The sequence below is a fragment of the Salminus brasiliensis genome, chromosome 4, assembly GCF_030463535.1.
Source record: "Salminus brasiliensis chromosome 4, fSalBra1.hap2, whole genome shotgun sequence".
NCBI classification, from domain to species: domain Eukaryota; kingdom Metazoa; phylum Chordata; class Actinopteri; order Characiformes; family Bryconidae; genus Salminus; species Salminus brasiliensis.
In genome coordinates this window covers 17,968,226-18,109,658 of record NC_132881.1, presented here as the reverse complement: position 1 = coordinate 18,109,658, position 141,433 = coordinate 17,968,226, and the positions used below count along the sequence as shown (strand labels likewise).

General features: G+C 39.4%; 54 non-coding genes across 54 annotated transcripts; all 54 read left to right on the top strand.

Moving 5' to 3' along the window:
- The first annotated feature begins 71,833 nt into the window (after window positions 1–71,833).
- On the top strand, window positions 71,834–71,923 carry trnar-ucu (transfer RNA arginine (anticodon UCU)). Its single transcript is given in 2 exon segments — window positions 71,834–71,870; window positions 71,888–71,923. It is a non-coding gene; the product is annotated as a tRNA-Arg (tRNA).
- A 1,447-nt stretch (window positions 71,924–73,370) lies between these two features.
- trnat-agu (transfer RNA threonine (anticodon AGU)) lies at window positions 73,371–73,444 on the top strand. The gene has a single exon. It is a non-coding gene; the product is annotated as a tRNA-Thr (tRNA).
- A 236-nt stretch (window positions 73,445–73,680) lies between these two features.
- On the top strand, window positions 73,681–73,770 carry trnar-ucu (transfer RNA arginine (anticodon UCU)). The gene is given in 2 exon segments: window positions 73,681–73,717; window positions 73,735–73,770. It is a non-coding gene; the product is annotated as a tRNA-Arg (tRNA).
- A 523-nt stretch (window positions 73,771–74,293) lies between these two features.
- trnat-agu (transfer RNA threonine (anticodon AGU)) lies at window positions 74,294–74,367 on the top strand. Its single transcript has one exon. It is a non-coding gene; the product is annotated as a tRNA-Thr (tRNA).
- Window positions 74,368–74,603: 236 nt separating this feature from the next.
- On the top strand, window positions 74,604–74,693 carry trnar-ucu (transfer RNA arginine (anticodon UCU)). Its single transcript is given in 2 exon segments — window positions 74,604–74,640; window positions 74,658–74,693. It is a non-coding gene; the product is annotated as a tRNA-Arg (tRNA).
- Window positions 74,694–75,526: 833 nt separating this feature from the next.
- Window positions 75,527–75,616, top strand: trnar-ucu (transfer RNA arginine (anticodon UCU)). The gene is given in 2 exon segments: window positions 75,527–75,563; window positions 75,581–75,616. It is a non-coding gene; the product is annotated as a tRNA-Arg (tRNA).
- An 833-nt stretch (window positions 75,617–76,449) lies between these two features.
- trnar-ucu (transfer RNA arginine (anticodon UCU)) lies at window positions 76,450–76,539 on the top strand. The gene is given in 2 exon segments: window positions 76,450–76,486; window positions 76,504–76,539. It is a non-coding gene; the product is annotated as a tRNA-Arg (tRNA).
- Window positions 76,540–77,062: 523 nt separating this feature from the next.
- trnat-agu (transfer RNA threonine (anticodon AGU)) lies at window positions 77,063–77,136 on the top strand. The gene has a single exon. It is a non-coding gene; the product is annotated as a tRNA-Thr (tRNA).
- A 236-nt stretch (window positions 77,137–77,372) lies between these two features.
- Window positions 77,373–77,462, top strand: trnar-ucu (transfer RNA arginine (anticodon UCU)). Its single transcript is given in 2 exon segments — window positions 77,373–77,409; window positions 77,427–77,462. It is a non-coding gene; the product is annotated as a tRNA-Arg (tRNA).
- Window positions 77,463–77,985: 523 nt separating this feature from the next.
- trnat-agu (transfer RNA threonine (anticodon AGU)) lies at window positions 77,986–78,059 on the top strand. The gene has a single exon. It is a non-coding gene; the product is annotated as a tRNA-Thr (tRNA).
- A 236-nt stretch (window positions 78,060–78,295) lies between these two features.
- On the top strand, window positions 78,296–78,385 carry trnar-ucu (transfer RNA arginine (anticodon UCU)). The gene is given in 2 exon segments: window positions 78,296–78,332; window positions 78,350–78,385. It is a non-coding gene; the product is annotated as a tRNA-Arg (tRNA).
- Window positions 78,386–78,908: 523 nt separating this feature from the next.
- On the top strand, window positions 78,909–78,982 carry trnat-agu (transfer RNA threonine (anticodon AGU)). The gene has a single exon. It is a non-coding gene; the product is annotated as a tRNA-Thr (tRNA).
- Window positions 78,983–79,218: 236 nt separating this feature from the next.
- Window positions 79,219–79,308, top strand: trnar-ucu (transfer RNA arginine (anticodon UCU)). Its single transcript is given in 2 exon segments — window positions 79,219–79,255; window positions 79,273–79,308. It is a non-coding gene; the product is annotated as a tRNA-Arg (tRNA).
- A 523-nt stretch (window positions 79,309–79,831) lies between these two features.
- Window positions 79,832–79,905, top strand: trnat-agu (transfer RNA threonine (anticodon AGU)). The gene has a single exon. It is a non-coding gene; the product is annotated as a tRNA-Thr (tRNA).
- A 236-nt stretch (window positions 79,906–80,141) lies between these two features.
- Window positions 80,142–80,231, top strand: trnar-ucu (transfer RNA arginine (anticodon UCU)). The gene is given in 2 exon segments: window positions 80,142–80,178; window positions 80,196–80,231. It is a non-coding gene; the product is annotated as a tRNA-Arg (tRNA).
- A 523-nt stretch (window positions 80,232–80,754) lies between these two features.
- Window positions 80,755–80,828, top strand: trnat-agu (transfer RNA threonine (anticodon AGU)). Its single transcript has one exon. It is a non-coding gene; the product is annotated as a tRNA-Thr (tRNA).
- A 6,389-nt stretch (window positions 80,829–87,217) lies between these two features.
- On the top strand, window positions 87,218–87,291 carry trnat-agu (transfer RNA threonine (anticodon AGU)). Its single transcript has one exon. It is a non-coding gene; the product is annotated as a tRNA-Thr (tRNA).
- Window positions 87,292–90,297: 3,006 nt separating this feature from the next.
- Window positions 90,298–90,387, top strand: trnar-ucu (transfer RNA arginine (anticodon UCU)). Its single transcript is given in 2 exon segments — window positions 90,298–90,334; window positions 90,352–90,387. It is a non-coding gene; the product is annotated as a tRNA-Arg (tRNA).
- A 2,680-nt stretch (window positions 90,388–93,067) lies between these two features.
- Window positions 93,068–93,157, top strand: trnar-ucu (transfer RNA arginine (anticodon UCU)). Its single transcript is given in 2 exon segments — window positions 93,068–93,104; window positions 93,122–93,157. It is a non-coding gene; the product is annotated as a tRNA-Arg (tRNA).
- A 2,680-nt stretch (window positions 93,158–95,837) lies between these two features.
- Window positions 95,838–95,927, top strand: trnar-ucu (transfer RNA arginine (anticodon UCU)). Its single transcript is given in 2 exon segments — window positions 95,838–95,874; window positions 95,892–95,927. It is a non-coding gene; the product is annotated as a tRNA-Arg (tRNA).
- A 1,446-nt stretch (window positions 95,928–97,373) lies between these two features.
- On the top strand, window positions 97,374–97,447 carry trnat-agu (transfer RNA threonine (anticodon AGU)). Its single transcript has one exon. It is a non-coding gene; the product is annotated as a tRNA-Thr (tRNA).
- A 236-nt stretch (window positions 97,448–97,683) lies between these two features.
- trnar-ucu (transfer RNA arginine (anticodon UCU)) lies at window positions 97,684–97,773 on the top strand. The gene is given in 2 exon segments: window positions 97,684–97,720; window positions 97,738–97,773. It is a non-coding gene; the product is annotated as a tRNA-Arg (tRNA).
- A 523-nt stretch (window positions 97,774–98,296) lies between these two features.
- trnat-agu (transfer RNA threonine (anticodon AGU)) lies at window positions 98,297–98,370 on the top strand. The gene has a single exon. It is a non-coding gene; the product is annotated as a tRNA-Thr (tRNA).
- A 236-nt stretch (window positions 98,371–98,606) lies between these two features.
- On the top strand, window positions 98,607–98,696 carry trnar-ucu (transfer RNA arginine (anticodon UCU)). Its single transcript is given in 2 exon segments — window positions 98,607–98,643; window positions 98,661–98,696. It is a non-coding gene; the product is annotated as a tRNA-Arg (tRNA).
- An 833-nt stretch (window positions 98,697–99,529) lies between these two features.
- trnar-ucu (transfer RNA arginine (anticodon UCU)) lies at window positions 99,530–99,619 on the top strand. The gene is given in 2 exon segments: window positions 99,530–99,566; window positions 99,584–99,619. It is a non-coding gene; the product is annotated as a tRNA-Arg (tRNA).
- Window positions 99,620–100,142: 523 nt separating this feature from the next.
- Window positions 100,143–100,216, top strand: trnat-agu (transfer RNA threonine (anticodon AGU)). The gene has a single exon. It is a non-coding gene; the product is annotated as a tRNA-Thr (tRNA).
- Window positions 100,217–101,064: 848 nt separating this feature from the next.
- trnat-agu (transfer RNA threonine (anticodon AGU)) lies at window positions 101,065–101,138 on the top strand. The gene has a single exon. It is a non-coding gene; the product is annotated as a tRNA-Thr (tRNA).
- A 235-nt stretch (window positions 101,139–101,373) lies between these two features.
- trnar-ucu (transfer RNA arginine (anticodon UCU)) lies at window positions 101,374–101,463 on the top strand. The gene is given in 2 exon segments: window positions 101,374–101,410; window positions 101,428–101,463. It is a non-coding gene; the product is annotated as a tRNA-Arg (tRNA).
- A 524-nt stretch (window positions 101,464–101,987) lies between these two features.
- trnat-agu (transfer RNA threonine (anticodon AGU)) lies at window positions 101,988–102,061 on the top strand. The gene has a single exon. It is a non-coding gene; the product is annotated as a tRNA-Thr (tRNA).
- Window positions 102,062–102,296: 235 nt separating this feature from the next.
- trnar-ucu (transfer RNA arginine (anticodon UCU)) lies at window positions 102,297–102,386 on the top strand. Its single transcript is given in 2 exon segments — window positions 102,297–102,333; window positions 102,351–102,386. It is a non-coding gene; the product is annotated as a tRNA-Arg (tRNA).
- A 3,292-nt stretch (window positions 102,387–105,678) lies between these two features.
- Window positions 105,679–105,752, top strand: trnat-agu (transfer RNA threonine (anticodon AGU)). Its single transcript has one exon. It is a non-coding gene; the product is annotated as a tRNA-Thr (tRNA).
- A 235-nt stretch (window positions 105,753–105,987) lies between these two features.
- Window positions 105,988–106,077, top strand: trnar-ucu (transfer RNA arginine (anticodon UCU)). Its single transcript is given in 2 exon segments — window positions 105,988–106,024; window positions 106,042–106,077. It is a non-coding gene; the product is annotated as a tRNA-Arg (tRNA).
- Window positions 106,078–106,600: 523 nt separating this feature from the next.
- Window positions 106,601–106,674, top strand: trnat-agu (transfer RNA threonine (anticodon AGU)). The gene has a single exon. It is a non-coding gene; the product is annotated as a tRNA-Thr (tRNA).
- Window positions 106,675–106,909: 235 nt separating this feature from the next.
- trnar-ucu (transfer RNA arginine (anticodon UCU)) lies at window positions 106,910–106,999 on the top strand. Its single transcript is given in 2 exon segments — window positions 106,910–106,946; window positions 106,964–106,999. It is a non-coding gene; the product is annotated as a tRNA-Arg (tRNA).
- A 5,140-nt stretch (window positions 107,000–112,139) lies between these two features.
- On the top strand, window positions 112,140–112,213 carry trnat-agu (transfer RNA threonine (anticodon AGU)). The gene has a single exon. It is a non-coding gene; the product is annotated as a tRNA-Thr (tRNA).
- Window positions 112,214–115,219: 3,006 nt separating this feature from the next.
- Window positions 115,220–115,309, top strand: trnar-ucu (transfer RNA arginine (anticodon UCU)). The gene is given in 2 exon segments: window positions 115,220–115,256; window positions 115,274–115,309. It is a non-coding gene; the product is annotated as a tRNA-Arg (tRNA).
- Window positions 115,310–117,989: 2,680 nt separating this feature from the next.
- On the top strand, window positions 117,990–118,079 carry trnar-ucu (transfer RNA arginine (anticodon UCU)). Its single transcript is given in 2 exon segments — window positions 117,990–118,026; window positions 118,044–118,079. It is a non-coding gene; the product is annotated as a tRNA-Arg (tRNA).
- Window positions 118,080–120,759: 2,680 nt separating this feature from the next.
- Window positions 120,760–120,849, top strand: trnar-ucu (transfer RNA arginine (anticodon UCU)). Its single transcript is given in 2 exon segments — window positions 120,760–120,796; window positions 120,814–120,849. It is a non-coding gene; the product is annotated as a tRNA-Arg (tRNA).
- Window positions 120,850–122,295: 1,446 nt separating this feature from the next.
- trnat-agu (transfer RNA threonine (anticodon AGU)) lies at window positions 122,296–122,369 on the top strand. The gene has a single exon. It is a non-coding gene; the product is annotated as a tRNA-Thr (tRNA).
- A 236-nt stretch (window positions 122,370–122,605) lies between these two features.
- On the top strand, window positions 122,606–122,695 carry trnar-ucu (transfer RNA arginine (anticodon UCU)). Its single transcript is given in 2 exon segments — window positions 122,606–122,642; window positions 122,660–122,695. It is a non-coding gene; the product is annotated as a tRNA-Arg (tRNA).
- Window positions 122,696–123,218: 523 nt separating this feature from the next.
- Window positions 123,219–123,292, top strand: trnat-agu (transfer RNA threonine (anticodon AGU)). Its single transcript has one exon. It is a non-coding gene; the product is annotated as a tRNA-Thr (tRNA).
- Window positions 123,293–123,528: 236 nt separating this feature from the next.
- On the top strand, window positions 123,529–123,618 carry trnar-ucu (transfer RNA arginine (anticodon UCU)). The gene is given in 2 exon segments: window positions 123,529–123,565; window positions 123,583–123,618. It is a non-coding gene; the product is annotated as a tRNA-Arg (tRNA).
- An 833-nt stretch (window positions 123,619–124,451) lies between these two features.
- On the top strand, window positions 124,452–124,541 carry trnar-ucu (transfer RNA arginine (anticodon UCU)). Its single transcript is given in 2 exon segments — window positions 124,452–124,488; window positions 124,506–124,541. It is a non-coding gene; the product is annotated as a tRNA-Arg (tRNA).
- A 523-nt stretch (window positions 124,542–125,064) lies between these two features.
- trnat-agu (transfer RNA threonine (anticodon AGU)) lies at window positions 125,065–125,138 on the top strand. The gene has a single exon. It is a non-coding gene; the product is annotated as a tRNA-Thr (tRNA).
- An 848-nt stretch (window positions 125,139–125,986) lies between these two features.
- Window positions 125,987–126,060, top strand: trnat-agu (transfer RNA threonine (anticodon AGU)). The gene has a single exon. It is a non-coding gene; the product is annotated as a tRNA-Thr (tRNA).
- Window positions 126,061–126,295: 235 nt separating this feature from the next.
- trnar-ucu (transfer RNA arginine (anticodon UCU)) lies at window positions 126,296–126,385 on the top strand. The gene is given in 2 exon segments: window positions 126,296–126,332; window positions 126,350–126,385. It is a non-coding gene; the product is annotated as a tRNA-Arg (tRNA).
- Window positions 126,386–126,909: 524 nt separating this feature from the next.
- Window positions 126,910–126,983, top strand: trnat-agu (transfer RNA threonine (anticodon AGU)). Its single transcript has one exon. It is a non-coding gene; the product is annotated as a tRNA-Thr (tRNA).
- Window positions 126,984–127,218: 235 nt separating this feature from the next.
- trnar-ucu (transfer RNA arginine (anticodon UCU)) lies at window positions 127,219–127,308 on the top strand. Its single transcript is given in 2 exon segments — window positions 127,219–127,255; window positions 127,273–127,308. It is a non-coding gene; the product is annotated as a tRNA-Arg (tRNA).
- Window positions 127,309–130,600: 3,292 nt separating this feature from the next.
- Window positions 130,601–130,674, top strand: trnat-agu (transfer RNA threonine (anticodon AGU)). The gene has a single exon. It is a non-coding gene; the product is annotated as a tRNA-Thr (tRNA).
- A 235-nt stretch (window positions 130,675–130,909) lies between these two features.
- trnar-ucu (transfer RNA arginine (anticodon UCU)) lies at window positions 130,910–130,999 on the top strand. The gene is given in 2 exon segments: window positions 130,910–130,946; window positions 130,964–130,999. It is a non-coding gene; the product is annotated as a tRNA-Arg (tRNA).
- A 523-nt stretch (window positions 131,000–131,522) lies between these two features.
- On the top strand, window positions 131,523–131,596 carry trnat-agu (transfer RNA threonine (anticodon AGU)). Its single transcript has one exon. It is a non-coding gene; the product is annotated as a tRNA-Thr (tRNA).
- Window positions 131,597–131,831: 235 nt separating this feature from the next.
- Window positions 131,832–131,921, top strand: trnar-ucu (transfer RNA arginine (anticodon UCU)). The gene is given in 2 exon segments: window positions 131,832–131,868; window positions 131,886–131,921. It is a non-coding gene; the product is annotated as a tRNA-Arg (tRNA).
- Window positions 131,922–135,213: 3,292 nt separating this feature from the next.
- trnat-agu (transfer RNA threonine (anticodon AGU)) lies at window positions 135,214–135,287 on the top strand. The gene has a single exon. It is a non-coding gene; the product is annotated as a tRNA-Thr (tRNA).
- Window positions 135,288–140,753: 5,466 nt separating this feature from the next.
- Window positions 140,754–140,827, top strand: trnat-agu (transfer RNA threonine (anticodon AGU)). Its single transcript has one exon. It is a non-coding gene; the product is annotated as a tRNA-Thr (tRNA).
- Window positions 140,828–141,433: the final 606 nt, after the last annotated feature.

The window sequence follows — 141,433 nt, the reverse complement described above, 5'->3', positions numbered from 1 at the left end:
TAGAAACTGAATGATCACCTACCTGTTACACACTTGCAGACAGATAGTAGCGAGTCAAACACAGTTGCGGATGCACAGACCCTTGGTTCATGCGGTCCGAAAGACCTTTAAGACAAAAAAAAAGAAAGTCAATATATGTATAGAAACTGAATGATCACCAACCTGTTACACACTTGCAGACAGATAGTAGCGAGTCACACACAGTTGGAGATGCACAGACCCTTGGTTCATGAGGTCCGAAAAACCTGTTAAACAAAAAAAAGAAAGTCAACACATGTATAGAAACTGAATGATCACCAACCTTTTACACACTTGCAGACAGATAGTAGCGAGTCAAACACAGTTGCGGATGCACAGACCCTTGGTTCATGCGGTCCGAAAGACCTTTAAGACAAAAAAAAAGAAAGTCAATATATGTATAGAAACTGAATGATCACCAACCTGTTACACACTTGCAGACAGATAGTAGCGAGTCACACACAGTTGCAGATGCACAGACCCTTGGTTCATGCGGTCCGAAAAACCTGTAAGACAAAAAAAGAAAGTCAATACATGTATAGAAACTTAATGATCACCTACCTGTTACACACTTGCAGACAGATTGATAGCGCGCCAATGATCACAATGATCACTTAACCCTTGGTTCATGTGGTCCGAAAAACCTATATGACAAAAAAAGAAAGTTAAAACATGTATAGAAACTGAATGATCACCAACCTGTTACACACTTGCAGACAGATAGTAGCGAGTCAAACACAGTTGCAGATGCACAGACCCTTGGTTCATGCGGTCCGAAAAACCTGTAAGACAAAAAAAGAAAGTCAATACATGTATAGAAACTGAATGATCACCTACCTGTTACACACTTGCAGACAGATTGATAGCGCGCCACACACAGTGGCAATGGAAAGACCCTTGGTCCATGCGGTCCGACAAACCTGTAAGACAAAAAAAGAAAGTCAATACATGTATAGAAACTGAATGATCACCTACCTGTTACACACTTGCAGACAGATAGTAGCGAGTCAAACACAGTTGCAGATGCAGAGACCCTTGGTTCATGCAGTCCGAAAAACCTGTAAGACAAAAAGAAGAAAGTCAATACATGTACAGAAACTGAATGATCACTTACCTGTTACACACTTGCAGACAGATATTAGCGAGTCACACACAGTTGCAGATGCACAGACCCTTGGTTCATGTGGTCAGAAAAACCTGTAAGACAAAAAGAAGAAAGTCAATACATGTATAGAAACAGAATGATCACCTACCTGTTACACACTTGCAGACAGATAGTAGCGAGTCACACACAGTTGGAGATGCACAGACCCTTGGTTCATGAGGTCCAAAAAACCTGTAAGACAAAAAAAGAAAGTCAATACATGTATAGAAGCTGAATGATCACCTACCTTTTACACACTTGCAGACAGATAGTAGCGAGTCACACACAGTTGGAGATGCACAGACCCTTGGTTCATGAGGTCTGAAAAATCTGTAAGACAGAAAAAGAAAGTCAATGCATGTATAGAAACTGAATGATCACCTACCTGTTACACACTTGCAGACAGATTGATAGCGCGCCACACACACAGTGGCAATGGAAAGACCCTTGGTTCATGCGGTCCGAAAAACCTGTAAGACAAAAAAAGAAACTCAATACATGTATAGAAACTGAATGATCACCTACCTGTTACACACTTGCAGACAGATAGTAGCGAGTCAAACACAGTTGCGGATGCACAGACCCTTGGTTCATGCGGTCCGAAAGACCTTTAAGACAAAAAAAAAGAAAGTCAATATATGTATAGAAACTGAATGATCACCAACCTGTTACACACTTGCAGACAGATAGTAGCGAGTAACACAGTTGCAGATGCACAGACCCTTGGTTCATGTGGTCCGAAAAACCTATATGACAAAAAAAGAAAGTCAATACATGTATAGAAACTGAATGATCCCCTACCTGATGCACACTTGCAGACAGATAGTAGCGAGTCACACACAGTTGGAGATGCACAGACCCTTGGTTCATGATGTCCGAAAAACCTGTAAGATAAAAAAAGAAAGTCAATACATATATAGAAACTGAATGATAACCTACCTGTTACACACTTGCCGAAAGATTGATAGCTCGCTACACACACAGTGGCAATGGAAAGACCCTTGGTTCATGCGGTCCGATAAACCTGTAAGACAACAAAAGAAAGTCAATACATGTATAGAAACTGAATGATCACTTATCTATTACACACTTGCAGACAGATGGTAGCGAGTCACACACAGTTGCAGATGCACAGACCCTTGGTTCATGAGCTCCGAAAGACCTTTAAAACAAACAAAAAAAAGTCAATACATGTATAGAAACTGAATGATCACCTACCTGTTACACACTTGCAGACAGATTGAAAGCGAGCCACACACACAGTGGCAATGGAAAGACCCTTGGTTCATGCGGTTCGAAAAACCTTTAAGACAAAAAAAGAAAGTCAATACATGTACAGAACCTGAATGATCTCCAATCTGTTAAAAACTTGCAGACAGATAGTAGCGAGTCACACACAGTTGCAGATGCACAGACCCTTGGTTCATGCGGTCCGAAAAACCTACAAGACAAACAAAGAAAGTCAATACATATATAGAAACTGAATGATAACCTACCTGTTACACACTTGCCGAAAGATTGATAGCTCGCTACACACACAGTGGCAATGGAAAGACCCTTGGTTCATGTGGTCCGAAAAACCTGTAAGACAAAAAAAGAAAGTAAAAACGTTTAGAAACTGAATGATCTCCTACCTGTTACACACTTGCAGAAAGATAGTAGCGAGTCACACACAGTTGCAGATGCACAGAACCTTGGTTCATGTGGTCCGAAAGACGTTTAAGACAAAAAAAAGAAAGTCAATACATGTATAGAAACTGGATGATCACCTACCTGTTACACACTTGCAGACAGATTAATAGCGAGCCACACACACAGTGGCAATGGAAAGACCCTTGGTTCATGCGGTCCGAAAAACCTGTAAGACAAAAAAAGAAAGTCAATACATGTATAGAAACTGAATGATCACCTACCTGTTACACACTTGCAGACAGATAGTAGCGAGTCAAACACAGTTGCAGATGCACAGACCCTTGGTTCATGATGTCCGAAAAACCTATAAGATAAAAAAAGAAAGTCAATACATGTATAGAATCTGAATGATAACCTACCTGTTACACACTTGCAGAAAGATTGATAGCTCGCCACACACACAGTGCCAATGGAAAGACCCTTGGTTCATGCGGTCCGAAAAACCTGTAAGACAAAAAAAGAAATTCAATACACGTATAGAAACTGAATGATCACCTACCTGCTACACACTTGCAGACAGATAGTAGCGAGTCACACACAGTTGCAGATGCACAGACCCTTGGTTCATGCGGTCCGAAAAACCTGTAAGACAAAAAAAGAAAGTCAATACATGTATAGAAACTGAATGATCACTTATCTGTTACACACTTGCAGACAGATAGTAGCGAGTCACACACAGTTGCAGATGCACAGACCCTTGGTTCATGCGGTCCGAAAAACCAGTAAGACAAAAAACAGAAAGTCAATACATGTATAGAAACTGAATGATCACCTACCTGTTACACACTTGGAGACAGATTGATAGCGAGCCACACACAGTTGCAATGGACAGACCCTTGTTGGCTGTATACATCATCAGGAAGGGGGGAGCCATTGGTCCTGAAAGCCTGTAAGACAACAAAAAGGCAATATATGTATAGAAACTGAATGATCACCAACCTGTTACACACTTCTAGAAAGATAGTAACGAGTCACACACAGTTGCAGATGCACAGACCCTTGGTTCATGCGGTCCGAAAAACCTGTACGACAAAAAAAGAAAGTCAATACATGTATAGAAACTGAATTATCACCAACCTGTTACACACTTGCAGACAGATAGTAGCGAATCACACACAGTTGCAGATGCACAGACCCTTGGTTCATGCGGTCCGAAAAACCTGTAAGACAAAAAAAGAAAGTCAAAACGTATAGAAACTGAATGATCACCTACCTGTTACACACTTGCAGACAGATTGATAGCGAGCCACACACAGTTGCAGATATACAGACCCTTGGTTTATGTGGTCTGAAAAACCTATAAGACAAACAAAGAAAGTCAATACATGTATAGAAACTGAATGATCACTTACCTGTTACACACTTGCAGACAGATAGTAGCGAGTCACACACAGTTGCAGATGCACAGACCCTTGGTTCATGCGGTCCGAAAAACCTGTAAGACAAAAAAAGAAAGTCAATACACGTATAGAAACTGAATGATCACCTACCTGTTACACACTTGCAGACAGATTGATAGCGAGCCACACACACAGTGGCAATGGAAAGACCCTTGGTTCATGCGGTCCGAAAAACCTGTAAGATAAAAAAAGAAAGTCAATACATGTATAGAAACTGAATGTTCACCTACCTGTTACACACTTGCAGACAGATGGTAACGAGTCACACACAGTTGCAGATATACAGACCCTTGGTTTATGTGGTCTGAAAAACCTATAAGACAAACAAAGAAAGTCAATACATGTATAGAATCTGAATGATAACCTACCTGTTACACACTTGAAGAAAGATTGAAAGCTCGCCACACACACAGTGCCAATGGAAAGACACTTGGTTCATGCGGTCCGAAAAACCTGTAAGACAAAAAAAGAAAGTCAATACACGTATAGAAACTGAATGATCACCTACCTGCTACACACTTGCAGACAGATAGTAGCGAGTCACACACAGTTGCAGATGCACAGACCCTTGGTTCATGATGTCCGAAAAACCTGTAAGACAAAAAAAGAAAGTCAATACATGTATAGAAACTGAATGATCATCTACCTGTTACCCACTTGCAGAAAGATTGATAGCGCGCCACACACACAGTGGCTATGGAAAGACCCTTGGTTCATGCGGTCCGACAAACCTGTAAGACAAAAAAAGAAAGTCAATACATGTATAGAAACTGAATGATCACTTATCTGTTACACTATTGCAGACAGATGGTAGCGAGTCACACACAGTTGCAGATATACAGACCCTTGGTTCATGTGGTCCGAAAAACCTATAAGACAAAAAAAGAAAGTCAATACATGTATAGAAACTGAATGATCACCTACCTGTTACACACTTGCAGACAGATTGATAGCGCGCCACACACACAGTGGCAATGGAAAGACCCTTGGTTCATGCGGTCCGAAAAACCTGTAAGACAAAAAAAGAAACTCAATACATGTATAGAAACTGAATGATCACCTACCTGTTACACACTTGCTGACAGATAGTAGCGAGTCAAACACAGTTGCGGATGCACAGACCCTTGGTTCATGCGGTCCGAAAGACCTTTAAGACAAAAAAAAAGAAAGTCAATACATGTATAGAAACAGAATGATCACTTACCTGTTACACACTTGCATACAGATAGTAGCGAGTCACACAGTTGCAGATATACAGACCCTTGGTTCATGTGGTCCGAAAAACCTATATGACAAAAAAAGAAAGTCAAAACATGTATAGAAACTGAATGATCACCAAACTGTTACACACTTGCAGACAGATAGTAGCGAGTCAAACACAGTTGCAGATGCAGAGACCCTTGGTTCATGCGGTCCGAAAAACCTGTAAGACAAAAAAAGAAAGTCAATACATGTATAGAAACTGAATGATCACTTACCTGTTACACACTTGCAGACAGATAGTAGCGAGTCACACACAGTTGCAGATATACAGACCCTTGGTTTATGTGGTCTGAAAAACCTACAAGACAAACAAAGAAAGTCAATACATGTATAGAAACTGAATGATCACTTACCTATTACACACTTGCAGACAGATAGTAGCGAGTCACACACAGTTGCAGATGCACAGACCCTTGGTTCATGTGTTCGGAAAAACCTGTAAGACAAAAAAAGAAAGTCAATACATGTATAGAAACTTAATGATCACCTACCTGTTACACACTTGCAGACAGATTGATAGCGAGCCACACACACAGTGGCAATGGAAAGACCCTAGGTTCATGCGGTCCGAAAAACCAGTAAGACAAAAAAAGAAAGTCAATACATGTATAGAAACTGAATGATCACCTACCTGTTAAACACTTGCAGACAGATTGATAGCGAGCCACACACACAGTGGCACTCGAAAGACGCTTGGTTCATGCGGTCCGAAAAACTTGTCAGACAAAAAAAGAAACTCAATACATGTATAGAAACTGAATGATCACCTACCTGTTACACACTTGCAGACAGATAGTAGCGAGTCAAACACAGTTGCGGATGCACAGACCCTTGGTTCATGCGGTCCGAAAGACCTTTAAGACAAAAAAAAGAAAGTCAATATATGTATAGAAACTGAATGATCACCAACCTGTTACACACTTGCAGACAGAGAGTAGCGAGTCAAACACAGTTGCAGATGCACGGACCCTTGGTTCATGCGGTCCGAATGACATTTAAGACAAAAAAAAGAAAGTCAATACATGTATAGAAACTGAATGATCACTTAACTGTTACACACTTGCAGACAGATGGTAACGAGTCACACACAGTTGCAGATATACAGACCCTTGGTATATGTGGTCTGAAAAACCTATAAGACAAACAAAGAAAGTCAATACATGTATAGAAACTGAATGATCCCCTACCTGTTACACACTTGCAGACAGATAGTAGCGAGTCACACACAGTTGTAGATGCACAGACCCTTGGTTCATGAGGTCCAAAAAACCTGTAAGACAAAAAAGAAAGTCAATACATGTATAGAAACTGAATGATCACCTACCTGTTACACACTTGCAGACAGATTGATAGCGCGCCACACACAAAGTGGCAATGGAAAGACCCTTGGTTCATGTGGTCCGAGAAACCTGTAAGACAAAAAAAGAAAGTCAATACATGTATAGAAACTGAATGATCACCTACCTGTTACACACTTGCAGACAGATAGTAGCGAGTCAAACACAGTTGCAGATGCATAGACCCTTGGTTCATGCGGTCCGAAAAACCTGTAAGACAAAAAAAGAAAGTCAATACATGTATAGAAACTGAATGATCACTTATCTGTTACATACTTGAAGACAGATGGTAACGAGTCACACACAGTTGCAGATATACAGACCCTTGGTTTATGTGGTCTGAAAAACCTATAAGACAAACAAAGAAAGTCAATACATGTATAGAAACTGAATGATCCCCTACCTGTTACACACTTGCAGACAGTTAGTAGCGAGTCACACACAGTTGGAGATGCACAGACCCTTGGTTCATGATGTCCGAAAAACCTGTAAGACAAAAAAAGAAAGTCAATACATGTATAGAAACAGAATGATCACTTACCTGTTACACACTTGCAGACAGATAGTAGCGAGTCAAACACAGTTGCGGATGCACAGACCCTTGGTTCATGCGGTCCGAAAGACCTTTAAAACAAAAAAAAGAAAGTCAATATATGTATAGAAACTGAATGATCACCAACCTGTTACACACTTGCAGACAGATAGTAGCGAGTCACACACAGTTGCAGATGCACAGACCCTTGGTTCATGCGGTCCGAAAAACCTGTAAGACAAAAAAAGAAAGTCAATACATGTATAGAAACTGAATGATCACCTACCTGTTACACACTTGCAGACAGATAGTAGCGAGTCACACACAGTTGGAGATGCACAGACCCTTGGTTCATGAGGTCCGAAAAATCTGTAAGACAGAAAAAGAAAGTCAATACATGTATAGAAACTGAATGATCACCTACCTGTTACACACTTGCAGACAGATTGATAGCGCGCCACACACACAGTGGCAATGGAAAGACCCTTGGTTCATGCGGTCCGAAAAACCTGTAAGAAAAAAAAGAAAGTCAATACATGTATAGAAACTGAATGATCACTTACCTGTTACACACTTGCATACAGATAGTAGCGAGTCACACAGTTGCAGATATACAGACCCTTGGTTCATGCGGTCCGAAAAACCTGTAAGACAAAAAAAGAAAGTCAATACATGTATAGAAACAGAATGATCACTTACCTGTTACACACTTGCATACAGATAGTAGCGAGTCACACAGTTGCAGATATACAGACCCTTGGTTCATCTGGTCCGAAAAACCTATATGACAAAAAAAGAAAGTCAAAACATGTATAGAAACTGAATGATCACCTACCTGTTACACACTTGCAGACAGATAGTAGCGAGTCAAACACAGTTGCAGATGCACAGACCCTTGGTTCATGCGGTCCGAAAAACCTGTAAGACAAAAAAAGAAAGTCAATACATGTATAAAAAAACTGAATGATCACTTACCTGTTACACACTTGCAGACAGATAGTAGCGAGTCACACACAGTTGCAGATGCACAGACCCTTGGTTCAAGTGGTCCGAAAAACCTTTAAGACAAAAAAGGAAACTCAATACATGTATAGAAACTGAATGATCACTTACCTGTTACACACTTGCAGACAGATTGATAGCGCGCCACACACACAGTGGCAATGGAAAGACCCTTGGTTCATGCGGTCCGAAAAACCTGTAAGACAAAAAAAGAAAGTCAATACATGTATAGAAACTGAATGATCACCTACCTGTTACACACTTGCATACAGATTGATAGCGAGCCACACACAGTTGCAATGGACAGACCCTTGTTGGCTGTATGCACCATCAGGAAGGGGGGAGCCATTGGTCCTGAAAGCCTGTAAGACAACAAAAAGGCAATATATATAGAACCTGAATGATCACTTACCTGTTAAAGAATTGTAGAATGATGGACAGCGAACCACACACAGTTGCAGATGAAAATATATATGTTAGAAGGATACACCTTCAGGGAGAAGAAGAGGTTGATGGACTTCTTAAGAACCTGTAAAACAAAAAAGAAAGTCAATACATGTATAGAAACTGAATGATCACCTACCTGTAACATAGTTGCAGACAGATAGTAGCGAGTCACACATAGTTGCAGATGCACAGACCCTTGGTTCATGTGGTCCGAAAGACGTTTAAGACAAAAAAAAGAAAGTCAATAAATGTATAGAAACTGAATGATCACCTACCTGTTACACTTTTGCAGACAGATAGTAGCGAGTCACACACAGTTGCAGATGCACAGACCCTTGGTTCATGAGCTCCGAAAAACCTGTAAGACAAAAAAAGAAAGTCAAAATATGTATAGAAACTGAATGATCACGTACCTGTTACACACTTGCAGACAGATTGATAGCGAGCCACACACACAGTGGCAATGGAAAGACCCTTGGTTCATGCGGTTCGAAAAACCTTTAAGACAAAAAAAGAAAGTCAATACATGTACAGAACCTGAATGATCACCAACCTGTTATAAACTTGCAGACAGATAGTAGCGAGTCACACACAGTTGCAGATGCACAGACCCTTGGTTCATGCGGTCCGAAAAACCTGTAAGACAAAAAACAGAAAGTCAATACATGTATAGAAACTGAATGATCACCTACCTGTTACACACTTGCAGACAGATTGATACCGAGCCACACACAGTTGCAATGGACAGACCCTTGTTGGCTGTATGCATCATAAGGAAGGGGGGAGCCATTGGTCCTGAAAGCCTGTAAGACAACAAAAAGGCAATATATGTATAGAAACTGAATGATCACCAACCTGTTACACACTTGCAGAAAGATAGTAGCGAGTCACACACAGTTGCAGATGCACAGACCCTTGGTTCATGCAGTCCTGAAAGCCTGTAAGACAAAAAAAGAAAGTCAATACATGTATAGAAACTAAATGATCACCTACCTGTTACACACTTGCAGACAGAGAGTAGCAAGTCACACACAGTTGCAGATGCACAGACCCATGTTCATGTGGTCCGAAAAACCTGTAAGACAAAAAAAGAAAGTCAATAAATGTATAGAAACTGAATGATCACCTACCTGTTACACACTTGCAGACAGATGGTAACGAGTCACACACAGTTGCAGATATACAGACCCTTGGTTTATGTGGTCTGAAAAACCTATAAGACAAACAAAGAAAGTCAATACATGTATAGAAACTGAATGATCACTTACCTGTTACACACTTGCAGACAGATAGTAGCGAGTCAAACACAGTTGCAGATGCACAGACCCTTGGTTCATGCGGTCCGAAAAACCTGTAAGACAAAAAAAGAAAGTCAATACATGTATAGAAACTGAATGATCACTTATCTGTTACATACTTGAAGACAGATGGTAACGAGTCACACACAGTTGCAGATATACAGACCCTTGGTTTATGTGGTCTGAAAAACCTATAAGACAAACAAAGAAAGTCAATACATGTATAGAAACTGAATGATCCCCTACCTGTTACACACTTGCAGACAGATAGTAGCGAGTCACACACAGTTGGAGATGCACAGACCCTTGGTTCATGATGTCCGAAAAACCTGTAAGACAAAAAAAGAAAGTCAATACATGTATAGAAACTGAATGTTCACCTACCTGTTACACACTTGCAGACAGATTGATAGCGAGCCACACACACAGTTGCACTCGAAAGACGCTTGGTTCATGCGGTCCGAAAAACTTGTCAAAAAAAAAAAGAAACTCAATACATGTATAGAAACTGAATGATCACCTACCTGTTACACACTTGCAGACAGATAGTAGCGAGTCAAACACAGTTGCGGATGCACAGACCCTTGGTTCATGCGGTCCGAAAGACCTTTAAGACAAAAAAAAGAAAGTCAATATATGTATAGAAACTGAATGATCACCAACCTGTTACACACTTGCAGACAGATAGTAGCGAGTCACACACAGTTGCAGATGCACAGACCCTTGGTTCATGCGGTCCGAAAAACCTGTAAGACAAAAAAAGAAAGTCAATACATGTATAGAAACTGAATGATCACCTACCTGTTACACATTTGCAGACAGATAGTAGCGAGTCACACACAGTTGGAGATGCACAGACCCTTGGTTCATGAGGTCCGAAAAATCTGTAAGACAGAAAAAGAAAGTCAATACATGTATAGAAACTGAATGATCACCTACCTGTTACACACTTGCAGACAGATTGATAGCGCGCCACACACACAGTGGCAATGGAAAGACCCTTGGTTCATGCGGTCCGAAAAACCTGTAAGAAAAAAAAGAAAGTCAATACATGTATAGAAACTGAATGATCACTTACCTGTTACACACTTGCATACAGATAGTAGCGAGTCACACAGTTGCAGATATACAGACCCTTGGTTCATGCGGTCCGAAAAACCTGTAAGACAAAAAAAGAAAGTCAATACATGTATAGAAACAGAATGATCACTTACCTGTTACACACTTGCATACAGATAGTAGCGAGTCACACAGTTGCAGATATACAGACCCTTGGTTCATCTGGTCCGAAAAACCTATATGACAAAAAAAGAAAGTCAAAACATGTATAGAAACTGAATGATCACCTACCTGTTACACACTTGCAGACAGATAGTAGCGAGTCAAACACAGTTGCAGATGCACAGACCCTTGGTTCATGCGGTCCGAAAAACCTGTAAGACAAAAAAAGAAAGTCAATACATGTATAAAAAACTGAATGATCACTTACCTGTTACACACTTGCAGACAGATAGTAGCGAGTCACACACAGTTGCAGATGCACAGACCCTTGGTTCAAGTGGTCCGAAAAACCTTTAAGACAAAAAAGGAAACTCAATACATGTATAGAAACTGAATGATCACTTACCTGTTACACACTTGCAGACAGATTGATAGCGCGCCACACACACAGTGGCAATGGAAAGACCCTTGGTTCATGCGGTCCGAAAAACCTGTAAGACAAAAAAAGAAAGTCAATACATGTATAGAAACTGAATGATCACCTACCTGTTACACACTTGCATACAGATTGATAGCGAGACACACACAGTTGCAATGGACAGACCCTTGTTGGCTGTATGCACCATCAGGAAGGGGGGAGCCATTGGTCCTGAAAGCCTGTAAGACAACAAAAAGGCAATATATATAGAACCTGAATGATCACTTACCTGTTAAAGAATTGTAGAATGATGGACAGCGAACCACACACAGTTGCAGATGCACAGACCCTTGGTTCATGTGGTCCGAAAAACGTTTAAGACAAAAAAAAGAAAGTCAATAAATGTATAGAAACTGAATGATCACCTACCTGTTACACTTTTGCAGACAGATAGTAGCGAGTCACACACAGTTGCAGATGCACAGACCCTTGGTTCATGAGCTCCGAAAAACCTGTAAGACAAAAAAAGAAAGTCAAAATATGTATAGAAACTGAATGATCACGTACCTGTTACACACTTGCAGACAGATTGATAGCGAGCCACACACACAGTGGCAATGGAAAGACCCTTGGTTCATGCGGTTCGAAAAACCTTTAAGACAAAAAAAGAGTCAATACATGTACAGAACCTGAATGATCACCAACCTGTTATAAACTTGCAGACAGATAGTAGCGAGTCACACACAGTTGCAGATGCACAGACCCTTGGTTCATGCGGTCCGAAAAACCTGTAAGACAAAAAACAGAAAGTCAATACATGTATAGAAACTGAATGATCACCTACCTGTTACACACTTGCAGACAGATTGATACCGAGCCACACACAGTTGCAATGGACAGACCCTTGTTGGCTGTATGCATCATAAGGAAGGGGGGAGCCATTGGTCCTGAAAGCCCGTAAGACAACAAAAAGGCAATATATGTATAGAAACTGAATGATCACCAACCTGTTACACACTTGCAGAAAGATAGTAGCGAGTCACACACAGTTGCAGATGCACAGACCCTTGGTTCATGCAGTCCTGAAAGCCTGTAAGACAAAAAAAGAAAGTCAATACATGTATAGAAACTAAATGATCACCTACCTGTTACACACTTGCAGACAGAGAGTAGCAAGTCACACACAGTTGCAGATGCACAGACCCATGTTCATGTGGTCCGAAAAACCTGTAAGACAAAAAAAGAAAGTCAATAAATGTATAGAAACTGAATGATCACCTACCTGTTACACACTTGCAGACAGATGGTAACGAGTCAAACACAGTTGCAGATGCACAGACCCTTAGTTCATGCGGTCCGAAAGACCTTTAAGACAAAAAAAAAAGAAAGTCAATACATGTATAGAAACTGAATGATCACCAACCTGTTACACACTTGCAGAGAGATAGTAGCGAGTGACACACAGTTGCAGATGCACAGAACCTTGGTTCATGAGCTCCGAAAAACCTGTAAGACAAAAAAAGAAAGTCAAAATATGTATAGAAACTGAATGATCACCTACCTGTTACACACTTGCAGACAGATTGATAGCGAGCCACACACACAGTGGCAATGGAAAGACCCTTGGTTCATGCGGTTCGAAAAACCTTTAAGACAAAAAAAGAAAGTCAATACATGTACAAAACCTGAATGATCACCAACCTGTTACAAACTTGCAGACAGATAGTAGCGAGTCACACACAGTTGCAGATGCACAGACCCTTGGTACATGTGGTCCAAAAAACTTGTAAGACAAAAAAAATACATGTATAGAAACTAATGATCACCAACCAGTTACACACTTGCAGACAGATAGTAGTGAGTCACACACAGTTGCAGATGCACAGACACTAGGTTCATGCGGTCCAAAAAACCTGTAAGACAAAAAAAGAAAGTCAATACATGTATAGAAACTGAATGATCACCTACCTGTTACACACTTGCATACAGATTGATAGCGAGCCACACACACAGTTGCAATGGACAGACCCTTGTTGGCTGTATGCACCATCAGGAAGGGGGGAGCCATTGGTCCTGAAAGCCTGTAAGACAACAAAAAGGCAATACATATAGAACCTGAATGATCACTTACCTGTTAAAGAGTTGTAGAATGATGGACAGCGAACCACACACATTTGCAGATGAAAATATATATGTTAGAAGGATACACCTTCAGGGAGAAGAAGAGGTTGATGGACTTCTTAAGAACCTGTAAAACAAAAAAGAAAGTCAATACATGTATAGAAACTGAATGATCACCTACCTGTAACATACTTGCAGACAGATAGTAGCGAGTCAAACACAGTTGCAGATGCACAGACCCTTGGTTCATGCGGTCCGAAAAACCTGTAAGACAAAAAAAGAAAGTCAATACATGTATAGAAACTTAATGACCACTTACCTGTTACACACTTGCAGACAGATAGTAGCGAGTCAAACACTGTTGCAGATGCACAGACCCTTGGTTCATGCGGTCCGAATGACCTTTAAGACAAAAAAAAGAAAGTCAATACATGTATAGAAACTGAATGATCACCTACCTGTAACATACTTGCAGACAGATAGTAGCGAATCACACAGTTGCAGATGCACAGACCCTTGGTTCACGTGGTCCGAAAGACGTTTAAGACAAAAAAAAGAAAGTCAATAAATGTATAGAAATAGAATGATCACCTACCTGTTACACACTTGCAGACAGATAGTAGCGAGTGACACACAGTTTCAGATGCACAGACCCTTGGTTCATGAGCTCCGAAAAACCTGTAAGACAAAAAAAGAAAGTCAAAATATGTATAGAAACTGAATGATCACCTACCTGTTACACACTTGCAGACAGATTGATAGCGAGCCACACACACAGTGGCAATGGAAAGACCCTTGGTTCATGCGGTTCGAAAAACCTTTAAGACAAAAAAAGAAAGTCAATACATGTACAAAACCTGAATGATCACCAACCTGTTACAAACTTGCAGACAGATAGTAGCGAGTCACACACAGTTGCAGATGCACAGACCGTTGGTTCATGCGGTCCGAAAAACCTGTAAGACAAAAAACAGAAAGTCAATACATGTATAGAAACTGAATGATCACCTACCTGTTACACACTTGCAGACAGATTGATAGCGAGCCACACACAGTTGCAATGGACAGACCCTTGTTGGCTGTATGCATCATCAGGAAGGGGGGAGCCATTGGTCCTGAAAGCCTGTAAGACAACAAACAGGCAATATATGTATAGAAACTGAATGATCACCAACCTGTTACACACTTCTAGAAAGATAGTAACGAGTCACACACAGTTGCAGATGCACAGACCCTTGGTTCATGCGGTCCGAAAAACCTGTACGACAAAAAAAGAAAGTCAATACATGTATAGAAACTGAATGATCACCTACCTGTTACACACTTGCAGAAAGATAGTAGCGAGTCACACACAGTTGCAGATGCACAGACCCTTGGTTCATGTGGTCCGAAAGACGTTTAAGACAAAAAAAAGAAAGTCAATACATGTATAGAAACTGAATGATCACTTACCTGTTACACACTTGCAGACAGATTGATAGCGCGCCACACACACAGTGGCAATGGAAAGACCCTTGGTTCATGCGGTCCGAAAAACCTGTAAGACAAAAAAAGAAAGTCAATACATGTATAGAAACTGAATGATCATTTACCTGTTACACACTTGCAGACAGATATTAGCGAGTCACACACAGTTGCAGATGCACAGACCCTTGGTTCATGTGGTCCGAAAAACCTGTAAGACAAAAAAGGAAAGTCAATACATGTATAGAAACTGAATGATCACTTACCTGTTACACACTTGCAGACAGATAGTAGCGAGTCACACACAGTTGCAGATGCACAGACCCTTGGTTCATGCGGTCCGAAAAACCTGTAAGACAAAAAACAGAAAGTCAATAAATGCATGGAAACTGAATGATCACCTACCTGTTACACACTTGGAGACAGATTGATAGCGAGCCACACACAGTTGCAATGGACAGACCCTTGTTGGCTGTATGCATCATCAGGAAGGGGGGAGCCATTGGTCCTGAAAGCCTGTAAGACAACAAAAAGGCAATATATGTATAGAAACTGAACGATCACCAACCTGTTACACACTTGCAGAAAGATAGTAGCGAGTCACACACAGTTGCAGATGCACAGACCCTTGGTTCATGCGGTCCGAAAAACCTGTAAGACAAAAAAAGAAAGTCAAAACGTATAGAAACTGAATGATCACCTACCTGTTACACACTTGCAGAAAGATAGTAGCGAGTCACACACAGTTGCAGATGCACAGACCCTTGGTTCATGTGGTCCGAAAGACGTTTAAGACAAAAAACAGAAAGTCAATACATGTATAGAAAATGAATGATCACCTACGTGTTACACACTTGCAGACAGATTGATAGCGAGTCAAACACAGTTGCAGATGCACAGACCCTTGGTTCATGCGGTCCGAAAAACCTGTAAGACAAAAAAAGAAAGTCAATACATGTATAGAAACTGAATGATCACTTACCTGTTAAGCACTTGCAGACAGATGGTAACGAGTCACACACAGTTGCAGATATACAGACCCTTGGTTTATGTGGTCTGAAAAACCTATAAGACAAACAAAGAAAGTCAATACATGTATAGAAACTGAATGATCACCTACCTGTTACACACTTGCAGAAAGATTGATAGCGCACCACACACACAGTGGCACTCGAAAGACCCTTGGTTCATGCGGTCAGAAAAACCTGTAAGACAAAAAACAGAAAGTCAATACATGTATAGAAACTGAATGATCACCTACCTGTTACACACTTGGAGACAGATTGATAGCGAGCCACACACAGTTGCAATGGACAGACCATTGTTGGCTGTATGCATCATCAGGAAGGGGGGAGCCATTGGTCCTGAAAGCCTGTAAGACAACAAAAAGGCAATATATGTATAGAAACTGAATGATCACCAACCTGTTACACACTTGCAGAAAGATAGTAGCGAGTCACACACAGTTGCAGATGCACAGACCCTTGGTTCATGAGCTCCGAAAGACCTTTAAAACAAAAAAAGAAAGTCAATACATGTATAGAAACTGAATGATCACTTACCTGTTACACACTTGCAGACAGATATTAGCGAGTCACACACAGTTGCAGATGCACAGACCCTTGGTTCATGTGGTCCGAAAAACCTGTAAGACAAAAAGGAAAGTCAATACATTTATAGAAACTGAATGATCACTTACATGTTACACACTTGCAGACAGATGGTAGCGAGTCACACACAGTTGCAGATGCACAGACCCTTGGTTCATGTGGTCTGAAAAACCTATAAGACAAACAAAGAAAGTCAATACATGTATAGAAACTGAATGATCCCCTACCTGTTACACACTTGCAGACAGACAGTAGCGAGTCACACACAGTTGGAGATACACAGACCCTTGGTTCATGATGTCCGAAAAACCTGTAAGATAAAAAAAGAAAGTCAATACATATATAGAAACTGAATGATAACCTACCTGTTACACACTTGCCGAAAGATTGATAGCTCGCTACACACACAGTGGCAATGGAAAGACCCTTGGTTCATGAGCTCCGAAAGACCTTTAAAACAAAAAAAGAAAGTCAATACATGTATAGAAACTGAATGATCACCTACCTGTTACACACTTGCGGAAAGATTGATAGCGCACCATACACACAGTGGCACTCGAAAAAGACCCTTGGTTCATGCGGTCCGAAAAACCTGTAAGACAAAAAACAGAAAGTCAATACATGTATAGAAACTGAATGATCATCTACCTGTTACACACTTGGAGACAGATTGATAGCGAGCCACACACAGTTGCAATGGACAGACCCTTGTTGGCTGTATGCATCATCAGGAAGGGGGGAGCCATTGGTCCTGAAAGCCTGTAAGACAACAAAAAGTCAATACATGTATAGAAACTGAATGATCACTTACCTGTTACACACTTGCAGACAGATATTAGCGAGTCACACACAGTTGCAGATGCACAGACCCTTGGTTCATGTGGTCCGAAAAACCTGTAAGACAAAAAAGGAAAGTCAATACATGTATAGAAACTGAATGATCACTTACATGTTACACACTTGCAGACAGATGGTAGCGAGTCACACACAGTTGCAGATGCACAGACCCTTGGTTCATGTGGTCTGAAAAACCTATAAGACAAACAAAGAAAGTCAATACATGTATAGAAACTGAATGACCCCCTACCTGTTACACACTTGCAGACAGACAGTAGCGAGTCACACACAGTTGGAGATGCACAGACCCTTGGTTCATGATGTCCGAAAAACCTGTAAGATAAAAAAAGAAAGTCAATACATATATAGAAACTGAATGATCACCTACCTGTTACACACTTGCAGACAGAGAGTAGCGAGTCACACACAGTCGCAGATGCACAGACCCTTGGTTCATGTGGTCCGAAAGACGTTTAAGACAAAAAAAAGAAAGTCAATACATGTATAGAAACTGAATGATCACCTACCTGTTACACTTTTGCAGACAGATAGTAGCGAGTCAAGCACAGTTAGAGATGCACAGACCCTTGTTCATGTGGTCCGAAAAACCTGTAAGACAAAAAAAGAAAGTCAATAAATGTATAGAAACTGAATGATCACCTACCTGTTACACACTTGCAGACAGATGGTAACGAGTCACACACAGTTGGAGATGCACAGACCCTTGGTTCATGCGGTCCGAATGACCTTTAAGACAAAAAAAAGAAAGTCAATACATGTATAGAAACTGAATGATCACTTATCTGTTACACACTTGCAGACAGATGGTAACGAGTCACACACTTGCAGATATACAGACCCTTGGTTTATGTGGTTGGAAAAACCTATAAGACAAACAAAGAAAGTCAATATATGTATAGAAACTGAATGATCCCCTACCTGTTACACACTTGCAGACAGATAGTAGCGAGTCACACACAGTTGGAGATGCACAGACCCTTGGTTCATGATGTCCGAAAAACCTGTAAGATAAAAAAAGAAAGTCAATACATGTATAGAATCTGAATGATAACCTACCTGTTAAACACTTGCAGACAGATTGATAGCGCGCCACACACACAGTGGCAATGGAAAGACCCTTGGTTCATGTGGTCCGAGAAACCTGTAAGACAAAAAAAGAAAGTCAATACATGTATAGAAACTGAATGATCACTTACCTGTTACACACTTGCAGACAGATAGTAGCGAGTCAAACACATTTGCAGATGCACAGACCCTTGGTTCATGCGGTCCGAAAGACCTTTAAGACAAAAAAAAGAAAGTCAATACATGTATAGAAACTGAATGATCACTTATCTGTTACACTATTGCAGACAGATGGTAGCGCGCCACACACAGTGGCAATGGAAAGACCCTTGGTCCATGCGGTCCGAAAAACCTGTAAGACAAAAAAAGAAAGTCAATACATGTATAGAAACTGAATGATCACCTACCTGTTACACACTTGCAGACAGATAGTAGCGAGTCAAACACAGTTGCAGATGCAGAGACCCTTGGTTCATGTAGTCCGAAAAACCTGTAACACAAAAAGAAGAAAGTCAATACATGTATAGAAACTGAATGATCACGTACCTGTAACACACTTGCATACAGATAGTAGCGAGTAACACAGTTGCAGATGCACAGACCCTTAGTTCATGCGGTCTGAAAAATCTGTAAGAAAAAAAAGAAGGTCAATACATGTATAGAAAATTAAAAATCACTTACCTGTGACACACTTGCAGACAGATAGTAGCGAGTCACACACAGTTGGAGATGCACAGACCCTTGGTTCATGTGGTCCGAAAAACCTATGTGACAAAAAAAGAAAGTCAAAACATGTATAGAAACTGAATGATCACAAACCTGTTACACACTTGCAGATAGAGAGTAGCGAGTCACACACAGTTGCAGATGCACAGACCCTTAGTTCATGCGGTCCGAAAAATCGGTAAGAAAAAAAAGAAAGTCAATACATGTATAGAAACTGAATGATCACCTACCTGTTACACACTTGCAGACAGATTGATAGCGAGCCACACACACAGTGGCAATGGAAAGACCCTTGGTTCATGCGGTCCGAAAAACCTGTAAGACAAAAAAGAAAGTCAATACATGTATAGAAACCGAATGATCACCAACCTGTTACACACTTGCAGACAAATAGTAGCGAGTCAAACACAGTTGCAGATGCACAGACCCTTCGTTTATGTGGTCTGAAAAACCTGTAAGTCAAAAAAAAAGAAAGTCAATACATGTATAGAAACTGAATGATCACTTATCTGTTACACACTTGCAGACAGATGGTAACGAGTCACACACAGTTGCAGATATACAGACCCTTGGTTTATGTGGTGTGAAAAACCTACAAGACAAACAAAGAAAGTCAATACATGTATAGAAACTGAATGATCACTTACCTATTACACACTTGCAGACAGATAGTAGCGAGTCACACACAGTTGCAGATGCACAGACCCTTGGTTCATGTGTTCGGAAAAACCTATAAGATAAAAAAAGAAAGTCAATACATGTATAGAAACTTAATGATCACCTACCTGTTACACACTTGCAGACAGATTGATAGCGAGCCACACACACATTGGCACTCGAAATACCCTTGGTTCATGCGGGCCGATAAACCTGTAAGACAAAAAAAGAAACTCAATACATGTATAGAAACTGAATGATCACCAACCTCTTACACACTTGCAGACAGATAGTAGCGAGTCAAACACAGTTGCGGATGCACAGACCCTTGGTTCATGCGGTCCGAAAAACCTGTAAGACAAAAAAAGAAAGTCAATACATGTATAGAAACTGAATGATCACTTATCTGTTACACACTTGCAGACAGATGGTAGCGAGTCACACACAGTTGCAGATATACAGACCCTTGGTTCATGTGGTCCGAAAAACCTGTAAGACAAAAAAAGAAAGTCAATACATGTATAGAAACTGAATGATCACCTACCTGTTACACACTTGCAGACAGATAGTAACGAGTTACACACAGTTGCAGATGCACAGACCCTTAGTTCATGCGGTCCGAAAAACCTGTAAGAAAAAAAAGAAAGTCAATACATGTATAGAAACTGAATGATCACTTACCTGTTACACACTTGCAGACAGATATTAGCGAGTCACACACAGTTGCAGATGCACAGACCCTTGGTTCATGTGGTCCGAAAAATCTATATGACAAAAAAAGAAAGTCAAAACATGTATAGAAATTGAATGATCACCAACCTGTTACACACTTGCAGACAGATAGTAGCGAGTCACACACAGTTGCAGATGCACAGACCCTTAGTTCATGCGGTCTGAAAAATCTGTAAGAAAAAAAAGAAAGTCAATTCATGTACAGAAACTGAATAATCACTTACCTGTTACACACTTGCAGACAGATAGTAGCGAGTCACACAGTTGCAGATATACAGACCCTTGGTTCATGCGGTCCGAAAAACCAGTAAGAGAAAAAAAGAAAGTCAATACATGTATAGAAACTGAATGATCACCTACCTGTTACACACTTGCAGACAGATTGATAGCGCGCCACACACAGTGGCAATGGAAAGACCCTTGGTCCATGCGGTCCGAAAAACCTGTAAGACAAAAAAAGAAAGTCAATACATGTATAGAAACTGAATGATCACCTACCTGTTACACACTTGCAGACAGATAGTAGCGAGTCAAACACAGTTGCAGATGCAGAGACCCTTGGTTCATGCAGTCCGAAAAACCTGTAACACAAAAAGAAGAAAGTCAATACATGTATAGAAACTGAATGATCACGTACCTGTAACACACTTGCATACAGATAGTAGCGAGTAACACAGTTGCACATGCACAGACCCTTAGTTCATGCGGTCTGAAAAATCTGTAAGAAAAAAAAGAAAGTCAATACATGTATAGAAACTGAATAATCACTTACCTGTTACACACTTGCAGACAGATAGTAGCGAGTCACACACAGTTGGAGATGCACAGACCCTTGGTTCATGTGGTCCGAAAAACCTATGTGACAAAAAAAGAAAGTCAAAACATGTATAGAAACTGAATGATCACCAACCTGTTACACACTTGCAAACAGATAGTAGCGAGTCACACACAGTTGCAGATGCAAAGACCCTTAGTTCACGCGGTCCGAAAAATCTGTAAGAAAAAAAAGAAAGTCAAAACATGTATAGAAACTGAATGATCACCAACCTGTTACACACTTGCAGATAGAGAGTAGCGAGTCACACACAGTTGCAGATGCACAGACCCTTAGTTCATGCGGTCCGAAAAATCTGTAAGATAAAAAAAGAAAGTCAATACATGTATAGAAACTGAATGATCACCTACCTGTTACACACTTGCAGACAGATTGATAGCGAGCCACACACACAGTGGAAATTGAAAGACCCTTGGTTCATGTGGTCCGAAAAACCTGTAAGACAAAAAAAGAAAATCAATACATGTATAGAAACTGAATGATCACCTACGTGTTACACACTTGCAGACAGATTGATAGCGAGCCACACAATGGAAAGACCCTTGGATCATGCGGTCCGAAAAACCTGTAAGACAAAAAAAGAAAGTCAATACATGTATAGAAGCTGAATGATCACCTACCTGTTACACACTTGCAGACAGATAGTAGCGAGTCACACACAGTTGGAGATGCACAGACCCTTGGTTCATGAGGTCTGAAAAACCTGGAAGACAAAAAAAGAAAGTCAATACATGTATAGAAGCTGAATGATCACCTACCTGTTACACACTTGCAGACAGATTGATAGCGCGCCACACACACAGTGGCAATGGAAAGACCCTTGGTTCATGCGGTCCGAAAAACCTGTAAGACAAAAAAAGAAAGTCAATACATGTATAGAAACTGAATGATCACCTACCTGTTACACACTTGCAGACAGATTGATAGCGAGTAACACAGTTGCAGATGCACAGACCCTTAGTTCATGCGGTCTGAAAAATCTGTAAGAAAAAAAAGAAAGTCAATACATGTATAGAAACTGAATAATCACTTACCTGTTACACACTTGCAGACAGATAGTAGCGAGTCACACACAGTTGGAGATGCACAGACCCTTAGTTCACGCGGTCCGAAAAATCTGTAAGAAAAAAAAGAAAATCAAAACATGTATAGAAACTGAATGATCACCAACCTGTTACACACTTGCAGATAGAGAGTAGCGAGTCACACACAGTTGCAGATGCACAGACCCTTAGTTCGTGCGGTCCGAAAAATCTGTAAGAAAAAAAAGAAAGTCAATACATGTATAGAAACTGAATGATCACCTACCTGTTACACACTTGCAGACAGATTGATAGCGAGCCACACACACAGTGGAAATTGAAAGTCCCTTGGTTCATGTGGTCCGAAAAACCTGTAAGACAAAAAAAGAAAGTCAATACATGTATAGAAACTGAATGCTCACCTACCTGTTACACACTTGCAGACAGATTGATAGCGAGCCACACAATGGAAAGACCCTTGGATCATGCGGTCCGAAAAACCTGTAAGACAAAAAAAGAAAGTCAATACATGTATAGAAACTGAATGATCACCTACCTGTTACACACTTGCAGACAGATAGTAGCGAGTCAAACACAGTTGCAGATGCAGAGACCCTTGGTTCATGCAGTCCGAAAAACCTGTAACACAAAAAGAAGAAAGTCAATACATGTATAGAAACTGAATGATCACGTACCTGTAACACACTTGCATACAGATAGTAGCGAGTAACACAGTTGCACATGCACAGACCCTTAGTTCATGCGGTCTGAAAAATCTGTAAGAAAAAAAAGAAAGTCAATACATGTATAGAAACTGAATAATCACTTACCTGTTACACACTTGCAGACAGATAGTAGCGAGTCACACACAGTTGGAGATGCACAGACCCTTGGTTCATGTGGTCCGAAAAACCTATGTGACAAAAAAAGAAAGTCAAAACATGTATAGAAACTGAATGATCACCAACCTGTTACACACTTGCAAACAGATAGTAGCGAGTCACACACAGTTGCAGATGCAAAGACCCTTAGTTCACGCGGTCCGAAAAATCTGTAAGAAAAAAAAGAAAGTCAAAACATGTATAGAAACTGAATGATCACCAACCTGTTACACACTTGCAGATAGAGAGTAGCGAGTCACACACAGTTGCAGATGCACAGACCCTTAGTTCATGCGGTCCGAAAAATCTGTAAGATAAAAAAAGAAAGTCAATACATGTATAGAAACTGAATGATCACCTACCTGTTACACACTTGCAGACAGATTGATAGCGAGCCACACACACAGTGGAAATTGAAAGACCCTTGGTTCATGTGGTCCGAAAAACCTGTAAGACAAAAAAAGAAAATCAATACATGTATAGAAACTGAATGATCACCTACGTGTTACACACTTGCAGACAGATTGATAGCGAGCCACACAATGGAAAGACCCTTGGATCATGCGGTCCGAAAAACCTGTAAGACAAAAAAAGAAAGTCAATACATGTATAGAAGCTGAATGATCACCTACCTGTTACACACTTGCAGACAGATAGTAGCGAGTCACACACAGTTGGAGATGCACAGACCCTTGGTTCATGAGGTCTGAAAAACCTGGAAGACAAAAAAAGAAAGTCAATACATGTATAGAAGCTGAATGATCACCTACCTGTTACACACTTGCAGACAGATTGATAGCGCGCCACACACACAGTGGCAATGGAAAGACCCTTGGTTCATGCGGTCCGAAAAACCTGTAAGACAAAAAAAGAAAGTCAATACATGTATAGAAACTGAATGATCACCTACCTGTTACACACTTGCAGACAGATTGATAGCGAGTAACACAGTTGCAGATGCACAGACCCTTAGTTCATGCGGTCTGAAAAATCTGTAAGAAAAAAAAGAAAGTCAATACATGTATAGAAACTGAATAATCACTTACCTGTTACACACTTGCAGACAGATAGTAGCGAGTCACACACAGTTGGAGATGCACAGACCCTTAGTTCACGCGGTCCGAAAAATCTGTAAGAAAAAAAAGAAAATCAAAACATGTATAGAAACTGAATGATCACCAACCTGTTACACACTTGCAGATAGAGAGTAGCGAGTCACACACAGTTGCAGATGCACAGACCCTTAGTTCGTGCGGTCCGAAAAATCTGTAAGAAAAAAAAGAAAGTCAATACATGTATAGAAACTGAATGATCACCTACCTGTTACACACTTGCAGACAGATTGATAGCGAGCCACACACACAGTGGAAATTGAAAGTCCCTTGGTTCATGTGGTCCGAAAAACCTGTAAGACAAAAAAAGAAAGTCAATACATGTATAGAAACTGAATGCTCACCTACCTGTTACACACTTGCAGACAGATTGATAGCGAGCCACACAATGGAAAGACCCTTGGATCATGCGGTCCGAAAAACCTGTAAGACAAAAAAAGAAAGTCAATACATGTATAGAAGCTGAATGATCACCTACCTGTTACACACTTGCAGACAGATAGTAGCGAGTCACACACAGTTGGAGATGCACAGACCCTTGGTTCATGAGGTCCGAAAAACCTGGAAGACAAAAAAATAAAGTCAATACATGTATAGAAGCTGAATGATCACCTACCTGTTACACACTTGCAGACAGATTGATAGCGCGCCACACACACAGTGGCAATGGAAAGACCCTTGGTTCATGCGGTCCGAAAAACCTGTAAGACAAAAAAAGAAAGTCAATACATGTATAGAAACTGAATGATCACCTACCTGTTACACACTTGCAGACAGATTGATAACGAGCCACACACACAGTGGCAATGGAAAGACCCTTGGTCCATGCGGTCCGAAAAACATGTAAGACAAAAAAAGAATGTCAATACATGTATAGAAACTGAATGATCACTTACCTGTTACACACTTGCAGACAGATAGTAGCGAGTCACACACAGTTGCAGATGCACAGACCCTTGGTTCATGTGGTCCGAAAGACCTTTAAGACAAAGAAAGAAAGTAAAAACTTGTATAGAAACTGAATGATCACCTACCTGTTACACACTTGCAGACAGAGAGTAGCTAGTCTCACACAGTTGCAGATGCACAGACGCTTGGATCATGTAGTCCGAAAAACCTGTAAGACAAAAAAGAAAGTCAATACATGTATAGAAACTGAATGATCACTTACCTGTTACACACTTGCAGACAGATAGTAGCGAGTCAAACACAGTGGCAATGGAAAGACCCTTGGTTCACGCGGTCCGAAAAACCTGTAAGGTAAAAAAAGAAGGACAATACATGTATAGAAACTGACTGATCACCTACCTGTTACACACTTGCAGACAGATATTAGCGGGTCACACACAGTTGCAGATGCACAGACCCTTGGTTCATGTGGTCCGAAAAATCTGTAAAACAAAAAAAGAAAGTCAATACATGTATAGAAACTGAATGATCACCTACCTGTTACACACTTGCAGACAGATTGATAACTAGCCACACAATGGAAAGACCCTTGGTTCATGCGGTCCGAAAAACCTGTAAGACAAAAAACAGAAAGTCAATACATGTATAGAAACTGAATGATCACCTACCTGTTACACACTTGGAGACAGATTGATAGCGAGCCACACACAGTTGCAATGGACAGACCCTTGTTGGCTGTATGCATCATCAGGAAGGGGGGAGCCATTGGTCCTGAAAGCCTGTAAGACAACAAAAAGGCAATATATGTATAGAAACTGAATGATCACCAACCTGTTACACACTTGCAGACAGATAGTAGCGAGTCACACACAGTTGCAGATGCACAGACCCTTGGTTCATGCGTTCCGAAAAACCTGTAAGACAAAAAAAGAAAGTCAAAACGTATAGAAACTGAATGATCACCTACCTGTTACACACTTGCAGAAAGATAGTAGCGAGTCACACACAGTTGCAGATGCACAGACCCTTGGTTCATGTGGTCCGAAAGACGTTTAAGACAAAAAAAAGAAAGTCAATACATGTATAGAAACTGAATGATCACCTACCTGTTACACACTTGCAGACAGAGAGTAGCTAGTCTCACACAGTTGCAGATGCACAGACGCTTGGATCATGTAGTCCGAAAAACCTGTAAGACAAAAAAGAAAGTCAATACATGTATAGAAACTGAATGATCACTTACCTGTTACACACTTGCAGACAGATAGTAGCGAGTCAAACACAGTGGCAATGGAAAGACCCTTGGTTCACGCGGTCCGAAAAACCTGTAAGATAAAAAAAGAAGGACAATACATGTATAGAAACTGACTGATCACCTACCTGTTACACACTTGCAGACAGATATTAGCGGGTCACACACAGTTGCAGATGCACAGACCCTTGGTTCATGTGGTCCGAAAAATCTGTAAAACAAAAAAAGAAAGTCAATACATGTATAGAAACTGAATGATCACCTACCTGTTACACACTTGGAGACAGATTGATAGCGAGCCACACACAGTTGCAATGGACAGACCCTTGTTGGCTGTATGCATCATCAGGAAGGGGGGAGCCATTGGTCCTGAAAGCCTGTAAGACAACAAAAAGGCAATATATGTATAGAAACTGAATGATCACCAACCTGTTACACACTTGCAGAAAGATAGTAGCGAGTCACACACAGTTGCAGATGCACAGACCCTTGGTTCATGCGGTCCGAAAAACCTGTAAGACAAAAAAAGAAAGTCAAAACGTATAGAAACTGAATGATCACCTACCTGTTAGACACTTGCAGAAAGATAGTAGCGAGTCACACACAGTTGCAGATGCACAGACCCTTGGTTCATGTGGTCCGAAAGACGTTTAAGACAAAAAAAAGAAAGTCAATACATGTATAGAAACTGAATGATCACCTACCTGTTACACACTTGCAGACAGATGGTAACGAGTCACACAGTTGCAGATATAAAGACCCTTGGTTTATGTGGTCTGAAAAACCTATAAGACAAACAAAGAAAGTCAATACATGTATAGAAACTGAATGATCACCTACCTCTTACACACTTGCAGACAGAGAGTAGCGAGTCACACACAGTTGCAGATATACAGACCCTTGGTTTATGTGGTCTGAAAAAACCTATAAGACAAACAAAGAAAGTCAATACATGTATAGAAACTGAATGATCACTTACCTGTTACACACTTCCAGACAGATAGTAGCGAGTCACACACAGTTGCAGATGCACAGACCCTTGGTTCATGCGGTCCGAAAAACCTGTAAGACAAAAAAAGAAAGTCAATACATGTATAGAAACTGAATGATCACCAACCGCTTACACACTTGCAGACAGATAGTAGCGAGTCAAACACAGTTGCGGATGCACAGACCCTTGGTTCATGCGGTCCGAAAGACCTTTAAGACAAAAAAAAAAAAGTCAATATATGTATAGAAACTGAATGATCACCAACCTGTTACACACTTGCAGACAGATAGTAGCGAGTCACACACAGTTGCAGATGCACAGACCCTTGGTTCATGCGGTCCGAAAAACTTGTAAGACAAAAAAAGAAAGTCAATACATGTATAGAAACTGAATGATCACTTATCTGTTACACACTTGCAGACAGATGGTAGCGAGTCACACACAGTTGCAGATATACAGACCCTTGGTTCATGTGGTCCGAAAAACCTGTAAGACAAAAAAAGAAAGTCAATACATGTATAGAAACTAAATGATCACCTACCTGTTACACACTTGCAGACAGAAAGTAGCGAGTCACACACAGTTAGAGATGCACAGACCCTTGGATCATGTGGTCGGAAAAACCTGTAAGACAAAAAAAGAAAGTCAATACATGTATAGAAACTGAATGATCACCTACCTGTTACACACTTGCAGACAGATAGTAGCGAGTTACACACAGTTGCAGATGCACAGACCCTTAGTTCATGCGGTCCGAAAAACCTGTAAGAAAAAAAAGAAAGTCAATACATGTAGAGAAACTGAATGATCACTTACCTGTTACACACTTGCAGACAGATATTAGCGAGTCACACACAGTTGCAGATGCACAGACCCTTGGTTCATGTGGTCCGAAAAATCTATATGACAAAAAAAGCAAGTCAAAACATGTATAGAAACTGAATGATCACCAACCTGTTACACATTTGCAGACAGATAGTAGCGAGTCACACACAGTTGCAGATGCACAGACCCTTAGTTCATGCGGTCTGAAAAATCTGTAAGAAAAAAAAGAAAGTCAATACATGTACAGAAACTGAATAATCACTTACCTGTTACACACTTGCAGACAGATAGTAGCGAGTCACACAGTTGCAGATATACAGACCCTTGGTTCATGCGGTCCGAAAATCCTGTAAGACAAAAAAAGAAAGTCAATACATGTATAGAAACTGAATGATCACCTACCTGTTACACACTTGCAGACAGATTGATAGTGCGCCACACACAGTGGCAATGGAAAGACCCTTGGTCCATGCGGTCCGAAAAACCTGTAAGACAAAAAAAGAAAGTCAAAACGTATAGAAACTGAATGATCACCTACCTGTTACACACTTGCAGAAAGATAGTAGCGAGTCAAACACAGTTGCAGATGCACAGACCCTTGGTTCATGTGGTCCGAAAGACGTTTAAGACAAAAAAAAGAAAGTCAATACATGTATAGAAACTGAATGATCACCTACCTGTTACACACTTGCAGACAGATTGATAGCGAGTAAAACACAGTTGCAGATGCACAGACCCTTGGTTCATGCGGTCCGAAAAACCTGTAAGAAAAAAAAAGAAAGTCAATACATGTATAGAAACTGAATGATCACTTACCTGTTACACACTTGCAGACAGATGGTAACGAGTCACACAGTTGCAGATATAAAGACCCTTGGTTTATGTGGTCTGAAAAACCTATAAGACAAACAAAGAAAGTCAATACATGTATAGAAACTGAATGATCACCTACCTGTTACACACTTGCAGACAGAGAGTAGCGAGTCACACACAGTTGCAGATATACAGACCCTTGGTTTATGTGGTCTGAAAAACCTATAAGACAAACAAAGAAAGTCAATACATGTATAGAAACTGAATGATCACTTACCTGTTACACACTTGCAGACAGATAGTAGCGAGTCACACACAGTTGCAGATGCACAGACCCTTGGTTCATGCGGTCCGAAAAACCTGTAAGACAAAAAAAGAAAGTCAATACATGTATAGAAACTGAATGATCACCAACCTCTTACACACTTGCAGACAGATAGTAGCGAGTCAAACACAGTTGCGGATGCACAGACCCTTGGTTCATGCGGTCCGAAAGACCTTTAAGACAAAAAAAAAAAAGTCAATATATGTATAGAAACTGAATGATCACCAACCTGTTACACACTTGCAGACAGATAGTAGCGAGTCACACACAGTTGCAGATGCACAGACCCTTGGTTCATGCGGTCCGAAAAACCTGTAAGACAAAAAAAGAAAGTCAATACATGTATAGAAACTGAATGATCACTTATCTGTTACACACTTGCAGACAGATGGTAGCGAGTCACACACAGTTGCAGATATACAGACCCTTGGTTCATGTGGTCCGAAAAACCTGTAAGACAAAAAAAGAAAGTCAATACATGTATAGAAACTAAATGATCACCTACCTGTTACACACTTGCAGACAGATAGTAGCGAGTCACACACAGTTAGAGATGCACAGACCCTTGGATCATGTGGTCGGAAAAACCTATAAGACAAAAAAAGAAAGTCAATACATGTATAGAAACTGAATGATCACCTACCTGTTACACACTTGCAGACAGATAGTAGCGAGTTACACACAGTTGCAGATGCACAGACCCTTAGTTCATGCGGTCCAAAAAACCTGTAAGAAAAAAAAAAAAGTCAATACATGTATAGAAACTGAATGATCACTTACCTGTTACACACTTGCAGACAGATATTAGCGAGTCACACACAGTTGCAGATGCACAGACCCTTGGTTTATGTGGTCTGAAAAACCTATAAGACAAACAAAGAAAGTCAATACATGTATAGAAACTGAATGATCACCTACCTGTTACACACTTGCAGACAGATTGATAGCGCGCCACACACAGTGGCAATGGAAAGACCCTTGGTCCATGCGGTCCGAAAAACCTATAAGACAAAAAAAGAAAGTCAATACATGTATAGAAACTGAATGATCACCTACCTGTTACACACTTGCAGACAGATAGTAGCGAGTCAAACACAGTTGCAGATGCAGAGACCCTTGGTTCATGCAGTCCGAAAAACCTGTAACACAAAAAGAAGAAAGTCAATACATGTATAGAAACTGAATGATCACGTACCTGTAACACACTTGCATACAGATAGTAGCGAGTAACACAGTTGCAGATGCACAGACCCTTAGTTCATGCGGTCTGAAAAATCTGTAAGAAAAAAAAGAAAGTCAATACATGTATAGAAACTGAATAATCACTTACCTGTTACACCCTTGCAGACAGATAGTAGCGAGTCACAGAGTTGCAGATATACAGACCCTTGGTTCATGCGGTCCGAAAAACCTGTAAGACAAAAAAAGAAAGTCAATACATGTATAGAAACTGAATGATCACCTACCTTTTACACACTTGCAGACAGATTGATAGCGCGCCACACACAGTGGCAATGGAAAGACCCTTGGTCCATGCGGTCCGCAAAACCTGAAAGACAAAAAAAGAAAGTCAATACATGTATAGAAACTGAATAATCACCTACCTGTTACACACTTGCAGACAGATAGTAGCGAGTCAAACACAGTTGCAGATGCAGAGACCCTTGGTTCATGCAGTCCGAAAAACCTGTAAGAGAAAAAGAAGAAAGTCAATACATGTATAGAAACTGAATGATCACTTACCTGTTACACACTTGCAGACAGATATTAGCGAGTCACACACAGTTGCAAATGCACAGACCCTTGGTTCATGTGGTCCGAAAAACCTGTAAGACAAAAAAAGAAAGTCAATACATGTATAGAAACAGAATGATCACGTACCTGTAACACACTTGCATACAGATAGTAGCGAGTAACACAGTTGCAGATATACAGACCCTTGGTTCATGTGGTCCGAAAAACCTATGTGACAAAAAAAGAAAGTCAAAATATGTATAGAAACTGAATGATCACCAACCTGTTACATACTTGCAAACAGATAGTAGCGAGTCACACACAGTTGCAGATGCAAAGACCCTTAGTTCACGCGGTCCGAAAAATTTGTAAGAAAAAAAAGAAAGTCAAAACATGTATAGAAACTGAATGATCACCAACCTGTTACACACTTGCAGACAGAGAGTAGCGAGTCACACACAGTTGCAGATGCACAGACCCTTAGTTCATGCGGTCCGAAAAATCTGTAAGAAAAAAAAGAAAGTCAATACATGTATAGAAACTGAAAGATCACCTACCTGTTACACACTTGCAGACAGATTGATAGCGAGCCACACACACAGTGGAAATTGAAAGACCCTTGGTTCATGCGGTCCGAAAAACCTGTAAGACAAAAAAAGAAAGTCAATACATGTATAGAAGCTGAATGATCACCTACCTGTTACACACTTGCAGACAGATAGTAGCGAATCACACACAGTTGGAGATGCACAGACGCTTGGTTCATGAGGTCCGAAAAACCTGGAAGAAAAAAAAAGAAAGTCAATACATGTATAGAAGCTGAATGATCACCTACCTGTTACACACTTGCAGACAGATAGTAGCGAGTCACACACAGTTGGAGATGCACAGACCCTTGGTTCACGAGGTCCGAAAAATCTGTAAGACAAAAAAAGAAAGTCAATACATGTATAGAAACTGAATGATCACCTACCTGTTACACACTTGCAGACAGATTGATAGCGCGCCACACACACAGTGGCAATGGAAAGACCCTTGTTGGCTGTATGCATCATCAGGAAGGGGGGAGCCATTGGTCCTGAAAGCCTGTAAGACAACAAAAAGGCAATATATGTATAGAAACTGAATGATCACCAACCTGTTACACACTTGCAGAAAGATAGTAGCGAGTCACACACAGTTGCAGATGCACAGACCCTTGGTTCATGCGGTCCGAAAAACCTGTAAGACAAAAAAAGAAAGTCAAAACGTATAGAAACTGAATGATCACCTACCTGTTACACACTTGCAGAAAGATAGTAGCGAGTCACACACAGTTGCAGATGCACAGACCCTTGGTTCATGTGGTCCGAAAGACATTTAAGAGAAAAAAAAGAAAGTCAATACATGTATAGAAACTGAATGATCACCTACCTGTTACACACTTGCAGACAGATTGATAGCGAGTCAAACACAGTTGCAGATGCACAGACCCTTGGTTCATGTGGTCCGAAAGACATTTAAGACAAAAAAAGAAAGTCAATACATGTATAGAAACTGAATGATCACCTACCTGTTACACACTTGCAGAAAGATTGATAGCGCACCACACACACAGTGGCACTCGAAAGACCCTTGGTTCATAAGGTCCGAAAAACCTGTAAGACAAAAAAAGAAACTCAATACATGTATAGAAACTGAATGATCACTTACCTGTTACACACTTGTAGATAGAGAGTAGCGAGTCACACACAGTTGCAGATGCACAGACCCTTGTTCATGTGGTCCGAAAAACCTGTAAGACAAAAAAAGAAAGTCAATAAATGTATAGAAACTGAATGATCACCTACCTGTTACACACTTGCAGACAGATGGTAACGAGTCACACACAGTTGCAGATATACAGACCCTTGGTTTATGTGGTCTGAAAAACCTATAAGACAAACAAAGAAAGTCAATACATGTATAGAAACTGAATGATCACTTACCTGTTACACACTTGCAGACAGATAGTAGCGAGTCACACACAGTTGCAGATGCACAGACCCTTGGTTCATGCGGTCCGAAAAACCTGTAAGACAAAAAAAGAAAGTCAATACATGTATAGAAACTGAACGATCACCTACCTGTTACACACTTGCAGACAGATTGATAGCGAGCCACACACACAGTGGCAATGGAAAGACCCTTGGTTCATGCGGTCCAAAAAACTTGTCAGACAAAAAAAGAAACTCAATACATGTATAGAAACTGAATGATCACCTACCCGTTACACACTTGCAGACAGAGAGTAGCGAGTCACACACAGTTGCAGATGCACAGACCCTTGTTCATGCGGTCCGAAAAACCTGTAAGACAAAAAAAGAAAGTCAATAAATGTATAGAAACTGAATGATCACCTACCTGTTACACACTTGCAGACAGATGGTAACGAGTCACACACAGTTGCAGATATACAGACCCTTGGTTTATGTGGACTGAAAAATCTATAAGACAAACAAAGAAAGTCAATACATGTATAGAAACTGAATGATCACTTACCTGTTACACACTTGCAAACAGATAGTAGCGAGTCAAACACAGTTGCAGATGCACAGACCCTTGGTTCATGCGGTCCGAAAGACCTTTAAGACAAAAAAAAAGAAAGTCAATACATGTACAGAAACTGAATGATCACCAACCTGTTACAAACTTGCAGACAGATAGTAGCGAGTCACACACAGTTGCAGATGCACAGACCCTTTGTTCATGCGGTCCGAAAAACCTGTAAGACAAAAAAAGAAAGTCAATACATGTATAGAAACTGAATGATCACCTACCTATTACACACTTGCAGACAGATAGTAGCGAGTCACACACACAGTGGCAACAGAAAGACCCTTGGTTCATGCGGTCCGAAAAACCTGTAAGACAAAAAAAGAAAGTCAATACATGTATAGAAACTGAATGATCACCTACCTGTTACACACTTGCAGACAGAGAGTAGCGAGTCACACACAGTTGCAGATGCACAGACACTTGGTTCATGCGGTCCGAAAAACCTGTAAGACAAAAAAAGAAAGTCAATACATGTATAAAAACTGAATGATCACCTACCTGTTACATACTTGCAGACAGAGAGTAGCGAGTACACACAGTTGCAGATGCACAGACCCTTGGTTCATGCGGTCCGAAAAACCTGTAAGACAAAAAAAGAAAGTCAAAACGTATAGAAACTGAATGATCACCTACCTGTTACACACTTGCAGAAAGATAGTAGCGAGTCACACACAGTTGCAGATGCACAGACCCTTGGTTCATGTGGTCCGAAAGACGTTTAAGACAAAAAAAGAAAGTCAATACATGTATAGAAACTGAATGATCACCTACCTGTTACACACTTGCAGAAAGATTGATAGCGCACCACACACACAGTGGCACTCGAAAGACCCTTGGTTCATGAGGTCCGAAAAACCTGTAAGACAAAAAAAGAAACTCAATAAATGTATAGAAACTGAATGATCACCTACCCGTTACACACTTGCAGACAGAGAGTAGCGAGTCACACACAGTTGCAGATGCACAGACCCTTGTTCATGTGGTCCGAAAAACCTGTAAGACAAAAAAAGAAAGTCAATAAATGTATAGAAACTGAATGATCACCTACCTGTTACACACTTGCAGACAGATGGTAACGAGTCACACACAGTTGCAGATATACAGACCCTTGGTTTATGTGGACTGAAAAATCTATAAGACAAACAAAGAAAGTCAATACATGTATAGAAACTGAATGATCACTTACCTGTTACACACTTGCAAACAGATAGTAGCGAGTCAAACACAGTTGCAGATGCACAGACCCTTGGTTCATGCGGTCCGAAAGACCTTTAAGACAAAAAAAAATAAAGTCAATACATGTACAGAAACTGAATGATCACCAACCTGTTACACACTTGCAGACAGATAGTAGCGAGTCACACACAGTTGCAGATGCACAGACCCTTGGTTCATGCGGTCCGAAAAACCTGTAAGACAAAAAAAGAAAGTCAATACATGTATAGAAACTGAATGATCACCTACCTATTACACACTTGCAGACAGATAGTAGCGAGTCACACACACAGTGGCAACAGAAAGACCCTTGGTTCATGCGGTCCGAAAAACCTGTAAGACAAAAAAAGAAAGTCAATACATGTATAGAAACTGAATGATCACCTACCTGTTACACACTTGCAGACAGAGAGTAGCGAGTCACACACAGTTGCAGATGCACAGACACTTGGTTCATGCGGTCCGAAAAACCTGTAAGACAAAAAAAGAAAGTCAATACATGTATAAAAACTGAATGATCACCAACCTGTTACATACTTGCAGACAGAGAGTAGCGAGTACACACAGTTGCAGATGCACAGACCCTTGGTTCATGCGGTCCGAAAAACCTGTAAGACAAAAAAAGAAAGTCAAAACGTATAGAAACTGAATGATCACCTACCTGTTACACACTTGCAGAAAGATAGTAGTGAGTCACACACAGTTGCAGATGCACAGACCCTTGGTTCATGTGGTCCGAAAAACCTGTAAGACAAAAAAAGAAAGTCAATACATGTATAGAAACTGAATGATCACCTACCTGTTACACACTTGCAGAAAGATTGATAGCGCACCACACACACAGTGGCACTCGAAAGACCCTTGGTTCATGAGGTCCGAAAAACCTGTAAGACAAAAAAAGAAAGTCAATACATGTATAGAAACTGAATGATCACCTACCTGTTACACACTTGCAGAAAGATTGATAGCGCACCACACACACAGTGGCACTCGAAAGACCCTTGGTTCATGAGGTCCGAAAAACCTGTAAGACAAAAAAAGAAACTCAATACATGTATAGAAACTGAATGATCACCTACCTGTTACACACTTGTAGATAGAGAGTAGCGAGTCACACACAGTTGCAGATGCACAGACCCTTGTTCATGTGGTCCGAAAAACCTGTAAGACAAAAAAAGAAAGTCAATAAATGTATAGAAACTGAATGATCACCTACCTGTTACACACTTGCAGACAGATGGTAACGAGTCACACACAGTTGCAGATATACAGACCCTTGGTTTATGTGGTCTGAAAAACCTATAAGACAAACAAAGAAAGTCAATACATGTATAGAAACTGAATGATCACTTACCTGTTACACACTTGCAGACAGATAGTAGCGAGTCACACACAGTTGCAGATGCACAGACCCTTGGTTCATGCGGTCCGAAAAACCTGTAAGACAAAAAAAGAAAGTCAATACATGTATAGAAACTGAATGATCACCTACCTGTTACACACTTGCAGACAGATTGATAGCGAGCCACACACACAGTGGCAATGGAAAGACCCTTGGTTCATGCGGTCCAAAAAACTTGTCAGACAAAAAAAGAAACTCAATACATGTATAGAAACTGAATGATCACCTACCCGTTACACACTTGCAGTCAGAGAGTAGCGAGTCACACACAGTTGCAGATGCACAGACCCTTGTTCATGTGGTCCGAAAAACCTGTAAGACAAAAAAAGAAAGTCAATAAATGTATAGAAACTGAATGATCACCTACCTGTTACACACTTGCAGACAGATGGTAACGAGTCACACAAAGTTGCAGATATACAGACCCTTGGTTTATGTGGACTGAAAAACCTATAAGACAAACAAAGAAAGTCAATACATGTATAGAAACTGAATGATCACTTACCTTTTACACACTTGCAGACAGATAGTAGCGAGTCAAACACAGTTGCAGATGCACAGACCCTTGGTTCATGCGGTCCGAAAAACCTGTAAGACAAAAAAAGAAAGTCAATACACGTATAGAAACTGAATGATCACCTACCTGTTACACACTTGCAGAAAGATTGATAGCGCACCACACACACAGTGGCAATGGAAAGACCCTTGGTTCGTGTGGTCTGAAAAACCTGTAAGACAAAAAAAGAAAGTCAATACATGTATAGAAACTGAATGATCACCTACCTGTTACACACTTGCAGAGAGATTGATAGCGAGCCACACACACAGTGGCAATGGAAAGACCCTTGGTTCATGCGGTTCGAAAAACCTTTAAGACAAAAAAAGAAAGTCAATACATTTACAGAACCTGAATGATCTCCAACCTGTTACAAACTTGCAGACAGATAGTAGCGAGTCACACACAGTTGCAGATGCACAGACCCTTGGTTCATGCGGTCCGAAAAACCTGTAAGACAAAAAACAGAAAGTCAATACATGTATAGAAACTGAATGATCACCTACCTGTTACACACTTGGAGACAGATTGATAGCGAGCCACACACAGTTGCAATGGACAGACCCTTGTTGGCTGTATGCATCATCAGGAAGGGGGGAGCCATTGGTCCTGAAAGCCTGTAAAACAACAAAAAGGCAATATATGTATAGAAACTGAATGATCACCAACCTGTTACACACTTGCAGAAAGATAGTAGCGAGTCACACACAGTTGCAGATGCACAGACCCTTGGTTCATGCGGTCCGAAAAACCTGTACAACAAAAAAAGAAAGTCAATACATGTATAGAAACTGAATGATCACCTACCTGTTACACACTTGCAGAAAGATAGTAGCGAGTCACACACAGTTGCAGATGCACAGACCCTTGGTTCATGTGGTCCGAAAGACGTTTAAGACAAAAAAAGAAAGTCAATACATGTATAGAAACTGAATGATCACCTACCTGTTACACACTTGCAGAAAGATTGATAGCGCACCACACACACAGTGGCACTCGAAAGACCCTTGGTTCATGAGGTCCGAAAAACCTGTAAGACAAAAAAAGAAACTCAATACATGTATAGAAACTGAATGATCACCTACCTGTTACACACTTGCAGACAGAGAGTAGCGAGTCAAACACACAGTTGCAGATGCACAGACCCTTGTTCATGTGGTCCGAAAAACCTGTAAGACAAAAAAAGAAAGTCAATAAATGTATAGAAACTGAATGATCACCTACCCGTTACACACTTGCAGACAGATGGTAACGAGTCACACACAGTTGCAGATATACAGACCCTTGGTTTATGTGGTCTGAAAAACCTATAAGACAAACAAAGAAAGTCAATACATGTATAGAAACTGAATGATCACTTACCTGTTACACACTTGCAGACAGATAGTAGCGAGTCACACACAGTTGCAGATGCACAGACCCTTGGTTCATGCGGTCCGAAAACCTGTAAGACAAAAAAAGAAAGTCAATACACGTATAGAAACTGAATGATCACCTACCTGTTACACACTTGCAGACAGATTGATACCGAGCCACACACACAGTGGCAATGGAAAGACCCTTGGTTCATGCGGTCCGAAAAACCTGTAAGACAAAAAAAGAAAGTCAATACATGTATAGAAACTGAATGATCACTTACCTGTTACACACTTGCAGACAGATAGTAGCGAGTCAAACACAGTTGCAGATGCACAGACCCTTGGTTCATGCGGTCTGAATGACCTTTAAGACAAAAAAAAGAAAGTCAATACATGTATAGAAACTGAATGATCACTTATCTGTTACACACTTGCAGACAGTTGGTAACGAGTCACACACTTGCAGATATACAGACCCTTGGTTTATGTGGTCTGGAAAACCTATAAGACAAACAAAGAAAGTCAATACATGTATAGAAACTGAATGATCCCCTACCTGTTACACACTTGCAGACAGATAGTAGCGAGTCACACACAGTTAGAGATGCACAGACCCTTGGTTCATGATGTCCGAAAAACCTGTAAGACAAAAAAAGAAAGTCAATACATGTATAGAAACTGAATGATCATCTACCTGTTACACACTTGCAGAAAGATTGATAGCGCGCCACACACACAGTGGCTATGGAAAGACCCTTGGTTCATGCGGTCCGAAAAACCTGTAAGACAAAAAAAGAAAGTCAATACATGTATAGAAACTAAATGATCACTTATCTGTTAAACTATTGCAGACAGATGGTAGCGAGTCACTCAGTTGCAGATATACAGACCCTTGGTTCATGCGGTCCGAAAAACCTTTAAGACAAAAAAAGAAAGTCAATACATGTATAGAAACTGAATGATCACCTACCTGTTACACACTTGCAGACAGATTGATAGCGAGCCACACACACAGTGGCAATGGAAAGACACTTGGTTCATGTGGTCCGAAAAACCTGTAAGACAAAAAAAGAAAGTCAATACATGTATAGAAACTGAATGATCACCTACCTGTTACACACTTGCAGACAGATATTAGCGAGTCACACACAGTTGCAGATACACAGACCCTTGGTTCATGTGGTCCGAAAAACGTGTAAGACAAAAAAAGAAAGTCAATACATGTATAGAAACTGAATGATCACCTACCTGTTACACACTTGCAGACAGATTGATAGCGAGCCACACACACAGTGGCAATGGACAGACCCTTGGTTCATGCGGTCCGAAAAACCTGTAAGACAAAAAAAGAAAGTCAATACATGTATAGAAAAACGAATGATCACCAACCTATTACACACTTGCAGACAGATGGTAACGAGTCACACACAGTTGCAGATATACAGACCCTTGGTTTATGTGGTCTGAAAAACCTACAAAACAAACAAAGAAAGTCAATACATGTATAGAAACTGAATGATCACTTACCTGTTACACACTTGCAGACAGATTGATAGCGAGCCACACACACAGTGGCAATGGAAAGACACTTGGTTCATGTGGTCCGAAAAACCTGTAAGACAAAAAAAGAAAGTCAATACATGTATAGAAACTGAATGATCACCTACCTGTTACACACTTGCAGACAGATATTAGCGAGTCACACACAGTTGCAGATACACAGACCCTTGGTTCATGTGGTCCGAAAAACGTGTAAGACAAAAAAAGAAAGTCAATACATGTATAGAAACTGAATGATCACCTACCTGTTACACACTTGCAGACAGATTGATAGCGAGCCACACACACAGTGGCAATGGAAAGACCCTTGGTTCATGCGGTCCGAAAAACCTGTAAGACAAAAAAAGAAAGTCAATACATGTATAGAAAAACGAATGATCACCAACCTGTTACACACTTGCAGACAGATGGTAACGAGTCACACACAGTTGCAAATATACAGACCCTTGGTTTATGTGGTCTGAAAAACCTACAAAACAAACAAAGAAAGTCAATACATGTATAGAAACTGAATGATCACTTACCTATTACAAACTTGCAGACAGATAGTAGCGAGTCACACACAGTTGCAGATGTACAGACCCTTGGTTCATGTGTTCGGAAAAACCTGTAAGACAAAAAAAGAAAGTCAATACATTTATAGAAACTGAATGATCCCCTACCTGTTACACACTTGCAGACAGATAGTAGCGAGTCACACACAGTTAGAGATGCACAGACCCTTGGTTCATGCGGTCCGAAAAACCTGTAAGACAAAAAAAGAAAGTCAATACATGTATAGAAAAACGAATGATCACCAACCTGTTACACACTTGCAGACAGATGGTAACGAGTCACACACAGTTGCAAATATACAGACCCTTGGTTTATGTGGTCTGAAAAACCTACAAAACAAACAAAGAAAGTCAATACATGTATAGAAACTGAATGATCACTTACCTATTACACACTTGCAGACAGATAGTAGCGAGTCACACACAGTTGCAGATGCACAGACCCTTGGTTCATGTGTTCGGAAAAACCTGTAAGACAAAAAAAGAAAGTCAATACATTTATAGAAACTGAATGATCCCCTACCTGTTACACACTTGCAGACAGATTGATAGCGAGCCACACACACATTGGCAATGGAAAGACCCTTGGTTCATGCGGTCCGAAAAACCTGTCAGACAAAAAAAGAAAGTCAATACATGTATAGAAACTGAATGATCACCTACCTGTTACACACTTGCAGACAGATTGTAGCGAGTCAAACACAGTTGCGGATGCACAGACCCTTGGTTCATGCGGTCCGAAAGACCTTTAAGACAAAAAAAAGAAAGTCAATATATGTATAGAAACTGAATGATCACCAACCTGTTACACACTTGCAGACAGATAGTAGCGAGTCACACACAGTTGCAGATATACAGACCCTTGGTTCATGTGGTCCGAAAAACCTGTAAGACAAAAAAAGAAAGTCAATACATGTATAGAAACTAAATGATCACCTACCTGTTACACACTTGCAGACAGATAGTAGCGAGTCACACACAGTTGGAGATGCACAGACCCTTGGATCATGTAGTCCGAAAAATCTGTAAGAAAAAAAAGAAAGTAAAAACATGTATAGAAACTGAATGATCACCAACCTGTTACACACTTGCAGACAGAGAGTAGCGAGTCACACACAGTTGCAGATGCACAGACTCTTAGTTCATGCGGTCCGAAAAATCTGTAAGAAAAAAAAGAAAGTCAATACATGTATAGAAACTGAATGATCACTTACCTGTTACACACTTGCAGACAGATATTAGCGAGTCACACACAGTTGCAGATGCACAGACCCTTGGTTCATGTGGTCCGAAAAATCTATATGACAAAAAAAGAAAGTCAAAACATGTATAGAAACTGAATGATCACCAACCTGTTACACACTTGCAGACAGATAGTAGCGAGTCACACACAGTTGCAGATGCACAGACCCTTAGTTCATGCGGTCTGAAAAATCTGTAAGAAAAAAAAGAAAGTCAATACATGGATAGAAACTGAATAATCACTTACCTGTTACACACTTGCAGACAGATAGTAGCGAGTCACACAGTTGCAGATATACAGACCCTTGGTTCATGCGGTCCGAAAAACCTGTAAGACAAAAAAAGAAAGTCAATACATGTATAGAAACTGAATGATCACCTACCTATAACACACTTGCATACAGATAGTAGCGAATAACAGTTGCAGATATACAGTCCCTTGGTTCATGTGGTCCGAAAAACCTATGTGACAAAAAAAGAAAGTCAAAACATGTATAGAAACTTAATGATCACCTACCTGTTACACACTTGCAGACAGATTGATAGCGAGCCACACACACAGTGGCAATGGAAAGACCCTTGGTTCATGCGGTCCGAAAAACCTGTAAGACAAAAAAAGAAAGTCAATACATGTATAGAAACTGAATGATCACCAACCTGTTACACACTTGCAGACAGAGAGTAGCGAGTCACACACAGTTGCCTATGCACAGACTCTTAGTTCATGCGGTCCGAAAAATCTGTAAGAAAAAAAAGAAAGTCAATACATGTATAGAAACTGAATGATCACTTACCTGTTACACACTTGCAGACAGATATTAGCGAGTCACACACAGTTGCAGATGCACAGACCCTTGGTTCATGTGGTCCGAAAAATCTATATGACAAAAAAAGAAAGTCAAAACATGTATAGAAACTGAATGATCACCAACCTGTTACACACTTGCAGACAGATAGTAGCGAGTCACACACAGTTGCAGATGCACAGACCCTTAGTTCATGCGGTCTGAAAAATCTGTAAGAAAAAAAAGAAAGTCAATACATGGATAGAAACTGAATAATCACTTACCTGTTACACACTTGCAGACAGATAGTAACGAGTCACACAGTTGCAGATATACAGACCCTTGGTTCATGCGGTCCGAAAAACCTGTAAGACAAAAAAAGAAAGTCAATACATGTATAGAAACTGAATGATCACCTACCTATAACACACTTGCATACAGATAGTAGCGAGTAACAGTTGCAGATATACAGACCCTTGGTTCATGTGGTCCGAAAAACCTATGTGACAAAAAAAGAAAGTCAAAACATGTATAGAAACTGAATGATCACCAACCTGTTACACACTTGCAGACAGATAGTAGCGAGTCACACACAGTTGCAGATGCACAGACCCTTGGTTCATGTGTTCGGAAAAACCTGTAAGACAAAAAAAGAAAGTCAATACATGTATAGAAACTTAATGATCACCTACCTGTTACACACTTGCAGACAGATTGATAGCGAGCCACACACACAGTGGCAATGGAAAGACCCTTGGTTCATGCGGTCCGAAAAACCTGTAAGACAAAAAAAGAAAGTCAATACATGTATAGAAACTGAATGATCACCAACCTGTTACACACTTGCAGATAGAGAGTAGCGAGTCACACACAGTTGCAGATGCACAGACCCTTAGTTCATGCGGTCCGAAAAATCTGTAAGAAAAAAAAGAAAGTCAATACATGTATAGAAACTGAATGATCACCTACCTGTTACACACTTGCAGACAGATTGAAAGCGAGCCACACACACAGTGGAAATTGAAAGACCCTTGGTTCATGTGGTCCAAAAAACCTGTAAGACAAAAAAAAGAAAGTCAATACATGTATAGAAACTGAATGATCACCTACCTGTTACACACTTGCAGACAGATTGATAGCGAGCCACACAATGGAAAGACCCTTGGTTCATGCCGTCCGAAAAACCTGTAAGACAAAAAAAGAAAGTCAATACATGTATAGAAGCTGAATGATCACCTACCTGTTACACACTTGCAGACAGATAGTAGCGAGTCACACACAGTTGGAGATTCACAGACCCTTGGTTCATGAGGTCCGAAAAACCTGTAAGACAAAAAAAGAAAGTCAATACATGTATAGAAGCTGAATGATCACCTACCTGTTACACACTTGCAGACAGATAGTAGCGAGTCACACAGTTGCAGATATACAGACCCTTGGTTCATGCGGTCCGAAAAACCTGTAAGACAAAAAAAGAAAGTCAATACATGTATAGAAACTGAATGATCACCTACCTGTTACACACTTGCAGACAGATTGATAGCGCGCCACACACAGTGGCAATGGAAAGACCCTTGGTCCATGCGGTCCGAAAAACCTGTAAGACAAAAAAAGAAAGTCAATACATGTATAGAAACTGAATGATCACCTACCTGTTACACACTTGCAGACAGATAGTAGCGAGTCAAACACAGTTGCAGATGCAGAGACCCTTGGTTCATGCAGTCCGAAAAACCTGTAAGACAAAAAGAAGAAAGTCAATACATGTATAGAAACTGAATGATCACTTACCAGTTACACACTTGCAGACAGATATTAGCGAGTCACACACAGTTGCAGATGCACAGACCCTTGGTTCATGCGGTCCGAAAAACTTGTAAGACAAAAAAAGAAAGACAATACATGTATAGAAACAGAATGATCACGTACCTGTAACACACTTGCATACAGATAGTATCGAGTAACAGTTGCAGATATACAGACCCTTGGTTCATGTGGTCCAAAAAACCTGTAAGACAAAAAAAGAAAGTCAATACATGTATAGAAACTGAATGATCACCTACCTGTTACACACTTGCAGACAGATTGATAGCGAGCCACACAATGGAAAGACCCTTGGTTCATGCGGTCCGAAAAACCTGTAAGACAAAAAAAGAAAGTCAATACATGTATAGAAGCTGAATGATCACCTACCTGTTACACACTTGCAGACAGATAGTAGCGAGTCACACACAGTTGGAGATGCACAGACCCTTGGTTCATGAGGTCCGAAAAACCTGTAAGACAAAAAAAGAAAGTCAATACATGTATAGAAGCTGAATGATCACCTACCTGTTACACACTTGCAGACAGATAGTAGCGAGTCACACACAGTTGGAGATGCACAGACCCTTTGTTCATGAGGTCCAAAAAATCTGTAAGACAAAAAAAGAAAGTCAATACATGTATAGAAACTGAATGATCACCTACCTGTTACACACTTGCAGACAGATTGATAGCGCGCCACACACACAGTGGCAATGGAAAGACCCTTGGTTCATGCGGTCCGAAAAACCTGTAAGACAAAAAAAGAAAGTCAATACATGTATAGAAACTGAATGATCACCTACCTGTTACACACTTGCAGACAGATTGATAGCGAGCCACACACACAGTGGCAATGGAAAGACCCTTGGTCCATGCGGTCCGAAAAACCTGTAAAACAAAAAAAGAAAGTCAATACATGTATAGAAACTGAATGATCACTTACCTGTTACACACTTGCAGACAGATAGTAGCGAGTCACACACAGTTGCAGATGCACAGACCCTTGGTTCATGTGGTCCGAAAGACCTTTAAGACAAAGAAAGAAAGTAAAAACTTGTATAGAAACTGAATGATCACCTACCTGTTACACACTTGCAGACAGAGAGTAGCGAGTCACACACAGTTGCAGATGCACAGACTCTTGGATCATGTAGTCCGAAAAACCTGTAAGACAAAAAAGAAAGTCAATACATGTATAGAAACTGAATGATCACCTACCTGTTACACACTTGCAGACAGATTGATAGCGAGTCACACAAAGTTGCAGATGCACAGACCCTTGGTTCATGCGGTCCGAAAAACCTGTAAGACAAAAAAAGAAAGTCAATACATGTATAGAAACTGAATGATCACCTACCTGTTACACACTTGCAAACAGATCGATAGCGAGCCACACACACAGTGGCAATGGAAAGACCCTTGGTTCATGCGGTCCGGAAAACCTGTAAGACAAAAAAAGAAAGTCAATACATGTATAGAAACTGAATGATCACCTACCTGTTACTCACTTGCAAACAGATAGTAGCGAGTCACACAAAGTTGCAGATGCACAGACCCTTGGTTCATGCGGTCCGAAAAACCTGTAAGACAAAAAAAGAAAGTCAATACATGTATAGAAACTGAATGATCACCTACCTGTTACACACTTGCTGACAGAGAGTAGCGAGTCACACACAGTTGCAGATGCACAGACATTTGAAAGATAGATCTACCATCAGGAAGGGAGGGGGTCATTCGATCCGAAAAACCTGTAAGACAAAAAAAGAAAGTCAATACATGTATAGAAACTGAATAATCACCTACCTGTTACACACTTGCAGACAGATTGATAGTGAGCCACACACCGTAGCAATGGACAGACCATTGTTGGCTGTATACACCATCAGGAAGGGGGGGAGCCATTGGTCCTGAAAGCGTGTAAGACAAAAAAAAGGCAATACATGTATACAAACTGAACGATCACTTACCAGTTACAGAGTTGCAGAATGATGGACAGCGAACCACACACAGTTGCAGATGCACAGACCCTTCTCGGCTGGACCCACCATTAGGATGGAGGAGGGGGGTGGGGTCTTGGGGTCCAGAAAGCCTGTAAGACAATAAAGTCAATGCATCAATAGAAACTGAATGATAACTTACATGTTACAGAGTTGCAGAACACACAGTTCAGACAGTGAGCCACACAGTTGCTGATGAAAATACATTTGTTGGGTTGATGGGGTTCCTGAGAACCTGTAACACAAAAAAAAGTCAATACAGGTATGGAAACTGAATATAGTGAGGCCGATGGGGTATACTTGGAAAGGAGAGTGGGTTCCGTTCCCAGACCTAATGTGAGAAACTGTACATGAACTGAACAAACATAACGTAAAAGAGATGTTAAGGGGTCCAGCTGTGTCTGCAGCACGTAGACCATGTAAGTAATGGTGGGGGCAAATGATGATTCCTTATGGATGAAATGCAGACATCCTGCATATGAGAACAGTCCAACAACATATGACGTATAGTAGGGTATAAAACATAAGGTATTCCTTTGTCTGGGAGAGAGAGAAGAAGGGCACCCAGAATTGGCAGACTCCTTCCACACTGTACTTTTGTTTGGAATAAAATGCACCCAGAATTGGCAGACTCCTTCCACACTGTACTTTTGTTTGGAATAAAATGTTTCATTGTTACAATTGAAAGACGGTGGTCACGAGTCTCCTTTCAAAAGAAGTCCTCCTCCGAAGAAGTAGAAGAACCACAACAAAGTTTAGAAGCTGAATGATCACCTACCTGTTACACACTTGCAGACAGATAGTAGCGAGTCACACACAGTTGGAGATGCACAGACCCTTGGTTCATGAGGTCCGAAAAACCTGTAAGACAAAAAAAGAAAGTCAATACATGTATAGAAGCTGAATGATCACCTACCTGTTACACACTTGCAGACAGATAGTAGCGAGTCACACACAGTTGGAGATGCACAGACCCTTTGTTCATGAGGTCCAAAAAATCTGTAAGACAAAAAAAGAAAGTCAATACATGTATAGAAACTGAATGATCACCTACCTGTTACACACTTGCAGACAGATTGATAGCACGCCACACACACAGTGGCAATGGAAAGACCCTTGGTTCATGCGGTCCGAAAAACCTGTAAGACAAAAAAAGAAAGTCAATACATGTATAGAAACTGAATGATCACCTACCTGTTACACACTTGCAGACAGATTGATAGCGAGCCACACACACAGTGGCAATGGAAAGACCCTTGGTCCATGCGGTCCGAAAAACCTGTAAAACAAAAAAAGAAAGTCAATACATGTATAGAAACTGAATGATCACTTACCTGTTACACACTTGCAGACAGATAGTAGCGAGTCACACACAGTTGCAGATGCACAGACCCTTGGTTCATGTGGTCCGAAAGACCTTTAAGACAAAGAAAGAAAGTAAAAACTTGTATAGAAACTGAATGATCACCTACCTGTTACACACTTGCAGACAGAGAGTAGCGAGTCACACACAGTTGCAGATGCACAGACGCTTGGATCATGTAGTCCGAAAAACCTGTAAGACAAAAAAGAAAGTCAATACATGTATAGAAACTGAATGATCACCTACCTGTTACACACTTGCAGACAGATAGTAGCGAGTCACACAAAGTTGCAGATGCACAGACCCTTGGTTCATGCGGTCCGAAAAACCTGTAAGACAAAAAAAGAAAGTCAATACATGTATAGAAACTGAATGATCACCTACCTGTTACACACTTGCAAACAGATCGATAGCGAGCCACACACACAGTGGCAATGGAAAGACCCTTGGTTCATGCGGTCCGGAAAACCTGTAAGACAAAAAAAGAAAGTCAATACATGTATAGAAACTGAATGATCACCTACCTGTTACTCACTTGCAAACAGATAGTAGCGAGTCACACAAAGTTGCAGATGCACAGACCCTTGGTTCATGCGGTCCGAAAAACCTGTAAGACAAAAAAAGAAAGTCAATACATGTATAGAAACTGAATGATCACCTACCTGTTACACACTTGCTGACAGAGAGTAGCGAGTCACACACAGTTGCAGATGCACAGACATTTGAAAGATAGATCTACCATCAGGAAGGGAGGGGGTCATTCGATCCGAAAAACCTGTAAGACAAAAAAAGAAAGTCAATACATGTATAGAAACTGAATAATCACCTACCTGTTACACACTTGCAGACAGATTGATAGTGAGCCACACACCGTAGCAATGGACAGACCATTGTTGGCTGTATACACCATCAGGAAGGGGGGGAGCCATTGGTCCTGAAAGCGTGTAAGACAAAAAAAAGGCAATACATGTATACAAACTGAACGATCACTTACCAGTTACAGAGTTGCAGAATGATGGACAGCGAACCACACACAGTTGCAGATGCACAGACCCTTCTCGGCTGGACCCACCATTAGGATGGAGGAGGGGGGTGGGGTCTTGGGGTCCAGAAAGCCTGTAAGACAATAAAGTCAATGCATCAATAGAAACTGAATGATAACTTACATGTTACAGAGTTGCAGAACACACAGTTCAGACAGTGAGCCACACAGTTGCTGATGAAAATACATTTGTTGGGTTGATGGGGTTCCTGAGAACCTGTAACACAAAAAAAAGTCAATACAGGTATGGAAACTGAATATAGTGAGGCCGATGGGGTATACTTGGAAAGAAGAGTGGGTTCCGTTCCCAGACCTAATGTGAGAAACTGTACATGAACTGAACAAACATAACGTAAAAGAGATGTTAAGGGGTCCAGCTGTGTCTGCAGCACGTAGACCATGTAAGTAATGGTGGGGGCAAATGATGATTCCTTATGGATGAAATGCAGACATCCTGCATATGAGAACAGTCCAACAACATATGACGTATAGTAGGGTATAAAACATAAGGTATTCCTTTGTCTGGGAGAGAGAGAAGAAGGGCACCCAGAATTGGCAGACTCCTTCCACACTGTACTTTTGTTTGGAATAAAATGTTTCATTGTTACAATTGAAAGACGGTGGTCACGAGTCTCCTTTCAAAAGAAGTCCTCCTCCGAAGAAGTAGAAGAACCACAACAAAGTTTAGAAGCTGAATGATCACCTACCTGTTACACACTTGCAGACAGATAGTAGCGAGTCACACACAGTTGGAGATGCACAGACCCTTGGTTCATGAGGTCCGAAAAACCTGTAAGACAAAAAAAGAAAGTCAATACATGTATAGAAGCTGAATGATCACCTACCTGTTACACACTTGCAGACAGATAGTAGCGAGTCACACACAGTTGGAGATGCACAGACCCTTTGTTCATGAGGTCCAAAAAATCTGTAAGACAAAAAAAGAAAGTCAATACATGTATAGAAACTGAATGATCACCTACCTGTTACACACTTGCAGACAGATTGATAGCACGCCACACACACAGTGGCAATGGAAAGACCCTTGGTTCATGCGGTCCGAAAAACCTGTAAGACAAAAAAAGAAAGTCAATACATGTATAGAAACTGAATGATCACCTACCTGTTACACACTTGCAGACAGATTGATAGCGAGCCACACACACAGTGGCAATGGAAAGACCCTTGGTCCATGCGGTCCGAAAGACCTTTAAGACAAAGAAAGAAAGTAAAAACTTGTATAGAAACTGAATGATCACCTACCTGTTACACACTTGCAGACAGAGAGTAGCGAGTCACACACAGTTGCAGATGCACAGACGCTTGGATCATGTAGTCCGAAAAACCTGTAAGACAAAAAAGAAAGTCAATACATGTATAGAAACTGAATGATCACTTACCTGTTACACACTTGCAGACAGATAGTAGCGAGTCAAACACAGTTGCAGATGCACAGACCCTTGGTTTATGTGGTCCAAAAAACCTGTAAGACAAAAAAAGAAAGTCAATACATGTATAGAAACTGAATGATCACCTACCTGTTACACACTTGCAGACAGATAGTAGCGAGTCACACAAAGTTGCAGATGCACAGACCCTTGGTTCATGCGGTCCGAAAAACCTGTAAGACAAAAAAAGAAAGTCAATACATGTATAGAAACTGAATGATCACCTACCTGTTACACACTTGCAGACAGATAGTAACGAGTTACACACAGTTGCAGATGCACAGACATTTGAAAGATAGATCTACCATCAGGAAGGGAGGGGGTCATTCGATCCGAAAAACCTGTAAGACAAAAAAAGAAAGTCAATACATGTATAGAAACTGAATAATCACCTACCTGTTACACACTTGCAGACAGATTGATAGTGAGCCACACACCGTAGCAATGGACAGACCATTGTTGGCTGTATACACCATCAGGAAGGGGGGGAGCCATTGGTCCTGAAAGCGTGTAAGACAAAAAAAAGGCAATACATGTATACAAACTGAACGATCACTTACCAGTTACAGAGTTGCAGAATGATGGACAGCGAACCACACACAGTTGCAGATGCACAGACCCTTCTCGGCTGGACCCACCATTAGGATGGAGGAGGGGGGTGGGGTCTTGGGGTCCAGAAAGCCTGTAAGACAATAAAGTCAATGCATCAATAGAAACTGAATGATCACTTACATGTTACAGAGTTGCAGAACACACAGTTCAGACAGTGAGCCACACAGTTGCTGATGAAAATACATTTGTTGGGTTGATGGGGTTCTTGAGAACCTGTAACACAAAAAAAAGTCAATACAGGTATGGAAACTGAATATAGTGAGGCCGATGGGGTATACTTGGAAAGGAGAGTGGGTTCCGTTCCCAGACCTAATGTGAGAAACTGTACATGAACTGAACAAACATAACGTAAAAGAGATGTTAAGGGGTCCAGCTGTGTCTGCAGCACGTAGACCATGTAAGTAATGGTGGGGGCAAATGATGATTCCTTATGGATGAAATGCAGACATCCTGCATATGAGAACAGTCCAACAACATATGACGTATAGTAGGGTATAAAACATAAGGTATTCCTTTGTCTGGGAGAGAGAGAAGAAGGGCACCCAGAATTGGCAGACTCCTTCCACACTGTACTTTTGTTTGGAATAAAATGTTTCATTGTTACAATTGAAAGACGGTGGTCACGAGTCTCCTTTCAAAAGAAGTCCTCCTCCGAAGAAGTAGAAGAACCACAACAAAGTTTAGAAGCTGAATGATCACCTACCTGTTACACACTTGCAGACAGATAGTAGCGAGTCACACACAGTTGGAGATGCACAGACCCTTGGTTCATGAGGTCCGAAAAACCTGTAAGACAAAAAAAGAAAGTCAATACATGTATAGAAGCTGAATGATCACCTACCTGTTACACACTTGCAGACAGATAGTAGCGAGTCACACACAGTGGCAATGGAAAGACCCTTGGTTCATGCGGTCCGAAAAACCTGTAAGACAAAAAAAGAAAGTCAATACATGTATAGAAACTGAATGATCACCTACCTGTTACACACTTGCAGACAGATTGATAGCGAGCCACACACACAGTGGCAATGGAAAGACCCTTGGTCCATGCGGTCCGAAAGACCTTTAAGACAAAGAAAGAAAGTAAAAACTTGTATAGAAACTGAATGATCACCTACCTGTTACACACTTGCAGACAGAGAGTAGCGAGTCACACACAGTTGCAGATGCACAGACGCTTGGATCATGTAGTCCGAAAAACCTGTAAGACAAAAAAGAAAGTCAATACATGTATAGAAACTGAATGATCACTTACCTGTTACACACTTGCAGACAGATAGTAGCGAGTCAAACACAGTTGCAGATGCACAGACCCTTGGTTTATGTGGTCCAAAAAACCTGTAAGACAAAAAAAGAAAGTCAATACATGTATAGAAACTGAATGATCACCTACCTGTTACACACTTGCAGACAGATAGTAGCGAGTCACACAAAGTTGCAGATGCACAGACCCTTGGTTCATGCGGTCCGAAAAACCTGTAAGACAAAAAAAGAAAGTCAATACATGTATAGAAACTGAATGATCACCTACCTGTTACACACTTGCAGACAGATAGTAACGAGTTACACACAGTTGCAGATGCACAGACATTTGAAAGATAGATCTACCATCAGGAAGGGAGGGGGTCATTCGATCCGAAAAACCTGTAAGACAAAAAAAGAAAGTCAATACATGTATAGAAACTGAATAATCACCTACCTGTTACACACTTGCAGACAGATTGATAGTGAGCCACACACCGTAGCAATGGACAGACCATTGTTGGCTGTATACACCATCAGGAAGGGGGGGAGCCATTGGTCCTGAAAGCGTGTAAGACAAAAAAAAGGCAATACATGTATACAAACTGAACGATCACTTACCAGTTACAGAGTTGCAGAATGATGGACAGCGAACCACACACAGTTGCAGATGCACAGACCCTTCTCGGCTGGACCCACCATTAGGATGGAGGAGGGGGGTGGGGTCTTGGGGTCCAGAAAGCCTGTAAGACAATAAAGTCAATGCATCAATAGAAACTGAATGATCACTTACATGTTACAGAGTTGCAGAACACACAGTTCAGACAGTGAGCCACACAGTTGCTGATGAAAATACATTTGTTGGGTTGATGGGGTTCTTGAGAACCTGTAACACAAAAAAAAGTCAATACAGGTATGGAAACTGAATATAGTGAGGCCGATGGGGTATACTTGGAAAGGAGAGTGGGTTCCGTTCCCAGACCTAATGTGAGAAACTGTACATGAACTGAACAAACATAACGTAAAAGAGATGTTAAGGGGTCCAGCTGTGTCTGCAGCACGTAGACCATGTAAGTAATGGTGGGGGCAAATGATGATTCCTTATGGATGAAATGCAGACATCCTGCATATGAGAACAGTCCAACAACATATGACGTATAGTAGGGTATAAAACATAAGGTATTCCTTTGTCTGGGAGAGAGAGAAGAAGGGCACCCAGAATTGGCAGACTCCTTCCACACTGTACTTTTGTTTGGAATAAAATGTTTCATTGTTACAATTGAAAGACGGTGGTCACGAGTCTCCTTTCAAAAGAAGTCCTCCTCCGAAGAAGTAGAAGAACCACAACAAAGTTTAGAAGCTGAATGATCACCTACCTGTTACACACTTGCAGACAGATAGTAGCGAGTCACACACAGTTGGAGATGCACAGACCCTTGGTTCATGAGGTCCGAAAAACCTGTAAGACAAAAAAAGAAAGTCAATACATGTATAGAAGCTGAATGATCACCTACCTGTTACACACTTGCAGACAGATAGTAGCGAGTCACACACAGTGGCAATGGAAAGACCCTTGGTTCATGCGGTCCGAAAAACCTGTAAGACAAAAAAAGAAAGTCAATACATGTATAGAAACTGAATGATCACCTACCTGTTACACACTTGCAGACAGATTGATAGCGAGCCACACACACAGTGGCAATGGAAAGACCCTTGGTCCATGCGGTCCGAAAAACCTGTAAAACAAAAAAAGAAAGTCAATACATGTATAGAAACTGAATGATCACTTACCTGTTACACACTTGCAGACAGAGAGTAGCGAGTCACACACAGTTGCAGATGCACAGACGCTTGGATCATGTAGTCCGAAAAACCTGTAAGACAAAAAAGAAAGTCAATACATGTATAGAAACTGAATGATCACCTACCTGTTACACACTTGCAGACAGATAGTAGCGAGTCACACAAAGTTGCAGATGCACAGACCCTTGGTTCATGCGGTCCGAAAAACCTGTAAGACAAAAAAAGAAAGTCAATACATGTATAGAAACTGAATGATCACCTACCTGTTACACACTTGCAAACAGATCGATAGCGAGCCACACACACAGTGGCAATCGAAAGACCCTTGGTTCATGCGGTCCGAAAAACCTGTAAGACAAAAAAAGAAAGTCAATACATGTATAGAAACTGAATGATCACCTACCTGTTACTCACTTGCAAACAGATAGTAGCGAGTCACACAAAGTTGCAGATGCACAGACCCTTGGTTCATGCGGTCCGAAAAACCTGTAAGACAAAAAAAGAAAGTCAATACATGTATAGAAACTGAATGATCACCTACCTGTTACACACTTGCTGACAGAGAGTAGCGAGTCACACACAGTTGCAGATGCACAGACATTTGAAAGATAGATCTACCATCAGGAAGGGAGGGGGTCATTCGATCCGAAAAACCTGTAAGACAAAAAAAGAAAGTCAATACATGTATAGAAACTGAATAATCACCAACCTGTCACACACTTGCAGAAAGATAGTAGTGAGTCACACACAGTTGCAGATGCACAGACTCTTGGTACATGCAGTCCGAAAAACCTGTGAGACAAAAAAAATACATGTATAGAAACTGAATGATCACCTACCTGTTACACACTTGCAGACAGATTGATAGTGAGCCACACACCGTAGCAATGGACAGACCATTGTTGGCTGTATACACCATCAGGAAGGGGGGGAGCCATTGGTCCTGAAAGCGTGTAAGACAAAAAAAAGGCAATACATGTATACAAACTGAACGATCACTTACCAGTTACAGAGTTGCAGAATGATGGACAGCGAACCACACACAGTTGCAGATGCACAGACCCTTCTCGGCTGGACCCACCATTAGGATGGAGGAGGGGGGTGGGGTCTTGGGGTCCAGAAAGCCTGTAAGACAATAAAGTCAATGCATCAATAGAAACTGAATGATAACTTACATGTTACAGAGTTGCAGAACACACAGTTCAGACAGTGAGCCACACAGTTGCTGATGAAAATACATTTGTTGGGTTGATGGGGTTCCTGAGAACCTGTAACACAAAAAAAAGTCAATACAGGTATGGAAACTGAATATAGTGAGGCCGATGGGGTATACTTGGAAAGGAGAGTGGGTTCCGTTCCCAGACCTAATGTGAGAAACTGTACATGAACTGAACAAACATAACGTAAAAGAGATGTTAAGGGGTCCAGCTGTGTCTGCAGCACGTAGACCATGTAAGTAATGGTGGGGGCAAATGATGATTCCTTATGGATGAAATGCAGACATCCTGCATATGAGAACAGTCCAACAACATATGACGTATAGTAGGGTATAAAACATAAGGTATTCCTTTGTCTGGGAGAGAGAGAAGAAGGGCACCCAGAATTGGCAGACTCCTTCCACACTGTACTTTTGTTTGGAATAAAATGTTTCATTGTTACAATTGAAAGACGGTGGTCACGAGTCTCCTTTCAAAAGAAGTCCTCCTCCGAAGAAGTAGAAGAACCACAACAAAGTTTATTGAGGTACCTGCTGGAACAGCCTGATAAAAGTGTGTTGCAATAATCTAACCGTGAGGTTAAGTGTGTACTAGCTTTTCTGCATTCTGTAGAAAAGGAATTTCTTAGTTTGGCAATGTAGGCTGTCCTAGTTATTTAGCTATATGTTGCTGAAATGATAGATCTGAATTAAATAAGACACCAAGATTTGTAGCTGCTGGACCAGAATAATGCAAAAAAACAGCCAAGTGTAACATTTAGTCTGAGTTTACTTCTAGTGTCTTTTGGACCTAAAAAGAGAACCTATGTTTTGTTACTGTTAAGGAGAACGAAGTCATGTGGCATCCAGAGTACATCCTTCACACAGTCCTCAATTTTCTTTAATCTAGAGTTACTATCAGGTTTGGCTGATATATAGAGCAGGGTCATCTGCATCTGTAAGTTAACATCCTTTCTGCTTATAACTGCCCTGTGGTAACATCTATAATGTAAATAATAGATGCCCTTAAATAGAGCATTGTGGAACTCCATATTGGACATCTGTGTAATTTAGAAATACGGACTGATAGGGTTCGTTTAGATATGATTTGAACCACAATAGGGCTGTTTCTGTGATTCCAACCATGTTCTCTAATCTTTCAAAGAGAATAGTGTTATCTATAGTGTCAAAGGCTATGAATTTACTATTGTTAAAAGAGGTCTTATTATAATTGGGAGTAATTCGGTCAGTATTTTAAAGGGAATCGGGTCGAGTGTACAGGTTGTAAAATTTACTGAAGAAATAGTTTTTTGTTAGTTCTGGCTGTGGAAGTGAGTAGAAGACTTCCAGCCTTTGTTCTACAACTAACATTTTAACTCATGTTCTAAATCAGCTACACCAGGTGACAACAAATCCAACACTCCTTAATAGCAAAATGGCTGTCAAATGTTTTCTATATTATTATTAAAATTTTATTATAAAAATATTATTGGTTAAGGTAGTAGGGATCTGGGGTTGAGAATCTGTCCGGCATACCTGACTTACGTTGTATATTTAACAGTCTAAATTTAAATTTATTTGTGGAAGTTACTGGTACTGGTAAGAATTGATACGTAGGTTTCCTTTTTTTCCCCTAAGATTGTTAAAACCAATTTTCTGTTCTCAATATATGCTCAATACTACAGGGTTTGTTTGAAATGTGAGCAAGTGATACTAATATTACGTTTTTAATACAAGCAGAGAAAGGGAAGAACAAATGGTTTGAATATAGTAAATCATCACTTACCTGACAGATCTCAGGCAGCACAGGTGTAGCCTTTCTCGGTGGTAGAGGACAGAACGTCAAACCTGCAGTCAGCAGTGGAGCGTGAAGAGTCAGCTGAATGGCTTGCTTCCTCGATCCTGGCGTCTGTTTTCTTCCAAATGGTGTCTGGAATTTAGTGTACTAGAGGTCTTCCAGGCCACAGGTACCGCAGCATTACTTTTTGGGCCCCGATATTTAATAGGGTCTTACAATAAAATCTCCAACAATGAGAACACTGTCTGGAGTAGTTGCCCTCTCTGCTGGAGCATGCAGAGCCATAGACAAAGTTGATAAAGACCCAGTTGCTTCAGCGTTGAACAATATCTCTCTCAGCAAACCGCTCAAAGAAAAAAATAAATATACATCAGCCCACCTTAGGCCTTCCACTTTCTTTTGGCCCAGGGAGAAAAAGGAAATTGCGCAATATGCAGAGGTGGTCAGAGTTAGGGGACCTGTCAATAATAGGTGCCTTTCTCACACTTTTCTACATCTGTTGAAGAAAAAATTAAGAAAAATCTCATTAACTTGTTTACTGTAAATGCAGTGTCTTGTCTGCTAATGATACTGAACATGTATACATCACTCTGTATTTAAAAGTAAAAATTAATTAGAACATTTTTGTGTACGATGTAAGCTAATTACAAATAATGCTAATGGGTACAATACACACAGTGCAGCATACGGAATGCTGAAGCATCTGGTGCTAAGGTAGTGGTATGGGGGTCCAAATGAAAATCTGCTTAGGGCCCCATAAAGTCTTGGGCTGGCCCTGGTCACGCAGATGCTCCCAGTGCCTCTCCATGGCCACCATATTCCTTGAAAGTAAACACAGTATTTCATTATCAAACTTTCTACTGTTCGAAACCATTCATCCATAAGAACGTCTTTATCTTCAAAATATTTTAAGCCTTCATGAGGGAAGGGGTAGCTGCTACCGAACCAGGTGATGCTAGCCTGAAATGGGACAGAATGCTAATTTGGAACACATCCTTGCCGAAGTGAGTAGAATGAGCTTGTCGCTGCAAACAGTTGCTTATGATGTGTCAATGATTAAGGACACTACAGAATAAATGAAAAACGGCATGCAGGGGCGACTAGCAGAGGAGGAAGGGCAATCTCCAACTTGGAAGAGGCCACTCAACAACTGGTGAATGGCCATGAGCTGCATGGCAAGCGCATAGATACTCTGGAGAGCCGTGTGGAAGATCTGGAAAATAGAAGCTGCCACAATAATGTCAGATTGTTGGGCTTAAAAGAGGGCATTGAAGGGGAGAACTTGATTGTATGCATTGAAATGATACTGTCAGAGGGCCTGCACATGCACATTAACAACAAATTCGAAATTGAAAGAGCACACTGCTCTCCCAGATCTCGTCCGCATGAAGACCAGCCTCAGAGATTGATCCTCTCTGCGTTCAACCACAAGAGATAATGTCTTTAAAGCTGCGAGGGAGAAAGGAGGTGTAGTGTGGTGTGGAAGCAACATTTCCTTGTTTCCATACATGTCGAAGAAGCTGGTTGAGAGGAGGAAAACTTTCTGATTGGCGAAACAGCTGCTGCGTGACAAGAAAGTGAGGTTTCCTTTAGTCTTTCCTGCAGCGCTCCAGTTTGCGTAGAAGAGGAGAAACAAAGTTTGACGTCACAACAGAAGCTGTCAAGTTCATAGAGAAGTAAGTTACTGATGGAGAATAAACTATAAAACATCCACTAGCACAAGGAGACTGAGAGGTATAATTGGTCTGGATAGCTTTGTGTAGCTGTTTAGGCTATAACCTAGTAGACGTCTCAGACATTCCACTGACCTAAGTTAAGTTCTCTTCTTTTTTTTCTTCCTTTTTTCTCTTTGTTGTTAGTTTTGTGGACATGAATTTAACAAGAAGAGAATCCTCAGCTGGCTACTGGAGACATTTTTCTGTTCATGTTCTTCTAAGATATAAAGGGTAAATAACACTGTGTAATATCTATGCTCCTAACATGGAGGATCCATCTTTCTTTCATGGAGTTAATAAATTGGGAAATGCCCAAGGACAAGGCAGGACTTCAATTAGGTCTTAAATTTAAGGTCTTTAATTTGGGTAGCACAGACAGCGTAGCAATGGTTTTGGAGGCATCTAAAGCATACATTGGGGTAAAAGGATTGCACAGACTCTGAAAAGGGAAAAATAGCTCAATTAGAGAATTAAAACATTGGTAGCAGAACTAAATAGCATGGTAAAAAGAGTTGGCCAGACATTACTCTGAAAGCTTATTTAAAAACATTTGTAAATGTAAGTTTCGAATTCAGGACATTTTCAATAAAAAAACAAACAAAAAAAAAAACACGTTCAGACACAATTTTTGGCCAGACAGTTAAAAGAACAATGTTCTGTCCACATCATTTCTAAAGGTAATAATGATGTCTGTAAACAATTCTATGAGAACCTGTATAGATCAAGCATTTATTCTTGATGCACCAATAACCCAAGAAGAGGTTAAAACTGGCATGAAAACAGGGAAATCACCAGGAACAAATGGGTTTCTGGTGGAGTACTATAAAGAATATAATTACTCCAATACTGACAAATATGTTTCAGGAGGCTTTTCAAAGAGGCTTTTCACTTCCAACATCTCTTAAAAAACACTCCTCACTCTGATACTTAAGAAAGGAAGAGATCATATGGATCCGGCTAACTTTCGACCAATCAGCCTCATCATTGTATATAGTAAGATACTGGCTAAGGTACTGATCTTCAGATTGGAAACAATCTTACCACACATTATACATTCAGATCAAGTAGGCTTTATAAAGGGTAGGTCTTCTACTGATAATTTGAGAAGGCTCATGCACCTAATGTGGTTAAATGCCTCCTAGTCAATGCCAATGCCAGTGGCCACTGTATTGCTTGATGCTCAACAGGCCTTCGATAGGGTCGAGTGGGACTCCTTACACTCGGACCTGTTGAGGTTTGGTTTTGGTTCTGGTTTTGCTAAATGGATAAAAATAATATTTGTCAAAACTGATGCTTTAGGGTTGCTGTATGCCACTGCTCTTATTTACAATTGCACTGGAACCCCTAGCGGTGGCCATAAGAGCGAACCCTGCCATCAAAGGAGTAAACCCAGTCACTATACACTCTCAAGAGGTCTGGGCAAAGGTTCATAAATTGCACAGGATTTCCCACTACAAACAACATCATTCATCATTCTGGTTCAACCCAGAGGTGAAGATTGGGAAGCAGAAAGTGTTTTGAAAAGGGTGTAGACAAGGGTATACACACTGTGAATGATCTCTAAAAAGAGGGGACATTTATGTAATTTACTGAACTTGTTCAACAGTAAATGCTACACGAAAAAGGTGATTTCTGGAAAATTTACAAATTAGACATTGCATAATTAGAAAGCCTTGCTCAGTAAGACCAGCCAACCCAATGGCTAACTATCTAGATAACTCTTATTAAGGCATCAATATTTTATAAAAACATATAAAATTTCTTTAATTTGCAGTGTATGTGATCAATTAAGAATAATTTGGCAGAGACATATTAAGTGTGAAATTAATAGGGATACATGGAGTCAGATCATAGCACAAAATGGCAAATTTAGTTAAAGGGAAATTTATACAATATAAAATTCTGCACTGGTATTATTGGACACATTGGAGGCTCTTTAAAATAGGACTAACAAATAGTAGTTTATGTTGGAGGTGTAAAAAAATATGGGAATGCCACATAGTTAAACCATTTTGGCACAGTGTGTTGGAATTGTTGGACACATGGGCGGGAGTAGCCCTGCCAGTGTCTCCCCACTTATGTCTCTTGGGAGATAAAACAGAAACCCCAACTCTAACAAAAGGCGTATATTCAGTTTTGATGCTGGGGATAACCTCAGCCATCAGAGTTATATTAAGACACTGGAAACCACCCACATGTCCTACACTCCAAGAGTGGGAAATCCTAATGAGTGAGACCACATCACATGAGGTTATGTTAGCTAGAATGAGGGGCAAAGGGCCTGTGGAACTGGGAATTTGGGATTATTTCATGGATCATCTCACTTCTAACTAACAGCATGATTATAAGACTTAAACTAAGAGATGTTTGTATACCTTATTATTTCACTTTATAATTATTATTGAAGGATTGGTGTTGGTACAATGTGTATCAGTATGTATATCTGTACCACATGAGCTTTTGTTTACTGTGTTAAATTACAAAAAAGAAATGACTAGGAGTAGCAAGCAGATAGGCAAGTAAAGACTGGGATAGACAGAAAGAGCGTTGTGGATGGACGGATAGAAAAGAGCATTGTAGAGGGACAGACAGGAATGCAACCCACAGATTTTTACTAAACTCAGTTAACATGGCTGCGTAAATCTAACCCCCATACCCAATCTCACCACTTTCCCGGGTGGTACCATTTCTACATATTTCTAAGACAAAGATGTTGCATTTGAAAGAACAAAAATCATACAAGATAACACTCATTACAGTATAACACTTCACCAAAGTGACATGGGTTGTCGAGCCAAAAAAAAACAAAAACAAAACAAAAACAAACAAACAAACAAACAAACAAACCCCACAAACACACACCAGGCCGCAGACAGACAGGCTAACTCTGTGAGCTGCTTTGAGGGGTCACCCAGGTTTCATCGCATTGAGACTGTGTCTGTGCCCCAAATTAAACCCAAACACAGAACATTTAAATCAGCTTGTTTTATTAATTTAATTTGTGTTAAATGTTCGCATTCAAATGATAACCGCACCATCTTAGACCTAAAGCTCGGTCTACTTAAAATTAGATCATTAACTCTGAAAGCAGTCATTGTAAATGAAATGAAGTGATCAGAAATAAGATGTCTGAAACCTGTATTAGACCTGATCAATATTTAGCACTAAATGAAGCCACCCCCGCAGGTTATAAATATGTACATAGCCCTAGATTATCAGGCAGAGGAGGTGGAGTATGTGTAATCTAACAGAAAACACATATTCAAAAACACTGTATCAAATTCACTTTGTTTAAGATTCTCTACATTAATATATCAAATCCAGCCACAAATAAAAATGCATTTACTATTATTTGTAGTCCTCCAGCACCACACTCTGAATTTTTAAAAGAATTGAGTGATTTTGCTGCAGACTCTGCAGTGTGCAGCAACAAAGTTATAATAGTAGGAGACTTTAATATTAATTTTGAAAAAGCAGACGATCCATTAAAAAAGGCCCTTGCATCAATCTTAGATAACTGTAACTGGATCCACACATTACTGTAATCATACCCTAGATTTAGTCCTGAGCCTGGGTGTTAGCGATGATAATCTAAATATTCTACCTCAAGCTTAGTAACATCAGACCATTATTTAATCCCCTATGAGCTACATCTTAAGCAAAATGTTAATTTGGCCCCTTGCCACTTTCTAAAGCATGCAATAACCCAATGACCGCTGTACAGTTTACTGAAAACCTCCCAGACCTATCAACCTTAGCTTACACTCCGTCAGATTAAACATAGCTAGATAGATTAACAAACGGTCTATAAAATACCCTTCAATTAACCTTAGACAAAGTGGCTCTGCTCGCACAGTGGTACAGTGATCAAACTCGTACCTTAAAACAAACATCGCAGAAACTAGAGCGAAAATGGCGGACGACCCAAGTGTCCCAAGATTCCAGCTTCTTTAACCAGTAGTGTTTTTAATTTTTTTAATAATAAAATAGAAAGCATTAAACAACAACTCCAACACTCCTTATTAAATCAAACATTTGACCTTAAATCAAAATTGCCTACTGGAAGCCTTCTACCCACTTCCACAGCCAGATTTAGAAAAAGATTTCCTCAGCAAATTTCACAACCTGTACACTTGACCCAATTCCCTCTAAAATACTATACGAAATACTCCCAATTATAATCAGACCTCTTTTAACAATAGTAAATTCATCCCTTTGCTTAGGGCATGTACCCAAAACCCTTAAATTAGCAGTCATGAAACCTTTAATTAAGAAACCAAATCTCCTAGTCCATCCATGAATAAGAAATTCCTGGATTCAGACCCCATCGTAGCACAGAGACAGCCCTAGTGAAGATTACAAAGATCTCTTTCTTGCCTCTGATCAAGGCTACGTATTCTTTATTAGCCCTACTAGACCGCAGTGCAGCCTTTGATACAATAGTTCACACTATTCTACTAGAAAGATTAGGGAAAATGGTTGGAATCACAGGAACAGCCCTACCATGGTTTAAATCATATCTAACTGAACACTATCAGTTTATAAAGATAAAAGATTTATCATCAAATTACACAAGTAAGATATGGAGTTCCACAATACTCTATTTTAGGACTATATATGTCCTATATATGACTATATATTTATACATGTACCACTGGGCAATAATTTCCATTGCCATTGCAGATGACACACAGCTCTATATATCAGCCCAACATGTTGATAAATTTAGATTGAAGAAAATGGAGGACTGTGTAAAGGATATAAAACTCTGGATGTCACATAACTTCTTTCTTCTTAACAGTAACAAAACAAAACTTCTCCTTTTAGGTCCAAAAGACACTAGAAATAAACTATTTTTATTTAGACTTAATGTTAGATCAGCTGATTTTTCCATTATCCCTGGTCCAGCAACTAAAAATCATTTGACTGAATAAAGATTTGAATTAAGTAAACCATCACTTACCTGACTGGCGTGACTGGGTAAGGTCTTGGTGTAGCACCTTCTCAGTGTTTCCGGAGAGCACAACAGATTCCAGGCAGCAGAGGTGAAGCCTTTCTCTGTGATAGAGGACTGGACGTCATACCCAATTTCATCACTTTAACTGGTGGTACTATTTCCACATATTTCTCAGACTAGGAGAAGCTGCATTTGCAAACACTAGTAAATTAAACTTCACAGAAATGAATCGGGCTGTCTTACTAATGAGCTAAAAAAACACAGTCACTTGTTTGTAAATCCAAGCAAATTTGAGTTTGAGAACCTTGAGTTTGGAAAGCTCAGTCAACTTAGTTTGATATTGGATCATTAGATATTCACTTTGCCCCTCCTCTCACTCACAAACAAATCCCCTAAAACCTCAAACATGACTTAAAAAAAACGATGGAGAACAGAGAAACTACACTCATTATATTTCCTCAACATTTCCAGTCTTTCCAATTGGACAAGGATATTTAATCAGAATAACCAGAATTCCTGCAACAGGTGCTGTTGATGCTAAAAGACAAAACAAATGCGGAAATCAAAAACTCTCAGAGATAAAGAGCTGCTGGTGTTACTTATAAAGACAAACAAACCTACTGAAGAACAGAGAAGAAATTAAAATCAATGACAAACCTTAACTTCTTCAACAAACAGTTTTTTTTATCACTTTAGAGGTTCTAAACACGCATGTAGCGCATTTTCATAATAAATAAATCACTGCTGTGACACTGTGGTACAATATGCCTATTTTAACCATTTTTAATGTAATATTATTCCAGTTAAACATCCATAAAGCATATAAATCCAAAATCAGCTGTAGTGTAGAGAGACATCTGAAATATACTACTACCCTTAGAATAGCCAGATTACAATATACAAAAAAAGTACTTAAGAGAGCCTGCAGATTTCTTGTGGACTGCTCACTAGTGCTTGAAGGTGGGTAAAATTTTGTCTGTACTCACCCTCTTATTAACAGTACTTACTTGAAGTCCATAGAACCAATCCAAAACATAGGAGTTGGTATTTCAGACATCTTTCTTTCTGATAACAGTTTATAATCCTGGATGTTTCCTTGTGAAAGGAAAGTCTGAACCATGGAAATCCCTGGTTTGAGTTGCTGAGAGTCAATTCAGGAGTGATACATTTGTCTTCTGTGTGTAAAGTCTATCCCAATGTCCATAAGAAGAACAAGTTAGTTGTAAGGACTGCAAATAGAGAAACAAACAAACAAAAAACAAGACAAAAGTGAAGCTTTCTGCAAAAGCACAACAGAACAAAACCTCATGAAGCCACATCTAAACCACCTTGCTGCTTCATAGTTCCCTCCCTTTTGGCTTGTAACCTGGCCTACTTCCAATATACTGCCACATAGTGGATGGAGTAGGAATTACCATTAAAAAAAAGGTCAGCTATGGCTTCAAGTAGGCCCAAGTTTTAGGATTTTTTTAATGCCAATATAGAAAATAGACAATAGGCAAGTGGCTTAAAGTTCCAACCACAACAGGCCCAATGATACCTAAAGAACCAGCACAACAGGCCCAATGATAATGATCATTACAAATCAACACACATAACCAGTCATCAAAATTATTGCATTTTCAACTAAAAAAAAACATTCTGTTAATAGTCATATCTCATATGAAGACTTTTGTATCCTTTGAAAAGAACTAAATCTGGCATGTGTGACTGTCTCCTATAAATACTTATAAATAAATGAACACATTGTAAGGTGAATGCTGTGCCAAGCTCTCACAAAGTGGTTTATATTTCAGACATCCTTCTTTCTGATAACAGTTTATAATCCTGGGTGTTTCCTTGTGAAAGGAAAGTCTGAACCATGGAAATCCCTGGTTTGAGTTGCTGAGAGTCAATTCAGGAGTGATACATTTGTCTTCTGTGTGTAAAGTTTATCCCAATGTCCATAAGAAGAGCAAGTTAGTTGTAAGGACTGCAAATAGAGAAACAAACAAACAGAAAACAAGACAAAAGTGAAGCTTTCTGCAAAAGCAGAACAGCACAAAACCTCATGAATAAAACATACACAAAGCTTGACTGAATATAGAAAGAATTAAATGATAGCAAACTTACAGTGAGTGTTAGAACCTGTAGTTCCACCAGTAAGGATCTTCATTACAGTGAGACCTGAAGTGAGCCACATCTAAACCACCTTGCTGCTTCATAGTTCCCTCCCTTTTGGCTTGTAACCTGGCCTACTTCCAATATACTGCCACATAGTGGATGGAGTAGGAATTACCATGAAAAAAAAGCAGTCACAACACTGGAGCCACACGAGTGTCAGCTATGGCTTCAAGTAGGCCTACGTTTTAGGATTTGTTTTGTGCCAATATAGAAAATAGACAATAGGCAAGTGGCTTAAAGTTCCAACCACAACAGGCCCAATGAGACCTAAAGAACCAGCACAACAGGCCCAATGATAATGATAATTACAAATCAATACACATAACCAATCATCAAAATTACTGCATTTTCAACTAAAAAAAACATTCTGTTAAAAGTCATATCTCATATGAAGACTTTTGTATCCTTTGAAAAGAACTAAATCTGGCATGTGTGACTGTGTCCTATAAATACTTATAAATAAATGAACACATTGTTAGGTGAATGCTGTGCCAAGGTCCTGCACAATTGTTTCTTATTTTAGTGACAAATAAATAGCAATTTAATACATTTATAACTATTTTACAAAGTTAGTGAGATAATGTTTACATCAATCCTGATGCTTTAAATCTCTCCCACATGGTGAGGTATACGGTTTATTTATTTAACAATGGTATCGGATCGGTACTGTGTATCGATCAATAAGTTTATGTATTGGTATTGATTATGTATGGTGTATCTGTAAATGTAACATATAGGAAACAGCATATGACAGCATTATTGTAAGGCATTTCTGGCAACTTCACTGGTTAATAGAATATGCCTACATTGATAAATCCCCTTAAGTTGCACCCTGATTGGTGAATGTTTAGCATGTCAAATGTATGCTTGAATGTGATTGGCTAATACCAACCACAATAATTGACATATCAAGTCCTCTGGTCAGACTATTATAGAACAGGCTAAAGATGCAGCATGTAAAATTGCAGGTTGACTGGATGAATGGTTTCTAAGAGTTATGTACTATTGGCCTCGCTTTCTTGTGACAAATGTCCACCAAACTTGACATACCCCCTCAAAATAATGTGCTGAACATTTTGTTAAAATGGGCTTGTTCAAAGTCAAAGTGTTCAAAAGGTACAAGTTGACATTATTCCTTATAATTATTATTAATTATAAATATTGCAGGTATTTTGCTACCAGATGTGTGAGGATTGGCAAAAAAAAATCTTGAAGTAGAAAGGATCAAGAAATTACCCCCCCCCCCCCCCCCCCCCAAAAAAAAAAAAAAAAGAATTTTGTGTGTAGGACACAGATGCTACAGACCAGATGCTATTGAATAAAAACGCTTAATGCTTTGTTGTAACGCCACCATCAGGCCAGTGAATGTCATTTTTCTTGAAGCTGCTGTAACTTTGTTGTGTCCATATGCAATGTGTTTAATGCATATATTAAACAAATTCGTTGTTACGGATTTAGGACACTGGGGGCACTAGTGGACTGTTTGAGGTAAGAGAAAGAAGAGAAGAAAGGAGGAGAAGAATAAACAAAATAGTAAGCTCTCTGTTCCATAATCGTGTGTGGTTAATGTCTGACTCTGAACGACAAGCAACACAACAAAGTGGCGACGAGAGAAGGAGTGAAGATACAGACATGGCTCTGCTCTCCTTGCAACCTCCTGCTGTGTTCCTGGACTGCCCAGGCAACCCGACAATTCCATTTGCTACTTGGAAAATGCTATTCGATAACTATCTGCTTGCTGTCGGGGGAGGCGAGTTTCCTGCCGAGAGGAAGAGAGCCTTGCTTATTCACTGCTTGGGAACGGAGGGTAACCGAATCTACAGCACCTTACCACTCGAAAAAGATGACTATGAGGGCTCATTAAAGGCTTTGGAGAAGCACTTCAGTCCAAAACTAAACATTGTCGCAGAAAGATACCGCTTTAGGCAAAGAGCACAAGCTGTAGGTGAGTCAATTGATCACTATGTCGCAGCATTGCGTGAACTGGTAAAAAAATGTCAGTTTGGAGCTATGGAGGATGAGATGCTTCGGGATCAAATTGTAGAGAAAACAAACAGTTCCCGCATCCGTGAAAGACTTTTAATGGAAGAAGGTTTGACACTGGATAAAACTCTGGATGTAGCCAGGCGTACTGAAGCCGCTATAGCTGTTAGCGATTTCTGTGACTGATACAAAGCCCGTTGCTGCTGTGCAAGTGCAAAAGAAGGCACGTAACCCAAAACAAAAACCTGCTCGTAAAACTGATGGTGCTACATCATGCTACCGGCGTGGTGCTGCTGAGCACAAAGCAAATGACAAGTCGTGCCCTGCAACAAACTCTAAATGCAAGTCATGTGGAAAATTGGGACACTTCTCAAGAGTATGCAAGTCCTCTCGAAAGCCAGTTAATGAAGTGACTGTGCCTGAAATGTGTGTTTTAAGTGTTGAAAATAATTTCACTGTTGATGCAATTTAACTAATGTGCCCTGTTACCATCACTCTACCAAATACTACTGCTGCATGTAATGTAAAATTGCTAGTTGATACAGGATCTGGCGTTTCTATACTGCCTAATAGTATTTACAATGCTAATTTTAGCTCAGTTAAACTGCATAATCCAAAAGTGCAGCTTGTGACGTATTCTAAGGAAAAACTGAATGTGATAGGATGTCTTAGAGCTGACGTTACTCACAATGGTAGTACTGCCTCTACTGACTTTTACATAGTGAAGACAGGGACACCTGTACTGGGCATGGACCTGGTTACTGCTCTCCAGCTGCAGATTAAAGGAGGACAGTTACTAACACAGGCGTCGGAAATCTGTGCAACGCTCCACCAAGCCAAAGCTCCATCTACTCACTTTGAACATGATGGTGGGTCACCTGCCACGTTCGGATGTGCGAGAAACTTCGTGCACAAAGTGAAGCTCCGGCCTGATGTGAAGCCTGTACGACAGAACCTCCGACACTTACCTCTCTCAGTTCGCGATGCTGTCTCCGAGGAACTCAAGGACCTGGAAAAACACGGCATAATTGAGAAAATTGATGCGTCTGAATGGGTCTCTCCAATTGTGGTCACCAAAAAAGAGAACTGGTGGCATACGCATGTGTGTTGACCTGAGGGAACTTAACAAGGCTGTGATTAGGGATAGCCATCCATTGCCACTGATTGAGGACATTCTGTCAGAACTGCGTGGCGCCGTGATTTTCTCAACTCTGGATTTGAAATCTGCTTACCATCAACTGACGCTGCATGAAGAGAGTAGGGGGCTCACTGCTTTCATTACACATGAAGGACTGTACCGGTACTGCAGAGTCCCATATGGACTGTGTTCAGCCCCAGCAGCTTTCCAAAAGATGATGATGCAGATTCTCAGTGGCATGAAGGGGGTGCAATGCTACCTTGATGACGTCATTACATATGGATCGTCAGAGGCGGAGCATGACGCCAACCTGAGTGCGGTGTTGCGCAAAATCAACGATGCTGGACTGAAGCTCAATGTTAACAAATGCCAACTCCGGCAAACCACACTAAGCTTCCTTGGTCAAAAGATTGGACCAGAGGGTCTGCTGCCAGATGACTCTCACGTTGCTGCTATTCTGAATGCACCATCCCCTTCCGATCCTGCAACCTTGCGCTCTTTCCTTGGCCTGAGTGCATGGTACAGCAAGTTTGTGCCAAATTACGCAACTGTCGTTGAGCCCATGAGAGCTCTTCTTTGAAAAGATTGTTCATTTCACTGGAACAAGACAGCTCAAGCAGCATTTAAGCAAGTCAAGCAGTTGATTGTGCATAGCACTGCACTGGTGATGTTTGACCCCAGTAAGTCAACCATTGTTTCAACAGATGCCTCAGACTATGGGGTAGGTGCAGTCTTGACTCAGATGGACAGTAACGGGGCAGAGCAGACTGTTGCTTTTGCATCTCGCAGTCTTTCTGAGGCAGAGAGGAAATACTCTATAGTCGAGAAGGAAGCGCTAGCTTGCATCTGGGCTGCCGAGAAATGGCGGACATGGCTGTGGGGAAGGAGATTCCTGTTACGCACTGATCACCAAGCACTTACCACGCTGCTGACTACCAAAGGCAATAACCGTGCTGGTCTCCGCATTACCCGATGGTCTGCTCGTCTCCTAGAGTTTGACTACGACGTTGAATACAGAACAGGGTCCCTGAACCATGTTGCTGACTGCCTGTCGAGACTCCCACTGCCTGAAACTGACACTGCATACGCAGAAGAGATTGAGTCAGTGGCTGCCATACTCACTGACCTGAGTGCTGTGTCTGAGGAAGACTTCCGTTCAGAATGTAATGACTGTCCAGTGCTCACTAAACTCCGTGCACAGATACAGAGAGGCTGGCCATCACGGAAGTCTACACTCGATCTTAACATACAGCCATACTTTCCAATTCGCCATGAACTTGCTGTCATGAATGAATGCATAGTCAGAGGGTCTCACAGATTACTTGTGCCAGAGTCATTGCAGAAAAGACTCATTGTGCTAGCCCATGAAACCCACCAGGGTATTGTGCGTACCAAACAACGCCTTAGAGAGTTGTACTGGTGGCCCAAAATGGACTCTCAGATAGAAATATGCATTAAGAACTGCTCAACCTGCCAACAGAATGACAAGACAACTGTCACCCATGATGCTCCACTGCAACCAGTTCCCCTACCAGCTGCTGCTTGGGAAAAGGTGTCCGTAGACATCATAGGCCCATTTGAGAAAGCTCCTCCTGATTGTAGATTTGCCATATCACTGGTAGATTACTTTAGTAAATGGCCTGAAGTAGCGTTTGCTCACCGCGTTGACACAGCTACTATTATACAGTTCCTGACTGCCCTTTTCTCTCGAGAAGGAATCCCAAAGACGCTGATAAGTGACAATGGTCCTCAATTTCTCTTGTTTGCTGACTTTCTCAAAGAGAGTGGAATACAACACCTGAGATCTTCAGTGTACTACCCAAGAGCTAATGGAGAAGTTGAGAGATTCAACAGAAGTGTTAAGGACTGCTTACAGACTGCATCCATTCAAGGAGAACCCTGGAAGTCATTCCTGAGAACTTACCTGAGGGACTACAGAGCAACTCCTCATTCAACCACTGGAGTATCCCCATCAGAACTGCCCAATGGCCGGCGAATGTATCATATAAAATGTGATTTACAATATTCAGGTTTTAGCTAAAGCATTACTGTTACATTAATAATACTGTCAGGTTCTTCTGAGTTACAAGAAGGTATTCTTTGTTCAAGAGGGAAGATGTTGTGTCCATATGCAATGTGTTTAATGCATATATTAAACAAATTCGTTGTTACGGATTTAGGACACTGGGGAGCACTAGTGGACTGTTTGAGGTAAGAGAAAGAAGAGAGGAAAGGAGGGGAAGAATAAACAAAATAGTAAGCTCTCTGTTCCATAATCGTGTGTGGTTAATGTCTGACTCTGAACGACAAGTCAACACAACAAGCGCCTGTCTAGTAAACAGGAGATCCTGGCTTGGAATCCCAGCAGTGCCTTTTCCTTTGGTAATCTTTAATCAGTAACTGCTACAATGAGTAAATCAACCCAATCAAACAATTTTTTATTGGTGTCAGACTATGACTAACAGTATGCAGAGCTTTGGTGTGTGCTTTGACTTGCAGATAATCATCAGACCACTGGGATTTACATATGCATAGTAAATGTATTATTTGCCTCAAATATTAGCAGCACTACTGTTATTTTATAGGAAGGTTGGCCAAGGAACCAACTTCTTTGCCTGGGCTCTGTGGTGCAATGGATAGCGCATTGGACTTCTAGATAAATAGCTGGAGCAATTCAAAGGTTGTGGGTTCGAGTCCCACCAGAGTCTAGAGTGTTTCCTCTTCTTTATAGCTCTGTCTACTACCTTTTTGTACTTTTATTTGCAAGATTTTCTCTAGTCTTTTTACCTAATTAATAGCAATTTCAAACTTTCAGAAATATTCTGTTTGATGTTGGGGTATTGGAACATATTTGTGCTGCAGAAGATTCTGCATGTATTTGTGAAAAGTGAGATGAAGCAGTTTGAAATGTAGGATTTTAGCCTTTTCTGAATCAGAATGATGTTTGCTGATCCATTAAAAGATGTTTAAACAGAACCTGAAGGGTAAACAAAAGATGCTAAGTTTTGTGTGTACATTTTGCGTGACAAGGTCTAGTACTCTGTACATGTATATGATAGGTTTAAGCAATTGAGACAAGCTTTCAGAGTTGATGTTATTTGTTTCTGGAAAATGCAGAGGTTCCTAATCAGGGAAGTTGTTTTTGCTGTCTGTGTGAAGTTTGTATGCAAGAGAATGTTTTTGAGTTTGCCTGAAGCTACATTGTGTTGATATAGAAAACCAGTCAGTTAGGGTGCCGTGGCTTAGTTGGTTGTACCGCCTGTCTAGTAAACAGGAGATCCTGGGTTCGAATCCCAGCGGTGCCTCTTCCTTGGGTAATCTTTAATCAGTAACTGCTACAATGAGTAAATCAACCCTTTTTTTTATTGGCGTCAGACTATGACTAACAGTATGCAGAGCTTTGGTGTGTGCTTTGACTTGCAGATAATCATCAGACCACTGGGATTTACATATGCATAGTAAATTTATTATTTGCCTCAAATATTAGCAGCACTACTGTTATTTTATAGGAAGGTTGGCCAAGGAACCAGTTTCTTCACCTGGGCTCTGTGGCGCAATAGATAACGCATTGGACTTCTAGATAAATAGCTGGAGCAATTCAAAGGTTGTGGGTTCGAATCCCACCAGAGTCGAGAGTGTTTCCTCTTCTTTATAGCTCTGTCTACTACCTTTTTGTACTTTTATTTGCAAGATTTTCTCTAGTCTTTTTACCTAATTAATAGCAATTTCAAACTTTCAGAAATATTCTGTTTGATGTTGGGGTCTTGGAACATATTTGTGCTGCAGAAGATTCTGCATGTATTTGTGAAAAGTGAGATGAAGCAGTTTGAAATGTAGGATTTTAGCCTTTTCTGAATCAGAATGATGTTTGCTGATCCATTAAAAGATGTTTAAACGGAACCTGAAGGGTAAACAAAAGATGCTAAGTTTTGTGTGTACATTCTGCGTGACAAGGTCTAGTACTCTGTACATGTATATGATAGGTTTAAGCAATTGAGACAAGCTTTCAGAGTTGATGTTATTTGTTTCTGGAAAATGCAGAGGTTCCTAATCAGGGAAGTTGTTTTTGCTGTCTGTGTAAAGTTTGTATGCAAGAGAATGTTTTTGAGTTTGCCTGAAGCTACATTGTATTGATATAGAAAACCAGTCATGTAGGGTGCCGTGGCTTAGTTGGTTATAGCGCCTGTCTAGTAAACAGGAGATCCTGGGTTCGAATCCCAGCGGTGCCTTTTCCTTGGGTAATCTTTAATCAGTAACTGCTACAATGAGTAAATCAACCCTTTTTTTATTGGCGTCAGACTATGACTAACAGTATGCAGAGCTTTGGTGTGTGCTTAGACTTGCAGAAAATCATCAGACCACTGGGATTTACATATGTATAGTAAATTTATTATTTGCCTCAAATATTAGCAGCACTACTGTTATTTTATAGGAAGGTTGGCCAAGGAACCAGTTTCTTCACCTGGGCTCTGTGGCGCAATGGATAGCGCATTGGACTTCTAGATAAATAGCTGGAGCAATTCAAAGGTTGTGGGTTCGAGTCCCACCAGAGTCGAGAGTGTTTCCTCTTCTTTATAGCTCTGTCTACTACCTTTTTGTACTTTTATTTGCAAGATTTTCTCTAGTCTTTTTACCTAATTAATAGCAATTTCAAACTTTCAGAAATATTCTGTTTGATGTTGGGGTATTGGAACATATTTGTGCTGCAGAAGATTCTGCATGTATTTGTGAAAAGTGAGATGAAGCAGTTTGAAATGTTGGATTTTAGCCTTTTCTGAATCAGAATGATGTTTGCTGATCCATTAAAAGATGTTTAAACGGAACCTGAAGGGTAAACAAAAGATGCTAAGTTTTGTGTGTACATTCTGCGTGACAAGGTCTAGTACTCTGTACATGTATATGATAGGTTTAAGCAATTGAGACAAGCTTTCAGAGTTGATGTTATTTGTTTCTGGAAAATGCAGAGGTTCCTAATCAGGGAAGTTGTTTTTGCTGTCTGTGTAAAGTTTGTATGCAAGAGAATGTTTTTGAGTTTGCCTGAAGCTACATTGTATTGATATAGAAAACCAGTCATGTAGGGTGCCGTGGCTTAGTTGGTTATAGCGCCTGTCTAGTAAACAGGAGATCCTGGGTTCAAATCCCAGCGGTGCCTTTTCCTTGGGTAATCTTTAATCAGTAACTGCTACAATGAGTAAATCAACCCTTTTTTTATTGGCGTCAGACTATGACTAACAGTATGCAGAGCTTTGGTGTGTGCTTAGACTTGCAGAAAATCATCAGACCACTGGGATTTACATATGTATAGTAAATTTATTATTTGCCTCAAATATTAGCAGCACTACTGTTATTTTATAGGAAGGTTGGCCAAGGAACCAGTTTCTTCACCTGGGCTCTGTGGCGCAATGGATAGCGCTTTGGACTTCTAGATAAATAGCTGGAGCAATTCAAAGGTTGTGGGTTCGAGTCCCACCAGAGTCGAGAGTGTTTCCTCTTCTTTATAGCTCTGTCTACTACCTTTTTGTACTTTTATTTGCAAGATTTTCTCTAGTCTTTTTACCTAATTAATAGCAATTTCAAACTTTCAGAAATATTCTGTTTGATGTTGGGGTATTGGAACATATTTGTGCTGCAGAAGATTCTGCATGTATTTGTGAAAAGTGAGATGAAGCAGTTTGAAATGTTGGATTTTAGCCTTTTCTGAATCAGAATGATGTTTGCTGATCCATTAAAAGATGTTTAAACGGAACCTGAAGGGTAAACAAAAGATGCTAAGTTTTGTGTGTACATTCTGCGTGACAAGGTCTAGTACTCTGTACATGTATATGATAGGTTTAAGCAATTGAGACAAGCTTTCAGAGTTGATGTTATTTGTTTCTGGAAAATGCAGAGGTTCCTAATCAGGGAAGTTGTTTTTGCTGTCTGTGTAAAGTTTGTATGCAAGAGAATGTTTTTGAGTTTGCCTGAAGCTACATTGTATTGATATAGAAAACCAGTCATGTAGGGTGCCGTGGCTTAGTTGGCTATAGCGCCTGTCTAGTAAACAGGAGATCCTGGGTTCAAATCCCAGCGGTGCCTTTTCCTTGGGTAATCTTTAATCAGTAACTGCTACAATGAGTAAATCAACCCTTTTTTTATTGGCGTCAGACTATGACTAACAGTATGCAGAGCTTTGGTGTGTGCTTAGACTTGCAGAAAATCATCAGACCACTGGGATTTACATATGTATAGTAAATTTATTATTTGCCTCAAATATTAGCAGCACTACTGTTATTTTATAGGAAGGTTGGCCAAGGAACCAGTTTCTTCACCTGGGCTCTGTGGCGCAATGGATAGCGCATTGGACTTCTAGATAAATAGCTGGAGCAATTCAAAGGTTGTGGGTTCGAGTCCCACCAGAGTCGAGAGTGTTTCCTCTTCTTTATAGCTCTGTCTACTACCTTTTTGTACTTTTATTTGCAAGATTTTCTCTAGTCTTTTTACCTAATTAATAGCAATTTCAAACTTTCAGAAATATTCTGTTTGATGTTGGGGTATTGGAACATATTTGTGCTGCAGAAGATTCTGCATGTATTTGTGAAAAGTGAGATGAAGCAGTTTGAAATGTTGGATTTTAGCCTTTTCTGAATCAGAATGATGTTTGCTGATCCATTAAAAGATGTTTAAACAGAACCTGAAGGGTAAACAAAAGATGCTAAGTTTTGTGTGTACATTCTGCGTGACAAGGTCTAGTACTCTGTACATGTATATGATAGGTTTAAGCAATTGAGACAAGCTTTCAGAGTTGATGTTATTTGTTTCTGGAAAATGCAGAGGTTCCTAATCGGGGAAGTTGTTTTTGCTGTCTGTGTGAAGTTTGTATGCAAGAGAATGTTTTTGAGTTTGCCTGAAGCTACATTGTGTTGATATAGAAAACCAGTCAGTTAGGGTGCCGTGGCTTAGTTGGTTGTACCGCCTGTCTAGTAAACAGGAGATCCTGGGTTCGAATCCCAGCGGTGCCTCTTCCTTGGGTAATCTTTAATCAGTAACTGCTACAATGAGTAAATCAACCCTTTTTTTATTGGCGTCAGACTATGACTAACAGTATGCAGAGCTTTGGTGTGTGCTTAGACTTGCAGATAATCATCAGACCACTGGGATTTACATATGCATAGTAAATTTATTATTTGCCTCAAATATTAGCAACACTACTGTTATTTTATAGGAAGGTTGGCCAAGGAACCAGTTTCTTCACCTGGGCTCTGTGGCGCAATGGATAACGCATTGGACTTCTAGATAAATAGCTGGAGCAATTCAAAGGTTGTGGGTTCGAATCCCACCAGAGTCGAGAGTGTTTCCTCTTCTTTATAGCTCTGTCTACTACCTTTTTGTACTTTTATTTGCAAGATTTTCTCTAGTCTTTTTACCTAATTAATAGCAATTTCAAACTTTCAGAAATATTCTGTTTGATGTTGGGGTCTTGGAACATATTTGTGCTGCAGAAGATTCTGCATGTATTTGTGAAAAGTGAGATGAAGCAGTTTGAAATGTAGGATTTTAGCCTTTTCTGAATCAGAATGATGTTTGCTGATCCATTAAAAGATGTTTAAACGGAACCTGAAGGGTAAACAAAAGATGCTAAGTTTTGTGTGTACATTCTGCGTGACAAGGTCTAGTACTCTGTACATGTATATGATAGGTTTAAGCAATTGAGACAAGCTTTCAGAGTTGATGTTATTTGTTTCTGGAAAATGCAGAGGTTCCTAATCAGGGAAGTTGTTTTTGCTGTCTGTGTAAAGTTTGTATGCAAGAGAATGTTTTTGAGTTTGCCTGAAGCTACATTGTATTGATATAGAAAACCAGTCATGTAGGGTGCCGTGGCTTAGTTGGTTATAGCGCCTGTCTAGTAAACAGGAGATCCTGGGTTCGAATCCCAGCGGTGCCTTTTCCTTGGGTAATCTTTAATCAGTAACTGCTACAATGAGTAAATCAACCCTTTTTTTATTGGCGTCAGACTATGACTAACAGTATGCAGAGCTTTGGTGTGTGCTTAGACTTGCAGAAAATCATCAGACCACTGGGATTTACATATGTATAGTAAATTTATTATTTGCCTCAAATATTAGCAGCACTACTGTTATTTTATAGGAAGGTTGGCCAAGGAACCAGTTTCTTCACCTGGGCTCTGTGGCGCAATGGATAGCGCATTGGACTTCTAGATAAATAGCTGGAGCAATTCAAAGGTTGTGGGTTCGAGTCCCACCAGAGTCGAGAGTGTTTCCTCTTCTTTATAGCTCTGTCTACTACCTTTTTGTACTTTTATTTGCAAGATTTTCTCTAGTCTTTTTACCTAATTAATAGCAATTTCAAACTTTCAGAAATATTCTGTTTGATGTTGGGGTATTGGAACATATTTGTGCTGCAGAAGATTCTGCATGTATTTGTGAAAAGTGAGATGAAGCAGTTTGAAATGTAGGATTTTAGCCTTTTCTGAATCAGAATGATGTTTGCTGATCCATTAAAAGATGTTTAAACGGAACCTGATGGGTAAACAAAAGATGCTAAGTTTTGTGTGTACATTCTGCGTGACAAGGTCTAGTACTCTGTACATGTATATGATAGGTTTAAGCAATTGAGACAAGCTTTCAGAGTTGATGTTATTTGTTTCTGGAAAATGCAGAGGTTCCTAATCAGGGAAGTTGTTTTTGCTGTCTGTGTAAAGTTTGTATGCAAGAGAATGTTTTTGAGTTTGCCTGAAGCTACATTGTGTTGATATAGAAAACCAGTCATGTAGGGTGCCGTGGCTTAGTTGGTTATAGCGCCTGTCTAGTAAACAGGAGATCCTGGGTTCGAATCCCAGCGGTGCCTTTTCCTTGGGTAATCTTTAATCAGTAACTGCTACAATAAGTAAATCAACCCTTTTTTTATTGGCATCAGACTATGACTAACAGTATGCAGAGCTTTGGTGTGTGCTTAGACTTGCAGATAATCATCAGACCACTGGGATTTACATATGCATAGTAAATTTATTATTTGCCTCAAATATTAGCAGCACTACTGTTATTTTATAGGAAGGTTGGCCAAGGAACCAGTTTCTTCACCTGGGCTCTGTGGCGCAATGGATAGCGCATTGGACTTCTAGATAAATAGCTGGAGCAATTCAAAGGTTGTGGGTTCGAGTCCCACCAGAGTCGAGAGTGTTTCCTCTTCTTTATAGCTCTGTCTACTACCTTTTTGTACTTTTATTTGCAAGATTTTCTCTAGTCTTTTTACCTAATTAATAGCAATTTCAAACTTTCAGAAATATTCTGTTTGATGTTGGGGTATTGGAACATATTTGTGCTGCAGAAGATTCTGCATGTATTTGTGAAAAGTGAGATGAAGCAGTTTGAAATGTTGGATTTTAGCCTTTTCTGAATCAGAATGATGTTTGCTGATCCATTAAAAGATGTTTAAACGGAACCTGAAGGGTAAACAAAAGATGCTAAGTTTTGTGTGTACATTCTGCGTGACAAGGTCTAGTACTCTGTACATGTATATGATAGGTTTAAGCAATTGAGACAAGCTTTCAGAGTTGATGTTATTTGTTTCTGGAAAATGCAGAGGTTCCTAATCAGGGAAGTTGTTTTTGCTGTCTGTGTAAAGTTTGTATGCAAGAGAATGTTTTTGAGTTTGCCTGAAGCTACATTGTATTGATATAGAAAACCAGTCATGTAGGGTGCCGTGGCTTAGTTGGTTATAGCGCCTGTCTAGTAAACAGGAGATCCTGGGTTCGAATCCCAGCGGTGCCTTTTCCTTGGGTAATCTTTAATCAGTAACTGCTACAATGAGTAAATCAACCCTTTTTTTATTGGCGTCAGACTATGACTAACAGTATGCAGAGCTTTGGTGTGTGCTTAGACTTGCAGATAATCATCAGACCACTGGGATTTACATATGCATAGTAAATTTATTATTTGCCTCAAATATTAGCAGCACTACTGTTATTTTATAGGAAGGTTGGCCAAGGAACCAGTTTCTTCACCTGGGCTCTGTGGCGCAATGGATAGCGCATTGGACTTCTAGATAAATAGCTGGAGCATTTCAAAGGTTGTGGGTTCGAGTCCCACCAGAGTCAAGAGTGTTTCCTCTTCTTTATAGCTCTGTCTACTACCTTTTTGTACTTTTATTTGCAAGATTTTCTCTAGTCTTTTTACCTAATTAATAGCAATTTCAAACTTTCAGAAATATTCTGTTTGATGTTGGGGTATTGGAACATATTTGTGCTGCAGAAGATTCTGCATGTATTTGTGAAAAGTGAGATGAAGCAGTTTGAAATGTAGGATTTTAGCCTTTTCTGAATCAGAATGATGTTTGCTGATCCATTAAAAGATGTTTAAACGGAACCTGAAGGGTAAACAAAAGATGCTAAGTTTTGTGTGTACATTCTGCGTGACAAGGTCTAGTACTCTGTGCATGTATATGATAGGTTTAAGCAATTGAGACAAGCTTTCAGAGTTGATGTTATTTGTTTCTGGAAAATGCAGAGGTTCCTAATCAGGGAAGTTGTTTTTGCTGTCTGTGTGAAGTTTGTATGCAAGAGAATGTTTTTGAGTTTGCCTGAAGCTACATTGTATTGATATAGAAAACCAGTCATGTAGGGTGCCGTGGCTTAGTTGGTTATAGCGCCTGTCTAGTAAACAGGAGATCCTGGGTTCGAATCCCAGCGGTGCCTTTTCCTTGGGTAATCTTTAATCAGTAACTGCTACAATGAGTAAATCAACCCTTTTTTTATTGGCGTCAGACTATGACTAACAGTATGCAGAGCTTTGGTGTGTGCTTAGACTTGCAGATAATCATCAGACCACTGGGATTTACATATGCATAGTAAATTTATTATTTGCCTCAAATATTAGCAGCACTACTGTTATTTTATAGGAAGGTTGGCCAAGGAACCAGTTTCTTCACCTGGGCTCTGTGGCGCAATGGATAGCGCATTGGACTTCTAGATAAATAGCTGGAGCAATTCAAAGGTTGTGGGTTCGAGTCCCACCAGAGTCGAGAGTGTTTCCTCTTCTTTATAGCTCTGTCTACTACCTTTTTGTACTTTTATTTGCAAGATTTTCTCTAGTCTTTTTACCTAATTAATAGCAATTTCAAACTTTCAGAAATATTCTGTTTGATGTTGGGGTATTGGAACATATTTGTGCTGCAGAAGATTCTGCATGTATTTGTGAAAAGTGAGATGAAGCAGTTTGAAATGTTGGATTTTAGCCTTTTCTGAATCAGAATGATGTTTGCTGATCCATTAAAAGATGTTTAAACGGAACCTGATGGGTAAACAAAAGATGCTAAGTTTTGTGTGTACATTCTGCGTGACAAGGTCTAGTACTCTGTACATGTATATGATAGGTTTAAGCAATTGAGACAAGCTTTCAGAGTTGATGTTATTTGTTTCTGGAAAATGCAGAGGTTCCTAATCAGGGAAGTTGTTTTTGCTGTCTGTCTAAAGTTTGTATGCAAGAGAATGTTTTTGAGTTTGCCTGAAGCTATATTGTATTGATATAGAAAACCAGTCATGTAGGGCGCCGTGGCTTAGTTGGTTATAGCGCCTGTCTAGTAAACAGGAGATCCTGGGTTCGAATCCCAGCGGTGCCTTTTCCTTGGGTAATCTTTAATCAGTAACTGCTACAATGAGTAAATCAACCCTTTTTTTATTGGCGTCAGACTATGACTAACAGTATGCAGAGCTTTGGTGTGTGCTTAGACTTGCAGATAATCATCAGACCACTGGGATTTACATATGCATAGTAAATTCATTATTTGCCTCAAATATTAGCAGCACTACTGTTATTTTATAGGAAGGTTGGCCAAGGAACCAGTTTCTTCACCTGTACTCTGTGTCACAGTGGATAGCGCATTGGATTGCTAGATGAATAGCTGAAGCAATTTAAAGGTTGTGGGATCGAGTCCCACCAGAGTCGAGAGTGTTTCCTCTTCTTTATAGCTCTGTCTACTACCTTTTTGTACTTTTATTTGCAAGATTTTCTCTAGTCTTTTTACCTAATTAATAGCAATTTCAAACTTTAAGAAATATTCTGTTTGATGTTGGGGTATTGGAACATATTTGTGCTGCAGAAGATTCTGCATGTATTTGTGAAAAGTGAGATGAAGCAGTTTAAAATGTAGGATTTTAGCCTTTTCTGAATCAGAATGATGTTTGCTGATCCATTAAAAGATGTTAAAACGGAACCTGAAGGGTAAACAAAAGATGCTAAATTTTGTGTGTACATTCTGCGTGACAAGGTCTAGTACTCTGTACATGTATATGATAGGTTTAAGCAATTGAGACAAGCTTTCAGAGTTGATGTTATTTGTTTCTGGAAAATGCAGAGGTTCCTAATCAGGGAAGTTGTTTTTGCTGTCTGTGTAAAGTTTGTATGCAAGAGAATGTTTTTGAGTTTGCCTGAAGCTATATTGTATTGATATAGAAAACCAGTCATGTAGGGCGCCGTGGCTTAGTTGGTTATAGCGCCTCTCTAGTAAACAGGAGATCCTGGGTACGAATCCCAGCGGTACCTTTTCCTTGGGTAATCTTTAATCAGTAACTGCTACAATGAGTAAATCAACCCTTTTTTTATTGGCGTCAGACTATGACTAACAGTATGCAGAGCTTTGGTGTGTGCTTAGACTTGCAGATAATCATCAGACCACTGGGATTTACATATGCATAGTAAATTTATTATTTGCCTCAAATATTAGCAGCACTACTGTTATTTTATAGGAAGGTTGGCCAAGGAACCAATTTCTTCACCTGGGATCTGTGTCACAGTGGATAGCGCGTTGGACTTCTAGATGAATAGCTGGAGCAATTCAAAGGTTGTGGGATCAAGTCCCACCAGAGTCGAGAGTGTTTCCTCTTCTTTATAGCTCTGTCTACTACCTTTTTGTACTTTTATTTGCAAGATTTTCTCTAGTCTTTTTTACCTAATTAATAGCAATTTCAAACTTTCAGAAATATTCTGTTTGATGTTGGGGTCTTGGAACATATTTGTGCTGCAGAAGATTCTGCATGTATTTGTGAAAAGTGAGATGAAGCAGTTTGAAATGTTGGATTTTAGCCTTTTCTGAATCAGAATGATGTTTGCTGATCCATTAAAAGATGTTTAAAATGAACCTAAAGGGTAAACAAAAGATGCTAAGTTTTGTGTGTACATTTTGCGTGACAAGGTCTAGTACTCTGTACATGTATATGATAGGTTTAAGCAATTGAGACAAGCTTTCAGAGTTGATGTTATTTGTTTCTGGAAAATGCAGAGGTTCCTAATCAGGGAAGTTGTTTTTGCTGTCTGTGTGAAGTTTGTATGCAAGAGAATGTTTTTGAGTTTGCCTGAAGCTATATTGTATTGATTTAGAAGACCAATCAGGTAGGGTGCCGTGGCTTAGTTGGTTATGGCGCCTTTCTAGTAAAGAGGAGATCCTGGGTTCAAATCCCAGCGGTGCCTTTTCCTTGGGTAATCTTTATTCAGTAACTGCTACAATGAGTAAATCAACCCTTTTTTATTGGAATCAGACTATGACTAACAGTATGCAGAGCTTTGGTGTGTGCTTAGACTTGCAGATAATCATCAGACCACTGGGATTTACATATGCATAGTAAATTCATTATTTGCCTCAAATATTAGCAGCACTACTGTTATTTTATAGGAAGGTTGGCCAAGGAACCAGTTTCTTCTCCTGGCCTCTGTGGCGCAATGGATAGCGCATTGGACTTCTAGATGCATAGTTGAAGCAATGCAACGGTTGCGGGTTTGAGTCCCACCAGAGTCAGGAGTGTTTCCTCTTCTTTATAGCCCTGCCTACAACCTTTTTGTACTTTTATTTGCAAGATTTTCTCTAGTCTTTTTACCTAATTAATAGCAATTTCAAACTTTCAGAAATATTCTGTTTGATGTTGGGGTCTTGGAACATATTTGTGCTGCAGAAGATTCTGCATGTATTTGTGAAAAGTGAGATGAAGCAGTTTGAAATGTTGGATTTTAGCCTTTTCTGAATCAGAATGATGTTTGCTGATCCATTAAAAGATGTTTAAACGGAACCTGAAGGGTAAACAAAAGATGCTAAGTTTTGTGTGTACATTCTGTGTGACAAGGTCTAGTACTATGTACATGTATATGATAGGTTTAAGCAATTGAGACAAGCTTTCAGAGTTGATGTTATTTGTTTCTGGAAAATGCAGAGGTTCCTAATCAGGGAAGTTGTTTTTGCTGGCTGTGTGAAGTTTGTATGGAAGAGAATGTTTTTGAGTTTGCCTCAAGCTATATTGTATTGATATAGAAAAACAGTCAGGTAGGGCGCCGTGGCTTAGTTGGTTATAGCGCCTGTCTAGTAAATAGGAGATCCTGGGTTTGAATCCCAGCGGTACCTTTTCCTTGGGTAATCTTTAATCAGTAACTGCTACAATAAGTAAATCAACACTTTTTTTTATTGGCGTCAGACTATGACTAACAGTATGCAGAGCTTTGGTGTGTGCTTAGACTTGCAAATAATCATCAGACCACTGGGATTTACATATGCATAGGAAATTCTTTGTTTGCCTCAAATATTAGCAGCACTACTGTTATTTTATAGGAAGGTAGGCCAAGGAACCAACTTCTTCACCTGTGCTCTGTGGTGCAATGGATAGCGCATTGGACTTCTAGATAAATAGCTGGGGCAATTCAATGGTTGTGGGTTCGAGTCCCACCAGAATTGAGAGTGTTTACTCTTCTTTATAGCTCTGTCTACTACCTTTTTGTACTTTTATTTGCAAGATTTTCTCCAGTCTTTTTACCTAATTAATAGCAATTTCAAACTTTCAGAAATATTCTGTTTGATGTTGGGGTATTGGAACATATTTGTGCTGCAGAAGATTCTGCATGTATTTGTGAAAAGTGAGATGAAGCAGTTTGAAATGTTGGATTTTAGCCTTTTCTGAATCAGAATGATGTTTGCTTATCCATTAAAAGATGTTAAAACGGAACCTGAAGGGTAAACAAAAGATGCTAAGTTTTGTGTGTACATTCTGCGTGACAAGGTCTAGTACTCTGTACATGTATATGATAGGTTTAAGCAATTGAGACAAGCTTTCAGAGTTGATGTTATTTGTTTCTGGAAAATGCAGAGGTTCCTAATCAGGGAAGTTGTTTTTGCTGTCTGTGTGAAGTTTGTATGCAAGAGAATGTTTTTGAGTTTGCCTGAAGCTATATTGTATTGATATAGAAGACCAGTCAGGTAGGACGCCGTGGCTTAGTTGGTTTTCGCACCTGTCTAGTAAACGGGAGGTCCTGGGTTCGAATCCCAACGGTGCCTTTTCCTTGGGTAATCTTTAATCAGTAACTGCTGCAATGAGTAAATCAACTCTTTTTTTATTGGCATCAGACTATGACTAACAGTATGCAGAGCTTTGGTGTGTGCTTAGACTTGCAGATAATCATCAGACCACTGGGATTTACATATGCATAGTAAATTCATTATTTGCCTCAAATATTAGCAGCACAACTGTTATTTTATAGGAAGGTTGGCCAAGGAACCAGTTTCTTCACCTGTACTCTGTGTCACAGTGGATAGCGCATTGGATTGCTAGATGAATAGCTGGAGCAATTCAAAGGTTGTGGGATCGAGTCCCACCAAAGTCGAGAGTGTTTCCTCTTCTTTATAGCTCTGTCTACTACCTTTTTGTACTTTTATTTGCAAGATTTTCTCTAGTCTTTTTACCTAATTAATTGCAATTTCAAACTTTAAGAAATATTCTGTTTGATGTTGGGGTATTGGAACATATTTGTGCTGCAGAAGATTCTGCATGTATTTGTGAAAAGTGAGATGAAGCAGTTTAAAATGTAGGATTTTAGCCTTTTCTGAATCAGAATGATGTTTGCTGATCCATTAAAAGATGTTAAAACGGAACCTGAAGGGTAAACAAAAGATGCTAAGTTTTGTGTGTACATTCTGCGTGACAAGGTCTAGTACTCTGTACATGTATATGATAGGTTTAAGCAATTGAGACAAGCTTTCAGAGTTGATGTTATTTGTTTCTGGAAAATGCAGAGGTTCCTAATCAGGGAAGTTGTTTTTGCTGTCTGTCTAAAGTTTGTATGCAAGAGAATGTTTTTGAGTTTGCCTGAAGCTATATTGTATTGATATAGAAAACCAGTCGTGTAGGGCGCCGTGGCTTAGTTGGTTATAGCGCCTGTCTAGTAAACAGGAGATCCTGGGTACGAATCCCAGCGGTACCTTTTCCTTGGGTAATCTTTAATCAGTAACTGCTACAATGAGTAAATCAACCCTTTTTTTATTGGCGTCAGACTATGACTAACAGTATGCAGAGCTTTGGTGTGTGCTTAGACTTGCAAATAATCATCAGACCACTGGGATTTACATATGCATAGGAAATTCATTGTTTGCCTCAAATATTAGCAGCACTACTGTTATTTTATAGGAAGGTAGGCCAAGGAACCAACTTCTTCACCTGTGCTCTGTGGTGCAATGGATAGCGCATTGGACTTCTAGATAAATAGCTGGGGCAATTCAATGGTTGTGGGTTCGAGTCCCACCAGAGTCGAGAGTGTTTACTCTTCTTTATAGCTCTGTCTACTACCTTTTTGTACTTTTATTTGCAAGATTTTCTCCAGTCTTTTTACCTAATTAATAGCAATTTCAAACTTTCAGAAATATTCTGTTTGATGTTGGGGTATTGGAACATATTTGTGCTGCAGAAGATTCTGCATGTATTTGTGAAAAGTGAGATGAAGCAGTTTGAAATGTTGGATTTTAGCCTTTTCTGAATCAGAATGATGTTTGCTTATCCATTAAAAGATGTTAAAACGGAACCTGAAGGGTAAACAAAAGATGCTAAGTTTTGTGTGTACATTCTGCGTGACAAGGTCTAGTACTCTGTACATGTATATGATAGGTTTAAGCAATTGAGACAAGCTTTCAGAGTTGATGTTATTTGTTTCTGGAAAATGCAGAGGTTCCTAATCAGGGAAGTTGTTTTTGCTGTCTGTGTGAAGTTTGTATGCAAGAGAATGTTTTTGAGTTTGCCTGAAGCTATATTGTATTGATATAGAAGAGCAGTCAGGTAGGGCGCCGTGGCTTAGTTGGTTTTCGCGCCTGTCTAGTATACGGGAGGTCCTGGGTTCGAATCCCAACGGTGCCTTTTCCTTGGGTAATCTTTAATCAGTAACTGCTGCAATGAGTAAATCAACTCTTTTTTTATTGGCATCAGACTATGACTAACAGTATGCAGAGCTTTGGTGTGTGCTTAGACTTGCAGATAATCATCAGACCACTGGGATTTACATATGCATATTAAATTCATTATTTGCCTCAAATATTAGCAGCACTACTGTTATGTTATAGGAAGGTTGGCCAAGGATCCAGTCTCTTCAACTGGGCTCTGTGGGGCAATGGTTAGGGCATTGGACTTCTAGATGCATAGCTGGAGCAATTCAGAGGTTTTGGTGTTCGAGTCCCACCAGAGTCGAGAGTGTTTCCTCTTCTTTATAGCTCTGTCTACTACCTTTTTGTACTGTTATTTGCAAGATTTTCTCTAGTCTTTTTACCTAATTAATAGCAATTTCAAACTTTCAGAAATATTCTGTTTGATGTTGGGGTCTTGGAACATATTTGTGCTGCAGAAGATTCTGCATGTATTTGTGAAAAGTGAGATGAAGCAGTTTGAAATGTTGGATTTTAGCCTTTTCTGAATCAGAATGATGTTTGCTGATCCATTAAAAGATGTTAAAACGGAACCTGAAGGGTAAACAAAAGATGCTAAGTTTTGTGTGTACATTCTGTGTGACAAGGTCTAGTACTCTGTACATGTATATGATAGGTTTAAGCAATTGAGACAAGCTTTCAGAGTTGATGTTATTTGTTTCTGGAAAATGCAGAGGTTCCTAATCAGGGAAGTTGTTTTTGCTGTCTGTGTGAAGTTTGTATGCAAGAGAATGTTTTTGAGTTTGCCTGAAGCTATATTGTATTGATATAGAAAACCAGTCATGTAGGGTGCCGTGGCTTAGTTGGTTATAGTGCCTGTCTAGTAAACAGGAGATCCTGGGTTCGAATCCCAGCGGTGCCTTTTCCTTGGGTAATCTTTATTCAGTAACTGCTACAATGAGTAAATCAACCCTTTTTTTATTGGAATCAGACTATGACTAACAGTATGCAGAGCTTTGGTGTGTGCTTAGACTTGCAGATAATCATCAGACCACTGGGATTTACATATGCATAGTAAATTTATTATTTGCCTCAAATATTAGCAGCACTACTGTTATTTTATAGGAAGGTTGGCCAAGGAACCAGTTTCTTCACCTGGGCTCTGTGTCACAGTGGATAGCGCGTTGGACTTCTAGATGAATAGCTGGAGCAATTCAAAGGTTGTGGGATCGAGTCCCACCAGAGTCGAGAGTGTTTCCTCTTCTTTATAGCTCTGTCTACTACCTTTTTGTACTTTTATTTGCAAGATTTTCTCTAGTCTTTTTTACCTAATTAATAGCAATTTCAAACTTTCAGAAATATTCTGTTTGATGTTGGGGTCTTGGAACATATTTGTGCTGCAGAAGATTCTGCATGTATTTGTGAAAAGTGAGATGAAGCAGTTTGAAATGTTGGATTTTAGCCTTTTCTGAATCAGAATGATGTTTGCTGATCCATTAAAAGATGTTTAAAATGAACCTGAAGGGTAAACAAAAGATGCTAAGTTTTGTGTGTACATTCTGCGTGACAAGGTCTAGTACTCTGTACATGTGTATGATAGGTTTAAGCAATTGAGACAAGCTTTCAGAGTTGATGTTATTTGTTTCTGGAAAATGCAGAGGTTCCTAATCAGGGAAGTTGTTTTTGCTGTCTGTGTGAAGTTTGTATGCAAGAGAATGTTTTTGAGTTTGCCTGAAGCTATATTGTATTGATTTAGAAGACCAATCAGGTAGGGTGCCGTGGCTTAGTTGGTTATGGCGCCTGTCTAATAAAGAGGAGATCCTGGGTTCAAATCCCAGCGGTGCCTTTTCCTTGGGTAATCTTTATTCAGTAACTGCTACAATGAGTAAATCAACCCTTTTTTTATTGGAATCAGACTATGACTAACAGTATGCAGAGCTTTGGTGTGTGCTTAGACTTGCAGATAATCATCAGACCACTGGGATTTACATATGCATAGTAAATTCATTATTTGCCTCAAATATTAGCAGCACTACTGTTATTTTATAGGAAGGTTGGCCAAAGAACCAGTTTCTTCACCTGGCATCTGTGGCGCAATGGATAGCGCATTGGACTTCTAGATGCATAGTTGAAGCAATGCAACGGTTGCGGGTTTGAGTCCCACCAGAGTCAAGAGTGTTTCCTCTTCTTTATAGCCCTGCCTACAACCTTTTTGTACTTTTATTTGCAAGATTTTCTCTAGTCTTTTTACCTAATTAATAGCAATTTCAAACTTTCAGAAATATTCTGTTTGATGTTGGGGTCTTGGAACATATTTGTGCTGCAGAAGATTCTGCATGTATTTGTGAAAAGTGAGATGAAGCAGTTTGAAATGTTGGATTTTAGCCTTTTCTGAATCAGAATGATGTTTGCTGATCCATTAAAAGATGTTTAAACGGAACCTGAAGGGTAAACAAAAGATGCTAAGTTTTGTGTGTACATTCTGTGTGACAAGGTCTAGTACTATGTACATGTATATGATAGGTTTAAGCAATTAAGACAAGCTTTCAGAGTTGATGTTATTTGTTTCTGGAAAATGCAGAGGTTCCTAATCAGGGAAGTTGTTTTTGCTGGCTGTGTGAAGTTTGTATGGAAGAGAATGTTTTTGAGTTTGCCTCAAGCTATATTGTATTGATATAGAAAAACAGTCAGGTAGGGCGCCGTGGCTTAGTTGGTTATAGCGCCTGTCTAGTAAATAGGAGATCCTGGGTTTGAATCCCAGCGGTACCTTTTCCTTGGGTAATCTTTAATCAGTAACTGCTACAATAAGTAAATCAACACTTTTTTTATTGGCGTCAGACTATGACTAACAGTATGCAGAGCTTTGGTGTGTGCTTAGACTTGCAAATAATCATCAGACCACTGGGATTTACATATGCATAGGAAATTCATTGTTTGCCTCAAATATTAGCAGCACTACTGTTATTTTATAGGAAGGTAGGCCAAGGAACCAACTTCTTCACCTGTGCTCTGTGGTGCAATGGATAGCGCATTGGACTTCTAGATAAATAGCTGGGGCAATTCAATGGTTGTGGGTTCGAGTCCCACCAGAGTCGAGAGTGTTTACTCTTCTTTATAGCTCTGTCTACTACCTTTTTGTACTTTTATTTGCAAGATTTTCTCCAGTCTTTTTACCTAATTAATAGCAATTTCAAACTTTCAGAAATATTCTGTTTGATGTTGGGGTATTGGAACATATTTGTGCTGCAGAAGATTCTGCATGTATTTGTGAAAAGTGAGATGAAGCAGTTTGAAATGTTGGATTTTAGCCTTTTCTGAATCAGAATGATGTTTGCTTATCCATTAAAAGATGTTAAAACGGAACCTGAAGGGTAAACAAAAGATGCTAAGTTTTGTGTGTACATTCTGCGTGACAAGGTCTAGTACTCTGTACATGTATATGATAGGTTTAAGCAATTGAGACAAGCTTTCAGAGTTGATGTTATTTGTTTCTGGAAAATGCAGAGGTTCCTAATCAGGGAAGTTGTTTTTGCTGTCTGTGTGAAGTTTGTATGCAAGAGAATGTTTTTGAGTTTGCCTGAAGCTATATTGTATTGATATAGAAGACCGGTCAGGTAGGGCGCCGTGGCTTAGTTGGTTTTCGCGCCTGTCTAGTAAACGGGAGGTCCTGGGTTCAAATCCCAGCGGTGCCTTTTCCTTGGGTAATCTTTAATCAGTAACTGCTACAATGAGTAAATCAACCCTTTTTTTATTGGAATCAGACTATGACTAACAGTATGCAGAGCTTTGGTGTGTGCTTAGACTTGCAGATAATCATCAGACCACTGGGATTTACATATGCATAGTAAATTTATTATTTGCCTCAAATATTAGCAGCACTACTGTTATTTTATAGGAAGGTTGGCCAAGGAACCAGTTTCTTCACCTGGGCTCTGTGGTGCAATGGATAGCGCATTGGACTTCTAGATAAATAGCTGGAGCAATTCAAAGGTTGTGGGTTCGAGTCCCACCAGAGTCAAGAGTGTTTCCTCTTCTTTATAGCTCTGTCTACTACCTTTTTGTACTTTTATTTGCAAGATTTTCTCTAGTCTTTTTACCTAATTAATAGCAATTTCAAACTTTCAGAAATATTCTGTTTGATGTTGGGGTATTGGAACATATTTGTGCTGCAGAAGATTCTGCATGTATTTGTGAAAAGTGAGATGAAGCAGTTTGAAATGTAGGATTTTAGCCTTTTCTGAATCAGAATGATGTTTGCTGATCCATTAAAAGATGTTTAAACGGAACCTGAAGGGTAAACAAAAGATGCTAAGTTTTGTGTGTACATTCTGTGTGACAAGGTCTAGTACTCTGTACATGTATATGATAGGTTTAAGCAATTGAGACAAGCTTTCAGAGTTGATGTTATTTGTTTCTGGAAAATGCAGAGGTTCCTAATCAGGGAAGTTGTTTTTGCTGTCTGTGTGAAGTTTGTATGCAAGAGAATGTTTTTGAGTTTGCCTGAAGCTATATTGTATTGATTTAGAAGACCAATCAGGTAGGGTGCCGTGGCTTAGTTGCTTATGGCGCCTGTCTAGTAAAGAGGAGATCCTGAGTTCAAATCCCAGCGGTGCCTTTTCCTTGGGTAATCTTTATTCAGTAACTGCTACAATGAGTAAATCAACCCTTTTTTTATTGGAATCAGACTATGACTAACAGTATGCAGAGCTTTGGTGTGTGCTTAGACTTGCAGATAATCATCAGACCACTGGGATTTACATATGCATAGTAAATTCATTATTTGCCTCAAATATTAGCAGCACTACTGTTATTTTATAGGAAGGTTGGCCAAGGAACCAGTTTCTTCACCTGGCTTCTGTGGCGCAATGGATAGCGCTTTGGACTTCTAGATGCATAGTTGAAGCAATGCAACGGTTGCGGGTTTGAGTCCCACCAGAGTCAGGAGTGTTTCCTCTTCTTTATAGCCCTGCCTACAACCTTTTTGTACTTTTATTTGCAAGATTTTCTCTAGTCTTTTTACCTAATTAATAGCAATTTCAAACTTTCAGAAATATTCTGTTTGATGTTGGGGTCTTGGAACATATTTGTGCTGCAGAAGATTCTGCATGTATTTGTGAAAAGTGAGATGAAGCAGTTTGAAATGTTGGATTTTAGCCTTTTCTGAATCAGAATGATGTTTGCTGATCCATTAAAAGATGTTTAAACGGAACCTGAAGGGTAAACAAAAGATGCTAAGTTTTGTGTGTACATTCTGTGTGACAAGGTCTAGTACTATGTACATGTATATGATAGGTTTAAGCAATTGAGACAAGCTTTCAGAGTTGATGTTATTTGTTTCTGGAAAATGCAGAGGTTCCTTATCAGGGAAGTTGTTTTTGCTGGCTGTGTGAAGTTTGTATGGAAGAGAATGTTTTTGAGTTTGCCTCAAGCTATATTGTATTGATATAGAAAAACAGTCAGGTAGGGCGCCGTGGCTTAGTTGGTTATAGCGCCTGTCTAGTAAATAGGAGATCCTGGGTTTGAATCCCAGCGGTACCTTTTCCTTGGGTAATCTTTAATCAGTAACTGCTACAATAAGTAAATCAACACTTTTTTTTATTGGCGTCAGACTATGACTAACAGTATGCAGAGCTTTGGTGTGTGCTTAGACTTGCAAATAATCATCAGACCACTGGGATTTACATATGCATAGGAAATTCATTGTTTGCCTCAAATATTAGCAGCACTACTGTTATTTTATAGGAAGGTAGGCCAAGGAACCAACTTCTTCACCTGTGCTCTGTGGTGCAATGGATAGCGCATTGGACTTCTAGATAAATAGCTGGGGCAATTCAATGGTTGTGGGTTCGAGTCCCACCAGAGACGAGAGTGTTTACTCTTCTTTATAGCTCTGTCTACTACCTTTTTGTACTTTTATTTGCAAGATTTTCTCCAGTCTTTTTACCTAATTAATAGCAATTTCAAACTTTCAGAAATATTCTGTTTGATGTTGGGGTATTGGAACATATTTGTGCTGCAGAAGATTCTGCATGTATTTGTGAAAAGTGAGATGAAGCAGTTTGAAATGTTGGATTTTAGCCTTTTCTGAATCAGAATGATGTTTGCTTATCCATTAAAAGATGTTAAAACGGAACCTGAAGGGTAAACAAAAGATGCTAAGTTTTGTGTGTACATTCTGCGTGACAAGGTCTAGTACTCTGTACATGTATATGATAGGTTTAAGCAATTGAGACAAGCTTTCAGAGTTGATGTTATTTGTTTCTGGAAAATGCAGAGGTTCCTAATCAGGGAAGTTGTTTTTGCTGTCTGTGTGAAGTTTGTATGCAAGAGAATGTTTTTGAGTTTGCCTGAAGCTATATTGTATTGATATAGAAGACCAGTCAGGTAGGGCGCCGTGGCTTAGTTGGTTTTCGCGCCTGTCTAGTAAACGGGAGGTCCTGGGTTCGAATCCCAGCGGTGCCTTTTCCTTGGGTAATCTTTAATCAGTAACTGCTACAATGAGTAAATCAACCCTTTTTTTATTGGCGTCAGACTATGACTAACAGTATGCAGAGCTTTGGTGTGTGCTTAGACTTGCAGATAATCATCAGACCACTGGGATTTACATATGCATAGTAAATTTATTATTTGCCTCAAATATTAGCAGCACTACTGTTATTTTATAGGAAGGTTGGCCAAGGAACCAGTTTCTTCACCTGGGCTCTGTGGTGCAATGGATAGCGCATTGGACTTCTAGATAAATAGCTGGAGCAATTCAAAGGTTGTGGGTTCGAGTCCCACCAGAGTCAAGAGTGTTTCCTCTTCTTTATAGCTCTGTCTACTACCTTTTTGTACTTTTATTTGCAAGATTTTCTCTAGTCTTTTTACCTAATTAATAGCAATTTCAAACTTTCAGAAATATTCTGTTTGATGTTGGGGTATTGGAACATATTTGTGCTGCAGAAGATTCTGCATGTATTTGTGAAAAGTGAGATGAAGCAGTTTGAAATGTAGAATTTTAGCCTTTTCTGAATCAGAATGATGTTTGCTGATCCATTAAAAGATGTTTAAACGGAACCTGAAGGGTAAACAAAAGATGCTAAGTTTTGTGTGTACATTCTGTGTGACAAGGTCTAGTACTCTGTACATGTATATGATAGGTTTAAGCAATTGAGACAAGCTTTCAGAGTTGATGTTATTTGTTTCTGGAAAATGCAGAGGTTCCTAATCAGGGAAGTTGTTTTTGCTGTCTGTGTGAAGTTTGTATGCAAGAGAATGTTTTTGAGTTTGCCTGAAGCTATATTGTATTGATTTAGAAGACCAATCAGGTAGGGTGCCGTGGCTTAGTTGGTTATGGCGCCTGTCTAGTAAAGAGGAGATCCTGAGTTCAAATCCCAGCGCTGCCTTTTCCTTGGGTAATCTTTATTCAGTAACTGCTACAATGAGTAAATCAACCCTTTTTTTATTGGAATCAGACTATGACTAACAGTATGCAGAGCTTTGGTGTGTGCTTAGACTTGCAGATAATCATCAGACCACTGGGATTTACATATGCATAGTAAATTCATTATTTGCCTCAAATATTAGCAGCACTACTGTTATTTTATAGGAAGGTTGGCCAAGGAACCAGTTTCTTCACCTGGCCTCTGTGGCGCAATGGATAGCGCATTGGACTTCTAGATGCATAGTTGAAGCAATGCGACGGTTGCGGGTTTGAGTCCCACCAGAGTCAGGAGTGTTTCCTCTTCTTTATAGCCCTGCCTACAACCTTTTTGTACTTTTATTTGCAAGATTTTCTCTAGTCTTTTTACCTAATTAATAGCAATTTCAAACTTTCAGAAATATTCTGTTTGATGTTGGGGTCTTGGAACATATTTGTGCTGCAGAAGATTCTGCATGTATTTGTGAAAAGTGAGATGAAGCAGTTTGAAATGTTGGATTTTAGCCTTTTCTGAATCAGAATGATGTTTGCTGATCCATTAAAAGATGTTTAAACGGAACCTGAAGGGTAAACAAAAGATGCTAAGTTTTGTGTGTACATTCTGTGTGACAAGGTCTAGTACTCTGTACATGTATATGATAGGTTTAAGCAATTGAGACAAGCTTTCAGAGTTGATGTTATTTGTTTCTGGAAAATGCAGAGGTTCCTAATCAGGGAAGTTGTTTTTGCTGGCTGTGTGAAGTTTGTATGGAAGAGAATGTTTTTGAGTTTGCCTCAAGCTATATTGTATTGATATAGAAAAACAGTCAGGTAGGGCGCCGTGGCTTAGTTGGTTATAGCGCCTGTCTAGTAAATAGGAGATCCTGGGTTTGAATCCCAGCGGTACCTTTTCCTTGGGTAATCTTTAATCAGTAACTGCTACAATAAGTAAATCAACACTTTTTTTTATTGGCGTCAGACTATGACTAACAGTATGCAGAGCTTTGGTGTGTGCTTAGACTTGCAAATAATCATCAGACCACTGGGATTTACATATGCATAGGAAATTCATTGTTTGCCTCAAATATTAGCAGCACTACTGTTATTTTATAGGAAGGTAGGCCAAGGAACCAACTTCTTCACCTGTGCTCTGTGGTGCAATGGATAGCGCATTGGACTTCTAGATAATTAGCTGGGGCAATTCAATGGTTGTGGGTTCGAGTCCCACCAGAGTCGAGAGTGTTTACTCTTCTTTACAGCTCTGTCTACTACCTTTTTGTACTTTTATTTGCAAGATTTTCTCCAGTCTTTTTACCTAATTAATAGCAATTTCAAACTTTCAGAAATATTCTGTTTGATGTTGGGGTATTGGAACATATTTGTGCTGCAGAAGATTCTGCATGTATTTGTGAAAAGTGAGATGAAGCAGTTTGAAATGTTGGATTTTAGCCTTTTCTGAATCAGAATGATGTTTGCTTATCCATTAAAAGATGTTAAAACGGAACCTGAAGGGTAAACAAAAGATGCTAAGTTTTGTGTGTACATTCTGCGTGACAAGGTCTAGTACTCTGTACATGTATATGATAGGTTTAAGCAATTGAGACAAGCTTTCAGAGTTGATGTTATTTGTTTCTGGAAAATGCAGAGGTTCCTAATCAGGGAAGTTGTTTTTGCTGTCTGTGTGAAGTTTGTATGCAAGAGAATGTTTTTGAGTTTGCCTGAAGCTATATTGTATTGATATAGAAGACCAGTCAGGTAGGGCGCCGTGGCTTAGTTGGTTTTCGCGCCTGTCTAGTAAACGGGAGGTCCTGGGTTCGAATCCCAGCGGTACCTTTTCCTTGGGTAATCTTTAATCAGTAACTGCTACAATGAGTAAATCAACCCTTTTTTTATTGGCGTCAGACTATGACTAACAGTATGCAGAGCTTTGGTGTGTGCTTAGACTTGCAGATAATCATCAGACCACTGGGATTTACATATGCATAGTAAATTTATTATTTGCCTCAAATATTAGCAGCACTACTGTTATTTTATAGGAAGGTTGGCCAAGGAACCAGTTTCTTCACCTGGGCTCTGTGGCGCAATGGATAGCGCATTGGACTTCTAGATAAATAGCTGGAGCAATTCAAAGGTTGTGGGTTCGAGTCCCACCAGAGTCGAGAGTGTTTCCTCTTCTTTATAGCTCTGTCTACTACCTTTTTGTACTTTTATTTGCAAGATTTTCTCTAGTCTTTTTACCTAATTAATAGCAATTTCAAACTTTCAGAAATATTCTGTTTGATATTGGGGTATTGGAACATATTTGTGCTGCAGAAGATTCTGCATGTATTTGTGAAAAGTGAGATGAAGCAGTTTGAAATGTAGGATTTTAGCCTTTTCTGAATCAGAATGATGTTTGCTGATCCATTAAAAGATGTTTAAACGGAACCTGATGGGTAAACAAAAGATGCTAAGTTTTGTGTGTACATTCTGCGTGACAAGGTCTAGTACTCTGTACATGTATATGATAAGTTTAAGCAATTGAGACAAGCTTTCAGAGTTGATGTTATTTGTTTCTGGAAAATGCAGAGGTTCCTAATCAGGGAAGTTGTTTTTGCTGTCTGTGTAAAGTTTGTATGCAAGAGAATGTTTTTGAGTTTGCCTGAAGCTACATTGTATTGATATAGAAAACCAGTCATGTAGGGTGCCGTGGCTTAGTTGGTTATAGCGCCTGTCTAGTAAACAGGAGATCCTGAGTTCGAATCCCAGCGGTGCCTTTTCCTTGGGTAATCTTTAATCAGTAACTGCTACAATGAGTAAATCAACCCTTTTTTTATTGGCGTCAGACTATGACTAACAGTATGCAGAGCTTTGGTGTGTGCTTAGACTTGCAGATAATCATCAGACCACTGGGATTTACATATGCATAGTAAATGTATTATTTGCCTCAAATATTAGCAGCACTACTGTTATTTTATAGGAAGGTTGGCCAAGGAACCAGTTTCATCACCTGGGCTCTGTGGCGCAATGGATAGCGCATTGGACTTCTAGATAAATAGCTGGAGCAATTCAAAGGTTGTGGGTTTGAGTCCCACCAGAGTTGAGAGTGTTTACTCTTCTTTATAGCTCTGTCTACTACCTTTTTGTACTTTTATTTGCAAGATTTTCTCTAGTCTTTTTACCTAATTTATAGCAATTTCAAACTTTAAGAAATATTCTGTTTGATGTTGGGGTATTGGAACATATTTGTGCTGCAGAAGATTCTGCATGTATTTGTGAAAAGTGAGATGAAGCAGTTTGAAATGTAGGATTTTAGCCTTTTCTGAATCAGAATGATGTTTGCTGATCCATTAAAAGATGTTTAAACGGAACCTGAAGGGTAAACAAAAGATGCTAAGTTTTGTGTGTACATTCTGCGTGACAAGGTCTAGTACTCTGTACATGTATATGATAGGTTTAAGCAATTGAGACAAGCTTTCAGAGTTGATGTTATTTGTTTCTGGAAAATGCAGAGGTTCCTAATCAGGGAAGTTGTTTTTGCTGTCTGTGTGAAGTTTGTATGCAAGAGAATGTTTTTGAGTTTGCCTGAAGCTACATTGTATTGATATAGAAAACCAGTCATGTAGGGTGCCGTGGCTTAGTTGGTTATAGCGCCTGTCTAGTAAACAGGAGATCCTGGGTTCGAATCCCAGCGGTGCCTTTTCCTTGGGTAATCTTTAATCAGTAACTGCTACAATGAGTAAATCAACCCTTTTTTTATTGGCGTCAGACTATGACTAACAGTATGCAGAGCTTTGGTGTGTGCTTAGACTTGCAGATAATCATCAGACCACTGGGATTTACATATGCATAGTAAATTTATTATTTGCCTCAAATATCAGCAGCACTACTGTTATTTTATAGGAAGGTTGGCCAAGGAACCAGTTTCTTCACCTGGGCTCTGTGGCGCAATGGATAGCGCATTGGACTTCTAGATAAATAGCTGGAGCAATTCAAAGGTTGTGGGTTCGAGTCCCACCAGAGTCGAGAGTGTTTCCTCTTCTTTATAGCTCTGTCTACTACCTTTTTGTACTTTTATTTGCAAGATTTTCTCTAGTCTTTTTACCTAATTAATAGCAATTTCAAACTTTCAGAAATATTCTGTTTGATGTTGGGGTATTGGAACATATTTGTGCTGCAGAAGATTCTGCATGTATTTGTGAAAAGTGAGATGAAGCAGTTTGAAATGTAGGATTTTAGCCTTTTCTGAATCAGAATGATGCTTGCTGATCCATTAAAAGATGTTTAAACGGAACCTGAAGGGTAAACAAAAGATGCTAAGTTTTGTGTGTACATTCTGCGTGACAAGGTCTAGTACTCTGTACATGTATATGATAGGTTTAAGCAATTGAGACAAGCTTTCAGAGTTGATGTTATTTGTTTCTGGAAAATGCAGAGGTTCCTAATCAGGGAAGTTGTTTTTGCTGTCTGTGTAAAGTTTGTATGCAAGAGAATGTTTTTGAGTTTGCCTGAAGCTACATTGTATTGATATAGAAAACCAGTCATGTAGGGTGCCGTGGCTTAGTTGGTTATAGCGCCTGTCTAGTAAACAGGAGATCCTGGGTTCGAATCCCAGCGGTACCTTTTCCTTGGGTAATCTTTAATCAGTAACTGCTACAATGAGTAAATCAACCCTTTTTTTATTGGCGTCAGACTATGACTAACAGTATGCAGAGCTTTGGTGTGTGCTTAGACTTGCAGATAATCATCAGACCACTGGGATTTACATATGCATAGTAAATTTATTATTTGCCTCAAATATTAGCAGCACTACTGTTATTTTATAGGAAGGTTGGCCAAGGAACCAGTTTTTTCACTTGGGCTCTGTGGCGCAATGGATAGCGCATTGGACTTCTAGATAAATAGCTGGAGCAATTCAAAGGTTGTGGGTTCGAGTCCCACCAGAGTCGAGAGTGTTTCCTCTTCTTTATAGCTCTGTCTACTACCTTTTTGTACTTTTATTTGCAAGATTTTCTCTAGTCTTTTTACCTAATTAATAGCAATTTCAAACTTTCAGAAATATTCTGTTTGATGTTGGGGTATTGGAACATATTTGTGCTGCAGAAGATTCTGCATGTATTTGTGAAAAGTGAGATGAAGCAGTTTGAAATGTAGGATTTTAGCCTTTTCTGAATCAGAATGATGTTTGCTGATCCATTAAAAGATGTTTAAACGGAACCTGATGGGTAAACAAAAGATGCTAAGTTTTGTGTGTACATTCTGCGTGACAAGGTCTAGTACTCTGTACATGTATATGATAGGTTTAAGCAATTGAGACAAGCTTTCAGAGTTGATGTTATTTGTTTCTGGAAAATGCAGAGGTTCCTAATCAGGGAAGTTGTTTTTGCTGTCTGTGTAAAGTTTGTATGCAAGAGAATGTTTTTGAGTTTGCCTGAAGCTACATTGTATTGATATAGAAAAACAGTCATGTAGGGTGCCGTGGCTTAGTTGGTTATAGCGCCTGTCTAGTAAACAGGAGATCCTGGGTTCGAATCCCAGCGGTCCCTTTTCCTTGGGTAATCTTTAATCAGTAACTGCTACAATGAGTAAATCAACCCTTTTTTTATTGGCGTCAGACTATGACTAACAGTATGCAGAGCTTTGGTGTGTGCTTAGACTTGCAGATAATCATCAGACCACTGGGATTTACATATGCATAGTAAATTTATTATTTGCCTCAAATATTAGCAGCACTACTGTTATTTTATAGGAAGGTTGGCCAAGGAACCAGTTTCTTCACCTGGGCTCTGTGGCGCAATGGATAGCGCATTGGACTTCTAGATAAATAGCTGGAGCAATTCAAAGGTTGTGGGTTCGAGTCCCACCAGAGTCGAGAGTGTTTCCTCTTCTTTATAGCTCTGTCTACTACCTTTTTGTACTTTTATTTGCAAGATTTTCTCTAGTCTTTTTACCTAATTAATAGCAATTTCAAACTTTCAGAAATATTCTGTTTGATGTTGGGGTATTGGAACATATTTGTGCTGCAGAAGATTCTGCATGTATTTGTGAAAAGTGAGATGAAGCAGTTTGAAATGTAGGATTTTAGCCTTTTCTGAATCAGAATGATGTTTGCTGATCCATTAAAAGATGTTTAAACGGAACCTGATGGGTAAACAAAAGATGCTAAGTTTTGTGTGTACATTCTGCGTGACAAGGTCTAGTACTCTGTACATGTATATGATAGGTTTAAGCAATTGAGACAAGCTTTCAGAGTTGATGTTATTTGTTTCTGGAAAATGCAGAGGTTCCTAATCAGGGAAGTTGTTTTTGCTGTCTGTCTAAAGTTTGTATGCAAGAGAATGTTTTTGAGTTTGCCTGAAGCTATATTGTATTGATATAGAAAACCAGTCATGTAGGGCGCCGTGGCTTAGTTGGTTATAGCGCCTGTCTAGTAAACAGGAGGTCCTGGGTTCGAATCCCAGCGGTGCCTTTTCCTTGGGTAATCTTTATTCAGTAACTGCTACAATGAGTAAATCAACCCTTTTTTATTGGCATCAGACTATGACTAACAGTATGCAGAGCTTTGGTGTGTGCTTAGACTTGCAGATAATCATCAGACCACTGGGATTTACATATGCATATTAAATTCATTATTTGCCTCAAATATTAGCAGCACTACTGTTATGTTATAGGAAGGTTGGCCAAGGATCCAGTCTCTTCAACTGGGCTCTGTGGGGCAATGGTTAGGGCATTGGACTTCTAGATGCATAGCTGGAGCAATTCAGAGGTTTTGGGTTCGAGTCCCACCAGAGTCGAGAGTGTTTCCTCTTCTTTATAGCTCTGTCTACTACCTTTTTGTACTGTTATTTGCAAGATTTTCTCTAGTCTTTTTACCTAATTAATAGCAATTTCAAACATTCAGAAATATTCTGTTTGATGTTGGGGTCTTGGAACATATTTGTGCTGCAGAAGATTCTGCATGTATTTGTGAAAAGTGAGATGAAGCAGTTTGAAATGTTGGATTTTAGCCTTTTCTGAATCAGAATGATGTTTGCTGATCCATTAAAAGATGTTAAAACGGAACCTGAAGGGTAAACAAAAGATGCTAAGTTTTGTGTGTACATTCTGTGTGACAAGGTCTAGTACTCTGTACATGTATATGATAGGTTTAAGCAATTGAGACAAGCTTTCAGAGTTGATGTTATTTGTTTCTGGAAAATGCAGAGGTTCCTAATCAGGGAAGTTGTTTTTGCTGTCTGTGTGAAGTTTGTATGCAAGAGAATGTTTTTGAGTTTGCCTGAAGCTATATTGTATTGATATAGAAAACCAGTCATGTAGGGTGCCGTGGCTTAGTTGGTTATAGCGCCTGTCTAGTAAACAGGAGATCCTGGGTTCGAATCCCAGCGGTGCCTTTTCCTTGGGTAATCTTTAATCAGTAACTGCTACAATGAGTAAATCAACCCTTTTTTTATTGGCGTCAGACTATGACTAACAGTATGCAGAGCTTTGGTGTGTGCTTAGACTTGCAGATAATCATCAGACCACTGGGATTTACATATGCTAGTAAATTGATTATTTGCCTCAAATATTAGCAGCACTACTGTTATTTTATAGGAAGGTTGGCCAAGGAACCAGTTTCTTCACCTGGGCTCTGTGGCGCAATGGATAGCGCATTGGACTTCTAGATAAATAGCTGGAGCAATTCAAAGGTTGTGGGTTCGAGTCCCACCAGAGTCGAGAGTGTTTCCTCTTCTTTATAGCTCTGTCTACTACCTTTTTGTACTTTTATTTGCAAGATTTTCTCTAGTCTTTTTACCTAATTAATAGCAATTTCAAACTTTCAGAAATATTCTGTTTGATGTTGGGGTATTGGAACATATTTGTGCTGCAGAAGATTCTGCATGTATTTGTGAAAAGTGAGATGAAGCAGTTTTTAAATGTAGGATTTTAGCCTTTTCTGAATCAGAATGATGTTTGCTGATCCATTAAAAGATGTTTAAACAGAACCTGAAGGGTAAACAAAAGATGCTAAGTTTTGTGTGTACATTCTGCGTGACAAGGTCTAGTACTCTGTACATGTATATGATAGGTTTAAGCAATTGAGACAAGCTTTCAGAGTTGATGTTATTTGTTTCTGGAAAATGCAGAGGTTCCTAATCAGGGAAGTTGTTTTTGCTGTCTGTGTGAAGTTTGTATGCAAGAGAATGTTTTTGAGTTTGCCTGAAGCTATATTGTATTGATATAGAAAACCAGTCATGTAGGGTGCCGTGGCTTAGTTGGTTATAGCGCCTGTCTAGTAAACAGGAGATCCTGGGTTCGAATCCCAGCGGTGCCTTTTCCTTGGGTAATCTTTAATCAGTAACTGCTACAATGAGTAAATCAACCCTTTTTTTATTGGCGTCAGACTATGACTAACAGTATGCAGAGCTTTGGTGTGTGCTTAGACTTGCAGATAATCATCAGACCACTGGGATTTACATATGCTAGTAAATTGATTATTTGCCTCAAATATTAGCAGCACTACTGTTATTTTATAGGAAGGTTGGCCAAGGAACCAGTTTCTTCACCTGGGCTCTGTGGCGCAATGGATAGCGCATTGGACTTCTAGATAAATAGCTGGAGCAATTCAAAGGTTGTGGGTTCGAGTCCCACCAGAGTCGAGAGTGTTTCCTCTTCTTTATAGCTCTGTCTACTACCTTTTTGTACTTTTATTTGCAAGATTTTCTCTAGTCTTTTTACCTAATTAATAGCAATTTCAAACTTTCAGAAATATTCTGTTTGATGTTGGGGTATTGGAACATATTTGTGCTGCAGAAGATTCTGCATGTATTTGTGAAAAGTGAGATGAAGCAGTTTGAAATGTAGGATTTTAGCCTTTTCTGAATCAGAATGATGTTTGCTGATCCATTAAAAGATGTTTAAACAGAACCTGAAGGGTAAACAAAAGATGCTAAGTTTTGTGTGTACATTCTGCGTGACAAGGTCTAGTACTCTGTACATGTATATGATAGGTTTAAGCAATTGAGACAAGCTTTCAGAGTTGATGTTATTTGTTTCTGGAAAATGCAGAGGTTCCTAATCAGGGAAGTTGTTTTTGCTGTCTGTGTGAAGTTTGTATGCAAGAGAATGTTTTTGAGTTTGCCTGAAGCTATATTGTGTTGATATAGAAAACCAGTCAGTTAGGGTGCCGTGGCTTGGTTGGTTGTACCGCCTGTCTAGTAAACAGGAGATCCTGGGTTCGAATCCCAGCGGTGCCTCTTCCTTGGGTAATCTTTAATCAGTAACTGCTACAATGAGTAAATCAACCCTTTTTTTATTGGCGTCAGACTATGACTAACAGTATGCAGAGCTTTGGTGTGTGCTTAGACTTGCAGATAATCATCAGACCACTGGGATTTACATATGCATAGTAAATTCATTATTTGCCTCAAATATTAGCAGCACTACTGTTATTTTATAGGAAGGTTGGCCAAGGAACCAGTTTCTTCACCTGTACTCTGTGTCACAGTGGATAGCGCATTGGATTGCTAGATGAATAGCTGGAGCAATTCAAAGGTTGTGGGATCGAGTCCCACCAAAGTCGAGAGTGTTTCCTCTTCTTTATAGCTCTGTCTACTACCTTTTTGTACTTTTATTTGCAAGATTTTCTCTAGTCTTTTTACCTAATTAATAGCAATTTCAAACTTTAAGAAATATTCTGTTTGATGTTGGGGTATTGGAACATATTTGTGCTGCAGAAGATTCTGCATGTATTTGTGAAAAGTGAGATGAAGCAGTTTAAAATGTAGGATTTTAGCCTTTTCTGAATCAGAATGATGTTTGCTGATCCATTAAAAGATGTTAAAACGGAACCTGAAGGGTAAACAAAAGATGCTAAGTTTTGTGTGTACATTCTGCGTGACAAGGTCTAGTACTCTGTACATGTATATGATAGGTTTAAGCAATTGAGACAAGCTTTCAGAGTTGATGTTATTTGTTTCTGGAAAATGCAGAGGTTCCTAATCAGGGAAGTTGTTTTTGCTGTCTGTCTAAAGTTTGTATGCAAGAGAATGTTTTTGAGTTTGCCTGAAGCTATATTGTATTGATATAGAAAACCAGTCGTGTAGGGCGCCGTGGCTTAGTTGGTTATAGCGCCTGTCTAGTAAACAGGAGATCCTGGGTACGAATCCCAGCGGTACCTTTTCCTTGGGTAATCTTTAATCAGTAACTGCTACAATGAGTAAATCAACCCTTTTTTTATTGGCGTCAGACTATGACTAACAGTATGCAGAGCTTTGGTGTGTGCTTAGACTTGCAAATAATCATCAGACCACTGGGATTTACATATGCATAGGAAATTCATTGTTTGCCTCAAATATTAGCAGCACTACTGTTATTTTATAGGAAGGTAGGCCAAGGAACCAACTTCTTCACCTGTGCTCTGTGGTGCAATGGATAGCGCATTGGACTTCTAGATAAATAGCTGGGGCAATTCAATGGTTGTGGGTTCGAGTCCCACCAGAGTCGAGAGTGTTTACTCTTCTTTATAGCTCTGTCTACTACCTTTTTGTACTTTTATTTGCAAGATTTTCTCCAGTCTTTTTACCTAATTAATAGCAATTTCAAACTTTCAGAAATATTCTGTTTGATGTTGGGGTATTGGAACATATTTGTGCTGCAGAAGATTCTGCATGTATTTGTGAAAAGTGAGATGAAGCAGTTTGAAATGTTGGATTTTAGCCTTTTCTGAATCAGAATGATGTTTGCTTATCCATTAAAAGATGTTAAAACGGAACCTGAAGGGTAAACAAAAGATGCTAAGTTTTGTGTGTACATTCTGCGTGACAAGGTCTAGTACTCTGTACATGTATATGATAGGTTTAAGCAATTGAGACAAGCTTTCAGAGTTGATGTTATTTGTTTCTGGAAAATGCAGAGGTTCCTAATCAGGGAAGTTGTTTTTGCTGTCTGTGTGAAGTTTGTATGCAAGAGAATGTTTTTGAGTTTGCCTGAAGCTATATTGTATTGATATAGAAGACCAGTCAGGTAGGGCGCCGTGGCTTAGTTGGTTTTCGCGCCTGTCTGGTATACGGGAGGTCCTGGGTTCGAATCCCAACGGCGCATTTTCCTTGGGTAATCTTTAATCAGTAACTGCTGCAATGAGTAAATCAACTCTTTTTTTATTGGCATCAGACTATGACTAACAGTATGCAGAGCTTTGGTGTGTGCTTAGACTTGCAGATAATCATCAGACCACTGGGATTTACATATGCATATTAAATTCATTATTTGCCTCAAATATTAGCAGCACTACTGTTATGTTATAGGAAGGTTGGCCAAGGATCCAGTCTCTTCAACTGGGCTCTGTGGGGCAATGGTTAGGGCATTGGACTTCTAGATGCATAGCTGGAGCAATTCAGAGGTTTTGGGTTCGAGTCCCACCAGAGTCGAGAGTGTTTCCTCTTCTTTATAGCTCTGTCTACTACCTTTTTGTACTGTTATTTGCAAGATTTTCTCTAGTCTTTTTACCTAATTAATAGCAATTTCAAACTTTCAGAAATATTCTGTTTGATGTTGGGGTCTTGGAACATATTTGTGCTGCAGAAGATTCTGCATGTATTTGTGAAAAGTGAGATGAAGCAGTTTGAAATGTTGGATTTTAGCCTTTTCTGAATCAGAATGATGTTTGCTGATCCATTAAAAGATGTTAAAACGGAACCTGAAGGGTAAACAAAAGATGCTAAGTTTTGTGTGTACATTCTGTGTGACAAGGTCTAGTACTCTGTACATGTATATGATAGGTTTAAGCAATTGAGACAAGCTTTCAGAGTTGATGTTATTTGTTTCTGGAAAATGCAGAGGTTCCTAATCAGGGAAGTTGTTTTTGCTGTCTGTGTGAAGTTTGTATGCAAGAGAATGTTTTTGAGTTTGCCTGAAGCTATATTGTATTGATATAGAAAACCAGTCATGTAGGGTGCCGTGGCTTAGTTGGTTATAGCGCCTGTCTAGTAAACAGGAGATCCTGGGTTCGAATCCCAGCGGTGCCTTTTCCTTGGGTAATCTTTAATCAGTAACTGCTACAATGAGTAAATCAACCCTTTTTTTATTGGCGTCAGACTATGACTAACAGTATGCAGAGCTTTGGTGTGTGCTTAGACTTGCAGATAATCATCAGACCACTGGGATTTACATATGCTAGTAAATTTATTATTTGCCTCAAATATTAGCAGCACTACTGTTATTTTATAGGAAGGTTGGCCAAGGAACCAGTTTCTTCACCTGGGCTCTGTGGCGCAATGGATAGCGCATTGGACTTCTAGATAAATAGCTGGAGCAATTCAAAGGTTGTGGGTTCGAGTCCCACCAGAGTCGAGAGTGTTTCCTCTTCTTTATAGCTCTGTCTACTACCTTTTTGTACTTTTATTTGCAAGATTTTCTCTAGTCTTTTTACCTAATTAATAGCAATTTCAAACTTTCAGAAATATTCTGTTTGATGTTGGGGTATTGGAACATATTTGTGCTGCAGAAGATTCTGCATGTATTTGTGAAAAGTGAGATGAAGCAGTTTGAAATGTAGGATTTTAGCCTTTTCTGAATCAGAATGATGTTTGCTGATCCATTAAAAGATGTTTAAACAGAACCTGAAGGGTAAACAAAAGATGCTAAGTTTTGTGTGTACATTCTGCGTGACAAGGTCTAGTACTCTGTACATGTATATGATAGGTTTAAGCAATTGAGACAAGCTTTCAGAGTTGATGTTATTTGTTTCTGGAAAATGCAGAGGTTCCTAATCAGGGAAGTTGTTTTTGCTGTCTGTGTGAAGTTTGTATGCAAGAGAATGTTTTTGAGTTTGCCTGAAGCTATATTGTATTGATATAGAAAACCAGTCATGTAGGGTGCCGTGGCTTAGTTGGTTATAGCGCCTGTCTAGTAAACAGGAGATCCTGGGTTCGAATCCCAGCGGTGCCTTTTCCTTGGGTAATCTTTAATCAGTAACTGCTACAATGAGTAAATCAACCCTTTTTTTATTGGCGTCAGACTATGACTAACAGTATGCAGAGCTTTGGTGTGTGCTTAGACTTGCAGATAATCATCAGACCACTGGGATTTACATATGCTAGTAAATTGATTATTTGCCTCAAATATTAGCAGCACTACTGTTATTTTATAGGAAGGTTGGCCAAGGAACCAGTTTCTTCACCTGGGCTCTGTGGCGCAATGGATAGCGCATTGGACTTCTAGATGAATAGCTGGAGCAATTCAAAGGTTGTGGGATCAAGTCCCACCAGAGTCGAGAGTGTTTCCTCTTCTTTATAGCTCTGTCTACTACCTTTTTGTACTTTTATTTGCAAGATTTTCTCTAGTCTTTTTTACCTAATTAATAGCAATTTCAAACTTTCAGAAATATTCTGTTTGATGTTGGGGTCTTGGAACATATTTGTGCTGCAGAAGATTCTGCATGTATTTGTGAAAAGTGAGATGAAGCAGTTTGAAATGTTGGATTTTAGCCTTTTCTGAATCAGAATGATGTTTGCTGATCCATTAAAAGATGTTTAAAATGAACCTAAAGGGTAAACAAAAGATGCTAAGTTTTGTGTGTACATTTTGCGTGACAAGGTCTAGTACTCTGTACATGTATATGATAGGTTTAAGCAATTGAGACAAGCTTTCAGAGTTGATGTTATTTGTTTCTGGAAAATGCAGAGGTTCCTAATCAGGGAAGTTGTTTTTGCTGTCTGTGTGAAGTTTGTATGCAAGAGAATGTTTTTGAGTTTGCCTGAAGCTATATTGTATTGATTTAGAAGACCAATCAGGTAGGGTGCCGTGGCTTAGTTGGTTATGGCGCCTTTCTAGTAAAGAGGAGATCCTGGGTTCAAATCCCAGCGGTGCCTTTTCCTTGGGTAATCTTTATTCAGTAACTGCTACAATGAGTAAATCAACCCTTTTTTATTGGAATCAGACTATGACTAACAGTATGCAGAGCTTTGGTGTGTGCTTAGACTTGCAGATAATCATCAGACCACTGGGATTTACATATGCATAGTAAATTCATTATTTGCCTCAAATATTAGCAGCACTACTGTTATTTTATAGGAAGGTTGGCCAAGGAACCAGTTTCTTCTCCTGGCCTCTGTGGCGCAATGGATAGCGCATTGGACTTCTAGATGCATAGTTGAAGCAATGCAACGGTTGCGGGTTTGAGTCCCACCAGAGTCAGGAGTGTTTCCTCTTCTTTATAGCCCTGCCTACAACCTTTTTGTACTTTTATTTGCAAGATTTTCTCTAGTCTTTTTACCTAATTAATAGCAATTTCAAACTTTCAGAAATATTCTGTTTGATGTTGGGGTCTTGGAACATATTTGTGCTGCAGAAGATTCTGCATGTATTTGTGAAAAGTGAGATGAAGCAGTTTGAAATGTTGGATTTTAGCCTTTTCTGAATCAGAATGATGTTTGCTGATCCATTAAAAGATGTTTAAACGGAACCTGAAGGGTAAACAAAAGATGCTAAGTTTTGTGTGTACATTCTGTGTGACAAGGTCTAGTACTATGTACATGTATATGATAGGTTTAAGCAATTGAGACAAGCTTTCAGAGTTGATGTTATTTGTTTCTGGAAAATGCAGAGGTTCCTAATCAGGGAAGTTGTTTTTGCTGGCTGTGTGAAGTTTGTATGGAAGAGAATGTTTTTGAGTTTGCCTCAAGCTATATTGTATTGATATAGAAAAACAGTCAGGTAGGGCGCCGTGGCTTAGTTGGTTATAGCGCCTGTCTAGTAAATAGGAGATCCTGGGTTTGAATCCCAGCGGTACCTTTTCCTTGGGTAATCTTTAATCAGTAACTGCTACAATAAGTAAATCAACACTTTTTTTTATTGGCGTCAGACTATGACTAACAGTATGCAGAGCTTTGGTGTGTGCTTAGACTTGCAAATAATCATCAGACCACTGGGATTTACATATGCATAGGAAATTCTTTGTTTGCCTCAAATATTAGCAGCACTACTGTTATTTTATAGGAAGGTAGGCCAAGGAACCAACTTCTTCACCTGTGCTCTGTGGTGCAATGGATAGCGCATTGGACTTCTAGATAAATAGCTGGGGCAATTCAATGGTTGTGGGTTCGAGTCCCACCAGAATTGAGAGTGTTTACTCTTCTTTATAGCTCTGTCTACTACCTTTTTGTACTTTTATTTGCAAGATTTTCTCCAGTCTTTTTACCTAATTAATAGCAATTTCAAACTTTCAGAAATATTCTGTTTGATGTTGGGGTATTGGAACATATTTGTGCTGCAGAAGATTCTGCATGTATTTGTGAAAAGTGAGATGAAGCAGTTTGAAATGTTGGATTTTAGCCTTTTCTGAATCAGAATGATGTTTGCTTATCCATTAAAAGATGTTAAAACGGAACCTGAAGGGTAAACAAAAGATGCTAAGTTTTGTGTGTACATTCTGCGTGACAAGGTCTAGTACTCTGTACATGTATATGATAGGTTTAAGCAATTGAGACAAGCTTTCAGAGTTGATGTTATTTGTTTCTGGAAAATGCAGAGGTTCCTAATCAGGGAAGTTGTTTTTGCTGTCTGTGTGAAGTTTGTATGCAAGAGAATGTTTTTGAGTTTGCCTGAAGCTATATTGTATTGATATAGAAGACCAGTCAGGTAGGACGCCGTGGCTTAGTTGGTTTTCGCACCTGTCTAGTAAACGGGAGGTCCTGGGTTCGAATCCCAACGGTGCCTTTTCCTTGGGTAATCTTTAATCAGTAACTGCTGCAATGAGTAAATCAACTCTTTTTTTATTGGCATCAGACTATGACTAACAGTATGCAGAGCTTTGGTGTGTGCTTAGACTTGCAGATAATCATCAGACCACTGGGATTTACATATGCATAGTAAATTCATTATTTGCCTCAAATATTAGCAGCACAACTGTTATTTTATAGGAAGGTTGGCCAAGGAACCAGTTTCTTCACCTGTACTCTGTGTCACAGTGGATAGCGCATTGGATTGCTAGATGAATAGCTGGAGCAATTCAAAGGTTGTGGGATCGAGTCCCACCAAAGTCGAGAGTGTTTCCTCTTCTTTATAGCTCTGTCTACTACCTTTTTGTACTTTTATTTGCAAGATTTTCTCTAGTCTTTTTACCTAATTAATTGCAATTTCAAACTTTAAGAAATATTCTGTTTGATGTTGGGGTATTGGAACATATTTGTGCTGCAGAAGATTCTGCATGTATTTGTGAAAAGTGAGATGAAGCAGTTTAAAATGTAGGATTTTAGCCTTTTCTGAATCAGAATGATGTTTGCTGATCCATTAAAAGATGTTAAAACGGAACCTGAAGGGTAAACAAAAGATGCTAAGTTTTGTGTGTACATTCTGCGTGACAAGGTCTAGTACTCTGTACATGTATATGATAGGTTTAAGCAATTGAGACAAGCTTTCAGAGTTGATGTTATTTGTTTCTGGAAAATGCAGAGGTTCCTAATCAGGGAAGTTGTTTTTGCTGTCTGTCTAAAGTTTGTATGCAAGAGAATGTTTTTGAGTTTGCCTGAAGCTATATTGTATTGATATAGAAAACCAGTCGTGTAGGGCGCCGTGGCTTAGTTGGTTATAGCGCCTGTCTAGTAAACAGGAGATCCTGGGTACGAATCCCAGCGGTACCTTTTCCTTGGGTAATCTTTAATCAGTAACTGCTACAATGAGTAAATCAACCCTTTTTTTATTGGCGTCAGACTATGACTAACAGTATGCAGAGCTTTGGTGTGTGCTTAGACTTGCAAATAATCATCAGACCACTGGGATTTACATATGCATAGGAAATTCATTGTTTGCCTCAAATATTAGCAGCACTACTGTTATTTTATAGGAAGGTAGGCCAAGGAACCAACTTCTTCACCTGTGCTCTGTGGTGCAATGGATAGCGCATTGGACTTCTAGATAAATAGCTGGGGCAATTCAATGGTTGTGGGTTCGAGTCCCACCAGAGTCGAGAGTGTTTACTCTTCTTTATAGCTCTGTCTACTACCTTTTTGTACTTTTATTTGCAAGATTTTCTCCAGTCTTTTTACCTAATTAATAGCAATTTCAAACTTTCAGAAATATTCTGTTTGATGTTGGGGTATTGGAACATATTTGTGCTGCAGAAGATTCTGCATGTATTTGTGAAAAGTGAGATGAAGCAGTTTGAAATGTTGGATTTTAGCCTTTTCTGAATCAGAATGATGTTTGCTTATCCATTAAAAGATGTTAAAACGGAACCTGAAGGGTAAACAAAAGATGCTAAGTTTTGTGTGTACATTCTGCGTGACAAGGTCTAGTACTCTGTACATGTATATGATAGGTTTAAGCAATTGAGACAAGCTTTCAGAGTTGATGTTATTTGTTTCTGGAAAATGCAGAGGTTCCTAATCAGGGAAGTTGTTTTTGCTGTCTGTGTGAAGTTTGTATGCAAGAGAATGTTTTTGAGTTTGCCTGAAGCTATATTGTATTGATATAGAAGAGCAGTCAGGTAGGGCGCCGTGGCTTAGTTGGTTTTCGCGCCTGTCTAGTATACGGGAGGTCCTGGGTTCGAATCCCAACGGTGCCTTTTCCTTGGGTAATCTTTAATCAGTAACTGCTGCAATGAGTAAATCAACTCTTTTTTTATTGGCATCAGACTATGACTAACAGTATGCAGAGCTTTGGTGTGTGCTTAGACTTGCAGATAATCATCAGACCACTGGGATTTACATATGCATATTAAATTCATTATTTGCCTCAAATATTAGCAGCACTACTGTTATGTTATAGGAAGGTTGGCCAAGGATCCAGTCTCTTCAACTGGGCTCTGTGGGGCAATGGTTAGGGCATTGGACTTCTAGATGCATAGCTGGAGCAATTCAGAGGTTTTGGTGTTCGAGTCCCACCAGAGTCGAGAGTGTTTCCTCTTCTTTATAGCTCTGTCTACTACCTTTTTGTACTGTTATTTGCAAGATTTTCTCTAGTCTTTTTACCTAATTAATAGCAATTTCAAACTTTCAGAAATATTCTGTTTGATGTTGGGGTCTTGGAACATATTTGTGCTGCAGAAGATTCTGCATGTATTTGTGAAAAGTGAGATGAAGCAGTTTGAAATGTTGGATTTTAGCCTTTTCTGAATCAGAATGATGTTTGCTGATCCATTAAAAGATGTTAAAACGGAACCTGAAGGGTAAACAAAAGATGCTAAGTTTTGTGTGTACATTCTGTGTGACAAGGTCTAGTACTCTGTACATGTATATGATAGGTTTAAGCAATTGAGACAAGCTTTCAGAGTTGATGTTATTTGTTTCTGGAAAATGCAGAGGTTCCTAATCAGGGAAGTTGTTTTTGCTGTCTGTGTGAAGTTTGTATGCAAGAGAATGTTTTTGAGTTTGCCTGAAGCTATATTGTATTGATATAGAAAACCAGTCATGTAGGGTGCCGTGGCTTAGTTGGTTATAGTGCCTGTCTAGTAAACAGGAGATCCTGGGTTCGAATCCCAGCGGTGCCTTTTCCTTGGGTAATCTTTATTCAGTAACTGCTACAATGAGTAAATCAACCCTTTTTTTATTGGAATCAGACTATGACTAACAGTATGCAGAGCTTTGGTGTGTGCTTAGACTTGCAGATAATCATCAGACCACTGGGATTTACATATGCATAGTAAATTTATTATTTGCCTCAAATATTAGCAGCACTACTGTTATTTTATAGGAAGGTTGGCCAAGGAACCAGTTTCTTCACCTGGGCTCTGTGTCACAGTGGATAGCGCGTTGGACTTCTAGATGAATAGCTGGAGCAATTCAAAGGTTGTGGGATCGAGTCCCACCAGAGTCGAGAGTGTTTCCTCTTCTTTATAGCTCTGTCTACTACCTTTTTGTACTTTTATTTGCAAGATTTTCTCTAGTCTTTTTTACCTAATTAATAGCAATTTCAAACTTTCAGAAATATTCTGTTTGATGTTGGGGTCTTGGAACATATTTGTGCTGCAGAAGATTCTGCATGTATTTGTGAAAAGTGAGATGAAGCAGTTTGAAATGTTGGATTTTAGCCTTTTCTGAATCAGAATGATGTTTGCTGATCCATTAAAAGATGTTTAAAATGAACCTGAAGGGTAAACAAAAGATGCTAAGTTTTGTGTGTACATTCTGCGTGACAAGGTCTAGTACTCTGTACATGTGTATGATAGGTTTAAGCAATTGAGACAAGCTTTCAGAGTTGATGTTATTTGTTTCTGGAAAATGCAGAGGTTCCTAATCAGGGAAGTTGTTTTTGCTGTCTGTGTGAAGTTTGTATGCAAGAGAATGTTTTTGAGTTTGCCTGAAGCTATATTGTATTGATTTAGAAGACCAATCAGGTAGGGTGCCGTGGCTTAGTTGGTTATGGCGCCTGTCTAATAAAGAGGAGATCCTGGGTTCAAATCCCAGCGGTGCCTTTTCCTTGGGTAATCTTTATTCAGTAACTGCTACAATGAGTAAATCAACCCTTTTTTTATTGGAATCAGACTATGACTAACAGTATGCAGAGCTTTGGTGTGTGCTTAGACTTGCAGATAATCATCAGACCACTGGGATTTACATATGCATAGTAAATTCATTATTTGCCTCAAATATTAGCAGCACTACTGTTATTTTATAGGAAGGTTGGCCAAAGAACCAGTTTCTTCACCTGGCATCTGTGGCGCAATGGATAGCGCATTGGACTTCTAGATGCATAGTTGAAGCAATGCAACGGTTGCGGGTTTGAGTCCCACCAGAGTCAAGAGTGTTTCCTCTTCTTTATAGCCCTGCCTACAACCTTTTTGTACTTTTATTTGCAAGATTTTCTCTAGTCTTTTTACCTAATTAATAGCAATTTCAAACTTTCAGAAATATTCTGTTTGATGTTGGGGTCTTGGAACATATTTGTGCTGCAGAAGATTCTGCATGTATTTGTGAAAAGTGAGATGAAGCAGTTTGAAATGTTGGATTTTAGCCTTTTCTGAATCAGAATGATGTTTGCTGATCCATTAAAAGATGTTTAAACGGAACCTGAAGGGTAAACAAAAGATGCTAAGTTTTGTGTGTACATTCTGTGTGACAAGGTCTAGTACTATGTACATGTATATGATAGGTTTAAGCAATTGAGACAAGCTTTCAGAGTTGATGTTATTTGTTTCTGGAAAATGCAGAGGTTCCTAATCAGGGAAGTTGTTTTTGCTGGCTGTGTGAAGTTTGTATGGAAGAGAATGTTTTTGAGTTTGCCTCAAGCTATATTGTATTGATATAGAAAAACAGTCAGGTAGGGCGCCGTGGCTTAGTTGGTTATAGCGCCTGTCTAGTAAATAGGAGATCCTGGGTTTGAATCCCAGCGGTACCTTTTCCTTGGGTAATCTTTAATCAGTAACTGCTACAATAAGTAAATCAACACTTTTTTTATTGGCGTCAGACTATGACTAACAGTATGCAGAGCTTTGGTGTGTGCTTAGACTTGCAAATAATCATCAGACCACTGGGATTTACATATGCATAGGAAATTCATTGTTTGCCTCAAATATTAGCAGCACTACTGTTATTTTATAGGAAGGTAGGCCAAGGAACCAACTTCTTCACCTGTGCTCTGTGGTGCAATGGATAGCGCATTGGACTTCTAGATAAATAGCTGGGGCAATTCAATGGTTGTGGGTTCGAGTCCCACCAGAGTCGAGAGTGTTTACTCTTCTTTATAGCTCTGTCTACTACCTTTTTGTACTTTTATTTGCAAGATTTTCTCCAGTCTTTTTACCTAATTAATAGCAATTTCAAACTTTCAGAAATATTCTGTTTGATGTTGGGGTATTGGAACATATTTGTGCTGCAGAAGATTCTGCATGTATTTGTGAAAAGTGAGATGAAGCAGTTTGAAATGTTGGATTTTAGCCTTTTCTGAATCAGAATGATGTTTGCTTATCCATTAAAAGATGTTAAAACGGAACCTGAAGGGTAAACAAAAGATGCTAAGTTTTGTGTGTACATTCTGCGTGACAAGGTCTAGTACTCTGTACATGTATATGATAGGTTTAAGCAATTGAGACAAGCTTTCAGAGTTGATGTTATTTGTTTCTGGAAAATGCAGAGGTTCCTAATCAGGGAAGTTGTTTTTGCTGTCTGTGTGAAGTTTGTATGCAAGAGAATGTTTTTGAGTTTGCCTGAAGCTATATTGTATTGATATAGAAGACCGGTCAGGTAGGGCGCCGTGGCTTAGTTGGTTTTCGCGCCTGTCTAGTAAACGGGAGGTCCTGGGTTCAAATCCCAGCGGTGCCTTTTCCTTGGGTAATCTTTAATCAGTAACTGCTACAATGAGTAAATCAACCCTTTTTTTATTGGAATCAGACTATGACTAACAGTATGCAGAGCTTTGGTGTGTGCTTAGACTTGCAGATAATCATCAGACCACTGGGATTTACATATGCATAGTAAATTTATTATTTGCCTCAAATATTAGCAGCACTACTGTTATTTTATAGGAAGGTTGGCCAAGGAACCAGTTTCTTCACCTGGGCTCTGTGGTGCAATGGATAGCGCATTGGACTTCTAGATAAATAGCTGGAGCAATTCAAAGGTTGTGGGTTCGAGTCCCACCAGAGTCAAGAGTGTTTCCTCTTCTTTATAGCTCTGTCTACTACCTTTTTGTACTTTTATTTGCAAGATTTTCTCTAGTCTTTTTACCTAATTAATAGCAATTTCAAACTTTCAGAAATATTCTGTTTGATGTTGGGGTATTGGAACATATTTGTGCTGCAGAAGATTCTGCATGTATTTGTGAAAAGTGAGATGAAGCAGTTTGAAATGTAGGATTTTAGCCTTTTCTGAATCAGAATGATGTTTGCTGATCCATTAAAAGATGTTTAAACGGAACCTGAAGGGTAAACAAAAGATGCTAAGTTTTGTGTGTACATTCTGTGTGACAAGGTCTAGTACTCTGTACATGTATATGATAGGTTTAAGCAATTGAGACAAGCTTTCAGAGTTGATGTTATTTGTTTCTGGAAAATGCAGAGGTTCCTAATCAGGGAAGTTGTTTTTGCTGTCTGTGTGAAGTTTGTATGCAAGAGAATGTTTTTGAGTTTGCCTGAAGCTATATTGTATTGATTTAGAAGACCAATCAGGTAGGGTGCCGTGGCTTAGTTGCTTATGGCGCCTGTCTAGTAAAGAGGAGATCCTGAGTTCAAATCCCAGCGGTGCCTTTTCCTTGGGTAATCTTTATTCAGTAACTGCTACAATGAGTAAATCAACCCTTTTTTTATTGGAATCAGACTATGACTAACAGTATGCAGAGCTTTGGTGTGTGCTTAGACTTGCAGATAATCATCAGACCACTGGGATTTACATATGCATAGTAAATTCATTATTTGCCTCAAATATTAGCAGCACTACTGTTATTTTATAGGAAGGTTGGCCAAGGAACCAGTTTCTTCACCTGGCTTCTGTGGCGCAATGGATAGCGCTTTGGACTTCTAGATGCATAGTTGAAGCAATGCAACGGTTGCGGGTTTGAGTCCCACCAGAGTCAGGAGTGTTTCCTCTTCTTTATAGCCCTGCCTACAACCTTTTTGTACTTTTATTTGCAAGATTTTCTCTAGTCTTTTTACCTAATTAATAGCAATTTCAAACTTTCAGAAATATTCTGTTTGATGTTGGGGTCTTGGAACATATTTGTGCTGCAGAAGATTCTGCATGTATTTGTGAAAAGTGAGATGAAGCAGTTTGAAATGTTGGATTTTAGCCTTTTCTGAATCAGAATGATGTTTGCTGATCCATTAAAAGATGTTTAAACGGAACCTGAAGGGTAAACAAAAGATGCTAAGTTTTGTGTGTACATTCTGTGTGACAAGGTCTAGTACTATGTACATGTATATGATAGGTTTAAGCAATTGAGACAAGCTTTCAGAGTTGATGTTATTTGTTTCTGGAAAATGCAGAGGTTCCTTATCAGGGAAGTTGTTTTTGCTGGCTGTGTGAAGTTTGTATGGAAGAGAATGTTTTTGAGTTTGCCTCAAGCTATATTGTATTGATATAGAAAAACAGTCAGGTAGGGCGCCGTGGCTTAGTTGGTTATAGCGCCTGTCTAGTAAATAGGAGATCCTGGGTTTGAATCCCAGCGGTACCTTTTCCTTGGGTAATCTTTAATCAGTAACTGCTACAATAAGTAAATCAACACTTTTTTTTATTGGCGTCAGACTATGACTAACAGTATGCAGAGCTTTGGTGTGTGCTTAGACTTGCAAATAATCATCAGACCACTGGGATTTACATATGCATAGGAAATTCATTGTTTGCCTCAAATATTAGCAGCACTACTGTTATTTTATAGGAAGGTAGGCCAAGGAACCAACTTCTTCACCTGTGCTCTGTGGTGCAATGGATAGCGCATTGGACTTCTAGATAAATAGCTGGGGCAATTCAATGGTTGTGGGTTCGAGTCCCACCAGAGACGAGAGTGTTTACTCTTCTTTATAGCTCTGTCTACTACCTTTTTGTACTTTTATTTGCAAGATTTTCTCCAGTCTTTTTACCTAATTAATAGCAATTTCAAACTTTCAGAAATATTCTGTTTGATGTTGGGGTATTGGAACATATTTGTGCTGCAGAAGATTCTGCATGTATTTGTGAAAAGTGAGATGAAGCAGTTTGAAATGTTGGATTTTAGCCTTTTCTGAATCAGAATGATGTTTGCTTATCCATTAAAAGATGTTAAAACGGAACCTGAAGGGTAAACAAAAGATGCTAAGTTTTGTGTGTACATTCTGCGTGACAAGGTCTAGTACTCTGTACATGTATATGATAGGTTTAAGCAATTGAGACAAGCTTTCAGAGTTGATGTTATTTGTTTCTGGAAAATGCAGAGGTTCCTAATCAGGGAAGTTGTTTTTGCTGTCTGTGTGAAGTTTGTATGCAAGAGAATGTTTTTGAGTTTGCCTGAAGCTATATTGTATTGATATAGAAGACCAGTCAGGTAGGGCGCCGTGGCTTAGTTGGTTTTCGCGCCTGTCTAGTAAACGGGAGGTCCTGGGTTCGAATCCCAGCGGTGCCTTTTCCTTGGGTAATCTTTAATCAGTAACTGCTACAATGAGTAAATCAACCCTTTTTTTATTGGCGTCAGACTATGACTAACAGTATGCAGAGCTTTGGTGTGTGCTTAGACTTGCAGATAATCATCAGACCACTGGGATTTACATATGCATAGTAAATTTATTATTTGCCTCAAATATTAGCAGCACTACTGTTATTTTATAGGAAGGTTGGCCAAGGAACCAGTTTCTTCACCTGGGCTCTGTGGTGCAATGGATAGCGCATTGGACTTCTAGATAAATAGCTGGAGCAATTCAAAGGTTGTGGGTTCGAGTCCCACCAGAGTCAAGAGTGTTTCCTCTTCTTTATAGCTCTGTCTACTACCTTTTTGTACTTTTATTTGCAAGATTTTCTCTAGTCTTTTTACCTAATTAATAGCAATTTCAAACTTTCAGAAATATTCTGTTTGATGTTGGGGTATTGGAACATATTTGTGCTGCAGAAGATTCTGCATGTATTTGTGAAAAGTGAGATGAAGCAGTTTGAAATGTAGAATTTTAGCCTTTTCTGAATCAGAATGATGTTTGCTGATCCATTAAAAGATGTTTAAACGGAACCTGAAGGGTAAACAAAAGATGCTAAGTTTTGTGTGTACATTCTGTGTGACAAGGTCTAGTACTCTGTACATGTATATGATAGGTTTAAGCAATTGAGACAAGCTTTCAGAGTTGATGTTATTTGTTTCTGGAAAATGCAGAGGTTCCTAATCAGGGAAGTTGTTTTTGCTGTCTGTGTGAAGTTTGTATGCAAGAGAATGTTTTTGAGTTTGCCTGAAGCTATATTGTATTGATTTAGAAGACCAATCAGGTAGGGTGCCGTGGCTTAGTTGGTTATGGCGCCTGTCTAGTAAAGAGGAGATCCTGAGTTCAAATCCCAGCGGTGCCTTTTCCTTGGGTAATCTTTATTCAGTAACTGCTACAATGAGTAAATCAACCCTTTTTTTATTGGAATCAGACTATGACTAACAGTATGCAGAGCTTTGGTGTGTGCTTAGACTTGCAGATAATCATCAGACCACTGGGATTTACATATGCATAGTAAATTCATTATTTGCCTCAAATATTAGCAGCACTACTGTTATTTTATAGGAAGGTTGGCCAAGGAACCAGTTTCTTCACCTGGCCTCTGTGGCGCAATGGATAGCGCATTGGACTTCTAGATGCATAGTTGAAGCAATGCGACGGTTGCGGGTTTGAGTCCCACCAGAGTCAGGAGTGTTTCCTCTTCTTTATAGCCCTGCCTACAACCTTTTTGTACTTTTATTTGCAAGATTTTCTCTAGTCTTTTTACCTAATTAATAGCAATTTCAAACTTTCAGAAATATTCTGTTTGATGTTGGGGTCTTGGAACATATTTGTGCTGCAGAAGATTCTGCATGTATTTGTGAAAAGTGAGATGAAGCAGTTTGAAATGTTGGATTTTAGCCTTTTCTGAATCAGAATGATGTTTGCTGATCCATTAAAAGATGTTTAAACGGAACCTGAAGGGTAAACAAAAGATGCTAAGTTTTGTGTGTACATTCTGTGTGACAAGGTCTAGTACTCTGTACATGTATATGATAGGTTTAAGCAATTGAGACAAGCTTTCAGAGTTGATGTTATTTGTTTCTGGAAAATGCAGAGGTTCCTAATCAGGGAAGTTGTTTTTGCTGGCTGTGTGAAGTTTGTATGGAAGAGAATGTTTTTGAGTTTGCCTCAAGCTATATTGTATTGATATAGAAAAACAGTCAGGTAGGGCGCCGTGGCTTAGTTGGTTATAGCGCCTGTCTAGTAAATAGGAGATCCTGGGTTTGAATCCCAGCGGTACCTTTTCCTTGGGTAATCTTTAATCAGTAACTGCTACAATAAGTAAATCAACACTTTTTTTTATTGGCGTCAGACTATGACTAACAGTATGCAGAGCTTTGGTGTGTGCTTAGACTTGCAAATAATCATCAGACCACTGGGATTTACATATGCATAGGAAATTCATTGTTTGCCTCAAATATTAGCAGCACTACTGTTATTTTATAGGAAGGTAGGCCAAGGAACCAACTTCTTCACCTGTGCTCTGTGGTGCAATGGATAGCGCATTGGACTTCTAGATAATTAGCTGGGGCAATTCAATGGTTGTGGGTTCGAGTCCCACCAGAGTCGAGAGTGTTTACTCTTCTTTACAGCTCTGTCTACTACCTTTTTGTACTTTTATTTGCAAGATTTTCTCCAGTCTTTTTACCTAATTAATAGCAATTTCAAACTTTCAGAAATATTCTGTTTGATGTTGGGGTATTGGAACATATTTGTGCTGCAGAAGATTCTGCATGTATTTGTGAAAAGTGAGATGAAGCAGTTTGAAATGTTGGATTTTAGCCTTTTCTGAATCAGAATGATGTTTGCTTATCCATTAAAAGATGTTAAAACGGAACCTGAAGGGTAAACAAAAGATGCTAAGTTTTGTGTGTACATTCTGCGTGACAAGGTCTAGTACTCTGTACATGTATATGATAGGTTTAAGCAATTGAGACAAGCTTTCAGAGTTGATGTTATTTGTTTCTGGAAAATGCAGAGGTTCCTAATCAGGGAAGTTGTTTTTGCTGTCTGTGTGAAGTTTGTATGCAAGAGAATGTTTTTGAGTTTGCCTGAAGCTATATTGTATTGATATAGAAGACCAGTCAGGTAGGGCGCCGTGGCTTAGTTGGTTTTCGCGCCTGTCTAGTAAACGGGAGGTCCTGGGTTCGAATCCCAGCGGTACCTTTTCCTTGGGTAATCTTTAATCAGTAACTGCTACAATGAGTAAATCAACCCTTTTTTTATTGGCGTCAGACTATGACTAACAGTATGCAGAGCTTTGGTGTGTGCTTAGACTTGCAGATAATCATCAGACCACTGGGATTTACATATGCATAGTAAATTTATTATTTGCCTCAAATATTAGCAGCACTACTGTTATTTTATAGGAAGGTTGGCCAAGGAACCAGTTTCTTCACCTGGGCTCTGTGGCGCAATGGATAGCGCATTGGACTTCTAGATAAATAGCTGGAGCAATTCAAAGGTTGTGGGTTCGAGTCCCACCAGAGTCGAGAGTGTTTCCTCTTCTTTATAGCTCTGTCTACTACCTTTTTGTACTTTTATTTGCAAGATTTTCTCTAGTCTTTTTACCTAATTAATAGCAATTTCAAACTTTCAGAAATATTCTGTTTGATATTGGGGTATTGGAACATATTTGTGCTGCAGAAGATTCTGCATGTATTTGTGAAAAGTGAGATGAAGCAGTTTGAAATGTAGGATTTTAGCCTTTTCTGAATCAGAATGATGTTTGCTGATCCATTAAAAGATGTTTAAACGGAACCTGATGGGTAAACAAAAGATGCTAAGTTTTGTGTGTACATTCTGCGTGACAAGGTCTAGTACTCTGTACATGTATATGATAAGTTTAAGCAATTGAGACAAGCTTTCAGAGTTGATGTTATTTGTTTCTGGAAAATGCAGAGGTTCCTAATCAGGGAAGTTGTTTTTGCTGTCTGTGTAAAGTTTGTATGCAAGAGAATGTTTTTGAGTTTGCCTGAAGCTACATTGTATTGATATAGAAAACCAGTCATGTAGGGTGCCGTGGCTTAGTTGGTTATAGCGCCTGTCTAGTAAACAGGAGATCCTGAGTTCGAATCCCAGCGGTGCCTTTTCCTTGGGTAATCTTTAATCAGTAACTGCTACAATGAGTAAATCAACCCTTTTTTTATTGGCGTCAGACTATGACTAACAGTATGCAGAGCTTTGGTGTGTGCTTAGACTTGCAGATAATCATCAGACCACTGGGATTTACATATGCATAGTAAATGTATTATTTGCCTCAAATATTAGCAGCACTACTGTTATTTTATAGGAAGGTTGGCCAAGGAACCAGTTTCATCACCTGGGCTCTGTGGCGCAATGGATAGCGCATTGGACTTCTAGATAAATAGCTGGAGCAATTCAAAGGTTGTGGGTTTGAGTCCCACCAGAGTTGAGAGTGTTTACTCTTCTTTATAGCTCTGTCTACTACCTTTTTGTACTTTTATTTGCAAGATTTTCTCTAGTCTTTTTACCTAATTTATAGCAATTTCAAACTTTAAGAAATATTCTGTTTGATGTTGGGGTATTGGAACATATTTGTGCTGCAGAAGATTCTGCATGTATTTGTGAAAAGTGAGATGAAGCAGTTTGAAATGTAGGATTTTAGCCTTTTCTGAATCAGAATGATGTTTGCTGATCCATTAAAAGATGTTTAAACGGAACCTGAAGGGTAAACAAAAGATGCTAAGTTTTGTGTGTACATTCTGCGTGACAAGGTCTAGTACTCTGTACATGTATATGATAGGTTTAAGCAATTGAGACAAGCTTTCAGAGTTGATGTTATTTGTTTCTGGAAAATGCAGAGGTTCCTAATCAGGGAAGTTGTTTTTGCTGTCTGTGTGAAGTTTGTATGCAAGAGAATGTTTTTGAGTTTGCCTGAAGCTACATTGTATTGATATAGAAAACCAGTCATGTAGGGTGCCGTGGCTTAGTTGGTTATAGCGCCTGTCTAGTAAACAGGAGATCCTGGGTTCGAATCCCAGCGGTGCCTTTTCCTTGGGTAATCTTTAATCAGTAACTGCTACAATGAGTAAATCAACCCTTTTTTTATTGGCGTCAGACTATGACTAACAGTATGCAGAGCTTTGGTGTGTGCTTAGACTTGCAGATAATCATCAGACCACTGGGATTTACATATGCATAGTAAATTTATTATTTGCCTCAAATATCAGCAGCACTACTGTTATTTTATAGGAAGGTTGGCCAAGGAACCAGTTTCTTCACCTGGGCTCTGTGGCGCAATGGATAGCGCATTGGACTTCTAGATAAATAGCTGGAGCAATTCAAAGGTTGTGGGTTCGAGTCCCACCAGAGTCGAGAGTGTTTCCTCTTCTTTATAGCTCTGTCTACTACCTTTTTGTACTTTTATTTGCAAGATTTTCTCTAGTCTTTTTACCTAATTAATAGCAATTTCAAACTTTCAGAAATATTCTGTTTGATGTTGGGGTATTGGAACATATTTGTGCTGCAGAAGATTCTGCATGTATTTGTGAAAAGTGAGATGAAGCAGTTTGAAATGTAGGATTTTAGCCTTTTCTGAATCAGAATGATGCTTGCTGATCCATTAAAAGATGTTTAAACGGAACCTGAAGGGTAAACAAAAGATGCTAAGTTTTGTGTGTACATTCTGCGTGACAAGGTCTAGTACTCTGTACATGTATATGATAGGTTTAAGCAATTGAGACAAGCTTTCAGAGTTGATGTTATTTGTTTCTGGAAAATGCAGAGGTTCCTAATCAGGGAAGTTGTTTTTGCTGTCTGTGTAAAGTTTGTATGCAAGAGAATGTTTTTGAGTTTGCCTGAAGCTACATTGTATTGATATAGAAAACCAGTCATGTAGGGTGCCGTGGCTTAGTTGGTTATAGCGCCTGTCTAGTAAACAGGAGATCCTGGGTTCGAATCCCAGCGGTACCTTTTCCTTGGGTAATCTTTAATCAGTAACTGCTACAATGAGTAAATCAACCCTTTTTTTATTGGCGTCAGACTATGACTAACAGTATGCAGAGCTTTGGTGTGTGCTTAGACTTGCAGATAATCATCAGACCACTGGGATTTACATATGCATAGTAAATTTGTTATTTGCCTCAAATATTAGCAGCACTACTGTTATTTTATAGGAAGGTTGGCCAAGGAACCAGGTTTTTCACTTGGGCTCTGTGGCGCAATGGATAGCGCATTGGACTTCTAGATAAATAGCTGGAGCAATTCAAAGGTTGTGGGTTCGAGTCCCACCAGAGTCGAGAGTGTTTCCTCTTCTTTATAGCTCTGTCTACTACCTTTTTGTACTTTTATTTGCAAGATTTTCTCTAGTCTTTTTACCTAATTAATAGCAATTTCAAACTTTCAGAAATATTCTGTTTGATGTTGGGGTATTGGAACATATTTGTGCTGCAGAAGATTCTGCATGTATTTGTGAAAAGTGAGATGAAGCAGTTTGAAATGTAGGATTTTAGCCTTTTCTGAATCAGAATGATGTTTGCTGATCCATTAAAAGATGTTTAAACGGAACCTGATGGGTAAACAAAAGATGCTAAGTTTTGTGTGTACATTCTGCGTGACAAGGTCTAGTACTCTGTACATGTATATGATAGGTTTAAGCAATTGAGACAAGCTTTCAGAGTTGATGTTATTTGTTTCTGGAAAATGCAGAGGTTCCTAATCAGGGAAGTTGTTTTTGCTGTCTGTGTAAAGTTTGTATGCAAGAGAATGTTTTTGAGTTTGCCTGAAGCTACATTGTATTGATATAGAAAAACAGTCATGTAGGGTGCCGTGGCTTAGTTGGTTATAGCGCCTGTCTAGTAAACAGGAGATCCTGGGTTCGAATCCCAGCGGTCCCTTTTCCTTGGGTAATCTTTAATCAGTAACTGCTACAATGAGTAAATCAACCCTTTTTTTATTGGCGTCAGACTATGACTAACAGTATGCAGAGCTTTGGTGTGTGCTTAGACTTGCAGATAATCATCAGACCACTGGGATTTACATATGCATAGTAAATTTATTATTTGCCTCAAATATTAGCAGCACTACTGTTATTTTATAGGAAGGTTGGCCAAGGAACCAGTTTCTTCACCTGGGCTCTGTGGCGCAATGGATAGCGCATTGGACTTCTAGATAAATAGCTGGAGCAATTCAAAGGTTGTGGGTTCGAGTCCCACCAGAGTCGAGAGTGTTTCCTCTTCTTTATAGCTCTGTCTACTACCTTTTTGTACTTTTATTTGCAAGATTTTCTCTAGTCTTTTTACCTAATTAATAGCAATTTCAAACTTTCAGAAATATTCTGTTTGATGTTGGGGTATTGGAACATATTTGTGCTGCAGAAGATTCTGCATGTATTTGTGAAAAGTGAGATGAAGCAGTTTGAAATGTAGGATTTTAGCCTTTTCTGAATCAGAATGATGTTTGCTGATCCATTAAAAGATGTTTAAACGGAACCTGATGGGTAAACAAAAGATGCTAAGTTTTGTGTGTACATTCTGCGTGACAAGGTCTAGTACTCTGTACATGTATATGATAGGTTTAAGCAATTGAGACAAGCTTTCAGAGTTGATGTTATTTGTTTCTGGAAAATGCAGAGGTTCCTAATCAGGGAAGTTGTTTTTGCTGTCTGTCTAAAGTTTGTATGCAAGAGAATGTTTTTGAGTTTGCCTGAAGCTATATTGTATTGATATAGAAAACCAGTCATGTAGGGCGCCGTGGCTTAGTTGGTTATAGCGCCTGTCTAGTAAACAGGAGGTCCTGGGTTCGAATCCCAGCGGTGCCTTTTCCTTGGGTAATCTTTATTCAGTAACTGCTACAATGAGTAAATCAACCCTTTTTTATTGGCATCAGACTATGACTAACAGTATGCAGAGCTTTGGTGTGTGCTTAGACTTGCAGATAATCATCAGACCACTGGGATTTACATATGCATATTAAATTCATTATTTGCCTCAAATATTAGCAGCACTACTGTTATGTTATAGGAAGGTTGGCCAAGGATCCAGTCTCTTCAACTGGGCTCTGTGGGGCAATGGTTAGGGCATTGGACTTCTAGATGCATAGCTGGAGCAATTCAGAGGTTTTGGGTTCGAGTCCCACCAGAGTCGAGAGTGTTTCCTCTTCTTTATAGCTCTGTCTACTACCTTTTTGTACTGTTATTTGCAAGATTTTCTCTAGTCTTTTTACCTAATTAATAGCAATTTCAAACATTCAGAAATATTCTGTTTGATGTTGGGGTCTTGGAACATATTTGTGCTGCAGAAGATTCTGCATGTATTTGTGAAAAGTGAGATGAAGCAGTTTGAAATGTTGGATTTTAGCCTTTTCTGAATCAGAATGATGTTTGCTGATCCATTAAAAGATGTTAAAACGGAACCTGAAGGGTAAACAAAAGATGCTAAGTTTTGTGTGTACATTCTGTGTGACAAGGTCTAGTACTCTGTACATGTATATGATAGGTTTAAGCAATTGAGACAAGCTTTCAGAGTTGATGTTATTTGTTTCTGGAAAATGCAGAGGTTCCTAATCAGGGAAGTTGTTTTTGCTGTCTGTGTGAAGTTTGTATGCAAGAGAATGTTTTTGAGTTTGCCTGAAGCTATATTGTATTGATATAGAAAACCAGTCATGTAGGGTGCCGTGGCTTAGTTGGTTATAGCGCCTGTCTAGTAAACAGGAGATCCTGGGTTCGAATCCCAGCGGTGCCTTTTCCTTGGGTAATCTTTAATCAGTAACTGCTACAATGAGTAAATCAACCCTTTTTTTATTGGCGTCAGACTATGACTAACAGTATGCAGAGCTTTGGTGTGTGCTTAGACTTGCAGATAATCATCAGACCACTGGGATTTACATATGCTAGTAAATTGATTATTTGCCTCAAATATTAGCAGCACTACTGTTATTTTATAGGAAGGTTGGCCAAGGAACCAGTTTCTTCACCTGGGCTCTGTGGCGCAATGGATAGCGCATTGGACTTCTAGATAAATAGCTGGAGCAATTCAAAGGTTGTGGGTTCGAGTCCCACCAGAGTCGAGAGTGTTTCCTCTTCTTTATAGCTCTGTCTACTACCTTTTTGTACTTTTATTTGCAAGATTTTCTCTAGTCTTTTTACCTAATTAATAGCAATTTCAAACTTTCAGAAATATTCTGTTTGATGTTGGGGTATTGGAACATATTTGTGCTGCAGAAGATTCTGCATGTATTTGTGAAAAGTGAGATGAAGCAGTTTTTAAATGTAGGATTTTAGCCTTTTCTGAATCAGAATGATGTTTGCTGATCCATTAAAAGATGTTTAAACAGAACCTGAAGGGTAAACAAAAGATGCTAAGTTTTGTGTGTACATTCTGCGTGACAAGGTCTAGTACTCTGTACATGTATATGATAGGTTTAAGCAATTGAGACAAGCTTTCAGAGTTGATGTTATTTGTTTCTGGAAAATGCAGAGGTTCCTAATCAGGGAAGTTGTTTTTGCTGTCTGTGTGAAGTTTGTATGCAAGAGAATGTTTTTGAGTTTGCCTGAAGCTATATTGTATTGATATAGAAAACCAGTCATGTAGGGTGCCGTGGCTTAGTTGGTTATAGCGCCTGTCTAGTAAACAGGAGATCCTGGGTTCGAATCCCAGCGGTGCCTTTTCCTTGGGTAATCTTTAATCAGTAACTGCTACAATGAGTAAATCAACCCTTTTTTTATTGGCGTCAGACTATGACTAACAGTATGCAGAGCTTTGGTGTGTGCTTAGACTTGCAGATAATCATCAGACCACTGGGATTTACATATGCTAGTAAATTGATTATTTGCCTCAAATATTAGCAGCACTACTGTTATTTTATAGGAAGGTTGGCCAAGGAACCAGTTTCTTCACCTGGGCTCTGTGGCGCAATGGATAGCGCATTGGACTTCTAGATAAATAGCTGGAGCAATTCAAAGGTTGTGGGTTCGAGTCCCACCAGAGTCGAGAGTGTTTCCTCTTCTTTATAGCTCTGTCTACTACCTTTTTGTACTTTTATTTGCAAGATTTTCTCTAGTCTTTTTACCTAATTAATAGCAATTTCAAACTTTCAGAAATATTCTGTTTGATGTTGGGGTATTGGAACATATTTGTGCTGCAGAAGATTCTGCATGTATTTGTGAAAAGTGAGATGAAGCAGTTTGAAATGTAGGATTTTAGCCTTTTCTGAATCAGAATGATGTTTGCTGATCCATTAAAAGATGTTTAAACAGAACCTGAAGGGTAAACAAAAGATGCTAAGTTTTGTGTGTACATTCTGCGTGACAAGGTCTAGTACTCTGTACATGTATATGATAGGTTTAAGCAATTGAGACAAGCTTTCAGAGTTGATGTTATTTGTTTCTGGAAAATGCAGAGGTTCCTAATCAGGGAAGTTGTTTTTGCTGTCTGTGTGAAGTTTGTATGCAAGAGAATGTTTTTGAGTTTGCCTGAAGCTATATTGTGTTGATATAGAAAACCAGTCAGTTAGGGTGCCGTGGCTTGGTTGGTTGTACCGCCTGTCTAGTAAACAGGAGATCCTGGGTTCGAATCCCAGCGGTGCCTCTTCCTTGGGTAATCTTTAATCAGTAACTGCTACAATGAGTAAATCAACCCTTTTTTTATTGGCGTCAGACTATGACTAACAGTATGCAGAGCTTTGGTGTGTGCTTAGACTTGCAGATAATCATCAGACCACTGGGATTTACATATGCATAGTAAATTCATTATTTGCCTCAAATATTAGCAGCACTACTGTTATTTTATAGGAAGGTTGGCCAAGGAACCAGTTTCTTCACCTGTACTCTGTGTCACAGTGGATAGCGCATTGGATTGCTAGATGAATAGCTGGAGCAATTCAAAGGTTGTGGGATCGAGTCCCACCAAAGTCGAGAGTGTTTCCTCTTCTTTATAGCTCTGTCTACTACCTTTTTGTACTTTTATTTGCAAGATTTTCTCTAGTCTTTTTACCTAATTAATAGCAATTTCAAACTTTAAGAAATATTCTGTTTGATGTTGGGGTATTGGAACATATTTGTGCTGCAGAAGATTCTGCATGTATTTGTGAAAAGTGAGATGAAGCAGTTTAAAATGTAGGATTTTAGCCTTTTCTGAATCAGAATGATGTTTGCTGATCCATTAAAAGATGTTAAAACGGAACCTGAAGGGTAAACAAAAGATGCTAAGTTTTGTGTGTACATTCTGCGTGACAAGGTCTAGTACTCTGTACATGTATATGATAGGTTTAAGCAATTGAGACAAGCTTTCAGAGTTGATGTTATTTGTTTCTGGAAAATGCAGAGGTTCCTAATCAGGGAAGTTGTTTTTGCTGTCTGTCTAAAGTTTGTATGCAAGAGAATGTTTTTGAGTTTGCCTGAAGCTATATTGTATTGATATAGAAAACCAGTCGTGTAGGGCGCCGTGGCTTAGTTGGTTATAGCGCCTGTCTAGTAAACAGGAGATCCTGGGTACGAATCCCAGCGGTACCTTTTCCTTGGGTAATCTTTAATCAGTAACTGCTACAATGAGTAAATCAACCCTTTTTTTATTGGCGTCAGACTATGACTAACAGTATGCAGAGCTTTGGTGTGTGCTTAGACTTGCAAATAATCATCAGACCACTGGGATTTACATATGCATAGGAAATTCATTGTTTGCCTCAAATATTAGCAGCACTACTGTTATTTTATAGGAAGGTAGGCCAAGGAACCAACTTCTTCACCTGTGCTCTGTGGTGCAATGGATAGCGCATTGGACTTCTAGATAAATAGCTGGGGCAATTCAATGGTTGTGGGTTCGAGTCCCACCAGAGTCGAGAGTGTTTACTCTTCTTTATAGCTCTGTCTACTACCTTTTTGTACTTTTATTTGCAAGATTTTCTCCAGTCTTTTTACCTAATTAATAGCAATTTCAAACTTTCAGAAATATTCTGTTTGATGTTGGGGTATTGGAACATATTTGTGCTGCAGAAGATTCTGCATGTATTTGTGAAAAGTGAGATGAAGCAGTTTGAAATGTTGGATTTTAGCCTTTTCTGAATCAGAATGATGTTTGCTTATCCATTAAAAGATGTTAAAACGGAACCTGAAGGGTAAACAAAAGATGCTAAGTTTTGTGTGTACATTCTGCGTGACAAGGTCTAGTACTCTGTACATGTATATGATAGGTTTAAGCAATTGAGACAAGCTTTCAGAGTTGATGTTATTTGTTTCTGGAAAATGCAGAGGTTCCTAATCAGGGAAGTTGTTTTTGCTGTCTGTGTGAAGTTTGTATGCAAGAGAATGTTTTTGAGTTTGCCTGAAGCTATATTGTATTGATATAGAAGACCAGTCAGGTAGGGCGCCGTGGCTTAGTTGGTTTTCGCGCCTGTCTGGTATACGGGAGGTCCTGGGTTCGAATCCCAACGGCGCATTTTCCTTGGGTAATCTTTAATCAGTAACTGCTGCAATGAGTAAATCAACTCTTTTTTTATTGGCATCAGACTATGACTAACAGTATGCAGAGCTTTGGTGTGTGCTTAGACTTGCAGATAATCATCAGACCACTGGGATTTACATATGCATATTAAATTCATTATTTGCCTCAAATATTAGCAGCACTACTGTTATGTTATAGGAAGGTTGGCCAAGGATCCAGTCTCTTCAACTGGGCTCTGTGGGGCAATGGTTAGGGCATTGGACTTCTAGATGCATAGCTGGAGCAATTCAGAGGTTTTGGGTTCGAGTCCCACCAGAGTCGAGAGTGTTTCCTCTTCTTTATAGCTCTGTCTACTACCTTTTTGTACTGTTATTTGCAAGATTTTCTCTAGTCTTTTTACCTAATTAATAGCAATTTCAAACTTTCAGAAATATTCTGTTTGATGTTGGGGTCTTGGAACATATTTGTGCTGCAGAAGATTCTGCATGTATTTGTGAAAAGTGAGATGAAGCAGTTTGAAATGTTGGATTTTAGCCTTTTCTGAATCAGAATGATGTTTGCTGATCCATTAAAAGATGTTAAAACGGAACCTGAAGGGTAAACAAAAGATGCTAAGTTTTGTGTGTACATTCTGTGTGACAAGGTCTAGTACTCTGTACATGTATATGATAGGTTTAAGCAATTGAGACAAGCTTTCAGAGTTGATGTTATTTGTTTCTGGAAAATGCAGAGGTTCCTAATCAGGGAAGTTGTTTTTGCTGTCTGTGTGAAGTTTGTATGCAAGAGAATGTTTTTGAGTTTGCCTGAAGCTATATTGTATTGATATAGAAAACCAGTCATGTAGGGTGCCGTGGCTTAGTTGGTTATAGCGCCTGTCTAGTAAACAGGAGATCCTGGGTTCGAATCCCAGCGGTGCCTTTTCCTTGGGTAATCTTTAATCAGTAACTGCTACAATGAGTAAATCAACCCTTTTTTTATTGGCGTCAGACTATGACTAACAGTATGCAGAGCTTTGGTGTGTGCTTAGACTTGCAGATAATCATCAGACCACTGGGATTTACATATGCTAGTAAATTTATTATTTGCCTCAAATATTAGCAGCACTACTGTTATTTTATAGGAAGGTTGGCCAAGGAACCAGTTTCTTCACCTGGGCTCTGTGGCGCAATGGATAGCGCATTGGACTTCTAGATAAATAGCTGGAGCAATTCAAAGGTTGTGGGTTCGAGTCCCACCAGAGTCGAGAGTGTTTCCTCTTCTTTATAGCTCTGTCTACTACCTTTTTGTACTTTTATTTGCAAGATTTTCTCTAGTCTTTTTACCTAATTAATAGCAATTTCAAACTTTCAGAAATATTCTGTTTGATGTTGGGGTATTGGAACATATTTGTGCTGCAGAAGATTCTGCATGTATTTGTGAAAAGTGAGATGAAGCAGTTTGAAATGTAGGATTTTAGCCTTTTCTGAATCAGAATGATGTTTGCTGATCCATTAAAAGATGTTTAAACAGAACCTGAAGGGTAAACAAAAGATGCTAAGTTTTGTGTGTACATTCTGCGTGACAAGGTCTAGTACTCTGTACATGTATATGATAGGTTTAAGCAATTGAGACAAGCTTTCAGAGTTGATGTTATTTGTTTCTGGAAAATGCAGAGGTTCCTAATCAGGGAAGTTGTTTTTGCTGTCTGTGTGAAGTTTGTATGCAAGAGAATGTTTTTGAGTTTGCCTGAAGCTATATTGTATTGATATAGAAAACCAGTCATGTAGGGTGCCGTGGCTTAGTTGGTTATAGCGCCTGTCTAGTAAACAGGAGATCCTGGGTTCGAATCCCAGCGGTGCCTTTTCCTTGGGTAATCTTTAATCAGTAACTGCTACAATGAGTAAATCAACCCTTTTTTTATTGGCGTCAGACTATGACTAACAGTATGCAGAGCTTTGGTGTGTGCTTAGACTTGCAGATAATCATCAGACCACTGGGATTTACATATGCTAGTAAATTGATTATTTGCCTCAAATATTAGCAGCACTACTGTTATTTTATAGGAAGGTTGGCCAAGGAACCAGTTTCTTCACCTGGGCTCTGTGGCGCAATGGATAGCGCATTGGACTTCTAGATAAATAGCTGGAGCAATTCAAAGGTTGTGGGTTCGAGTCCCACCAGAGTCGAGAGTGTTTCCTCTTCTTTATAGCTCTGTCTACTACCTTTTTGTACTTTTATTTGCAAGATTTTCTCTAGTCTTTTTACCTAATTAATAGCAATTTCAAACTTTCAGAAATATTCTGTTTGATGTTGGGGTATTGGAACATATTTGTGCTGCAGAAGATTCTGCATGTATTTGTGAAAAGTGAGATGAAGCAGTTTGAAATGTAGGATTTTAGCCTTTTCTGAATCAGAATGATGTTTGCTGATCCATTAAAAGATGTTTAAACAGAACCTGAAGGGTAAACAAAAGATGCTAAGTTTTGTGTGTACATTCTGCGTGACAAGGTCTAGTACTCTGTACATGTATATGATAGGTTTAAGCAATTGAGACAAGCTTTCAGAGTTGATGTTATTTGTTTCTGGAAAATGCAGAGGTTCCTAATCAGGGAAGTTGTTTTTGCTGTCTGTGTGAAGTTTGTATGCAAGAGAATGTTTTTGAGTTTGCCTGAAGCTATATTGTGTTGATATAGAAAACCAGTCAGTTAGGGTGCCGTGGCTTGGTTGGTTGTACCGCCTGTCTAGTAAACAGGAGATCCTGGGTTCGAATCCCAGCGGTGCCTCTTCCTTGGGTAATCTTTAATCAGTAACTGCTACAATGAGTAAATCAACCCTTTTTTTATTGGCGTCAGACTATGACTAACAGTATGCAGAGCTTTGGTGTGTGCTTAGACTTGCAGATAATCATCAGACCACTGGGATTTACATATGCATAGTAAATTCATTATTTGCCTCAAATATTAGCAGCACTACTGTTATTTTATAGGAAGGTTGGCCAAGGAACCAGTTTCTTCACCTGTACTCTGTGTCACAGTGGATAGCGCATTGGATTGCTAGATGAATAGCTGGAGCAATTCAAAGGTTGTGGGATCGAGTCCCACCAAAGTCGAGAGTGTTTCCTCTTCTTTATAGCTCTGTCTACTACCTTTTTGTACTTTTATTTGCAAGATTTTCTCTAGTCTTTTTACCTAATTAATAGCAATTTCAAACTTTAAGAAATATTCTGTTTGATGTTGGGGTATTGGAACATATTTGTGCTGCAGAAGATTCTGCATGTATTTGTGAAAAGTGAGATGAAGCAGTTTAAAATGTAGGATTTTAGCCTTTTCTGAATCAGAATGATGTTTGCTGATCCATTAAAAGATGTTAAAACGGAACCTGAAGGGTAAACAAAAGATGCTAAGTTTTGTGTGTACATTCTGCGTGACAAGGTCTAGTACTCTGTACATGTATATGATAGGTTTAAGCAATTGAGACAAGCTTTCAGAGTTGATGTTATTTGTTTCTGGAAAATGCAGAGGTTCCTAATCAGGGAAGTTGTTTTTGCTGTCTGTCTAAAGTTTGTATGCAAGAGAATGTTTTTGAGTTTGCCTGAAGCTATATTGTATTGATATAGAAAACCAGTCGTGTAGGGCGCCGTGGCTTAGTTGGTTATAGCGCCTGTCTAGTAAACAGGAGATCCTGGGTACGAATCCCAGCGGTACCTTTTCCTTGGGTAATCTTTAATCAGTAACTGCTACAATGAGTAAATCAACCCTTTTTTTATTGGCGTCAGACTATGACTAACAGTATGCAGAGCTTTGGTGTGTGCTTAGACTTGCAAATAATCATCAGACCACTGGGATTTACATATGCATAGGAAATTCATTGTTTGCCTCAAATATTAGCAGCACTACTGTTATTTTATAGGAAGGTAGGCCAAGGAACCAACTTCTTCACCTGTGCTCTGTGGTGCAATGGATAGCGCATTGGACTTCTAGATAAATAGCTGGGGCAATTCAATGGTTGTGGGTTCGAGTCCCACCAGAGTCGAGAGTGTTTACTCTTCTTTATAGCTCTGTCTACTACCTTTTTGTACTTTTATTTGCAAGATTTTCTCCAGTCTTTTTACCTAATTAATAGCAATTTCAAACTTTCAGAAATATTCTGTTTGATGTTGGGGTATTGGAACATATTTGTGCTGCAGAAGATTCTGCATGTATTTGTGAAAAGTGAGATGAAGCAGTTTGAAATGTTGGATTTTAGCCTTTTCTGAATCAGAATGATGTTTGCTTATCCATTAAAAGATGTTAAAATGGAACCTGAAGGGTAAACAAAAGATGCTAAGTTTTGTGTGTACATTCTGCGTGACAAGGTCTAGTACTCTGTACATGTATATGATAGGTTTAAGCAATTGAGACAAGCTTTCAGAGTTGATGTTATTTGTTTCTGGAAAATGCAGAGGTTCCTAATCAGGGAAGTTGTTTTTGCTGTCTGTGTGAAGTTTGTATGCAAGAGAATGTTTTTGAGTTTGCCTGAAGCTATATTGTATTGATATAGAAGACCAGTCAGGTAGGGCGCCGTGGCTTAGTTGGTTTTCGCGCCTGTCTGGTATACGGGAGGTCCTGGGTTCGAATCCCAACGGCGCATTTTCCTTGGGTAATCTTTAATCAGTAACTGCTGCAATGAGTAAATCAACTCTTTTTTTATTGGCATCAGACTATGACTAACAGTATGCAGAGCTTTGGTGTGTGCTTAGACTTGCAGATAATCATCAGACCACTGGGATTTACATATGCATATTAAATTCATTATTTGCCTCAAATATTAGCAGCACTACTGTTATGTTATAGGAAGGTTGGCCAAGGATCCAGTCTCTTCAACTGGGCTCTGTGGGGCAATGGTTAGGGCATTGGACTTCTAGATGCATAGCTGGAGCAATTCAGAGGTTTTGGGTTCGAGTCCCACCAGAGTCGAGAGTGTTTCCTCTTCTTTATAGCTCTGTCTACTACCTTTTTGTACTGTTATTTGCAAGATTTTCTCTAGTCTTTTTACCTAATTAATAGCAATTTCAAACTTTCAGAAATATTCTGTTTGATGTTGGGGTCTTGGAACATATTTGTGCTGCAGAAGATTCTGCATGTATTTGTGAAAAGTGAGATGAAGCAGTTTGAAATGTTGGATTTTAGCCTTTTCTGAATCAGAATGATGTTTGCTGATCCATTAAAAGATGTTAAAACGGAACCTGAAGGGTAAACAAAAGATGCTAAGTTTTGTGTGTACATTCTGTGTGACAAGGTCTAGTACTCTGTACATGTATATGATAGGTTTAAGCAATTGAGACAAGCTTTCAGAGTTGATGTTATTTGTTTCTGGAAAATGCAGAGGTTCCTAATCAGGGAAGTTGTTTTTGCTGTCTGTGTGAAGTTTGTATGCAAGAGAATGTTTTTGAGTTTGCCTGAAGCTATATTGTATTGATATAGAAAACCAGTCATGTAGGGTGCCGTGGCTTAGTTGGTTATAGTGCCTGTCTAGTAAACAGGAGATCCTGGGTTCGAATCCCAGCGGTGCCTTTTCCTTGGGTAATCTTTATTCAGTAACTGCTACAATGAGTAAATCAACCCTTTTTTTATTGGAATCAGACTATGACTAACAGTATGCAGAGCTTTGGTGTGTGCTTAGACTTGCAGATAATCATCAGACCACTGGGATTTACATATGCATAGTAAATTTATTATTTGCCTCAAATATTAGCAGCACTACTGTTATTTTATAGGAAGGTTGGCCAAGGAACCAATTTCTTCACCTGTGCTCTGTGTCACAGTGGATAGCGCGTTGGACTTCTAGATGAATAGCTGGAGCAATTCAAAGGTTGTGGGATCGAGTCCCACCAGAGTCGAGAGTGTTTCCTCTTCTTTATAGCTCTGTCTACTACCTTTTTGTACTTTTATTTGCAAGATTTTCTCTAGTCTTTTTTACCTAATTAATAGCAATTTCAAACTTTCAGAAATATTCTGTTTGATGTTGGGGTCTTGGAACATATTTGTGCTGCAGAAGATTCTGCATGTATTTGTGAAAAGTGAGATGAAGCAGTTTGAAATGTTGGATTTTAGCCTTTTCTGAATCAGAATGATGTTTGCTGATCCATTAAAAGATGTTTAAACGGAACCTGAAGGGTAAACAAAAGATGCTAAGTTTTGTGTGTACATTCTGTGTGACAAGGTCTAGTACTCTGTACATGTATATGATAGGTTTAAGCAATTGAGACAAGCTTTCAGAGTTGATGTTATTTGTTTCTGGAAAATGCAGAGGTTCCTAATCAGGGAAGTTGTTTTTGCTGTCTGTGTGAAGTTTGTATGCAAGAGAATGTTTTTGAGTTTGCCTGAAGCTATATTGTATTGATTTAGAAGACCAATCAGGTAGGGTGCCGTGGCTTAGTTGGTTATGGCGCCTGTCTAGTAAAGAGGAGATCCTGAGTTCAAATCCCAGCGGTGCCTTTTCCTTGGGTAATCTTTATTCAGTAACTGCTACAATGAGTAAATCAACCCTTTTTTTATTGGAATCAGACTATGACTAACAGTATGCAGAGCTTTGGTGTGTGCTTAGACTTGCAGATAATCATCAGACCACTGGGATTTACATATGCATAGTAAATTCATTATTTGCCTCAAATATTAGCAGCACTACTGTTATTTTATAGGAAGGTTGGCCAAGGAACCAGTTTCTTCACCTGGCCTCTGTGGCGCAATGGATCGCGCATTGGACTTCTAGATGCATAGTTGAAGCAATGCAACGGTTGCGGGTTTGAGTCCCACCAGAGTCAGGAGTGTTTCCTCTTCTTTATAGCCCTGCCTACAACCTTTTTGTACTTTTATTTGCAAGATTTTCTCTAGTCTTTTTACCTAATTAATAGCAATTTCAAACTTTCAGAAATATTCTGTTTGATGTTGGGGTATTGGAACATATTTGTGCTGCAGAAGATTCTGCATGTATTTGTGAAAAGTGAGATGAAGCAGTTTGAAATGTTGGATTTTAGCCTTTTCTGAATCAGAATGATGTTTGCTTATCCATTAAAAGATGTTAAAACGGAACCTGAAGGGTAAACAAAAGATGCTAAGTTTTGTGTGTACATTCTGCGTGACAAGGTCTAGTACTCTGTACATGTATATGATAGGTCTAAGCAATTGAGACAAGCTTTCAGAGTTGATGTTATTTGTTTCTGGAAAATGCAGAGGTTCCTAATCAGGGAAGTTGTTTTTGCTGTCTGTGTGAAGTTTGTATGCAAGAGAATGTTTTTGAGTTTGCCTGAAGCTATATTGTATTGATATAGAAGACCAGTCAGGTAGGGCGCCGTGGCTTAGTTGGTTTTCGCACCTGTCTAGTAAACGGGAGGTCCTGGGTTCGAATCCCAACGGTGCCTTTTCCTTGGGTAATCTTTAATCAGTAACTGCTGCAATGAGTAAATCAACTCTTTTTTTATTGGCATCAGACTATGACTAACAGTATGCAGAGCTTTGGTGTGTGCTTAGACTTGCAGATAATCATCAGACCACTGGGATTTACATATGCATAGTAAATTCATTATTTGCCTCAAATATTAGCAGCACTACTGTTATGTTATAGGAAGGTTGGCCAAGGATCCAGTCTCTTCAACTGGGCTCTGTGGGGCAATGGTTAGGGCATTGGACTTCTAGATGCATAGCTGGAGCAATTCAGAGGTTTTGGGTTCGAATCCCACCAGAGTCGAGAGTGTTACCTCTTCTTTATAGCTCTGTCTACTACCTTTTTGTACTGTTATTTGCAAGATTTTCTCTAGTCTTTTTACCTAATTAATAGCAATTTCAAACTTTCAGAAATATTCTGTTTGATGTTGGGGTCTTGGAACATATTTGTGCTGCAGAAGATTCTGCATGTATTTGTGAAAAGTGAGATGAAGCAGTTTGAAATGTTGGATTTTAGCCTTTTCTGAATCAGAATGATGTTTGCTGATCCATTAAAAGATGTTTAAACGGAACCTGAAGGGTAAACAAAAGATGCTAAGTTTTGTGTGTACATTCTGTGTGACAAGGTCTAGTACTCTGTACATGTATATGATAGGTTTAAGCAATTGAGACAAGCTTTCAGAGTTGATGTTATTTGTTTCTGGAAAATGCAGAGGTTCCTAATCAGGGAAGTTGTTTTTGCTGTCTGTGTGAAGTTTGTATGCAAGAGAATGTTTTTGAGTTTGCCTGAAGCTATATTGTATTGATTTAGAAGACCAATCAGGTAGGGTGCCGTGGCTTAGTTGGTTATGGCGCCTGTCTAGTAAAGAGGAGATCCTGGGTTCAAATCCCAGCGGTACCTTTTCCTTGGGTAATCTTTATTCAGTAACTGCTACAATGAGTAAATCAACCCTTTTTTTATTGGAATCAGACTATGACTAACAGTATGCAGAGCTTTGGTGTGTGCTTAGACTTGCAGATAATCATCAGACCACTGGGATTTACATATGCATAGTAAATTCATTATTTGCCTCAAATATTAGCAGCACTACTGTTATTTTATAGGAAGGTTGGCCAAAGAACCAGTTTCTTCACCTGGCATCTGTGGCGCAATGGATAGCGCATTGGACTTTTAGATGCATAGTTGAAGCAATGCAACGGTTGTGGGTTTGAGTCCCACCAGAGTCAGGAGTGTTTCCTCTTCTTTATAGCCCTGCCTACAACCTTTTTGTACTTTTATTTGCAAGATTTTCTCTAGTCTTTTTACCTAATTAATAGCAATTTCAAACTTTCAGAAATATTCTGTTTGATGTTGGGGTCTTGGAACATATTTGTGCTGCAGAAGATTCTGCATGTATTTGTGAAAAGTGAGATGAAGCAGTTTGAAATGTTGGATTTTAGCCTTTTCTGAATCAGAATGATGTTTGCTGATCCATTAAAAGATGTTTAAAATGAACCTGAAGGGTAAACAAAAGATGCTAAGTTTTGTGTGTACATTCTGCGTGACAAGGTCTAGTACTCTGTACATGTATATGATAGGTTTAAGCAATTGAGACAAGCTTTCAGAGTTGATGTTATTTGTTTCTGGAAAATGCAGAGGTTCCTAATCAGGGAAGTTGTTTTTGCTGTCTGTCTAAAGTTTGTATGCAAGAGAATGTTTTTGAGTTTGCCTGAAGCTATATTGTATTGATATAGAAAACCAGTCATGTAGGGCGCCGTGGCTTAGTTGGTTATAGCGCCTGTCTAGTAAACAGGAGATCCTGGGTACGAATCCCGGCGGTACCTCTTCCTTGGGTAATCTTTAATCAGTAACTGCTACAATGAGTAAATCAACCCTTTTTTTATTGGCGTCAGACTATGACTAACAGTATGCAGAGCTTTGGTGTGTGCTTAGACTTGCAGATAATCATCAGACCACTGGGATTTACATATGCATAGTAAATTTATTATTTGCCTCAAATATTAGCAGCACTACTGTTATTTTATAGGAAGGTTGGCCAAGGAACCAATTTCTTCACCTGGGATCTGTGTCACAGTGGATAGCGCGTTGGACTTCTAGATGAATAGCTGGAGCAATTCAAAGGTTGTGGGATCGAGTCCCACCAGAGTCGAGAGTGTTTCCTCTTCTTTATAGCTCTGTCTACTACCTTTTTGTACTTTTATTTGCAAGATTTTCTCTAGTCTTTTTTACCTAATTAATAGCAATTTCAAACTTTCAGAAATATTCTGTTTGATGTTGGGGTCTTGGAACATATTTGTGCTGCAGAAGATTCTGCATGTATTTGTGAAAAGTGAGATGAAGCAGTTTGAAATGTTGGATTTTAGCCTTTTCTGAATCAGAATGATGTTTGCTGATCCATTAAAAGATGTTTAAAATGAACCTGAAGGGTAAACAAAAGATGCTAAGTTTTGTGTGTACATTCTGCATGACAAGGTCTAGTACTCTGTACATGTATATGATAGGTTTAAGCAATTGAGACAAGCTTTCAGAGTTGATGTTATTTGTTTCTGGAAAATGCAGAGGTTCCTAATCAGGGAAGTTGTTTTTGCTGTCTGTGTGAAGTTTGTATGCAAGAGAATGTTTTTGAGTTTGCCTGAAGCTATATTGTATTGATTTAGAAGACCAATCAGGTAGGGTGCCGTGGCTTAGTTGGTTATGGCGCCTGTCTAGTAAAGAGGAGATCCTGAGTTCAAATCCCAGCGGTGCCTTTTCCTTGGGTAATCTTTATTCAGTAACTGCTACAATGAGTAAATCAACCCTTTTTTTATTGGAATCAGACTATGACTAACAGTATGCAGAGCTTTGGTGTGTGCTTAGACTTGCAGATAATCATCAGACCACTGGGATTTACATATGCATAGTAAATTCATTATTTGCCTCAAATATTAGCAGCACTACTGTTATTTTATAGGAAGGTTGGCCAAGGAACCAGTTTCTTCACCTGGCCTCTGTGGCGCAATGGATAGCGCATTGGACTTCTAGATGCATAGTTGAAGCAATGCAACGGTTGCGGGTTTGAGTCCCACCAGAGTCAGGAGTGTTTCCTCTTCTTTATAGCCCTGCCTACAACCTTTTTGTACTTTTATTTGCAAGATTTTCTCTAGTCTTTTTACCTAATTAATAGCAATTTCAAACTTTCAGAAATATTCTGTTTGATGTTGGGGTCTTGGAACATATTTGTGCTGCAGAAGATTCTGCATGTATTTGTGAAAAGTGAGATGAAGCAGTTTGAAATGTTGGATTTTAGCCTTTTCTGAATCAGAATGATGTTTGCTGATCCATTAAAAGATGTTTAAACGGAACCTGAAGGGTAAACAAAAGATGCTAAGTTTTGTGTGTACATTCTGTGTGACAAGGTCTAGTACTATGTACATGTATATGATAGGTTTAAGCAATTGAGACAAGCTTTCAGAGTTGATGTTATTTGTTTCTGGAAAATGCAGAGGTTCCTAATCAGGGAAGTTGTTTTTGCTGGCTGTGTGAAGTTTGTATGGAAGAGAATGTTTTTGAGTTTGCCTCAAGCTATATTGTATTGATATAGAAAAACAGTCAGGTAGGGCGCCGTGGCTTAGTTGGTTATGGCGCCTGTCTAGTAAACAGGAGATCCTGGGTTCGAATCCCAGCGGTGCCTTTTCCTTGGGTAATCTTTATTCAGTAACTGCTACAATGAGTAAATCAACCCTTTTTTTATTGGAATCAGACTATGACTAACAGTATGCAGAGCTTTGGTGTGTGCTTAGACTTGCAGATAATCATCAGACCACTGGGATTTACATATGCATAGTAAATTCATTATTTGCCTCAAATATTAGCAGCACTACTGTTATTTTATAGGAAGGTTGGCCAAGGAACCAGTTTCTTCACCTGGCCTCTGTGGCGCAATGGATAGCGCGTTGGACGTTTAGATGCATAGTTGAAGCAATGCAACGGTTGCGGGTTTGAGTCCCACCAGAGTCAGGAGTGTTTCCTCTTCTTTATAGCCCTGCCTACATCCTTTTTGTACTTTTATTTGCAAGATTTTCTCTAGTCTTTTTACCTAATTAATAGCAATTTCAAACTTTCAGAAATATTCTGTTTGATGTTGGGGTCTTGGAACATATTTGTGCTGCAGAAGATTCTGCATGTATTTGTGAAAAGTGAGATGAAGCAGTTTGAAATGTTGGATTTTAGCCTTTTCTGAATCAGAATGATGTTTGCTGATCCATTAAAAGATGTTTAAACGGAACCTGAAGGGTAA